This window comes from Myotis myotis, unplaced genomic scaffold, assembly GCF_014108235.1.
Source record: "Myotis myotis isolate mMyoMyo1 unplaced genomic scaffold, mMyoMyo1.p scaffold_m19_p_9, whole genome shotgun sequence".
Lineage (NCBI taxonomy): Eukaryota > Metazoa > Chordata > Mammalia > Chiroptera > Vespertilionidae > Myotis > Myotis myotis.
This window is the reverse complement of record NW_023416401.1, coordinates 22,024,124-22,146,019: the sequence shown is the minus strand read 5'-3', so window position 1 is coordinate 22,146,019 and position 121,896 is coordinate 22,024,124. Positions and strand designations below refer to the sequence as shown.

General features: G+C 42.3%; 1 protein-coding gene across 10 annotated transcripts; it reads right to left on the bottom strand.

The window, feature by feature from the left end:
• Window positions 1-360: 360 nt before the first annotated feature.
• On the bottom strand, window positions 361-86,929 carry TOP1 (DNA topoisomerase I). 10 transcript variants are annotated; one of them, XM_036323144.1, is made up of 21 exons: window positions 86,603-86,929; window positions 86,277-86,301; window positions 56,000-56,102; window positions 42,645-42,768; window positions 41,220-41,275; window positions 38,684-38,779; window positions 37,615-37,690; window positions 34,130-34,236; window positions 27,078-27,193; window positions 22,181-22,302; window positions 18,022-18,144; window positions 15,045-15,232; window positions 14,634-14,778; window positions 10,211-10,354; window positions 9,084-9,269; window positions 8,088-8,156; window positions 7,444-7,558; window positions 6,348-6,475; window positions 3,165-3,259; window positions 2,787-2,936; window positions 361-1,660 (listed from the first exon to the last, which is right to left on the bottom strand). In XM_036323144.1, the coding sequence occupies exons 1-21, from the start codon at window positions 86,633-86,635 to the stop codon at window positions 1,558-1,560; spliced, it is 2,304 nt and encodes a 767-aa protein (XP_036179037.1). In that variant the 5' UTR covers window positions 86,636-86,929; the 3' UTR covers window positions 361-1,557. The 10 variants fall into 10 exon arrangements, with proteins under 10 accessions (XP_036179037.1, XP_036179036.1, XP_036179031.1 ...); XM_036323143.1 differs by lacking the exon at window positions 8,088-8,156 and having other exon boundaries at window positions 86,603-86,892; XM_036323138.1 differs by lacking the exons at window positions 86,277-86,301; window positions 86,603-86,929 and adding an exon at window positions 84,453-84,632.
• Window positions 86,930-121,896: the final 34,967 nt, after the last annotated feature.

Below are 121,896 nucleotides of genomic sequence, written 5' to 3'. Positions count from 1 at the left end.
ATTAAGTCTAGCCACACAAGCAAACCCAAAGCTCCCTACTGCTTCTGGCCAGCACACATGGAAAGTGCCCAAAATCTGCCTCCCAAATACACTTGCTCTAGCCTTCTAATACAGTCCCTGCACCCCATCTGTTCTTGTAGACTTTCTGCACTCTCCCTCACTTCCTGGGCCTGCCTTCATTCTAAGGGTGTTCACTTTGACTCTCCTTTGACCTATACCCATGGCAGCAGGACTCCTGGGGAGGGACCCACTCTTGCTGAACAGAGTAGCCAGACCAGACCACTTCTGTACCAAGTAAGTCCCAACCCCAGAGTCCCACTCTGGCCTGGAGCCCTAGGTAACAAAGAGGCAGACACTTAGTTTCCGTTAGGTTGTAGGAATTTATTTTAAATAACCTACAGTTGATTAAAAGGGAATTCATGATAAAAATAGAAGATACTTGAGGAGAGATGTGGGAAATGGACTCTGCACGCACACTAAACTAACAATGCCTCTAAAACTAATGATTATAGCAAAAAATGTTTTCACATTAAAATTCTGCTTTTTATGTGTTCTTTTTTTCCATTTTTTTTACACAATTACAAAAGAAAAAATAAAAGCCCTAAAATCTTGATTACTTTTCTTTTTTTTGGACCAAATACTCATTTTCCTCTAGACTTATTGACCTGTGACACTTTTTATACAATAAAATCTTTCAGGTGAAAGACTGGAGTTTAAAATGAAAAAGATGTTATCTGAAAGGGTACAGAAAATGCTCAGAACAAAGGATGATGGGAAAATGGTTTCAGTCACTGATTATTTCATTATCCTTAGACTCACTCACCCCTCATCCCTCCCCGACCCCAATCTACACGATCTTTAAGATCAAGAAAAAGGTTTAAATATTTTAAAATAATTAAAAAGAAATAAAAATTCACATTTAAAAAGGAACACTCAAGTCAGGAAATATTTTCCCATCATGCTTTTCTGTGAACAGGTGTCTGAACCAAAACACTGCCGATGTCACAACTGCTTCAAGTTTAATGAAAATTGATTCCCATGACAATAGATATTGACAACTCTTAACAGGTGCGCCGGGTTTTTGTTCTACTTAATTTTAAATTCCTGAAATGGGGGAGAGGGGAGGGAGTTTAGGAATTCATTTCTATTAAAATATAGAAGTTATTGCAAAACCCTAACTGTAAAAACGCACCAATATAATCGGATTTTGTATACAGTAGCTAAGAGAATCCAAATGTGTCAGTGAAACAGTGAATTTGCCTGGCAGAACTCTGACAAATTCCCATCCACTTGCCCTCTTGAAAATAAAAACAAAATTCAAAACAAATCATACAGCTAGAATTTTGATATCTGAAATATTTTTAAATAAGTTGTCCATAGGACAACTGGCTCAGCTCTCCCTTATAATATCTTCAGGTTTATCTTTTCTCAAAGATGTTGGTTTGTTAAGACTTGCTGCCTCTCCCCCATCAGGTGTGAGGGCAAGCGAGGCTCACAGTTTATCCATCTTCTCCAAACCACACTGTTCCTTTTCACAGAACTGCTCCTCAAGACTGGCTAGAACTCATAGTCCTCGTCAGCCATGTCGATAGCCCAGGCAAACTTCTCCCGCTGGGTTTTGTTGTAAATTTTCTCAATTGGGACCCCCCACTTCTTGCACCTGCAAACAAGGGAGAAAAAAGGGGGGTTTAGTGTCTCTGGGAGCAATAGCTCAGACCTGGGGCCAAGGCTTGGATGTGCTGCCTTCTCCTTCACATGTATCTGGTGAGAACGAGAAAGTAGGTGCTACTACAAATGCGCAAATGAGAAAGATACAGATAAAAAGACCAAAATAGAACAATTATGTTCTCATGCAGCTAATGAGCACAAAGCTGAAAACTGAACCCAAGCATCTGGCTCAAGTCCATAGTGCCTTGCAAACTAACCAATCCCCTGACACCAAACAGGGCAAAAGAGTAGGAAAGGGTACAAGAGTAGGATGGAAAAAGGCCTAGAAGAGTAGGTGCCACAAAGGATGATTCTTCTACCTAGGCCCAGAACTTAGCAACTCAAGGTAACTAATAAGCATCTTCATAAAAGCCACTTATTTGGGGCTATTATTTTATGACTCTGTGTGTGTGTGTGTGTGTGTGTGTGTGTGTGTGTGTGTGGTAGGGGATGGAGGAAGTGAGCAAACCATAGATAATTTATCTGCCTTTGTTAAAAGGTCCCTCTAACTCTTTGTATAGGTTGCTTAAATCTGTGTTCTCATTTTTGTTTTTTCTCCTTGTTCCTACCTTTCTTCCTTCACTTGTAAATTATTTTATTGAAACACTAGCGGCCCAGTGCATGAAATTTGTGCCTGGGTAGGGTCTCTAGGCCTGGCGGACAAACAGGGCCGATAGGGGCCTTGCCTTCCTTTGTTCCACACCGCCCCCTGGTGGTCAGCGCACATCATAGCAAGCAACTGAACTCCCTGTAGAACTCCCGAGGGGGCACTTTGTGTATTAGCCTTTTATATATATGAGATTTTGTTGAAGTGAGGGGCTCTTTTATATTTTTCCTTCAATACAGGTGAAGAGTTTCTATTTTTATCTAGGATGGGGACTGCACCTGCCTTTTTAAAACATACATAAACACACTCAAAGGCACTGTAACAGCACTGACCACTGAAATCCATCCAGACTGTTCTGATGCCTTTGCAGCACGCACAGGCTGGCAGAGGTTTCCCAGAGCACTAGAAGTGCATGGTTCTTTCATAATCCCGCCACCCTTCTCAAGCCAGTAGCAAAGGGCTCAATGCTTACCAAGCCACTGAGATCCTTGGGTCCAGATAATTGAGCTTGGAGGTTCCCAAAGCAATCTGTTTATTCTCCTCTCGGTCTGTGGCCTGAACTTCAAGCTTCATCAACTGTTCCTCCAGTCTCTGCACAGCCTTCTTCTTTGACTCTACCACCCTGGGAGAATGGATGTCATCAAGAACCAGACCTGGCCTCTGGCAAGAACACTGCAACCCCACCCTGACACTTAGGTGGCAGTAAAAGCAGAAAAGTCCCAAGTACAGAGATTTCCAAAAAGCATCATTCTGAAACCCTAGAAAAGCTGGAGCCCAGAAACCTGGCCCATATTACACATGCTTTTTTCTCTCAACCAACCCTCAGCTTTGCACATCACCAGGCACATACTTTTTGGTCTTTGTATCCTTCATGACCTTGGCATCAGCTTTAGCACTTTTCAGGTCTCTCCGGGCATCTGCTAGCTGTTCCTTCTTGGCATCAATCTGGGTGGGGGAAGAACATCAATCAGTTTTAGGAATACAAGACGCCTAGAGAGAAGAAAAGAACTACTGTATCACAGAAGATGAAACCTAGATGTCTCCACCAGGCAGGCAGTCTCTCCCTTGGTGATCTGCCAGGTAAAAACACCCAAGGGTGGCTTCATGAAAGCACAGAGTAGGTGCACAGTGACTGCTGAATTCAACTGCTACTTGGCCATTTATGTTCTTCAGTGACCCACCAAGAAATGAGCATTCTATAAGCAGAGATCCAGGGCTCCATTAATCCAGATGTTCAGGAAGAGAACCAGCTGGGACTAGGAATGTGGGTGCTAATCTTTTAGATGAATGTGGCCATAGACACCTGACAAGAGGGCTATAGACAAGCTGTTTATCCAATGGAACCTGAGCCAGGCCCTAGCCTTCATTCCAAGAATGCTGCAGCTGAGACAGGATCCTTGCATTGACTGAGCCCACTTCATTTCTTAGATTATGCCAGCACTCTGGGAAGGAGCTGTCAGCTTCTAGAGAAAAAAGGATGTGTGAAGAGAATATCCAAGGGACTAAAAAATGGCAACTAAAAGGTCAGCTAGTCCATTCCAAGCTGATATATGGCATGTCCTGCCTTTGGCATTGTTTTCAAAAGGAGAGGGAGCTGATCCCTGGCCGGGTGGCTCAGTTGGTTGGGGCGTTGACCCGTACATCAAAAGATCATGGGTGCAATTCCAAGTCAGGGCACAAACCTAGGTTGCAGGTTCAGGGCCTGTACCGGAGGCAACCAATAGATTTTTCTCACATTGATGTCTCTCTCTCTCTCCCCTCTCTAAAATCAATAAACATATCCTCTGGTTAAGATTTGTAAAAAAAGATAGAGGGAGCTGAGACGGGAAGACAAAGTAGTACTCCTTAGAAACAGATTTGAAAACATTTTTAGCAGTGGACCTCTTTTTCCAAATGAATCTCATGGAGTCCCAGTCTATAAAAAAAAAGACCAGGGCAGTTGCAACTTTTCTTGCTTGATAGAGCCCTTGAAAAACACCTCAAGAACCTAAGCTTTTCTCTGAGCTCCTGTTTGAGGATGGCAGTAGGCAACACCATGGAACTAGAACCCAAACCTGTGAGCTCTCGCTGCTGAGTGCAGGTACCCCGGACCTGCTCACCTTGTTTACCTGGAGGTCAAGGGGACCGCTGCAGAGTAAATGTATGCCTGATTCAAACACACTGGGCTGTTGCTCTCAGCCTAGAATTGCCTATTAGATGCACATACACAGCCCCAGATTGGAAACAGAGGCTACCATTGTGAGACAATCATTAAATGCATTTTACTATGAATGGCTTACTTCCAACATTTATGTTGTCCAAAGGCAAGCTGAAGGAACTGACTCTATACACAAAAGCATCACAGACACCATTAGCCAGATTCTTCTTAGGCTAAAAATGCAACACACCACAATCTTTTAACCATTTCTGTGAATGCTAAGTTGGCAGACTATGTCAAATTCTCTCAAAGCATCAAAGACTCCATTGATTCACTTGGCAAAGGGGCGTGTGTTTGCTTTGTGGGCACACAGGAGAGGGTTCCTGGGCTTGGAGGGCTCGTCTGGCAGGCAGCCTGGGCTGCCTAAGCAGTGGTTCCAGAGTGAGGTCAACAAAAGACCTCCTCATACTCCAGGGAGGGGTCTCCTGAATTAGGTAAACACCTGAATATTCATGCTTTTATTTCTGGCTCAGAACAACATGAGAAGAGTAAATGATACCAGGTGACAGCCATTTAACAGAGTGGCAGGAAAAGGGAGCTGCTAGGAAGGGTGGTCTGTAGGGTTCTTTGCCTGATAAACATATGGTCCAAGGATTTGAGAGCTCTGTGGACACATTCATTTACTGTGGATGTATGCATCCCTTCAGGTAAGTCAGCACCATAGGTTCTGCGTATCTTTTGACCCAGATGTACTACTCCTAGGTATTTATCTTGAAGATATTTCAACAGAACAAAATTTCATGATGGGCTTGAAAATATTGTGGTCTCACTATATAGCAGTTTTTAAACTCCAGTTGTCCAAGTACAGAATTCTGTGAACATGGATGGAAAAATATCACATCTGTAATTTCATCAACCTCTAGTTGAAATTCATCATTTATCCTCCAATTACGTGGGCAACAAACTATAGTGATGTGATACAAGTAGTACCTATGATTTTATCAGCAATAGATAGTAGATATTTTCATATCAATAATTATTGCAGATCTCTTAAAGTATCATTTATATTCATTACTACCTTGAAATTTACAGGTTATTAGAACCACCTTGTGATTTTAATAAGTTGATAAGGAAGCACATTTATTACTATATCAGACTTTAAAATATATTTGGTAAGTATATTTCATGATAGTTGGTTTCCTTTATAACCCTATGTGTCAGCAATGAAAATTCTCACTGTGGGTTAGTACATAAGAATGAATTAGATCTGCAACCACTGCTCACACAAAAAAGCTCAGTACCAGGCAGAGTCGGAGGAAGGAGAAAGGCACATAGAAGAGGAACAGTATCTATTTGTTTGCATGTCAGTTTCTCCCTAGCATTCAAAAGATGTTTAAAGAAGAGCTACATAAAATATGATTCCCTGTGGAATGTGCAAAAATAAAAATGTGCTAGAATTGGGGGGAAATTAACTATCATTGTTTCATCTTTTCAATTTGATACAATCTAATTTGGAAATAATTATATTTCTGGGCTGTGGCAAGGAATTGTGAAGACTTTATCTATTATCCTCGTGTATAATAAAGACAATTAGCAATATTTCAACCTGAGCTTTTCAAAATGGGAAGTGGCCAATGCAGAACTTGTGCACACAGAATGAGCACCTTCTGAACAGTGGGTACTAGGCACTCAGTGTCTTCCTCAGGGATGACTGCTATCATAGTTCCATTTGTTTAGCTCTAGTGTAGACCTTTCTTCCAGAACAGACCCAGAACTGGCCTTCTAATATCCCAGCCTGGAAGGCTGAATTAAAAATGCCTTTTGTTTTCAGAATATCAACTCATGGCAGACACAGTTCTCTTCATTTTGCTACCCCACCATCCAGATTCAAAATACCTTAGATTGCAAGTTCATCATGGACTTCTCAAAAGTTTTTGGTGGTGCCCTCTGATGGTTACAAAGAATTGCAACAGCTCGGTTGGCACGGTTATAAGATAGGATCTTTGCTGGGATGTTCTCATCCGCTGTACAGAAAGAAACGTGACAGTAAAAAAGAGTGAATTTGTACAACCAGAGAGAATACCCATGTGCCTTCCCTAGTGCTCCATCCTTATGATTTTACTGGCTCTCATGTCACTCCAATGATCAAGTTTCCCCAAACCACCAATCAGTGCAAAATCAAAAGTCTACACACTCATCTGCTTGCTGAATGCCCGCTTCCCCAACCTACCCCACCCAATGTAACCTGAAGAAAATAGGGACTTGGGACAGAAAGAAGCCAAGGTAGAGAAGACAAAGGGACCATAAATTTTACATTTTAAAACCCCAAGGCAATATATTTTTTTAAGTACAATAAAAAGTGTTAGCCAAGGAATTTTCTTACTTGTGTCATTCTTTATCCTGCCCTAAAATACTGACCTTCTACATATCCATCTTTGGCTTTTCTGGCTCATATTCTAAAACCATTGAACATATTTATAGAGGACAGTAGGAATTTAGCAGTGACTGGGCTCCAGGAAAAAAGCTTGCAGACTGTGGTGATACCTTCTGCAGCTGGTTTTTAGAATTCAACCTACTCATAAGGGAAAAAATTGACAGAAACCTCAAGGAAAGGATTTGCTCTGATATTACTTTAGTAACCATGACAACCTACTCTCCAATTTAACAGAACATTACAGCACTATGTCTTTTCTCTGTGAGCTTTAAAATAACATACATATAAAACAGAAAGTGCAGGCATTTTCAGAGCAGATAGAAAGCCCCTGTCAGCATTCCACAAATCGAAACTAGAAGCTGGGGTAGGAATGGAGGAAATGGCACTGGTCTTATGTTTATACAGACTAAGCCTTAGCTCTCTACTGGAGGGATGGAGGGAAAAGTTTCCAGTCACAATGTTAAGAGAAAATGTGGAACAGACCTAGGATTTTAGTGGGACAAGGGCACTGGGCATCACCAGCAGGGTGTGGGCCCTGGGTGGCCAAGCAGTACTTACGGGCTGTGAGTTCTTTTAGCTGCTGCTGTAGTGTGATGGAGGCATTGTAGGTACGGAACACCTTGGCAGTCAAGCCCTCCATGAGATCCTGAAGATGCTTATTTAAAATAGCAGTCTGGATGAGATAAAGCAACAAGGATGTTGGAGTTTATGGTAAAAGCCACACAACCCCACCCCTTCTGGCAAGCTCGAGGACACTGATGCCAGTGCATCATGACCTTGCCAAGTTTACTGCTCTGCCAGACGGAAGGTAGGAAAAGTGAAAGAGAATTCTGGAATGTAGGGGTCATGATACCTCCCTAAGATGTACTTCAATCTTAAGCAGGCCCATAAAGCAAATGTGTCCTTCCCTGTTAACATCTTCCCTGATAGGATATGAAGGACAGGTCTGGGGTCTCCAGAGGTGGCTGGCATCTAGCCAAGGGAAGGCTTGCAGGAATCAGAGGATAAAAGCAGGGTCTGTTTACCCTCATCTTAGGGCTTTGGCCCTGGATTCACTGTATGCCCCGAGGGAGGAAGAGCATAGAGGACGCCACAGGATAAGCTGAGGGGAGAGCCCAAGTCACCCCAGGCAAACCTCTCCTTTAGGAGCTTGTGGGCTCTGGCCGGGCCCCTCTTCAACCCAGTGCACTTTGTCCACTCACATTGAGTCTATCAAAAAGATCATCCTCAGGCTGTTTGTTCTCCATAAAGAGTTGTAAGTTCTTAAAAACCTACAAGAAATAATAATTTTTAAGACCTTTACTTTGGAAACACTTATAACTTTAAAAAACACACACAAAGCACTAGGGGCACCACATTCTTTACCCAAACTCATTTACCGTTTGTGCAGTGTGCATGTCTGCTGGCTCTCTCTCCGTGTGCGCTAATTATCTGTTTTGAACAATCTGTGGGTACTTACACAGGATGGAGGTTCACAGTATTTATCAGCTTCATAAATTTACAGTGATACCTTTTTATCGAATCTACTGTTCATACTCCAATTTTGTCAGCTGACCTAATGATATCCTCACCCTCCAACCACTCCCAATGTGGAATCCAATCTAAGCTCAGGATTTACATTTAACGGCCAGGTCCCTTTAGCTTTATTTCATCTGGAGCATTGCAACAGCCAGTAAAGCCCACATTACTGATGAAACCTCAGCCCGAAGGCCGGATTACTGGGATCCTACACTCTGTAGGCCTCTGGTTAAAGCCCAATATGGGGGGAGGGGAGGTGCACTGAGCTGCAATACCTCTTCAGCTACAGGCTTAAGAGATCTAAGCTCCAAAAGGCTACTTTTTCACTCAATCAGGACCTGGGGAGAAGTCGAGCCAAGCAACAAATGACAAATGTGCAACATGACCAAGGGATATGGAAATGTGGTTACATCATTAAAATGACATCGTGGGTTCAATCTTATGCTGAGTTTATTGTGAGGGCCAACCTCTACAGCATACTCTGTTGAATACTGCTATGGGAGATGGCCCTCATTCCCAGGAATTGGGGGTGAGGGCAGGGACACCAAATAATACCTCTCTCCTCTCTTTTGAGTGTTTTTCTAGTGCCCAGCAAAGCACAGAGCACACAAAAAGCACTCAACAAAAATGCTTGTTGAATGGATGGATGAATGAATAAAAAATAGGCCACATTAACTTACTCGTTTCTCAACAGGGACTTTGTTATAGTATCTGATTGAGTCCTTCCCAAGGAAGTCAAACTCGACCACATATTCCTGGCCATCCAACTCCGGGTGCAGATTGATATGCTCCACGCGCAGCGAGCAGCAACCCACAGTGTCCGCTGTTTCTCCTTCCTCTTTCTCATTGCCTGCTCTCAGAGCAAGCTGTCCCAGGAGGAGAAAGTGAGAGAAGACATAAAGATTAGCATGAATGAAGAAACTTCAGTCTCACAGGATCTCTACGAAACCAAAATCAGAATCCTCTCAATTCTCTTTGGGGACAGAGCATTATTCTGCAAGACCTGGGATCTGCATTGTTGCTTCTTCCTCTATAAAATGAAGTATGAAGAGTCATGGGGATATTAAACTTCCCTATAAATCTAACCTCTTTACTCTGTCTTCTCAACTGGGAATGGAGGAAAGGAAGGACTTTTTTTTTTTTTTTTTAAAGCAGCAAGTGAGGGAGTGTTTCTAGTCTTGGCAATCAGACTCAAAAAGTTAGTTTCTTAATTTTGCTTAATTTTTGAGACAATTTAGAATTTGTGCTCAAATATATAAAGTATAAAACTTGTGGGAAAAAACATGGAATCTTTTCTTCTGAAGAATACTGAGAAACTGATCTCCAGAACAGTCTCTCAAACTGTAGTTGTGACATATTAGCAGAATTTCAACCAATTTTAAGGGTTATAATCTTATTTTTTTACAAGAAACAGGAAAATATCAGAATTCATTGCTCGTAGGACAGCAAAAGCATTGCTTTGTGCAACTTTTGTTTCAGTTACACAAACACAAATATAATTGTGTTGGGATGTGATGCCAATTATTTTTGGTGGCTCATAGAGTTTGAGAATGTCACAGCATTTTCGGCATATTCAGGTTCAGGCAAACTCTCCTATCAGGCAGACTGTTCAGACAACACCAGACATGGACTGAATGACTCTCCATTTCTACCCTCCCTATTGGACCAGAGACTGGATACGTAGGACCCCAGGTGTTGGCTTGTCACCACCTCTCCAGTACTTAGCATGGGGCCCAGAGGAGTAAACACTCCCTACATCTTTGTTAAGCTGAACACATCAGGCAATGTGACAGGCAGATGCTCTCACCTTGTCGATGAAGTATAGGGCAACAGCTCTCTGCCTGACTTTCATCTCTTTGGACTTCCAGTCTTCTCGATACTGGTTCCGGATCTTGTCCACACACTTCTTCAGCCTCCGAGCGGTCTCGTATTTCTGCCAGTCTTTCTCACCCTGCAAAGACCCAACCCCAAAGGTGGATTGCTTAGGGATGGTGAGTAATGATAGACTGTAAATACCCAAGTTCAGGGCTCTGCACCAAAAAGAACAAACTTGAGCTTTTAAGCAAGGGAGAAAAGCAGAGTACTAAAGAAAAATTTTCAGGCCTTTAACCTGATGAGAACTCATGTGGTCCCGTTTCACTATCGAGCTCAACTGACTCCTAATTACTAAGAAAACCTCTGGCTTCCACTTTTTGAAATGTTTACATTCTTGGGAAAGGCCCACATGGCATGTCCCCAAACTGACTTCTGTCAACACAAAGGGTATAAACACCCCCATCACAGCTTTACTGTGGAATCTGTGACCCAACAGCAGTTTTCCACTGGAACTGAATTTCATTAAATTTAAGACAACCATTTAGTTTGATGGAAGAGACTGTGAAGGAAGCAGAACCAAAGATTACAACATGTAATTATGAAGGCACACAATGATTTCTAGGAAGAGCCATAATTAAGCACCATTTTCTAACTTCTGCATTTAAAAGTATTCTTGATTAGACTGGGGGAAATAATGTTACTGGGAAGTCTTTTCTTTGTAAACATTAGAGCTTTTTGTGGAAGGTTTAAAAATTGAATTCTAAAGCAAATTAAAGACTTTTGAAAGGGTGTGAAAAGGCTGAAATCTTGCATCAATTAGTATCAAGTCAGAAAGGTAAGGAGAGAAAAAATATCCAAGAAATCTAAGAGCATCAGAAGTATTACCAGGCCTAAAACACACTATATGGACATGCATGCAGGAATGGAATTTCAGAACCCAAGAATATGCTCTTAATTCCCCCACCCCACAACAAAAGAGTAGTAGTGATTTTACCCACATATGCCTGCTTCCTGCCTATGACACGTGGTCCTTGAGATGTAAGAACTGTGATCAAGGTAACTGGCCTGAGCACGTAGGAGTGTGAGGTACATGAACAAGAAATGTCTTCTACTTCTCCTAACAAACACTCAGAAATGAAAGTTCACTCAAGTATACTAAGGAGTTGTCAGCACCCTCCCACACTGAGTGTGGACTAGCTATATGTATTTGTTTGGCATAAAACAAGAGGTTCAGTAACTATATGTTGTTGTGGGTGGGTGATTTAGTCGTTTGGTGATACAGAAGAAATACCTATTTCCAGACAATGAAAAGCTGAAAATTTCTCACAGATTTTTCTCAGTACATTTTGACATTTAAGAGTAAGAACAGGTGTGATATAAGCTGTCCTTGTGAACAAGTCAGTAATACATCTCCGTGACATAACACATAAGATTAGACACGGAAGGCTTGTCTACAACAATACAGTCTCCAGCTCAGGAGTGGGCTTCTCTCCCCATACTCTAAAAGGCACAGAGGCCTACCACAGCCTGACTCTGACTCTTCCAAGTCCTGTAGAATTTATTTCCTCAGTCCCTTAGTCATGCCACTGAAACAAGGTTTAGAAAACCCAACAAATAATTCATTCACAGAGGCTACCACAAGACCAACTTTTCCTCATATGTTGGTTGGGCTTCTGGTAAAGGGACCCAGGATTCTCTCAAATAAGGACCCAGCGATGGGGATGAGGCAGAAGCCACCTTGTCTAGGTCCAGCAGGGGAGGGCGGGCCTCCAGGAAGTATGTTTATAGTTGCTGCCTTCAGTGTCCCTGAACAGAATCCAGAGTAAAATGCACTTGAGCAAGTTTCAGAATACTTGTAAAAAATAAAGTATCTATTTTGGTCTTCCAAGCCAAGGTTTTTACCAAAACCATCTCAGTAAAACAAGGTGTCCACTGTAGAGGGGCTGCCTTTAACCCCCTGTCCTCTTCCCCTACTCAGTCAACCCTCTGTAATGGACAAGAATCCACTGCCCGGCTGGTGTGGTTCAGTGGCTGAACACCGACATATGAACCATGAGGTCACAGTTCAATTCCTGGTCAGTGCACAGGCCTAGGTTGCAGACTTGATCCCATCTGGGACATGCAGGAGGCAGCCTATCAATGAGTCTCTTTCATCACTAATGTTTCTATCTCTCTCTCCCTCTCCCTTCCTCTCTGAAATCAATCCTATCCTATATAATAAAAGGCTAGTATGTAAATCGACCTAATGGCGAAACGACCAGTAGCTATGACGTGCACTGACCACCAGGGGGCAGACGCTCAACGCAGGAGCTGCCCCCTGGTGGTCAGTGCGCTCTGATAGGGGGAGCACCGCTCAGCAAGAAGCCGGGCTCATGGCTGGCGAGCACAGCAGCAGTGGCAGGAGCCTCTCCCACCTCCGCGGCAGCTGACAGTCAGTCGGACATCCCCCGAGGACTCCCAGACTGCGAGAGGGCCGGCTGAGGGACACCTCCCCCTCCCCCACCCCCAGTGTACGAATTTCGTGCACTGGGCCTCTTGTAAAAGCTGAAGGATTCACATTTCTTTTCCCCTCAACAAATACCACTTGCCAAGTCTTTAACCATCTTCTTGACTCTTAGGATCCCAACCCAGCTGACTAGAGTCAGCCACTGGATATAAGGTTCTAGGCAGGACCTACATGTGGGTGACTTCTAGGTTCACTGCCATAACCATCATCCAGAAACCTGCACAAATCTCTGCCCTTGAAGTACTACCATCACTTATTTTAGGTCATCACCATTTCTTTTTTTTTTTTTAAATATATTTTATTGATTTTCCACAGAGAGGAAGGGAGAGAGATAGTCAGAAACATCGATGAGAGAGGAACATCGATCAGCTGCCTCCTGCACATCTCCCACTGGGGATGTGCCCGCAACCCAGGCACATGCCCTTGACCGGAATCGAACCCGGGACCCCTCAGTCCGCAGGCCGACGCTCTATCCACTGAGCCAAACCAGTTTCGGCGGTCATCACCATTTCTTGCCTGGAATACTAAAGAGTCTTCCTACTTGTTTGCATCTAAACCACAGAGCAGCAGTCAGAATGATCAATTATGTCACAGGTTCCTAAAACACAAACCTAGGATTATTCACCCTCTTTAAAACCCAGTAGCCTCCTATTGGACTTAGGATAATATAAAAAACCTTCAGGAAATGTCTGAAGATTTGGCCTGCACCCCTCTCTAGCCTTCCCTGAATTTCCTTCATAAAGTTGTTCCTGGCCTCTTAACTGCTGAGAATAACTGCTCTATTTATCTAAAGCATTTAATATTTGCCTTTCTTCTAGTATAACTGAATTCTTACTGAATTTGCCCACTAGACCACAAGTTCTTTGAGGGCTAAAACCGCTGTTTATCCACCTGTGTGGGATTTCAAAAGGGAATACAATATAATACATTTCTTTACATGAATTCACTTTTGCTCACCATGAGGTTCTCTTTCTGATTTTCTACTTACTCTAAACTAGAAAAAGTGACATTTTTCAAAATGAAGAAAACATAAATGGGCAATTTTCATTAGAACACAGGATTATGAGCTAGAAAAGGTGCAGTTTAGTCTCACTAAGATACATGGCCTTTTGAGCTATGGCCTTACTGGTTAAACAAATGTTTAATGACCTATAAACCAATATTAAGAAGGTCTTTAGTCCCAATCCCCTGCATGTAAACAGTCACAGTCTACATGGAACTAATTCCTTGACTGTTTTCTTGCGGAGCTCCTCTCTCTTTCAGTCTGCTGGTCACATTTCCATGGTATATCTAAGGAAGTTTGTGGGACTCTGTCCCAAACAGGGTATTCCTGGCCGGCTAACAAGAACTGACTGCCCTTCCCAGTTTTCCCCTTTCAGTAACAGCACGTGGGTGTTCAGCAGTTGGTGTCATGCTTTCATATGCATTATCCCACTTGGTCCTGGTGGAACCTACTCACCTGAAACCTTGACAAGTCAGATTATGTAAGATTTTACAACTTTTTTTTTTATTCAGAGCAATTACATTCCCTTCTTCAGAGCCAGGAAAGGTGAGGAAAAGGAAAGGAGCTGTAGAAGCTGATATATGTACATTCTGAACACTGGCTAGCAGGCAATGTGAAGGCAGCTACCTTGTTTACTAATACCATTCCTAGCACCATGCACATACTGTGTCAGGCACATACTGGGATTTCAGCAAATATTTGTGAATAAATGAGCAAGATTACAATGTGATGCAAAAACGGATACATGTTAGGAAGGTCACTGGATAATGCTAACTATGAAAGTACTTGCTTTCTTTTTGTGGGGAGGGTTTTTAATTTGTCCAAGTGATTCTAAAGTCTGAAAACATTACATTTCAACAAAAAGAAACTACCCACTAACTGGGGTAGCTCTGAGCCACCCCTTACCTTAATTCTTGAACTGGGGTTCAACATGATGTATTTAATGGAACCCTGGATGTTCTCTGTCCAGGAGACCAGCCAAGTAACTTTATTATCATGTCGGACTTCTTTCCATTTATGACCTGGAGGAGGAGAAGGAACCTTGGCATCTCTGTGGAAATAACAAAACAGGAGGGCAGAGAAATGAGGACACACGAGGAACAATTTCACCTTTCTTGACCTAATGTGGATTAATCTGCTGAGCATATATGTCCAAGTTTCTTCCTCACCAATCAATACATGAAACACACTTGGAGACGTACACATGGAAATACTGAGCTGCCCTAATCGGTTCTCTAACGTGGGAAATATTCCCAACTACTAAGAACAAAGGAAGCCCCCACTTCATTTCTGGCCCAAAAGATGAACCGGGCTCACTTGCTACAGTTGATGATTATGTCCTCAGGCATGATCCGTCTCTTCAACATGCCCATCTTGGGGTGGTTGCCACGGCCACGGAAAAGCCCAGGCGGTTCTATCTTGAAGTTGGCAATTCTCTCTCTGTGGTTATCCATAATACAGAAACCATATTCTTTCAGTATTTTTTCATTCTCCTCTTTGATTTTCTGGAAGACAGAAAGAAAATACTCAAAATGGGTTCAAATGGCTGTTCTCTACTTATTCTTATCTCTTGTGTGAGAACAGGTCAAAGTAAAGTCTAAAAATTGCTAAGAAATGAATTACGGAAAAGCCTCTAATAGAATTTTCAAACTTAAATACAGTAAAATTTCTCTAAATATCTACCTATAAGGATTAATTCAACTGTAAATTCAAAACTGATTCTGTCATCTTTAAGGATATATGTTTATAAATATACCAGAGGCCAGATGCATGAAATCCGTGCAAGAGTAGGCCTTCCTTCCCCCGGCTGCTGGCATCGGCTTCCCTCTGGCACCCAGGACCGGGGCTTCCCTCCGACCACTGGCTGGCACTAGCAGCCCTAGCTTTGTCAGTAAGGTTGTCCAGAAGGACATCCGGTCTAATCAGCATATTACTCTTTTATATATATACATTACCTTGGTAGTTTGTTGTTGTTGTTAATCCTCACAGGAGGATATTTTTCCATTGATTTTTAGAGAGTAAAAAGGAGGGGGAGAGATGCACATCAATTGGTTGCTTCCCGCATGCACCCCAACTAGGGCTGAGATGGAGCCTGCAACTGAGGTAGGTGCCCTTGACCAGAATCTAACCTGTGACCCTTCAGTCCACAGACCGACACTCTATCCACTGACCCAAACCGGCTAGGGCACCTCAGTAGTTTTAAATGTAACTTTAAAAATTAACACCAGTCCTAGCTGGTTTGGCTCAGTGGATAGAGCATTGGACTGTGGACTGGAAGGTCTCAGGTTCGATTCCGGTCAAGGGCACATGCTTGGGATGTGGGCTCGATCCCCAGTAGGGGGCGTGCAGGAGGCAGCTGATCAATGATTCTCACCAATGGTGTTTTTCTCTCTCTCTCTCCCACTCTCCCTTCCTCTCTGAAATCAATAAAAATATATTTAAAATATAAAAATTAACACCATTTTGTTGAGCACTATCAAAATGGATGAACAAGAGCCTCTCTGACAGGGCCTCATAGGCAGCAACTCCATGTTCTCTAACAGGTTCCAGAGACATTTCAGTTGAACAGCATTTCACATGGGTTTTCAAGCTCAAACAAGCCTGTTACAGATTCTTTCCTCAATACAGGTTACAGACATTGTGACCCTTGCTCCAAAAAGGAAAGGGACGGATTTGAAGCCCCCTTGCCCTCTGCTGCCTCGTCAGTCCTATTATACTTAGCATTTAATTTGACCAAGTCCTGTTTCCCTGTGGGTGGATCCAGACTCAGAACTTACTGGCAACAAGTGTCTTTGGCAGGGGCTCTGACAAGGTGATACTTATGAAACCTCCCTATCTTTGGATCAATATTCCAAGAACAAAACACCAAAGAGGTTTTTAAGTTTAAAATCACCACTGAATAAACCAAATTTCACTAATCTGAAATATTGGGGAGAAGACTAAGCTGACATGAAAAAGGCTGATACAATTATCATTCTTATAGTAACTCATTTTCAAATTAAAGGTCAAATAGGCATCATCAAACAATGAGTTATAGAAATATAGCCCTTGCAAGGTAGCTTAGTTGGTTAGAGCACCATCCCGATATGCCAAGGTTGCAGGTTTGTTCTCCGGTCAGGGCACATACAAGCAGCAACCAATGAATACATGAATAAGTGGAACAACAAATCGATGTGTGTTTTTTTTTCCTCTCTCTCTCTCCCTTCCCTCCTCTCTCTTGAAATCAATCAATAAATAAAATTTTAAAAAATAACAAAATACAACAGCCTAAATTTTAAAAGCATGCCAAGTTTTTAAAACACTTAAACTATAAGGACTTTGAAGTGCAAAGAATTTCTTAAAATCCTTAACTTCCGGACCTCCAATTTGAAAAAACAATGAAACTCCAGCTTGCACTCCTTTAGATCAGGAATTGGTAAACTTTTTCTGGATAGGAAATATTTTAGGTTTGAAAGCCATAAGGATTCTGTTGCAACTACTTAACTCTGCCACATGAATGCAGCCACAGATAATGTGTAAATGAATAGATGTGGCTGTGTTCCAATAAACTTGTTTACAAAATCAGGCAGCCTATCGTTTGCCTACTGATGCTCTAGAACAGTGATGGCGAACCTATGACACGTGTGTCAGAGGTGACACGCGAACTCATTTTTATGGTTGATTTTTCTTCGTTAAATGGCATTTAAATATATAAAATAAATACCAAAAATATCTTTGTTTTACTATGGTTGCAAATATCAAAAAATTTCTATATGTGACACGGCACCAGAGTTAAGTTAGGGTTTTTCAAAATGCTGACATGCAGAGCTCAAAAGTTTCGCCATCACTGCTCTAGAAGAAAATGACATCCCAGCTGGATACTGAAAAGATCCTTCAGGAAAAAGGATGGTCAAGGCTGAAAGATGAATATAAATGAGCATGGCTAGATTCCAGTGTAAAGTAGATCAGAGAAGAGGGAGGTACATGGCCAGTAGTATTTGATCTATCATAGCTCTCTAACATCCAGGAGCCACTGTGAGTGAGACAGATCTGTCAATCCTTAAAAACTATACTGTTGGGAGTTTTTAGGTCAGCAGCACCAGGGTTTTTATACTGAACCATCAAAGTGCTTATTCACAATCTTCAGTCTACACAAAACCCTGAAGAAAATCTACTCCACTAGGTTGAGAATCCTAAATCTTTAGTACAGAGCCATGTGAGATTACTCAAGTCAAAGCTGTCTTATAAGAACCAAGAAGAAAAATGGCTGAACCAATCCCTATTCCAAACTCCTCAGAAATTTAAAAAATGGTACCAGTTTCTCTTCCTTGCTCATCTGTTTCCGAGCTTCTGACTGGGCTTTGAAATACTGGCTCATCTGCGTAAAATCACATTTGCTTAGGTTGGTGATAATATTCTTCTCTTCATTAGTCATTTCCTAGTCAAAAGAAAACGGGGAGATAGAAAAAGGTAAGTACTCTAATAAGACCTCAGATTTCCCTGCAATTATAGCAAAGCATCATTTCTTCAGTCAAAGGTGTCTGGATAGGTAGTCAATCTAAATTAGTGAGATTTGAAAAAAATATATAATTTTATTATTCCCTTTTATTATAAAACTAGAGGCCCAGTGCACAAAAATTTGTGCACTTGGGGGGGAGGGGGGGTCCCTCAGCCCGGCCTGTGCCCTCTCGCAGTCTGGGACCCCTCGGGAGATAACGACCTGCTGGCTTAGGCCTGCTCCTGGGTGGCAGAGGGCAGGCCCAATCCCTAGGTGCAACCCCTGGTCGGGCTCAGAGCAGGGCTGATTGGGGAATTGGGGCGCCGCCTCCTGTCATGAACCGAGAAGGGCAGATCGGGAGGTTGCAATGCCACCCTCAATCACGCTCAGGGTAGGGCCAATTGGGGGGTTGGGGCACCGCCCCCTGTCACACTCAAGGCAGGGTTGATGGGGGGGTTGCGGTGCCACCCCCCGTCACGCACAGAGCAGGGCCAATCAGGGGGTTGGGGTGCTGCCCCCTGTTACAAACAGAGCAGGGCCCATCAGGGGGGTTGGGGCTCCGTACCCTGTCACGCACAGAGCAGGGCCCATCAGGGGGTTGAGGAGCTCCCCCGTCACTCACAGAGTAGGGCTGATAGGGGAGTTTGGGCACCGCCCCCTGTCACACACAGAGCAGGGCGGATCAGAGGGTTGGGGCGCCGCACCCTGTCACACTCAGGGCAGAGCCGATGGGGAGGTTATGGCTCTACCCCGTCACACAGAGCAGGGCCCGTGGGGGCGGGGGGTTGGGGCGCTGCACACTGTCACACACAGAGCCGCAGGGCAATTGGGGTTGGGGGGCTCCCCCCATCAGGCACAGAGCAGGGCTGATCAGGGGGTTAGGGTGCCTTCCCCTGTCACACACAGAGCCACAGAGTGATCAGGGGGTTTGGGCGCTGCCCCATCATGCTGATCCCAGTGCCGGGAGGCATATTACCCTTTTACTATATAGGATAGAGGCCTGGTGCACAGGTGGGGGCCGGCTGGTTTGCCCTGAAGGGTGTCCTGGATCAGGGTGGGGGTCCCCACTGGGGTGCCTGGCCAGCCTGAATGAGGGGCTGATGGCTGTTTGCAGCTGGTCACACACCCTTCAGGGTGGGGGTCCCGCTGGGGTGCCTGGCCAGTCTGGGTGAGGGGCTGAGGGCTGTTTTCAGGCTGGCGGGTGACTGAAGCTCCCAACCGCTCCTTTTGTTCTTTTTTTTTTTTTTTTTAATTCTGGGCCAGCTTTAGCTCAGAGGCTTGGCTCCAGCTCTGAGGCCTCCGCTGCTGAAAGCAGGTATCTGGTTTGTTTGGGTTCTATAATCGAAACACTGTTTCACCTCCAGCTCTGAGATCCCGGCTGGCTGAAAGCAGGTTTCTAGAGTTTGTTTAGATTCTATATTTGTAACAATGTATCAAACTGCAAGCTCAGAGGCCGGCAAGGCAGGCGGGGAACATTGGACTCCTCCGTCACTGAAGCAGGCAAGGCTCATGTTCACTTCAAGCTGCCTGGCTGCTGGCCGCCATCTTGGCTGGAAGTTAATTTGCATATCGCCCTGATTAGCCAATGGGAAGGGTAGCGGAGGTACGGCTAATTACCACGTTTCTCTTTTATTAGATAGTACTAGAGGCCCGGTGCACGAAATTCGTGCACTGGGGGGGTGGGGGTCCCTCAGCCCAGCCTCCCCCTCTCACAGTCCGGGAGCCCTCAGTGGATGTCCTACCGACGGCTACAGTCTGGCAGCAGAAGCTCGGAGCAGGTGCCCGTGTGTGTGTGTGTGTGTGTGTGTGTGTGTGCATGCGTGTGTGTGTCCCCACTGGGGCCTGCCCCCAGCCGCACCAGAGGCTCGGAGCAGGCACTGTGTGTGTGTGTGTGTGTGTGTGTGTGTGTGTGTGTCCCCGTTGGGGGCCTGCCCCCAGCTGCATCAGAGGCTCAGAGCAGTCACCCTGTGTGTGTGTGTGTGTGTGTGTGTGTCAGCTGGGGACATGCCCCCAGCCACACCGTGGAGGCTTGGAGCAGGCGCCCCTCTGTGTTGATCTCTCAGGCTCCTGACCTCGCCTGCATGTTGTTCTCTCCCTTGAGCTGTGGCCAGGGTGGGGTGCTGCCTGCAGGCTGCGCTTGCCTGCTCGCAGATTGTCCCAACAACCCGCGAGCAGGCCCTGCTGGGGGCTGCCTGCAGGCCGCGCTTTCCTGCTCGCAGATCACCGTGGCGACCCAGGAGCAGGCCCTGTTGGGAGCTGCCTGCGGCCGTGCTTGCCTGCTCATGGGTCGCCGACGCAATGCCTGCTGGGCTCACATTGCCAAAGTGACGCTGCCAGCGTCCTGCCCCGCCTCTATGGGCGCCGCTATCTTTGTCGTGGAGTTACGGTTAATTTGAATATTACTCTTTTATTAGATAAGACTAGAGGCCTGGTGCATGGATTCATGCACATTGAAAAAAAAGTTAATTAGAAAGTGGCCAGCGTGGCAGGGCTGGGTGAGACAGGCCTGACACACCCTGGAGCCAACCTCCCATGGTCCCTCCCTGGCCTGCCACAACTGGGAAGCGCTGGGGCTTGAAGGGCATCTGTGGAGTGAGTGGGGTCCCTCAGGCAGGTGGGGTCCCTTGGCCTGGGCTGCAGGAATTGGGCCAAAACTGGCAGTCCGACATCACCTGAGGGGTCCCAGAGTGCGAGAGGGCACTCTGCAAAGTTGCTGTCGCTCGGCAGCTCCTGCATTGGTCATTGTGCATTATAGCTACCAGCCGGTCACTTAGGCTCTTTATATATATACTAGACGCCCGGTGCAAAAATTCGTGCACTGGTGTGGGGGTGTCCCTCAGCCCAGCCTGCACCCTCTCCAATCTGGGACCGCTCGAGGGATATCCAACTGCCCCTTTAAAGGGCAGTTGGACATCCCTCTCTCAATCCAGGACTGCAGCTCCCAACCGCTTGCCTGCCTGCCTGATTGCCCCTAACCACTCCTGCCTGCCAGCCTGATCACCCCCTAACTGCTCCCTTACCAGCCTGATCAACGCCTAACTGTTCCCCTGCCGGCCCGGTCACCCCCAACTGCCCTCCCCTGCCAGCCTGGTCACCCCCAACTGCCCTCCCCTGACGGCCTGGTTGCCCCCAACTGCCCTTCCCTGCCGGTCTGGTCGCCCCCAACTGCCCTCCCCTGCCGACCACCTTGTGGCCACATGGGGGCAGCCATCTTGTGTGTTGGAGTGCTGGTCAATTTGCATACATGACTAATTAGCATATCCAGGCTAATTGGCATATCCCTCTCTTATTATATAGGATATAGATAAATATTTATCTGATAGTAAAATGTTTAAAATCAGTTATCATTAAAAAAGGTAACTCTTATGTAGTATCTTGGACTCCTTGGCACATCGCCACAATCCTTTCTAGGCATATGAATACCACAGTTGGAAAAACAGAAATAAAGAACTATTCTCATACCCAGTCTCTTTTAGAAACATTATCCCTACTCTATTCACTTATTAAACCTTATTTCCAGAGCTATTTAGAATGTAAACTTTAGCTCGGCCTCTGCCTACATTATCCAAATTGAGAATAAGACTGTTTAAAATCACCTAGGCAGATACATGGTTTTAAGAGCAGAAAGTACCTAACGCAAATAAGAATCACACTAACATCTCTCTGCAACAGCAGACAGAGTGTAAGCCTCTGAGACAAATTTTCCCTTGCACAACTGGAGCTGAGGTTTCTTTTGGCCAAATCCAATTAACTCCCTCCTGCAGCCATATGACAGTGGGGAGGGAAGAAATGTAAGCATTCTTGTTGGATAGAAATCCTTTATAATATAGTAAATGAGTAGAAAAAAATAACCTTTAACATAGTACAATTCATAAACTCAAATTTTATATCCAGGGATTTGCTGTAAAATTAGTTTCTCAGTAATTGATCAATATTTTTGCAAGATGCTAGGATATTAATACATGAGCTACAATACCTTTCTCCAGTCTTTAAAGAAATTTTTCCTAAATATTTCCTTAGTAGTATATTCATGGTCGAGCATTTTTGCAAAGAACGTAGCTACTTCTTCTGCTTTGGGGCTCAGCTTCATGACTTTACCTAGAAAAAAAGTGGTTCCAAAAAATAAGGTATAATATTCATGTTCTGAGTATAAACACTGAGCTCTGGAGAAATCTACTTTAATAAGGATTTACCTTCCCAAGATATCTAGAGGTCTGGTGACACATGGTAACAACAACAACAAAGATAATATTCTGATTTATATCTACTTGTATAAATGTTCCTTCTCTTTAGCAGATATTTACCTGAGTCATTTTTCTGGAGACTATGTCAGTCAATAAATTGTTCCCAGGGGTCTGCTCAAGACTGGGATGACCTGGGGGAGGCCCAGTCACTCTTCCTTTTCCTTTCAACAAGCAGGGTCCTTTACACCTCTTCAATGATTTTTTAAAAACGAAATCCTCAAGGGACACCTGCCACTGCTAAGCTAAGCAGCTTCTGTTCAAGAAGGGGAGGAAAGGATAGGGCAGGGAGCAGAAGAAAGGAATTGTGGAGAAAAGAAATAGGCTACTTTCTTCTTTCAAGTTAGGTGGGTGGAATATGAATAAAGAAATATATCCATAGCAGGCAAGCCCAGATATCCCTTATGCAAAGTCTAAGTAAGACCTTCCTCTAGAATGTTGCTACTCAAAGTGTGGCTCACAGACCAACAGCATTGGCATCAAGTGGAAGTTTGTTAGAAATACAGAATCTTAGGCCCCACACCACACCTACTGAATTAGTAAATGTATTTTAACGAGACACAAGTGGCTTGTGTGCACAGCAGAGTTTGAGATGCATTGCCCTGGAACAGGCCTTATGAGGTTGCCTCATTCAGGGCATTAGGACTCAGTGAGAATACAAGGGGTCAATGACTGGGTCCTCGGCATATTGCCCACATTTAATAAAAGCCCTTCTAAGGGAGTCCTGATGTTATACAGCGTAGAGTAAATCTGAATGGGTTCTTGGGGTTTTGTGGACCTCAAGTAGTTAATAAAAGTACTTGGGAGTTTAATCTACTTTTTAAATAGAGTACTTTTAACAGTTCTCTTAGGGCCCATTTCCATTTTCTCCCTTGAAAATCCAACTTTACAATGCTATCCATGGCATAATTTGGCTATACTTAAAAATTGGGTTAAATACCATACCACTACGTTACTACTACATAAGTACTAATAATTCACCAGGGATTTTCACATGTATTATAGAAAACTAGGATTCTCACAGCCAGTTGGCCTGGAGGTCAAATCCCTGCCAGTATTACCTACAACAATCTAGGCTTAAGTACAACAAGACTGCGCAAAGACCACTAGGGGTTGCACCAAGAAAACATAAAAAATGCGGAGACAAAGAAACAGGACGCAGATGTCAGAAATGGAAGATATAGAGCTCAAAACCACACTTTTAAGGTCTTTCAATAATTTTCTAAAAACTGCCGATAAATGTAGTGAGATCCTCAAGAAATCTAATGAGACCCTCGATGTTGTGATAAAGAACCAACTAGAAATTAAGCATACACTGACTGAAATAAAGAATATTATACAGACTCCCAACAGCAGACCAGAGGAGAGCAAGAATCAAGTCAAAGAATTGAAATGTGAAGAAGCAAAAAACACCCAACCGGAAAAGCAAAATGAAAACAGAATCCGAAAATACGAAGATAGTGTAAGGAGCCTCTGGGACAGCTTCAAGCGTACCAAAATCAGAATTATAGGGGTGCCAGAAGATGAGAGCAAGATATTGAAAACCTATTTGAAGAAATAATGACAGAAAACTTCCCCCACCTGGTGAAAGAAATGGACTTACAGGTCCAAGAAGCGTGGAGAACCCCAAACAAAAGGAATCCAAAGAGGACCACACCAAGACACATCATAATTAAAATGCCAAGAGCAAAAGACAAAGAGAGAATCTTAAAAGCAGCAAGAGAAAGAAACTCAGTTACCTACAAGGGAATACCCATACGACTGTCAGCTGATTTCTCAACAGAAACTTTGCAGGCCAGAATGGAGTGGTAAGAAATATTCAAAGTGATGAATGCCAAGAACCTACAACCAAGATTACTTTATCCAGCAAAGCTATCATTCAGAATTGAAGGTCAGATAAAGAGCTTCACAGATAAGGAAAAGCTAAAGGAGTTCATCACCACCAAACCAGTATTATATGAAATGCTGAAAGGTATCCTTTAAGAAGAGGAAGAGGAAGAAAAAGGTAAAGATACAAATTATGAACAACAAATAGATTCACATCTATCAACAAGTGAATCTAAGAATCAAGTGAATAAATAATCTCATGAACAGAATGAACTGGTGATTATAATAGAATCAGGGACATAGAAAAGGAATGGACTGACTATTCTTGGGGGGGAAAGGGGTGTGGGAGATGCGGGAAGAGACTGGACAAAAATCGTGCACCTATGGATGAGGACAGTGGGTGGGGAGTGAGGGCGGAGGGTGGGGCGGGAACTGGGAGGAGGGGAGTTTTGCGGGGGAAAGAGGAACAAATGTAATAATCTGAACAATAAAGATTTAATTAAAAAAAAAAAAAAAGAAAACTAACAACTAGAAATCCAGTCATTTCAAAACTCAGAAGACATCTCATCTCATGATGATTGGCAGGTTCTTGTTCCTGATTGTAGGGATACAAGGAATCATAGCACAAAATTGAAACTGCCATGGTAGACAGAAAGAGCCTACTTGGAATCTGTAACTTAAAAGGCCGACAGGTGGCGCTGCTTCCCCATCAACCTCCCAAGCTCCAGCCTTTGGAAGAGAGACTGAGGGCAACAAATAGGCTGGCTTTCAAGGGTTTCCTGCACTTCTTCAGAACCCCCCCCATTCAGGTCTGAACCAGACTTGCCAGTAAAGGTGTAACATGCTTCCAATATAAAGGAAAACATTAAGTCACTAAAAATAAAATAAATGGCAAGAAAGAATGTGAACTGTTCTCTCGGGTCTGTTTGGTATAAACTAAACAAACAACAGTATTTTCTGTTAAATGGAGACTGAACAATTTTATTGAATTCTATCTCATTAGAGAAAACAATTTTGACACCTCCTGTTTTAGATGAGCTGTCAAAAGATGAAATGACAGCTTCCAGCAGCAGGTGGTGGAGGATGACTCGAAGGTTCCTGGCAATGACAGCGCTTTGTGGAAGAGGCTGAGCTCCAGGAAGAAGAAATTGCTGAGTCAGAGCTGAAAACGAGGTTCTTAGAGGCAATCACTGCTTCAGCCAGCCCACGCTCCACCTCTTTGGCAGGCTAAAAGAATCTGAGAATTCTCTTCCCTAGAGAGTAGGCAGGACTTACAGAATCAATTAGGACTAAGCAAGAGAACTGTGACTTCCTGGCTTACTGCAGTGGGAGTTTACGTAATCAAAGGAAAGAATTCCAGAGAAAGACCAACTGAGAAAATACGATAGCCCTGGAACTAGAGCTCCTATAAAGGAGAACTGGGCAAGAGGTGGGGGAGGGACCATGGTGACAAGTGATGACTGTTCAGGCCCTGGCTTCTAGTCCTGAGAAAAGAAACCCAAAGACTAGGGAGGGAATCTAGCTTTCCCTCAAATCACTGTGAATCTCAAAGTGAGGCTTTACCAGTTGGCCTTTCTAAAGCCCTTGGTAAACCCAGACTAGGGCTACAGAATAATTGTATTTTTATGACAGTCTTTTTCAAGGTCGTTGGCTCTTTCTTTTCTTTGTATTTTTGGCTTTGAGTCACATTTAAGAATCTCCAGAAATGACCCACTGTGAGGGCTAACAGAACTTTGTCCTGTGCTCTCTGGTGAACACAGATCAGAATGTTTATTTGATATAAGCATTTGTCATTGAGGCTATGAGGTCCCAGTAGACTGCAAACACCACGCGATCGAGGAATAGTCAATACTGGCCACTGCTGAATCTCGGTATCTGAACACAGACACATTGAAGAAACACAGTTTTTAAAAACAAATTCCAGTTTACCAAGTTACTTACTTACAAGACCCAGCCTTTCAATATAAACTACTGCCTTGACCTGTAAGCATCCATGGCCCTGAGGCCACTGCTAGTAGACAGAGATGCATAAGAACTTTGAGTGTTCACTACCGATGCTTTCAGTTCTTCTGCTGAGTGTTTCTCAAAGTTTGGTCAGCAGACCAACTGCTTCAGAAGCACCCAATACCACTTTCACACCTATTTAATGGCCCAGATCCACCTGGGGTCAAGCACATAAGGGTTTGAAAAATAATGCTCTAGCCACTTCTGGATATAAATCTTGGAACCAGGGAAATCAATTGAACATTATTATCTTCATACTGCTATACTGCCAATAGAAGGAGAGTCAAAGACTATTCTCAAATTCTTCAACCGAAGGACAGAAATATCTATGAGAGTCAACGGACATTTCTAAGGGTTCTATGAGAACTAGGCAAGGCATTTTTTCAAAGCAGCTCATCAGACTAGAATGCACATATAGCAAAGGCATAGTGTTCTGCTATGTAGAATGAATGACAGACACCTACCAGGCCTACACCTAGAGGTTGATGACACACTAATCCTCAACCAAATATTAGTACTATTTCCAGTGATGCACAGCTTGTCAAGTTTGCATTATATTGCTAAAATAAAACACTATCATTCAAGTAAGGCTTTTCTAATAACTTTTGCAGAGTGGCTCCTTAGAAATAAAGTTCAGATAAAAGGTCATACTGTGGGCCCAGTGCTGTGAGCTATGTAGAGAATAAAACACAATGAAATACACAAAAGGATATACAGCACAGGATCCTTCCTCACTTTCTATTCCTAAATAGAATCAGTCTCTTTTCTTGTCCAAGAATTGGATAACCTTGAACAACTCACCATCATAGTAAAACTTGACACTCTCTGGAAGAGGCTCATATGGTGGAGCAAATACAGGACCTTTATGTTCTAGGAATTTCCACTTGATGCCCTCAGGATAACGCTCTTCTTCCCACCTTTAGAAGACAAGGTACAACCTCATTTAGTGGCCATTTTATCTATTATAGAGATTATCACCTATTAAAAAACAAAAGTATTATCTGCTCAATTGACTGGTGCTTTAGAATGACTCAGAGCCCTATATTCAAAGCCTAGATTAAAATAACCAGTGTCTTTCACTTTGAAAAACCCAATACAACAAATAAGATGAAATAGAGGAAAATACATTTCAACAGTTCAGTTTAAAGATATTAGATACAAGAGGTCATCAATAAAGAAGCTTGGCAACAAGTGGGGAAATGGAAATAAAACCGTTGTTTTATCACTACGGTATGAAAGTAAGTAACAATGAAATATATAACCATTTATGCTGCTGGTACATAGGAAAAGGCCTCCTGGGAGTGGAGATGCCAGTTGGAGGTTTAGGGGAAAACAACCATAAGAGAAAATACATAATGGAATAGAAGACTGGGAAATAATAGTTCAGTTGGGTTATACTGGATTGGCATTGGATTATCTAGAGCAGCTGTCGCCAACCTTTCAGACCTCACGGACCACCAGTGGTCCGTGGACTACCGGTTGGCGACCGCTGATCTAGAGTTATCTCGCAGACAATGATAACTGAAATGTAAAACATAGTGGAAACAGCTTTTAAAAACCTTTTTATTTTAAAAATGATCAAACATGGGGGAAAAACAGAATATATAGAACACCATATACCATCACCTATGTACAATTGTTAATATTATACTAAATTTTCATTATTTTGCTGAACCCTTTCAAAATAAATTGCAGATATACCACCTCACCCCTAAATATTTCAACAAACATCTCTATAAAAATAAGGATGTTCTCTTATTTAGCTATAAAACAATTACCACAAGTAACAAAATTAATAATTCCCTAGTAGCATTCTACTATCTGGATCATATTATAAATTTCCCAATTAAATCTAAAATATATTTTATAAACTTGAATCTAATTAAGGGCCATGTACTTCAATTGGTTGTGTATGTCTCCAAGTCTTTCCTTCTCGAGAATTAGACAGACCTCACACTATCACTTTGTTTGTTTTAAGAGTCACTCAGTTGTCTTACAGAGAGAATATTTTAAAACTTCATATTTTAATCTTCACTATTTCTACCTTAAATAAAAAGCCCTACACATCTACAGAATCATTCCAAAGGCCAATTATTCACATTCTATTACTTCCTATTATCTTCCAACTCCAATATTTTAAATGGAGATTAGCAATATCAAATAAAAATTACATGTATCAAACCGTGCTATAATAGTAGTATACTATATAACCAAAGTCAACATATATGGTCAAATGATTTCTGATAAGGGTACCAAGTCCATTCAATGGAGAAAGGACAGTGTTTCCAGCAAATGGTTTTGGGAAAACTGGATATTTACACCAAAAGAATGAAGTTGGTCTCTTATCTTATACTACATACAAAAATAAACTCAAATTGTATCAAAGACCCAAATGTAAGACCTAAAATTATAAAACGCTATAAGAAAACATAAAGCAAAAGCTTCATAACATTGGATATAGAAATGATTTCTTAGATATGACACAAAAATACAGACAAGAGAAAAATTAGGTAAACTGGACTACAAAATTTAGGACACAACCAACAGAGGGAAAAACCAATCCATGCACTGACAAATAACTTGCAAAGCAAAAATTTTGATAAGGAGATAATATCCAAAATATATAAAGAACCACAAACTCAACAACAACAAAATAACCCAATTAAAAAACTGGCAAAGGACATGAATAGACATTCCTCCAAAGATACACAAGTGGTCAATGAGCATCTGAAAAAATATTCAACATTACCTATAATTACGAAAATGTAAGTCAGAGCCATGAGATACCGCTCACATCCATTAGGATGGCTTTATTTAAAAAACAAAAACAAAAAAACAACTACAAATAGTAAGTGTGCACGAGGATGTGGAGATATTGAAACTCTTGTGCCCTGGTAGGAATGTGAACACGTAGAGCTACTGTGGAAAACAGCATGGCAGGTCCTCAAAAGTTACCACATGATCCAGCAATTTCACTCCTAGGAATATACCCAAAATAATTGAAAGCAGCTATTCAAGCAAATACTTGTACACGAACATTCATAGCAACACTGAACTGTCAAGAAGTAGAAACAAGCTAAGTATCCATCAGTAGATGAATGGATGAACAAAGTGTAGTATATACATAAAATTAATTATTATTCAGCCTTATAAAGGAAAGAAATTCTGACACATGTACAACATGGATGAATTTCAAAGACAAGCTAAGTGAAATAAGCTTGTCGCAAAAGGACAGAAACAGTATAGTTCCACTAATATTAGGTACCTAGACTAACCAACTCAGAAAGACAGAAAGTAGAATGGTGGTTACCAACAGCTAGGGGGAAAGGCTCACATGAGGGAGAGTTATTGTTTAACAGTTTCAGTTTTGTAAGATGAAGAGAGTTCTGGAGATGGATGGTGGTGGTGACGGTTGTACAACAATGGGAATGTACAACCACTCAACTGAACACTTAAAAAATAGTTAAGATGAAACATTTTATGTTATTTTACTACAATTAAAGATAATTAAAAAAATAAAAGTCAAGGTCAAGATGTAATAAAATGTTAGACCTAGAAGGAACATTAAAGATCCTCTATGACCAACCTACCACTTTTATAGATGTGAAACTGGCAGGATCTCCCAACTCTTCATTGGCATAGAAAGGTCTAGAAGCTGGAACCCGTCCAAATCGCCAAGTCTAACTCTCCAGATAGAACGTATACTCCCAAAGGCTGATATTATTAGATCAGCAACTCACCCTGTACAAAATGTCTCTGACACTACTGATGCCCTTTATTCCCCAATCAGTGGTTCATCATCAGAATTAAGAAAGACATGTAGGCCCGGTCAGCGTGGCTCAGTGGCTGAGTATCAACCTATGAACCAGGGGGTCACAGTTCGAGTCCCAGTCAGGGCACATGTCTGAATTGCCTGCTCAATCCCCAGTGTGAGGCATGCAGGAGGCAGCCAATCAATGATTCTCTCTCATCAATGATGTTTCTATCTCTCTCCCTTCCTCTCTGAAATCAATAAAAATATATTTTTAAAAAATAAAGAGGAGCGGCGAAACCGGTTTGGCTCAGTGGATAGAGCGTCGGCCTGCGGACTGAAGGGTCCCAGGTTCGATTCCGGTCAAGGGCATGTGCCTGGGTTGCGGGCATATCCCCAGTGGGAGATGTGCAGGAGGCAGCTGATCGATGTTTCTCTCTCGTCGATGTTTCTAACTCTCTGTCTCTCTCCCTTCCTCTCTGTAAAAAATCAATAAAATATATTTAAAAAAAATAAAATAAAAAAATAAAGAGGAAAACATGTAGACATCGAAATGACTTCTCTATGGCAGACTTAACTTACTAACTCGTTAGGTATATATGTGACAATAAAATGTGCTTGAGTAAACAAAATGGAAAGTGCTAGAAATGTGTGTAAGACAGGAAAGTAAACATCCACATATTCTCTGAAATCATATTCCCTTATAGTTAACGAACACCTCATAGTACACTGTAAAATGAACATTTAACTTTTAAATCTCAGAAATAAAGGTCACATGCTACAGCTTTCTGGAAGCTAACCTATGGAATCAAGGACAGTTTCTATGGTTTGAGGAGAATGTCAATCCATATTTCATAAATTTCTTATCACTAATACTGATTGTATTCATGAGGCCCAGTCTTTCAACACAAATTCCCTACATTATAATCTTTTGAGTCTCTTTGCTAAAAAAAACCCTCACCATTTAAAGTCACACCTAACACCAGCAACAAACTCCAGTCTCAGGTCTTTTGGTGAAGTCTTCTTTGTAGTATAAACATGGGACCGATGTTTCAACAGGTCAGCCCTGACACAAAAGTGTACTTAACTGAGGACAAGCTGAAATCCTATACAGTTACAATGGGTACCAGTAAAATAGGGGGATCTGGGTTAAAGAGATCCTCATGGAACTAAGCCTGAACATATTGCCTCCACTTGTAACATGTTTTCTATGGGGGAAATGCAAGACAGGGAAGAAACCTAGAGGGATCCTGACCATTTCCCCATCCCCACAATTACCAAAGAGAGGGAAATAGGGATCAAAGTTTGTTTTCAGCAAGTCTGTAGGCTCTGGGCCGAAACAAAAGATCTGCACACTAGCCAAGCTGGTAAAGTGTGTAATTCTTTTAGTGGAATATCAAGAGGATAGTACAAGTGAGAGTATCTGTCATCAAAGTTCCCTGACTACGCTGTGAGATGTCTGAACCACTGACTTCAGGGTGTAATAGGAGCCAATAGTTACAGAAGGAAAAGGCAACCTCTCAGGTAAGAAACTAATCATTCCTGTTCTCTACTTCTAAAACTTACACTGCACCACCACAAAGCATTGTGCTTAAGAATAGGCAGGACTTAACAATCAGACTTGAGAAAAGCATGCAAGGAGACTATAGCAAAGATTGCTTTCCTCCAAACCAACCATCTTCAGTTCAAGACTAACCAGTCCCACACTTGAACAACAGACAAACAAACAAACAAACACAGAAGCTAGTCTCTCAGAATTAATGTGTGGCAACACCAATAAGGATTTCAACCATGGAAGCAAAATTAGGCTATTAGACTCTTCCAGGGTATACACACACACAAGGCTTAGCCAGGAAAAGAATACATCAGGGCCCAATAAGAACATTAGGGCCAAGTAAGGGGGCAGACAGCAAGGAGCTAGTTATGACAAGGAACTTGTTCATTCAATAAATACGAGCTCCCATCACAGAACCTGGAGAGACAACAGACTGATGAATCACTAACCCTTCTTCACAATTCCCAATAATAACCCCTGATTTACAAAAATCATTTTATTGAAGGTCATAAAACCTTTTCAATATTCTATCACTGAAAAACTTCAATTAGTTCCAAAGAAAAAAATGAAAAGAGCAAAAATACGTATTTTGTTTTCTGACTCTGACCTCTGCACAGGCCCAGGATTCCTTGACTCTGATTTTTTCCTACATTTTCCTTTTACCCCCATATGTTCACACCCACAATTACATGGCAGCAGTTGTGCTACTGCAGCTCTGCTCCTCTCCGCCACCACCTAATCACTGATACTTCCCCATCCCTCAGGTTCAGAGGAGATTATTTTTCTAAGTCATAAAAGCCATAGAGTAAATGCATATAAATGGGTCTGGAACTCTACACACCAAACTACAAACAGTGGTTGCCCCAAAGCTGGAAAGGAAAAATGGGAACAGGGGAGAGGGAAAGAGAACTGTCATTTTTTTCTGACTCCTATGCCTCTGGTTCATTTGAATTTTTCAACATAAATACAGATCATATATTACTGATGTAGAAGTTAAATATACACAGTTTTGCTCTGGCCAATGTGGTTCAATGGTGAGAGCGTTGGCCTAGGCACTAAAGCAGCGGTTCTCAACCTGTGGGTCGCGACCCCTTTGGCGGTTGAACGACCCTTTCACAGGGGTCGCCTAAGGCCACCCTGCATATCAGATATTTACATTACAATTCGTAACAGTAGCAAAATTACAGTTATGAAGTAGCAACGAAAATAATTTTATGGTTGGGGGTCACAACATGAGGAACTGTTTTAAAGGGCCAGAAGGTTGAGAACCACTGCGCTAAAGGGTCGTCACCAGTTTGATTCCCAGTCAAGGGCACATACCTGGGTTGCAGGTTTGATCCCCATCCCCGTTGGGGTATACTCAGAAGGCAATCAATCAATGTGTCTCTCTCACATCAATGTTTCTCTCTCTTTCTCTACCTCTCCCCTTTGCTTTCTCCCTCCCTTCCACTCTCTCTGAAGAGCAATGGGGAAAATATCCTCGGGTAAAGATAAATTGGAAAACAAAACAATACACCCCAAACCAAGTTTTAAGTAAAATCAGTATTAAAAATACATGTTTATTTCAAAATTTTAAATACCCAAACTTATTAAGTAGAAAATGAAATTTCCCACCTAAATACACTTTTCAAAAGTAACCTATTATTGCTAAACTGTCCTCCATAAGACTGCGTGGTTCTTCATCCATAGTGAAGGGGAATGCCTGTTTTCTCGTACTCTCAACCCTAGATATTTTGATACTTGTTAATCTTTCCCAGTCTGAGACATTAAACAAAAAGATGTATCATTGATTATTTCTCTTTGTGCCTTTGTTACTTGTATGGTTGACCATATTTTAAGACGTTTACTAATCATTTGTTTATTTTTTTTAAATATGTTTTTATTGACTTCAGAGAGAGGAAGAGAGGGAAAGTTAGAAACATCAACAATGAGCGAGAATCACTGACCAGCTGCACTCTACTGAGGATCGAGCCCACACCTGGGCATGTGCCCTGACCGGGAATCGGACCTGCAACCTTTTGGTGTACCAACTGAGCCGCCCAGCCAGGGTAGATTTAACTTTGATTTATCAAATTTATAAAGCTTTTCCTTATGGCTCTGATTATGACATGCTTTAAAGGGACTTCACTATTCTATGATTATAAAAATATTCACCCAGGTTTTCTTGGGGAGATTATCTTTTTTTTTAAACAGGCGGTTTCCCCGGCACTATTTATGTAATAATGCATCTTATTTAAAATAATCCTTATCATTTTTAATGTAGTATTCTTCATATGCTAAGTTCCCATATATGCATAAGTCTACTTCTATAGTTCATTCTGTTCAATAGACTGGGACCTAGTTTTGAGATTCAATAGGTTAAGAGCTAGTTAATGCTTTCACTAGGACCTGGGAAACTTATTTCAGAATGTTATTCTAGAGAGATTCTTTTAAGTACTTCCCTCTTCCCTCAGATATCAAGGTATTAATTTTAATAACTCAACACTACTGCTTAATTAGGCCGTGGAATCAAAGAGCTGACATTTTAACCCCGTGCTGAGATCTTACCATTTCCACTTCTGCTCCTCTTCTTTCTTCGGCTTCTTTTTCTTGCTATCTGGCTCAGGAACTTTTTTATCTTTATCTTTATTCTTGGGCTTTTTCAATTTACCATCCTACAAAGAAACATGGTGACAAAGCACTTAAAAAAAAGGAAAGGACTAGCTGCTTTTCTAGAAGTAGTTTTGGGGGACCATTAGGAAGAAAACTGGAATCATAGACGATTAGAACTACAGACTTTCTTAGGTCCAATCCCCCCAATAAAAATTTACTAGTACTTTTCTCTAGAGCAGTAATTCCCAAATCTCCGACATATAATTGCTCAAGAAAGCAGTTAAAAACATTCATTCTGTGGAGGAAGAGCCTAGGAAAGTGTATTTTTTAACCTCAGGAAAGACTGGGAAAGTACTGCTTCTGTACAGAGTAATCCCAGTGTTTATCCTCACTTAGTTTTAATCTACTCATCTTTAAACCTCTTCTAACACCACCAAATAATGAGTACATGAAGCTATGAAGTGCTTAATATACAACTGGAAAGGAAATTCCTGATTGAGTCTAGTGGGGAACTTTCTATTACTACTGTTTGCATACACTCAGTCTCAAAACAGTAAGCAAGTATTTGGAAGGTCCTAAAATGATTACTGTTTCTTATGGTGGCATTTCTTTATGGCTCTAACCCTAGATGACTATCACAGTGTCACAGAAAAAGATCATCAAACATAAACAAGGGCAATTCACCAATACAGGAGATAAATATCAAAACATATACACATCAGGCAAGTATGTGCTGTGCAAGGTGGGGCTACCATTCAAGAGAATTGAAACTCTTCTGAAGAAAAATGTTCCTTTGTTCTATTCAAGATAATTTAAGTCAACACATTTTATATGTAGCTCTGAAAGGTGGTTTTGCACTATCTTAAAAGCAATTACAGCATGGCAGAGCTTGAAAGAGCTCAATAGACAGTTTGGTTTGACCTCTTCCAGTTATTATTAAGGAAAGTCTGAAACAGAGGTTTTGTTACTTCTTCAACGTCATAGCACTAATATTGACCATGATGAAAGCCCAAGTTGACCAGAAAAATAAAAGAATGTGACTCATGGGAATGACTGGAATAGATACTATTCCGGGACTATGTGATAGGATGGAAATCAAGACAAACTAAGCATCGCTAAGCAAATGACCTTTGGGGTAGAAGAAAAGAAAGACTACACACCATATGTATTTGAAAATAGGAATGTGTACGTATGTTTGTGAGTAGAAAGTACTGGAGGATCACATAATTCAGAGAATGTTTACTATTTAGGCTGAAACACACCACAGGAAAGGGAAATGTTTCTCAGTGAAGACATTCTCTGAATAGTTTCTGAACAGGCATGCACATCTGAACAGGCAGGTCCCATTAGTGAACTACTGGCTACTGTATGCGCTTCAAGCCTTACAATGGGATAATCAGAGACTTCGGACTAATTCCCAGAAATGAAAAAAAAAATAGCCAGCAAGTGGTTTCATGACCGATCTTGCCATTTGGGGTCCTTGCCACAATAAGACTGTATTACTTCAGTCTTTCAGCCTGAAATTGTTTTCTCCCCGTGCAGAGAGAGGGGTTGCTAAAAAAACAATTTTAAAAAAGAAGGGGAGAAGGGGAGTCAATTGTTCTTTTTTCCAAATGGCCTAACAGTTATGACTAACCTCTTCCAAGCTCCAAGAAAGGTACTATTGTGCATAAATGCAACATCAGCATTAAGGCGATACAGAAAGCATGGAGAGCTAAGTTTTACAATTCTTTATTGACTAGTCTAATGATCTACACCAGGGGTGGGAAATGTCTGGCCTGCAATGTATAAGGCCCGTGAAATCATTTGGTCTGGCACTGAAATGGTATTAGGGGTGAGTTAATTAAATGGCCAAATAGAGCAGGCTAATTTTTTAACTTGATAATTTTGTGTGGCCCTCAATCGATGTTATAAATATCCAAATGGCCCTTGACAGAAAAAACGTTCCCCACCAGATCTACACGAAAGTGGAGTGACTACCATAATCACTATTCAACACCTCGCTCTCAATTCCTTGAGTTGGCTCTAAACTTCAACTTCTGCCAAGAACAGATTGTCAGAAAAACTACAATACCCTAAATCCAGGACCCAATCATCTCTCTATGGCTCACTTACTCATTAATATTCTTAATATGATTTCATTAAAGACGTTTCTTCTCCTTTCTTGTGGGGAAAAAAAGTCCCCCAAGAGGCTAGATAATATGGTAGCTATTGTGCTGGCTCTGGAATCATACTGCATGGGATCAAATCCCGGCTTTACCACTTAGTAGTTGTGTGAACTTAGGCAAATGATTTGACCTCTCTATACTTTAGTTTCTGCATCTGTAAAATGGAGCTAATAGTAGCAATATTTGTCTCTAAGGGTTTTTCTTAGGATTAAATTAAATATCTAAAATAAGAACAGTGTCTGACACATATTAAGCACCTATTACATTTAACTTTAATTATTACTTTTATTCTTATTGCTATGATAGATTACACTCTGAAGAGTCATTGACCCTCACTATCACTATCTTTACTGCTGATGCTTAAAGCTATTGTCTTTACACTTGTGAATCCATTCTGCCTAAGACAATGGCTAATCTCAAATGCAGCATAAAAGTGAAAACCCACTCACCTCCTTCTTATAGGCGAGTGGAGGATTAAGACCCCTGTGAATTGCTGGCAGGTTTTACTTGAATTACTTGCTAACCACTTTTTAGTATAAGAAATACCAAGTGTCAAAAGAAGGAACCATAACATCATATGTTTAATCTACCACAAACATGAATAGAACCCTTAGAAAAGTACTTGAACTGAGATTTTTAGGGGAGGTTTATAAGTCAGGAGAAGAAGGGAGGATGAGATTGGTGTTCCTGACACAGGGAACAGTAGATGCAACAGAGAGCTCCAAAGCACAAAAGAACTGTGTGGAAAAGAAACACAGGAGATCAGTGTGGCTGGGACAAAGCAAATTAGGGAAGAGGCACAAGATGAACAGAGGCACAAGATGCAAGAGCCAGACTGGGTAGAGCTGTGGTAAAGAACCTGGATTTCATCCTACATCCAAGCAGCACCAATTAAAGGTCGCTAAATAGGAATGGTTACCCAAAGTGAGAGATGAGCAAGCCTTGTTATATATGGGAGAGCACTAAGAAACATTCTTAGGGAAAACTATTCTGGGTTGTAAGCAAGTATGATTTCTTGTTTACACCTCGCTCTGTATGTATGATGAGGGTAGTTTCCCTAAAAGGGTCAGTTGGCACCATAGCTATGGACAGACACCCAGGAAGGCTAGGAGAGATCTTCACACCAACAGTGCACAGTCACTGTACACATGTAAGAGTTTTTCCTCTACAGACCAATTAAATCCCTAAAACCCATTTGCCTTCAAAGGTTGTTTTATGTAAAACTCCCTATTCCAAACTCAAGCCCCAAAGGGCCTAAGTCTCTTTACTAACCTCTTCTTCCTCTAGTTTTCGTTTCTTCTCTTTCTTGATATCTTCTGTTTTAATTTTCTTAGGTTTAAAATCAGCACTAGAAAGGGGAACATGAATATGCAATTAACACAACTGTGAGTCAATAGTTCTCACCAATAGGATTAGGACCTCTTAACTCCTCCTGGAGGCTTCCAAGGTAGGAGTGTTTGCTATTATTCTAGGCTGAGCATTCTTGTCAAGAATGGGACAGAGAAAGAAGGCCAGACCAAGGCCCAATCATTATAGCCCTAGATAGAACAAAACAAACAACCATGTACTACACGCAGGCCTGGGAGGAAAGTGGAATGGAGGGACATATGCCTATATGACACCACTAGAAGATGGAAATCTGGGAACCTACAGTGCAACAATGACTGCCACAAAGTAATGACTGACTCAAAAGGACAGAAAAGAAATTCTGTATGAATTCTGAATGAACACAAATGAGTTCACTAAATATTTCCTTCTTCTCTTCCCACCTACTACTTTCTACCATAAATCCTTTGTAGATTCCTGGAACATAATAAGCTATACAAGATCGAAAATAATGAATAGAATTTAACATCACTGATTGAATCTGAGAAAGAGGTACCATAAGTCTCAAATACCTGTCTTAATTCAGAGCAAAATCCTACATAAGGAAACTTCACTTAGAATGTATTGACAGGCACAGATCCCAGGAGGAATTGGTTTACCAGTGAAAACTTATCTGTGATAAGTGATGATAAACCTAAATTAATTTAAATATTCTTCATGAATTCTTTTATTTGATATTCCTACAATATGCACTGCCTTTTTAATAAGAAAAATAGAAATATATATTCTCCATTTAAGCCTCAGGTACACTACTTATTTGCTCAGCAAACCCTACTTCTCATAATTCAAACAGAAATCAGTCACCCAGTCAGTCCATTAATCACAAATTCCAAATGAGTAAAAGTCAATTAATGCAGTTTCTCTGTGTACTGCAGAGACATACATCACATTTATCCTTTAAACAACTCCTTTTTTGTTTAAAAAAAAAAAAATCAAAGTAACGAGATATACTCACTCATCCTCATCTCGAGGTCTCTTCAATGGCTTAATATCTTCTTTAGGAGGAGCAAAATAGCCATCATCTTCAGGTTCATCTTTAATTCGTGGTGGACTAGAGAGAAAAAAATGGTTAATGAGTGTTGAAACATCTACACATCAAGTAATCCAAAGCAGGGATAAATTACTGCACTGACAAGCAACTAATATAAGAACAACATACACTTGTATCTATTATAAAGGTTTTCCATGAGCACTTTTCTCACTTAATTCTCACTTCAACCCTGTGAAGTAGATGGTATTGTCCTCACTTTACAGATGAACAGGCACATCAAGATCTGGGATCAGGACTCCTTACTCTAAGTCAGTCTTCATCTCCCCTACATCTTAGCTGCCTTTGCCAGCATGACCCAAACCATAACAGGAACAAACTTAAACTGAATTGTTTCCTCACTTCACATGAAGGATAGACTATGTATCTGACTCCAGGAATGATTCGAACTGATCATTCTAGTGCTCCAAAACCTAATATATAGTTTCTACAAGGAAAGGAATAAAATTTTATTTCCCAAACTTGGTACCTTAAAGGTCTAAGGAAAATAACCTTAGTTACATAGGAAAACAACCAAGATGACATCACAACAAAAGAAGGGCACATGCTAAATGAGAGGCCCAGGACAAATTCAATTCATTCTAAGCCAAGTTTAGACATTTTTCAATGTCCTCCTTAGGTTTATTTACTTGACATAAAAAGAATGCCTTGCCTTATCTTTATTAAGATTTTGTCTTTTGAATTTAAAAAGATAATTCTGTTATAGACAACTATGTTGGACCAAAAGCAGAAGGAAGAAGAGAGAAAGCCATGAAACTAATAATCACTACAGCCTTGGGATGTTCCCTGGCTTAACACATCTGATCAGAACCTCATTGCTTACAGCCAGAAGCACTTACAGAGCTAACTAACTCAGTACAGGGAATGGTTTCTGGACATGAAGCTTCACCTCTAAGACAACCAGGGGATAAGCTTACACAAACTCAGCTGCAAAGAAAAGTCAGGATATTCACAGGGTTTTAAGAGTAGATAATGCCACCTCCACATCACCTCATCCCCTTAAGCATACTGGATCGCCTTGCTTGCAGAAGAATTTGAATGTTTAAAGCAATTAGCTTTCCTTCCTTGTTTCTGCACACTCCCCAAATGCCAGCCTTTAAAGCTGTTCCCCTCAACTACAAAAGTGACTAACATAGATCCAGGGGTCCAAAATCTCCACAAGCTTTGTGCCAGAAAGAAAAAAACACTGCCATTTACCCAGCCAGTAAATGCTAGAACCTAGTATTGTCACAGGTGAAGTTACAAACAATGTCTCAGAAAACTGGGCTCCATCCAGTGATTCTCTGCAGATACATATGCAAGCAAATAAGCAGTCCAGCAAAGCAAACGCAGAGCCCACTGCCTGGAAAGGTGTGTTCCTAACCTTCTAACCCAGAAAGTCTGAAACTGAACCCAAGTTTCAAAGAGTCCATTTTTCCTTAGTACGTATTAGTTTAATAAAAATCCACTCAGTCAGTTTCTTGGCAGAAAATAGCCTCCCTGTGCTCAGTCACTTTATCTAAGAAATCAGAATGCCTATGGTAGCTTATAGTGAATTTTATTATTCAGCATTCCTAGAACAGTTATAAAACATGCCTGAAGAGGGCTCCTGCTGCTCCTAGTCTAAAGGACCTGGAGGACATGCCACAGTTTTCAAAAATGTTTTCAAACGAAACTGGAATTTCCAAGTTTCAAGGAAGCAAAACTCTCAAAACACTTTGTCCAAGTCAATAATGTTTACTTCCAACAACTTCTAGTAAATCCATTCTGATGTTTTGTGGAGGCGAATGAGAATATATGACCATAAATTTGTAGTTTTTTGAAGCTAGAGGGGATTCTTAGACTTATTTTAAAAAGTTGAGGTTGATAAGGAAAACAGAATCATAACAACAAAAATTGCACAGGAAAAGTGACCTCTAGACTGTGCAGATTGTGTTTCCAGTACTCACAACTGTACATCTACTTTTGCCACAGCCTGTATCTACTCAAGTCTACACCCATTCCTAAAATGTAGGTCAAGAAGGCATCTATATATGAGCCTCTGAGTACTACTATTAATTACTACTGACTAAATATGGCGTTTCTTTTCGAGTGTTGAAAAGGTTCAGAAATCAGACAGTGCAATAGTGGGAAAGATGCACAACTTTGTGAATATACTAACACCCAATAAACTATACACTTTAAAAGGGTGAATTTTATGGTATGTAAATTATATCGCAATTAAAAAAAATTTCTTCCTGTCAACCTTCTCCACTCAAAATAACTTCTGGAAAATATCCTGGTCAGACTCACTAAAGGGCACTCTGGAAATGCTCAGAGAACTTTGGCCAAGTCCTCTCACTGCCAACTTCCTGGGAAATCTGGAGGTGGCCAGGTCAGTGTGTGTTAGGTACAGGCACACTTGGGGAGCAGACACATGGGCAGCTGGCCTGCAGGGCACCCACAGGAAGCAGAGGACTCTTACCTCGAGAAGCCATTTTCCTTCTCCTTCTTTACTTTTGCATCCCCAGAGGCTCTAACCTGAAAAGTCAAACAACAGTAATTGATTAGTACCTTGAAAGCTACATTTGACTCTAATAAAGAAGCCTCTCTCTTTATTAGAGAACATTTGACTTCAATCCTTGGGACATCCTAATCACAGACGGACTTCTTCTTGCTGACCAGGTGAACTGAAGGTCTTCATATTTTTCTAAGACTCATTTTATACAATTCTTCAGGATAAACTATCCAATACACTGAGAAAAGTTTCCGTGCAAAATAACAGCTTTTTACCTTTAAATTATGGCAGGGACCCCTCCCTCAGTAAATATACTCCACCTCTCAAGGATTTGCCCTTCGCAGTGCAGACAGGAAATAAAAAACAAAACAAAATGAGCCTGGACTGTGTGGCTCAGTGGTTGAACATTGACCTATGAACCAGGAGGCCATGGTTTGATTCCTGGTCAGGGCACATGCCCAGGTTGCAGTTTCCAACTCCAGTAGTGGGTATGTGGGAGGCAGCCAATCAATGATTCTTTCTCATCATTGATGTTTCTATCTCTCTTTTCCTCTCCCTTCCTCTCTGAAATAAATAAAAATATATTTTTAAAAATAGTCTATTTCCTGCTTTCTCTGGTTTGGAAAAGTGTATTCACATTCCCTTTCTTCAAATTCCCATTTTCTAGACTTGTCAGAGGGGTATTTCAAAAATCTTCACACACACACACACACACACACACACACACACACACACACACATCTCTGGAAAAATACAAAAGAATAGCTGGCGTTGTAGCTGCCTCCAGAAAGGGAAAGATGGAGGCTAGTGAGCAATGGACAGAAGGGAAATGTATTTTTTACTATATTCGCTATTTCACTTATCTGAATTTACCAAATATAAATGTTACTTTTTTAAAACCTAAATTAAGACAATTTTTAAGAAGTCTATGCACAACACTACTCATCTGCAGCCAGAGGAGGCCAGCTGTTTCAAGATGGCTACACTGGTTCTGCTAGAACCAAAAGTCAGCAAAGGCACCAGCATCACCACATTTTCACTCAAGAAGAACTTTCATTCAACAGAGGACCAAGGTAGCATTAAGCCCTTCCCCCAAAACAGAATTAATTTTCCCCATGAAGGAAAACTGACATCTCCAGAACACTACATCTTCAATTTATCCACTTGCCATATAAAATAATGACCTGACTAGATATGCTATACAGTGGCAACAGACCTTGTTTTCATAGTTTAGTAAGACTATGGTTGACTCTAAAGTCTCCTGACAGACTTTTTCACTCACAGGCCATGGGATCTTTCTATGAAACGAAGGTACTTTCATTATCTGTTTAAAAGGTAAACAAAATGAAAAGTACATCCCATCTCTTCCTCTCTCACTGGAAAGTTCTGTACCTTTTCCTCCTTTCGTTTTTCCTTGTCTCTGTCTTTATGTTTGTCTTTATGTTTTTCTGAACTTCCATCTTTGTGCTTGGTTTTTTCCTTCTCTTTGTGTTTCTTTTCAGAATCTTTATGTTCACTGTGAAAAATAAGACACAAATGGTTAGCCCAGAGGAGGGAACAGAGGGTTCATTTCACAAGATAAACTCACAAGATAACTTAAGATCATATGAACCATGGAAACTTACAATGGTTAAGTAAACAGTCCTGACAGAAGGTTCAAGTAGATGCTTTTGTCTACACGGGACTTTATTTTGATGTTTTTATTTTTTCAAAGGAGCAAAGGAACCATCTAGAGAAACACAGTCATTCTAAACAAACCAGGACATTTTTTTTTTTACCAGTGACTAAAAATATACAGCAAGCTCCTTTGTACTTCTACAATATTCTACCAGCAAAAAACCTATAATGAAAACTTCAACTTGAGCATTCACATCTGATGTGAGGAGTAAAGACAATTCACCAAAAATGCACTTGGTAGCTCTGAGCCAGACTTAAGATATATCAGATATGTAGCCAAGCCAGGGCTTTGTGCAGTGAGCAGTCCAACACAATACATCAGTGGTTCTCAACCTTGGCTGCACATTAGAATTGCCTGGGAATCTTGTTAAAATCCTGATTTCTGGGACTCATCCTCCGGAAATTCTGTTTCTTTGTTACTAATGATGAGGCCCAGAAATCAGGATTTTAACAAGATTCCCAAGTGATTCTAATGTGCAGCCAAGATTGAGAACCACTGCAATAGATGTTTCCTGCTAGTTTTTACTAGAAAAAGTTAGCTACTGCTAGATGAAGCTGCTTGGTCCATTCTTTACAATAAGAAAAGACCCATCTAAAAGCAAGGCATATAAAACGTTTAAAAGCCTTGCTTTTAAAAGGGGTTGTAAATACACTGGCAGCCGTGTAGAAAGGCACTGCGCCTCTGGAAAACAAAATACGACATCACAAAGCAAAAGCCATTACAATGTCCACACCCTCACATCTAGCTCCTGGAAATTTCTCTTTGGAAAATAACATTGCAAAACGATGTTTATTTTGATGCTTCCCATAACAAGAAACAAATAAAAATAAACAAACCACCAAAAAACTAGATATAACCTTAGTGAGTAATAACAGGAAAAAACTGTGATATATCAAATTAGGTAGCTAATATGCTATAATTTATGAGTCCTACAAATATACATGGGAAATGTTTATGACACAAATGGAAAAAAGGGATACAGTCGTCCCTCGGTATCCAAGGGCGACTGGTTCCAGGAACACCATCTCTTCCAGGCACAGATACCAATCCTGCAGATGCTCAAGTCCCTTATATTAAAGGTATAGAACAATACATACATACACATATAAAATGACTGCAACAACATAAAAAGCATGATGTGAACAAAGACAGACGGGCAATAGGCAAAAACCACATGCTGTAGTTTAAGGTGGCAGAACACTGGATGACTGTTTTCTTCAGTGCACCAGGCAGATGATTTAGGATCCTTGCTTACATCACCAATATATTCCACAAGTTAACAAAAGGAAGTTTGAACTCAAGTGCTATGAATTGGTGGGGTTCATCCCACACACAAAACAGCTGACAGGGACAATCAGGCCTATGGGCCCCTTGCCTTTCCCACCACAGACTGCATTTCCCATCTGTCACATTAACACCTTCAGCCCAGGAAAAAAAAAAGATTTTACCAGCAATGGGCTCATTAGGTTATGTTCACCCCATCAATTTTGTCCTAAAGAGATTCGGCCAGCTTACTTAGCTACACTGAAGGCCAAAAATGGATAAACAAATGATAGCATCTAGTGAGGTGAGAGCCACAGAACCTGGGTGAGGAGAGCATCTGCTGTCACGTACATTTCTGTACACAAAAGGAGCCCCAAATAGATATAGGGGGGTCGAGTAATAAGCAGAAACTATGAAATCTAGCCAGAGGATATGGGGCCTAATAGAAACACACAACTACAGGATAGGGAAGATCTAGGAAATGTCTGGGGGGAAAAGTCCATTTTCCCTTGTTTATATACTATGCTCTCCTTAAGTTACTCAGAGGTGCCACATATTGAAATAACAAGTTTCCACATGAGCAAACTTTTCTTTTGAACTCATAACAGCTGATCTAGTTCCTGTGTGCCTAGAGGCACATGGCAACCAAGCTTTCCCACCGGGCTTTTTATTCTCAGCATCATTATAATGTCACTCTCTACGTACTCTCATAATCCGTTTTTACCAAAATGCAATGTTTTGTCAAAAAATTTATTCTTTACTTTGTACAAAAATAGCTCTCAATTGCACAACACTCCAGCTCTAGAATGACAGGTAAAACTGCAAAGTTGCCAAAATTGCAACTGATCCACTTCAGGAATTTACACATGATTTTGATATTACCAGCAAAATGTATGGTAATTATCACTATTCTATTCTACAGGCATTGTAGTTTTAGTTGTCTGTTGTGTTTTTTTTTAACATTAACTGTAGGAGATATTTATGGACATCTACACAAGTTTTTGCCTAAAAGCAAAAAATACGCAACAATTAAATCCACGATATTACTGGATGAATATACTTCCCCCCACAAAAAGTGAAAAACTCTAAGCAAGCAATGTGCTTGGTATGTTCACATACATTGTTTCATTCAATCCCTTCCAGTGGTTCTCAACCTTCTGGCCCTTTAAATATAGTTCCTCATGTTGTGACCCCCAACCATAAAATTATTTTCGTTGCTACTTCATAACTGTAATTTTGCTACTGTTATGAATCGTAATGTAAATATGTGATATGCAGGATGGTCTTAAGTGACCCCTGTGAAAGGGTCGTTCGACCGCCAAAGGGGTCGCGACCCACAGGTTGAGAACCACTGCCTTAGACTGATTTAGAAACAGAGGAGCCTGGAGTTCAGTCTTATTCAAAGTTATATGTTAGAAAGAAGCAAAGTTAAGATTTAAACTCATGTTTCCATCTCCAAGTTCAGAGTGCCTCCCACTAAATCAATACCATTACATTTTCATAAAGTTAATACCTACCACTAAAGGCAGATTAGAGCAGGAGACAAATGCACAGCCAATCTGAGATATATTAAGGTCAAGACTTTATTTTACCACCAAGTAGAAACTTTCTAGAATAGAGATCTTGGATAACTGAAACGATAAAACCTTTTGAGATAGCTGCTCCTCATTTTGTCTTCCCACAAAACTATAAATGGCCAATTCAGGAATCTAAATTTAGAAACACTCTATCCGCCTTTATGTTCCACTGTTCCCCCTTGTTCTCTTCCTCAATGAAAGCATTTCTTAGAACATTACTCTATTTCACTACAAAACTGGCTTTCTGGCCTTTTGGCATTCACAGCACAGGCAATTTGTAAGTGCACACAGCCCTCCAGCTTTCAGCTTTGTTGTTCATTATCACACTGACCAGAGATAAGGGGAAAGAAGGCAACAAGTGACAAGGCAATGAGACAGTATGCAGGCCACCCAGGAAAGTGAAAAAAAAGGTCAGATACTTCCTCTGCCTGCTACCCAGAGGGAAATCGATTCAGGAAATTCAAAGTCCCTGTTAGAATAGTAACCCCGTTGTAGTCATAATCAAACACAAAGACCAGAATGAAATGAAACTATCAACTTAACTTTCCAAAGGAAATTCTCTCCCAATGTTTAGATGTAAGAGAACAGGTTTGGATTTTTATATTAAGTGAACTCAGATGATTCAGGAGTGAGGACATCTTGTGGTATACAAGGCATCTCACTGGAACTGTTAGAAATTCGAGTTTGTGGAGCTCTACTAAGCATCTGAATACAATGTTAATATATCTACTTGTCAGTTGCTGTTCCTGTCCCTATCTCCCGAAATAGAGAGGACTCAGGTCCTATCCGTCATCCATAACCCCTACAGAGGCAGAAGTGCTGGCAAAGGGCAAACCATGGTGCCAGTGCTTCCTAGGAATCTACCTGAAGGAGCAAATGCATCTGGGGGACAAAGTCCTGTGATAGGTCTAATTAGGGCTGTGCCACAGAAATTAGGAGCAGGATTTGGCCAGTGGTAGAAAATGGAGCAAATCTGGGATCAGTTAGGCCAGTGGTCGGCAAACTCATTAGTCAACAGAGCCAAATATCAACAGTACAACGATTGAAATTTCTTTCGAGAGCCAAATTTTTTTAACTTAAACTATATAGGTAGGTACATTGTTAACTTAATCAGGGTACTCCTAAACTGACCTTTGCTAAAAACGTCCTCAATCTGATTGAGATATGTTCGCTGAGGTCGACCCCTTCCAACTCTCCCATCCACACTCGTCTTGATTGGCTCACTCAACTCATGCATGAATCGCGCGCTTGCCTCCCCCGCGCTGCATGCTGCTACGTCTCCCGTCGCAGGACACCCCCACTTCCGAACCACTTCTTCAAAATATAGACTCGCCCAGGCCAAAAACCGACTTCTGCGCATGGGCCACGAAGTTTCAATCGCACTGTATGTGCGCGCCCACACGTGGTATTTTGTGGAAGAGCCACACTCAAGCGGCCAAAGAGCCGCATGTGGCTTGCGAGCCGCGGTTTGCTGACCACTGAGTTAGGCCAACTCATCATCACTCAGGATTTCCTAGCATGTACCTCTTTTCCAAAATGTTTAGAACTAACTTGGCTTTTATGGTGGCTTAAAGAGCAGCACCTTTCCCACTGATAGATGATGGAAATTTAGACCAGTGCAGGAGTTCATGTGTTGACTGCCTGTTTTAAGAGATGTTCCTCTTGCCTTTATACTGATCCACTACTTTTACATACACAATGTCAAACTCACTAAATACTACTGGAGGCTACAAATACCAGCCAGTTCAGAGGCTGTCGAACAGATGTTGGAGAAATTGAAGAAACTTCAGCAGGGATAAATAAGAAAAATAAACTGGGAAAAAGGCTTAAAACTGGTCATAGTATGGAAAAAAAAGATTTGAAGAACATATATTTTAAAAAATGAATTTAGACTGAGATACACTAAAGGTCAAAGCACTGACGGTAGCTAATATTTCAGAACCTTTGTAATGGTCACACTTTGGGATGAAATAGGAACTTCATCATCAGCAACTCTGAATGAGGAAACACCCAATTAGTGGCTATGCACACATGCTGACTCCTGGGGCTCAAGGCTGTCTGTCTGAGGGTAAGATCCACCACACCAGCAGAGTCTGGATAAGCAGAAGTCAATGCCAAAGAGAACAAATGGCAAGAGTCAAAGCCACCTCTCCAAGAGTGTTCATGCCCGTCTTAGGCTTCAATTAGCTAAATTCCACCAAGGAAAAAGTAACCTACACTATTTTTAAAGTGACGACAGTGAAAGCTTTGTCTGTGACCCTTGCTGGAGCTGAGCAGACAAGTTTGACCAGGGTTATCACTCTTAGGCACTCGGGCAGAAGATGGAAGGGAAATGCCAGGAGGGAAAAGCATTTATTTTCCTTCTGCCCCGGATAGCATTTGCTATCTCTTCAGAAAACAAAACAAAAAGCCCGTGTCTGATATTCTGGAACGCTAGGATGTTGGCTATGGGAAACCATTTAAATCTGTTAAAGAAAACAAACAAACACCCCAATCTGTCCTCTATCATCAATAAAAGTATTTAACAGATACTTGAATACCACTAAGTGCCTGGCACTCTTCTAAGCAATTTAATTCCCATAAAAAGACTGAGATAAGTTCTAGTATCTCCATTTTACAGATGTGGAAACTGAGACATGGCAGGTAAGGTTAAGTAACTCACCCAAGGAGACATATCTAAGGAGAGATAAGTAGGATTTAAACTTAGGCAGTGTGGCTCCAGAGTGGACAGCTGTGTTACAATACTTCCCAAATAAAGCAAAAACGCAGCAGTGCTAGCCCTAGCCGGTTTGGCTCAGTGGATAGAGCGTCGGCCTGTGGACTAAAGGGTCCTGGGTTCAATTCTGGCTAAGGGCATATAACTAGGTTGCAGGCTCAATTCCTGGCCCTGGTTAGGGTGCATTTGAGTGGCAACCAATCAATGTGTCTCTCTCACATCGATATTTCTCTCTCTGTCTCTCCCTTTCCCTTCCACCCTCCCTTCTTCGCTTTCTCTAAAAATCAATGGGAAAATATTAAGTGAGGCAAACAAACAAAAACATGAGGCACTGCTAGGGGGCAGAAGGAGCCTCTTTGTCTTCTGACAGGACTTAGCCACTAATGGCTAAGGGTAGGCACTCATCTTAGCTATCTGACTGCTCAAGGCAGCCAGTCCTTCACTGCAGGTCAATAGAATCCCAGTGGATTTCTAAAGGAGAGCTGAGAGCTGAGAGAGAGAGCTTCAAGGCTGTGAAAGGAGGAAATACATAGCCCCTTTGAAAGCAGACAATTAAAGCTTAAATGTTTGCTAAATAAAAATTCTAGGTAAACTAAGTTGTTGTCTTGGGGAAAAACACAACAGCAGTTTCTGAAAGACTCTTCAGAATTAAAGATTTCTTAATGCTTATCACTGAATGCTCAAAATCAGGAGAATTATTGGAACTTTGAGTTGAATGGAATCTCAGAAATTATTTAATTCTTTGTTTGCAGGCCAGAAAGGATAAAGGGATGTGCCAAGCCAATACATATACTCAACTTCCATTTCTCCCCTATCTCTAAGTTCCTTACCTCTATTAATAGGGTAAACAGCCACCTAGTTATCCAAACTAGGAGCCACTTTTCTTAGACCCCTCATGCCCTTTGTGGCTAAATTCTTTATCTCCCTTTCTCAACTATTTTCAGTGGCCTCTTGTTCCCTTTAGAATCAAGTCCCAAACTTTTTTTTTTTAATGTCCCAACTTCTTGAAATAGCTTTTAATAGTCTTGCCCCAAGTCACTTTTATGGTCTCATTTTCTACCATTCCATCATGTTAATCCAGGCACCCACCCAACTGGAGTCTTCTCAGAGCAATGTATATTACACAATGCTTCCATGTTTTGTTCATGCTTTTCTTATTGTCTGAAATGCCCCTTTCTAGCCATCACCTTTCTTTGTCAAGATTTTAACCATCTTGCCCTGGCCGGTTTGGCTCAGTGGATACAGCCTCAGCCTGCGGACTGAAGGGTCCCAGGTTCGATTATGACCAAGGGCACATGCCCAGGTTTCGGGCTCAATCCCCAGGAGGGGGTGTGCAGGAGGCAGCCAATCAATGATTCTCTCTCATCATTGATTCTTCTCTCTCTCTCCCTCTCCTTTTCTCTCTGAAATCAATATATTTTAACCATCTTTCAATGACTAACTCAAATGCTGTTTCCACCATGAAATCTTTAATAAATTAGATTCAACCAACAAAATTGACAGCTCCAATATATCTCATTGATACTCACCAGGCTTTGTGGCAATCATCATTGTCATCACCACCACCACCACCATCATTTCAATTGTTTAGTACGTTATAACAAACTCGAAAACATGACTGGGCCAGTAATGCTCTCAGCACTTGACCAAAATGGAAAATGAGACCCGGAAGTTAAGTGGCTTGGATTAGGACACACAGCTAGTAAATGTGGGGCACACAGGTTAGTAAATGGGAGAACCTGGCCTTGAGTTCTACTTTAGTGTGCTTTTCACTACATCACATTAATTCCTATGTGAATGGTGGTGATGTACTCAGTTTCCTCATTTTTAAAGGACCCAACCCTCTTCTCTACCTACCTATGTTAATTGTTCATTTCCCCCACACAGGTTGATGATACAGGGATGTGCAGATAAATAAAAGGCTTCAGCGAACAGCTCACCAAAAAAAAAAACAAAAACAAAAAAACCAGGAGTAAACATCTCTTTTTAAATTTGATTACCTTCAGCCCGGCCAGTGTGGTTCAGTGGTTGAGCTTCGAACTATAGACCAGGAGGGTCACAGTTTGATTCCCGGTCAGGGCATGTGCCCGGTTGCGGGCTCCATCCCCAGTGAGGGGTGTGCAGGAGGCAGCCAATCAATAATTCTCTGTCATCACTGATGTTTCTATCTCTCTCTCCCTCTCCCTTCCTCTCTGAAATCAATAAAAAAATATATTTTTTAAAAATTTTGATTATCTTCTGAAAAATTTCCCTAATCTGAAATTCCACTAATACAATTGCTTAATTCCAGTACATCTTCCTAAGATCCTACATTCTCTTAATTCTACTTCAAGTAGGATCTGGAACTGAAAGGAAAGCAGAACCCAAAGCATCCTTACTCTCAAATGTCTCTCACACTGACTGTATGGATCAGCAAGGCCAACATGGCTGGAAAAGCACTTGTTTATTATTTCACAGCAGTGCTTTTCTGTCTTCCCTGGCTTTCCAAAATTTGTCACTTCAGCCTAAGTGTCGGGTTTAAAACTGGTAAGAGAGGCACACAGTCAAAAGCCAGCAGGAATATATTCCTAGAAGTGGTATTACTGGGTCAAATGGCAGTTCCATTTTTAAATTTTTGAGGAAACCCATACTGTTTTCCACAGTGGCTGCACCAGTCTGCATTCCCACCAGCAGTGGAGGGTTCCTTTTTCTCCGCATCCTCTCCAGCACTTGTCATTTGTTGATTTGATGATAGCCGTTCTGACAGGTGTGAGGTGGTACCTCATTGTTTTGATTTGCAGCTCTTGGATAATTAGTGACTTTGAGCATGTTTTCATGTGTCTCTTGGCTTTCTGAGTGTCCTCTTTTGAAAAGAGTCTATTTAGGTCCTTTGCCCATTTTTTGATTGGACTGTTTAGTTTCCTTTTGTTGACTTGTATGAGTTCCCTGTAAATGTTGGAGATTAAACCCTTATCGGAGATAACATTGGCAAATATGTTCTCCCATGCAGTGGGCTTTCTTGTTGTTTTGTTGATGGTTTCTTTTGCTGGGCAGAAGCTTTTTATTTTGATGTAATCCCATTTGTTTATTTTCTCCTTAGTCTCTATTGCCCTAGGATCTATGTCTGTAAAGATATTGCTACAACATATGTCTGCAATTTTGTTGCCTATGGAGTCTTGTAGGATTTTTATGGTTTCCCGTCTTATATTCAAGTCCTTTAGCCATTTTGAGTTTGTTTTTGTGTATGGTGTAAGTTGGTGATTTGGTTTCATTTTTTTGCATGTATCTGACCAAATTTCCCAGCACCATTTATTAAAGAGGCTGTTTTGACTCCATTGTATGCTCTTGCCTCCTTTGTCGAATATTAATTGAGTATAATGGCTTGGGTCAATTTTGGGGCCTCTATTCTGTTCCATTGGTTTATATGTCTGTTCTTGTGCCAGTACCAGGCAGTTTTAAGAACCGTGGCGTGGTAATATAGTTTGATGTCTGGTATTGTGATCCCTCCAACTTTGTTCTTCTTTCTTAGGATAGCTGTGGCTATTCGGGGTCTTTTTTTTATTCCAAATGAATTTTTGGAGAGTTTGTTCTAGATCTTTGAAATATGCCATTGGTATTTTAATAGGTATTGCACTGAATCTATAGATTGCTTTGGGTAGTATGGACATTATAATGATGTTGATTCTATCAATCCATGAACATGGTATGTTCTTCCATTTGTTTATGTCTTCCTCTATCTCTTTTTTCAATGTCCTGTAATTTTCCAAGTACAGGTCTTTTGGTTAAATTTATTCCTAGGTATCTTAATTTTTTTGGTGCAATGGTAAATGGGATTGTTTTTTTCATTTCTCTTTCTGTGAGTTCATTATTGGTGTATAAAAAGGCCATAGATTTCTGGGTGTTAATTTTCTATCCTGCTATATTGCCAAATTCATTTCAGAAAGGATATATGCACCCCTATGTTCATAGCAGCACAATTTACAATAGCCAAGATTCCTGCCCTGGTCAGTGTGGCTCAGTTGGGTGGGGGTGTTGTCCCATGCACCAAAAGGTTGCCAGTTTGATTTCTGGTCAGGGCACATGCCTGAGTTGCAGGCTCAATTGCCCCCTCACACTCATCCTGGTGGGAATGGCATGCAGGATGCAATCAATGATACACTCTCACATCAATATTTCTCTCTCTCTTCCCCTCTCCCTTCCTCTCTCTCTAAAAATCAATTTTAAACATCTTAAAAAGAAATAGTATTCCTTTTGGGTTTTGGGGGGAAGGATCTATATATACATTTTTTTACAAGAATCTAAAGTGCTAAATATTAATGCTAACAGAAAGAAGCAGTGTCAGAGATAAACAGAAGAAATTATTTTTACTTGACTTTGGTATAAACTCTTCCTGTGATGTTACAGACCAAACAGGAGATAGTCAGAGATGGGGTTTTCATTGGGTCAGAATTTAATGAGACTAATACAACTAGTGCCAAACACTTTAGAGATGTGGGGCCCAAAGTGAGAGGTCGTGCCTGAAATGTTCTGGCATTTTAAACGCTGAGCTGCTTATGACATGCAAATGAGAAAGAGGTGCTTATTATTTAAACACAGACAGTTGAGTTACACAACTAACCTTTCTTGGGGAGGGAGTTTTTGTTTTGTTTTGTTTTGTTTTTGACTGGAAAGAATAATGTAGTGGAAGAAAAACATGAGGATTCAGAAGCCCTGGTCTCATCCTCTCTCTACTACCCTATTACCCTGTGACTATGAGCATATAACCTCAGACTCCTGATACACAAAGAGGTAAGATGAAATAATCTTTAATACCCTTTCCCTTATTTTCACCTTGAGAACAAAGGGAAAATCACAGGAATAAGATGGGATTCCTTGAGGGGTGGGTCCAACATCCCATTCTCTCAACAGAAAGGCTGGTTTTCCATTCTCTGACATTCCAAGCATGCAGCACATGTTACTACGCAGCAAAAAGATGCCTCCTGGATATGGGTCCTTAGTGTAACCCAAGGAAAAATGACTGATGCTAAAATCTAACAGTCGAAAGGAACATACAAACACATTACTGTTAACAAAGTATCAGAATAAAGTGAAGCATTTTCAAACAGAATATATGAAATCTTAATTATTCTGGGCTTCACAGGTGACTTAACAAGACTCAAGGTTTCCTTAATCTGCTACAGAAGAAAAATGAAAAAACCCAAAACTACTTGAAAGATTAGAAGCCACTTAAAAAAGGAACATGGTGTACAGGATTTTAATGGACTATAACCAAGACACTTCCTTTGTTGCAAAGAGGTAGTGTGTCAATAGAGGTCAAACAGAAAGTATTTAAAAGTCTGCTTACAACACATCATCCACTTAAACTGTCTTAAAGTTATTCACATGTGAATTAGAGGTCCAGGGCTAGATTTAGTCATGTAGTCATGTGTAAACAGAAACTCAGGCCAGGTTTTCCAATGCCTCTTGGCAAACAGGCTATTATTTTCTTAAGCATTTTGAGCAGACATGAAGAAAATATTAAAAGACACAAAATTGCACAGGAAAAATTCCTGAATTTGCCTATACTATAATCTTGGAAAGTATGCTAGGATGAATGTACAAAATATCTCCCACATTTGTAGAGCAGTCACAGTTACAGTGCTTTTATGCTTATTGACTGGTCCCCTCTGAAGCATGTAATATGAGGAAACTGAGGAAGATGAGAAAGCTGAGTTAAGAAAGGCTATTTAACCTAGCCAACATCACATGAGACCAAAGCAGGTGGACCAAGACAAGAGGCCTTCTGCCAGATAGAGGTAATTAAGCTACTATGGATTTTTCAAGAAAAATAACACCAAAATCACATCTTTCATTTTTAAAAAGGAAATTCTGACAAGTCAGGGCAGGACCAAAATTATGTCCTAAAGCCTTTTATGCCACTTTTACCCAATCTTGTCTCCCACCACAATAGCAAATCATGATTGGTGAAGTATGTACCAGAGAAGAAGGGATCATTTTTTTCAAGTTTTCAATATTAACCTCTATCTTTTTAAAGTCTTTATGGACAAATTTCTGGTAACATGAAAATGAGCATTTCTTCATCTAATCTACTAAGATTAAATTCACTAGAGTAATGAAAATGGAAACTAGATGATCAGGTAGCAAGAAATGAGTTAGCAGTGGAGAAAAAAAGACCACAGAAGTGGTAGATGATTCATGAAGAAATATTCCCACTAGAGAAAATTAACCTACTTATTTTAATGGTTCAGAAATGTATTCATAAAAAGAAAAGTATTTTTAAATTTTAGTGATTCATAAAAAGAACATACTTTAAAAGCAATTCTCACTTTAACTTGTCTACAGCCAATAGACCAAGCTAATGAAGTATAACTGACCCTTGAACAATGAGGGGGTAGGGGTGCCAACCTTCCACCCCATGCAGTCAAAAATCCACGTATAATTTTTGACTCCACAAAAACTGAACTACTAATAGCCTACTGTTGACTGGAAGCCTTATCAATAACATAAACAGTCAATTAGCACATATTCTGCATGTTATATGCATTATATACTTAGTCTTATAATAAAGTAAGCCCCCAGAGGAACGAAAATGTTATAAAGAAAATACATTTACAGTATTTATTGAAAAAAAATGCATATAAGTGGACCAACAAGTTGTTCAAGAACCAAGTGTAGTTCTAAGAGATTCTAGGCTGGAGGCACTAGTTCTAATAAATGTTTAATCTTTACATTCCCTTCTAACAAAACTTAAGCTACCATGGGAATACCATACAACTTTCTCACCAACTGCCTTTAACTCAAAATAGAAGCCTAAGTCCTCATTTTCAACAAGTAGTACTATATCCAAAGATACCCTACACATCTTTGAGCTTAACTACTTGCCTCCTACACCAAAAAAAATGGGAGCAAAACAAAAAAAAACACAAACATATTTCTGAGGCTTGGATCCCAGAGGGCAGCACTACTGAGTTTCATTTATATTGGTGGGTCATTGGCTTTTGTGAGAGCTGAACTCCTTTGATAACCTGATGAAAGCTAGGAATGCCCTCTCCAGGATAATCTCATATATTCAATCTTTTGCATATGATTTCAGGAGCTCACAGACCATGGAAACCCAAGTTAAGAATTTTTCATTTATACCCTTTTAAAAGTATAGAAAGAAGGAAAAAATAGATCATGTCTCCAATCTAGTCACCTTTAATCAAGACAAGTTCTCTGGACACTTGATTAAATTCCATCATACTACAATAAAGCCATAGCTGACTTACTTAAAAATTATACTTTTAATGAGGTATATATTGAATAGAAATTCACTATACTTGCCTTACACTTCCTGATCTGAACAATAGAATCACCAGTAAAGCCTGAATTATCAAAGCTATCTCTTAAAAACTCAAATCAAATACAGTCTCTGCTTACTTTGCTATCCAGGATTGACTGTTTATGACTGTAGCTCAAGTTAAAGCCTATTCTAGGTGAGCCAAGTCACAGCCAACCAGCTGAGGAATGAAGGATTTGCTGGTTCAACCCTTACCTGTTGCTATGCTTGGACTTTTCTCGGTCCTTCTCCTTGTCCTTCTTGTGCTCTTTGTGCCGGTGTTCCCGATCTTTGTGTTTATCTTTGTGTTTATGAGAATCTGCAACCATAAGAGATGAATCAGTTAAGAGGAGTCATGAGTTATCTCCTGCCTGCCTACCTTGACAGGCCAGTCAAGAAGACACCCGGCTAGAGTGGCTCAGTGGGTTGAGCTTCATCCTGTGAGTTGAAAGGTTCCATCCCTGTTCAGGGCACGTATGGAAGGCAACTGATCAATGCTTTTCTCTCACACCAATGTTTCTTCCGCCCACCCCCTTTCCTTTCTCTAAGCATGTCCTCGGGTGAGGATTAAATAAAAACAAAAAAACCCAGCCCTAGCCAGTTTGGCTCAGTGGATAGAGCGTGGGACTGTGGAATGAGGGGTCCCGGGTTTGATTCCAGTTAAGGGCACATGACCAGGTTGCAGGCTCTATCCCTAGTGGTGTGCAGGAGGCAGCCAATCAATGATTCTTTCTCATCATTAATGTTTCTCTCTCTCTCTTTCTCCCTTCCTCTCTGAAATCAATCAATATATATATATATTTTTTAAAAAAGCACAATGACAAGATTCTAATGGCATTTGTAACACGTCTTGGTTTTAGAGGCAGGGTAATGGGAGGCCTTGTCTGGGCTGCTTTGTGAAATTTTCCTTGGAAGATTCCATTAAATGATGAGTATTTTCTCATGTGTTTATTGGCCACTCATATATCTTCTTTAATGTAGTATATCTTCAAATCTCTCCCCCATTTTAAAAATATTTGTCTTATTACTGAGTTGTAAGAGTTCTTTATACATTCTGGATTATGACTTTTTTGGCTAGCTATATATATTGTGAATAGGTTTTTTCGAAGAGTTTTACAGAGGTAAGGGACACACAGGGCACATTTTTTAATCTATAAAGATACCCAGTTGCTCTTTCACCATTTTTTGAAAAGATAGCCCTTTCCCCATTGAATTGCTTTGACCTCTTTACTGAAAATGAAGTGACCATATCATCACAGGCCTATTTCTCAACTCTGTCCTATCTTTACACAAACACTATCTACTACTATAGCTTCACAGTAAGGTTCTTGTTCATAGGAAGTTTTGAAATCAGATAATATTAAGCACTTTAGCTTTATTCTTTTCAAAGTAATTTTGGCTATTCTATGTCTTCTGCATTTGCATATAAGTTTTAGATTCATTTTGTCAATTTCTTTTAAAAAAAGAGAAGGCCAGCTGGGAACTGTGTTCATAGGACAATTTGGAAACACTCTCATGTCTTTTAATCCATGAACAGGGTTCTCTCTCTCCACTATTTAAGTCAGTAAATCTCAAAATTATAGGGTGTATCAGAATTAATCCAAGTGCCTACTAAAAATGAGGTTCATTGGGGTCAGGTCACCCCAAAGTTGAATATTCATCAATTGGAAGTTTATGTACGTAACACACGTGTGGCGATTTTAAAATATGTTTAACAGATTCTTTGATACTCTTCCTTTCAATAGGTGTAGCCTAATTTCCTTCTTGAGTAGACTAGACTTGAGATTCACTCCTAAAAAAACAGAATAAAATGGAAATGTTGGAATGTAACTTCTGACACCAGGTCAGAGAAGACACTGGATTTTTCTTCTTGCTCTGAGGGAAGCCAGCTGCCATATTGTTACACTTAAGCAGCCTATGGAGAAGCCCACATGGCGAGGACTTAAAACTTCCGACAAGACCCATGTGGGTGACGCATCTTGGAGTAGACCCCCAGTCTCAGTTAAACCTTTAGATAACTGCAACCCCACAAACACCCTGAGCTGAACCACCCAGCTAAGCTGCTCCTGGATTCCTGGCTCACAGAAACTGTGTGAGAAAACAAGCGTTTGTTGTTTTAAGTTGCTAAATTTCGAGGTAGCATATTTCGTAGGAATAGATAACTAATAATGGATAGGCAATGTATGTGTTCATCCCATTCCTGGCTCCCAAAATGTGTCAAAAGAAGCTACATTTGGAATAATCCACTAAGTATTCTGTCCCAGGGGACAGAAATGTACATGATCGTACCCTTACCTATAAGAATTTCTCATCCCACAGAGATGGGAAGAATAAAATGATATGGTATCAGAAGCAGGACTTGAACGCAATCCTCCATGCAATACACACAGAAGACTCCAACTTCTAAAAGTCTCAAGTCTAAAACTTTAAAATGCTGAGTCAATCCAATGTACCAAGTTGGTGGCCCCCAATACCTGACAGTAATAAAAACCGGCAATTACTTCTGCTCTAAACTAAGCACTTATGGGTAAAATCATAATAATGACAAAACATGCCTCCAGCAGTACAACCTGGAATGATGTCTGTATTGTTTGATTTTATTTATGCGCCAGATTTAGCAAACAGGAAACAGAATATTATGATCTGCTATTATGGCTCAAGAGTATGGCAGGGACATATCTTTTTCTAATTACTCTTTTGTATAATTCAACAAACACAAAAACACACTTGTAAGAAAAAGATTAGAAGACAGATGACAAAATGTTAAAAGTAGTTATCTTTGGGTAGTGAATTTCTGAGCAAGTTGATTTTTGGTATATACTTTGTCTTCTTTTCCAATCCTTTCCCCATGTGAATCACTTTTATAATAAAAAAGTTATTTTTAAAATTACCAAGCTATAATTTTTTACTTTGAGAAGTACTAGTATAATTTAATTCACTTAAAAAGCACTAAATTTAAAGAATAAGGAAATTAAATAAAAAATAAATTGAAAGTAATTCTAGGTAGGTTTCAAATACCCACAAGTAAAAAAAAAAAAAAAATCAGAGTGGGGAAGAGATACAGAGATGGATAAAACAAGATTGGCAAAAGGGTGAGAGTTATTGAAGTGGGCAGATATGATACACAGGAGTTAATTACTCTCTCTACTGCCATATATGCTTGAAACTTTTCATAATAAAAAGTTTAACCTTCTTCCCTTCTAATCTGGTTTTTTTTTTTTTCTCATTATATAAGGGAACATCAAGGAGAAGACTAGCAAAGAGATAATTTGTATTAAGGAGTAGAAAGAGATACAATTTGATAGATAAAATTAACCCAAGAGTCAGGGTGTCCTACACTAAGGATAACAAGGAGCCACTTCAAGCAGAAAAGGAAACACACACACACACACACACACACACACACAATAAAAGCCATACTTAAGAAAGATTAATTGGAGGACAGTGTGGGTAGAAAGGTAAAAGCAGAGTAACTAGCTGATGATTTTTGAGGAAGTCTAGAAAAAAGTGAGAGCAGCAGGGTTGCGAAGGAAGAAATGTAAAAAAAAAAAAGAAAAGCATGTTAAGGAAACTGGAATTAGAACTCAGTTTCAGGAACTCACTGGCCATGTGTAATAAATAAATCCAGAAGAGTCAAACGCTCAAAGTCTTTGGGTCCCTGTAATTAGGAGAACAAAGTGGCTTTGAAGACACAGGAAAGTCATGCAGACAAAAGGTGGGGGAAAAGAAAAAGACTGGAGAAATAATGCAACTAACTGAAGTCATATTGTATTTAAGGTAACAGTGGGACATCTAACTAAACATGTTGGTCAGAAGAGAAGCCAGTAGGTGAAAAAGTGAAGCCAATAGGGCATATGGATCTATATCCCTCATGGTGAAAATATTTGTAGACAGCTTACTAATGGCCTTGAAGATTACTTTTAGTACATACCCTTTCCCCTTAACTGGAATTCATCTAAGAATAGATACTGTCAATCCAATCAAAAAATGGGCAAAGGACCTAAATAGATACCTTTTAAAAGAGGGCATTCAGAAAGCCAAGAGACATATGAAAACATGCTCAAAGTCGCTAATCATCCGAGAGATGCAAATCAAAACAACAATGAGGTACCATCTCACACCTGTCAGACTGGCTATCATCAACAATTCAACAAACGACAAGTGCTGGAGAGGATGTGGAGAAAAAGGAACACTTGTGCACTGCTGGTGGGAATGCAGACTGGTGCAGCCACTATGGAAGACAGTATGGAGTTTCCTCAGAAAACTAAGAATGGAGCTCCCATTTGACCCTGTGATCCCACTTCTAGGAATATATCCCAAGAAACCAGAAACACCAATCAGAAAGGATATATGCACCCCTATGTTCATAGCAGCACAATTCACCATAGCTAAGATCTGGAAACAGCCTAAGTGCCCATCAGTAGATGAATGGATTAGAAAACTGTGGTACATCTACACGATGGAATACTATGCTGCTGTAAAAAAGAAGGAACTCTTACCATTTGCAACAGCATGGATGGAACTGGAGAACATTATGCTAAGTGAAATAAGCCAGTCAATGAAGGAAAAATACCACATGATCTCACTCATTTATGGATAATAAAGACCATTATAAACTTATGAACAAAAATAGATACAGAGGCAGAGCTGCCTCTATCAGACTGTCAAACTACAGCAGGAAGGCCGGGGAGGGTGGGGGGGCAGGAGGGGGAGGGTAAGAGATCAACCGAAGGACTTGTATGCATGCATATAAGCATAACCAATGGACATAAGACACTGGGGGGTAGGGGAGGCCAGGGGATTGTCAAGGGCGGGGGGGGGGGGGGGGGGGGGGGAAGGAGACATATGTAATACTCTTTGTAATACTTTAAGCAATGAGGGAAAAAAAAAGGATACTGTTAAAATGTTTTGGAGAAAGGACCTTGCCATTTCAAGTATCAGTTAAATGCAAAAAGAACTATATTGAACTTGACTGACAGATTTAGAAATGAAAGATGAAAACCACTGTATATTAAATCACCAAGAAACCTCATTCATTATGAATTCAGGTCACCTAATAACAATTGTTTTGAAATCCTAGCATTCAAAAATTTGAGATGAATTTATGGGAGGAAGACCCCCTGAAATAAGGCAGTCTTGAAAAAACAGCGGACAGGTAGCAACTAATTCCTTTCATTCTAACTTAACTGGATAAGTGAGTTACTCCATAATGAAAAGAGAGAATAGGAATCAACATCTTTTGTTGTTGTTAACTAAAGTGTTCTTCGAGACTAACAAAGATTTTAAGTAGAGATTTCCAAATGACAAAAGAGGAAAGTATCAATCAGTGTCTTCTCTGAGTACTGGAACAGTTGCTGGCTAGCATTATGCAAGCACTTGATGGTTAACATGAAAAAGAAAAGGAAACCTTTTACTACTCAATTCAGAATTACATTCTGAGGTCTAATTCCATTTACAACCATTTAAAATATATTCTTAAATCCAAAGCTCCCTGCAAAAGATTTATCAGACGTGAACTCTGCCCTCAATGAATTTACAATCCAAGAAGGTCCTAATTAAGGTGGAACCCAAACAGCGAGGGCCCAAGGCATGCAAGAGAAAAAGGGCACTAATATAGGTGCCAGACCATGCTGGAGTATTTAACAAACATTGTCCCACATTCAATTTTCTTACCACTATCATGATAAGGAAATATCATCCCCATTTCACAAACGATACTAATAATAGTTGTCCCTTATTTAGTGTGTATTCTGCAAAAGGTAGTAAGTAGTATACTTTCGTATTACCTCTAGCTTCACAACTCTCTGGGTGGTACCAATTTCATCAAATCTAAGACACAGTTTTGCCTTTTAACATCTCTGAAAAAGTGCATGTAGTTCATATAATCCCCATGGAGGGGGAATTTAACAGTATCTAAAAAAACCAAAAACCTAATTTAGTCCTAGCCGGTTTGGCTCAGTAGATAGAGCACTGGCTTGCAGACTAAAGGCGGGGGGGGGGGGGGGGGGGGGGGGGGGGGGGTCAATTCTAGTCAAGGGCACGTGCCTTGGTTGCAGGCTCCTCCCCGGCCTGGGCCCTGGTGGGGGGTGGGGGATGGGGAGTGGAGGGTGGGGGACGCGTGCAGGAGGCAACCAATCAATGTGTTTCTCTCACACTGATGTTTCTCTCTGTCTTTCCCTCTCTCTTCCACTCTCCCTAAAAAAATCAATGGAAAAATATCCTTGGGTGAGAATTAACCAAAATAATAATAATAATAATAATAATAATAATAATAATAATAAAATAAAATAAACTAATTTACATACTCTTTTGACCCAGCAATTTATATCTAAGAATTTACCTTGAAGATACACTTCTAAGGTAGAAAATTTAAACTGGTTTATATATACATGAAAGCAGAGAAAATTAAGTCAGAAGAAACCTGTTTTAATTTTAGCCTTGCTGGAATGGATTAAAATTCTTTTCCTACTCCCAAAATCTCAAATGTCAAATGATTGACATTGAAGTAACAGTGTTTTTATTGCATCATGATGCTCCTATTATTTAGAAATTATGAAAATTTTTTTATGAAGGTAATAGGCATTTTCTCAAATGTCTACACATGAAACATGTGGGTGTCATTTATCTCCATCTCTTTCAAGATGGCAGAATTTTCTACTTTCCTGCCCTGTTATTTTTTCAGTAAGGGTAGGAAGGCAGCAGGATTACTTAATTTATAGGCATTTTTTAAAAAGTCTTAATTAAAAACAAAATTAATATGGGTTAACTGCCTCCTTTGTTTCCAAGTGAAAAGTAATATAACAAGGGAAAACAGCCTGATTCCACCAGAGAACAAAAAATAAAGAGCCTGTATCTAAGAGGGCAGTGAGAAGCCAACAGAGGCTCGCTGGAGGAGGCAGTGTTTGAGCTAAGTCTTACTAAAGGTTAAGAGGGAGTCAGCAAAATAGGGGAAGGAGAAAGGCATCCTTGGCCATGAGCCATGAAAATCAACTATCTATAATTATTGTTGCTGCTGCCGAAACCGGTTTGGCTCAGTGGATAGAGCGTCGGCCTGCGGACTGAGGGGTCCCAGGTTCGGTTCCGGTCAAGGGCATGTACCTGGGTTGCGGGCATATCCCCAGTAGGAGATGTGCAGGAGGCAGCTGATCGATGTTTCTAACTCTCTATCTCTCTCCCTTCCTCTCTGTAAAAAATCAATAAAATATATTTTTTAAAAAATTATTGTTGCTGCTAAAATAAATCGATCTTGTCATGACTGAGCAAAATTAAGTCAGATCTACTTCCTGCCAGCTAGGAAATGGTCAAGTTGATTTTTGTCAGGGACATATTAAGAAATGAAATCCCAAAATTATATTATATTTGACTCTCTAAATGCATGTATTCCCAAAAGCAGTTTCTTTTAAAAAGATACAGATAAACTCATGCTTCTTGTAGCTTTGGAGTCCTAATTCTCTGCTTAGATAGACGAGAAATAAAACACCTAGGAATAATAAACTTCAGTATCAATTAAGTCCAGCAAAATTTGATCCAGCTGTTATAAAGTCCCTGTAATCTGGTATAATGCCAGTATGACAATGAAGCTGCAGGTTTGGAAACCAGGTAGAGAGTCAACCCAAAGTAGCCACCAAATCAGTGTCAAACCAGGCATAAGGTGGCCAGTTCACTCCCCACAGGGGAACCAGACACATACATAACAGGAAGTCAAGTCCATAAAACACTTCGTTAAACATGTTCAAGAGTGATGCAGTTAGCACAAAAGACCATGGCTAAACCCTAATGTCAGTTAAAGACAGTACAGAGTAGCACAGGATGCTATAAGACCTCTGAAGGAAGCCAGCTGGTTCAACAGAGTGAACAGGATCTAATTCAAATCCTTGTTCTACCACTTACTATGTGACCTTGGGCAAAAGTCACTTAACTATTGAGTCTAAAAGAAGCAGTATAGGTCAGTGATTAAAAGCTTCAAATCTCTGTTCATCATTGATTTGATAACTGTGACCTCTCCTCTGGATGGAAAAAAAGCTCAGAATATTTAAATGACCTTAAGGAATTTTATTTCAAAAGTCAAATTCTTTGTGTATGGTTGTAGAATTCCTGACTAATCTCTACAAAATGACAAACATGTTGACAGCTGTCAATAAAGTACAATTATTACTGAACCCTCTTCATGACTAATTTACATAGAACTGAACTGAGACTACCCAATTATTCCAAATAACTTAGGAATCAGGCTCTATACATGCATTTAGGACAGCAACCATTCCCATTCACCTTGCCCGACCAGCCAACCACAGATAAAAGACCACCTGATTTTCTTTCCTATACACCAACCTAGGAAAGAAAAGCACTTGTGAAGAAAGAAGTAAAACTTTGGCCTGCTCTAACAATCATAGCCAGAAGCCTAAAAAAACCTACAGGTTTTAAGGGATTCACTGGTAATCAATTTACATCTCCTACATAAAAACACTTGCATTAGTTTAGCTGCAATCAGTAGGTAGCTAAATAATGCTGCCAAACCTATTCCACCCATGGTCTCTACTGCAATCACATTTCAACCCAAGTACTATAAACATTTACACTTCCTTAATAGAGAAAGGTTAAGGAATGGCAGAGTACTGATCATTTTATCAACTAATCTTTGATCTTAGGCATTTTGTTACTCCACCATTCTTCTAAATGGTTAGGGGCAATCAAATCAGAGCAAGAGAGAGGAGTCTTTTGCTTCCTTTTAACAAAAGCAGAGAGAGAGACTTTTCTGGTTTAAAGGAGGGGTTCTTTGCCATGTTTTGAGCCAGACCTCTTTACACTGACTTCTGACAACAGGCTTTTGACACTTAAAGCAGATGTGTAATATGATGGGCTCCTCCTACAAAGACAGTCATCAAATCGTGTGTGGAGAATGGGGAACAGAATTACTCAACCAAAGCTGTATTTCCCAAAGAGGCACTCACAACACAACTCTGTCAAAATTAACTCCTGCTAATCTCTGACACACAAATACACAACCAGTGCATTAGGAAAGTGAAAACACTGGGTGAAGAAATTAATTTTCTAAAGAAGATATCACCTACTCATTATTAAATCACTTCTACTGGGATAAACGCTTGCATCTTCCTCCCTGATCTTCACGGATACCACATCCCCAGGAGCTGGAGTTTAAACAAAATCAACATTTCTACTTAACACTCTACACTTCAAAATAAGACTGTTTTTGTCTAGGACAGATAACAAGCTGGTCTCTGTGATAAAGATTGGCATCCGGGCGTGTGGTCAGTATCAGGAGTGTGCAAATCTCCCCAGGAACTTAATGCCAAACTAAAAGCAGTCAGGAAGCCTGAAAGCCCATAACTGGAAGGCGGATGGGTTGAAGGGTGAAAGAATTCTACCCTTCCCTCTTCCTCTACACAGCTGTCTAAATTTAGACTTTACCTATGCAGGAAAAGGTTCACTTTCAATCCAGGAAACCGTGTCTATGCCCATCTTAATGGTGGATGACTTTAATTTGTGGCCCATGGAAGAGTACTTACCACTATTCCACAGTGATTCTCAATGAGAACACTTCCAAAATTCCAGGGCATGGTTAATAGCCTTTCAAAGTAAGCAGGACAGAGGCTGTTCTGGCTAAAACCTCAAAGAGCTCCACAATTTAAAAGAGAAATGCTGGGAGGATTCAGCTCTTAACAAAACAAAACAAACAACAAAAACCTTAAAACTCAAGAATGAGAAAAGGAATTAGTAACATTTCCAAATTTCAAAGTCCAAATTATCATCTGTTCTCCCCAAATGTGTTTTTTATATAAAGACCCTTTGTCATGGATAGATCTGACCTGTTCATTATTAAAACTAATGGGGTTCACCCATTAGGGACCCAGTACTCTCAGGCTAATAAAACAAACAAAGCCTCCAGTTGAGAAGACATCTGGAACTATAAATATTTCTTCTCTCCTTAAGGAAGTTGGGTTCACAATATTCATTCAAATACCTGTTGAGTGCCAACTCTGGGCCAGACATTGTTCTAAGTGTAAAAATATAGCAGAAAACAACACCAAGTCTGCCCTCATGAAGTTCCATAATAAAGCATTAATACCCACCCCAACAGCAGCAGCTGTTCAATGAGTAACTTTGAAAAAAGAGGGAAAAAGGGATTTCCCATAACTGCCCATTTCTTTGGACTTGGCCCCACTTAAGTTCCAGAATCAGACTTTAATGTTGTAGTTAGAAAAGACCTTCATAAGAACTTATGGAGGCCAAGTCAAAGAAAGGGTCAAACATAATCACATAAAAGTTGCCAATTATTTTGCAAAGTGCTCAAGTCTTTCTCCTTAATATTCAATGCTTGGTAAAATTTCAACATCAGAAACTTAGAAGTACATTGCATTAAAAGACTCAGAGTTGCTCTAAGATAGAAGCCCAGCATTTTCAATTTTGTTTTTATCAGCTCTGCAGCACAACTTCAAATTTCTAAAACCTGTCACATTTTCCAAAGTGTCTACATATTCAGAAGAAATGCCACAAACGGACTAAAAAACATTTGAAAACCTACCTTGGTTTCTAAACATCAGCAACCCTGAGATTAGTGGCCAGATGTTGTCCTAAGGGCCTTGACAAGCAAAAGACACCACATGAAGCAGCCAATTTGTTTGCTTTAAGGCCTCAATCCCACACAAAAAAGGTTAAATGATCAGGGGATGTTATCTTCCAATACACATCCATATTTAAATTTCTTTGGCTCCTTTTATGCTTTTACAACACTACAATTAACTTAATCTTTCTTTTCAGCCCCTCCCAGTATATGCACCTTATTTTAATTTACTTTACAACAACCTTCTCTCCCATCCCATTCCTTCCATTATTCTCCTGAAATTCAAGTTCATCTTCCTTTCTTCTTCTGGTTCTCATTCCCAGGAACCAGTTAATTGTATTTTTTTTACAATTTAAGTGAGGGACCACCAAACTGTCTTCAAAAAAAGTATGTTATCTAACTATAAGGTCTTCTGAACTGATGTTTCTAGACACAATTACAGGCCGGAACAAAATGCTCACTGTTATTTAATTTTGCCAAGAACTAATTTTTCTTTTTTTTAAATCCTCACCCAAGGATATTTTTCCATTGATTTTTCCATATTTTTCCATTGAGAGAGGAAAGACAGGGAGGAACATTGATGTGAGAGAAACATCAATTGGTTGCCTCCTGCATGCATCCTGACCAGGGGCCGGGGCAGAGGAGGAGCCTGCAACCAAGGTACTTTCCCTTTTACCAGAATCGAACATGGGGCCCTTTGGTCTGCAAGCCGATGCTCTATCCACTGAGCCAAACCGGCTAGGGCTAAATGACATACTACTATTTTAAAAGTTAATTCCACTAACAGTAAGAAGACATCCTTAGAGCAAGTCCAAATCTTTTATATAAAATGTCCTGATGGGATCCTAGGTTATTCATTTTTCTGCTCTGGTCTGTTTTCTAATTTGTAAAATGATCTCCACTGGCCCCTTACACTTCCAATCACAAGAATTCTATGCCCTTTAAAAATTGTTTTATGTCAGCCCAGCCTGCATGACTCTGGTTGAGCGTCGACCTATGAACCAAGAGGTCATTTTTCAATTCCCAGTCAGGGCACATGCCTGGGTTGCAGGCTTGATCCCCAGTGTAGGGCGTGCAGGAGGCAGCCAATCAATGATTCTCTCTCATCATTGATATTTCTATCTCTCTCTTCCTCTCCCGTCCTCTCTGAAATATATATATATAAATTTTTTAGTTCAAACAAATTAAGGTAAAAAAAATTGTTTTAATGCTCAAGAGCAGTGGTTCTCAAACTTTCTAGTGTGTGAGACCTGGAATTTACCAGATATGTGCATTTTACCACATGCTCTCCAGGTGACTATAATCTACATCGCCCAGAATCATATTTTGAACACCCCTGTCTGTTGTTTCTTGGTACTTTGAGCAATAAGTAATAACAAATATCAGCCACATGCAATAATAAACATGCTACTGATTTCATTTTAATGTTTCTACCTCAATTATGTCTCTCTCTTCTTTAAAAGGCAGGCACAGGGTGATGCCTGAGGATTTTATTTTTAATTTACAGCTGAGAATATTGAGTCTCTACAATAGAGGAAGGAAGGGGTGTTTTCACCTATTATCCCAGGCCCTATTTAAGAGAAGCAAGATCTACACAGCTACCCCAACTTAGGTAAGGAACAAGGTAGTCAGGCTCTTTAGAATAGAAATTCCGTTGTTTGTGCATCAGAGGGCAGAGCCATGCTTAGACAGAAACAGTGAACTTGAGTCCTGCTAGTGGAACTCGGTTGGGGAAATGACTAGAGAAAAAAATGGATAAAGACTTAATGAAGCTGCAAACTCACAGTCCACTTTTGACACTTGACTTACAGATTCCTTTGGGAGCTAGAGGCTACCAGATAATATGGAGTGCTGTGAACCTCCAGTGATACACACAATAACCACTCAATCAGGTAAGCAACTGGCACTTCTTACCAATTCAAGGGTCAGTAAATTTTTCTGTAAAGGGACAGGTAGTAAATAGTTGAAGCTTTGCTGCACACTTGATCTCAGTTGAAGGCACACAACTCTGCCAGTGTGGCACAAAAGCAGCCACAGGTTATATATAAATGAATGAGCATGGCTGCATTCCACTAAAACTTTATTTATGAACACTGAAATTTGAATTTCACATCATTTTTCCATGTCATGAAATAACATTCTCTTTTTAAAAATTGAAGTGTAATTGATATATAACATTGTTAGTTTCAGGTATATTTAACAGTATTCTTTATTTTATTCTTCCCCCCAACCAGTAAAAACTTTAAAAACCATTCTTAGTTCACGGGCTATACAAAAGAGACACCATTTGCAGGACACTGCACTAATTAATAGACTAGAAACTAACCCTTGTGTCCACTATAAAGAGAGGTGCCTTTCTCAAATCAGTGTAAGTGGAAAACATCCTTCCTGCTTTACCTATAAGACAGCGGTTCTCAACCTGTGGGTTGCGACCCCTTTGGGGGTCGAACAACCCTTTCACAGGGGTCGCCTAAGACCATCGGAAAACACATATATAATTACATATTGTTTTTGTGATTAATCACTATGCTTTAATTATGTTCAATTTGTAACAATGAAAATACATCCTGCATATCAGATATTTACATTACAATTCATAACAGTAGCAAAATTACAGTTATGAAGTAGCAACAAAAATAATTTTATGGTTGGGGGTCACCACAACATGAGGAACTGTATTAAAGGGTCGCGGCATTAGGAAGGTTGAGAATCACTGCTTTAAAGCCTCTCTGACTCAATCTTTCTCCTAACCAATATCCAGGATAAGTCTGGCTCCCAACCCTCTCCTTCCTCCTAACAGCTCATGAACAGTCATTCATCAACTTGAATTAGCGGTTAAAAATCTACTCCTGCTCGGCAGAACTAGAGAAAGTTAAGTCACATGAGTGCAAAGGGAAGGCCAACGCTGAGCCCACTGCTAATTCTGCTTCTTAAGCAGCAAGCTGGTTAAGTTTGTTTTTTATCCCCCTTGAAGTAGAAACAACATCATAGTTGTTCACATACTGCTAAACCACCTCCAATGAAATTCCTTAGTAAAGTATACAGACTTCAAAGATCCTTCTGAAATGGGGGGTGTTAGTTAATCCCTGGTTAACGAAAAGATCCTTTTTCTTGAGTACTTAGATAAAGAGAGGTTTCGCTGATTTCTGGAATAACTGGCTCCAAGCTGAAGTGCTAAAAAATAAATTATCCGGGGTCTTTGCTGCACAGGCAGGCAAGCTTTCCTCAAGAAGGAAAGGATTACACACACTGAAGTGCAGCAGAGCCTACTAGTTAATGGTAGTAGTTTGGTAAGGATCCATTGTAAGTATAGACGAGTGCTCTATGAAATGAGAGCCTTTAGGCTGATACTATATTAGTACTAGCTCCACCACTCATATATTATCAGACTAACCCAGAATTCCCAGGAGGCAACTGAGTCACCCAGCCTCCCCCATTGACCTTGTTTTGTGTCACATTTAAGAACTCAGGCTGTGGCATCAGATAGGCCTAATCAGCCTCCCATCTCTGTGGGTTACTTATAACCCACACAGCCTTGAGCCTCAGATTCTTCAAAAGTAAACCAAACAAACCTCTGAGCCTCAGTTTCTTCAAAGGTGAAGTGGAGACAGTAAATATTCAAATTATCAGCTATTTCATTCCTTTCCCTTTCTTCTTCCCAATCTAAAATAACTGATCATAATTTGAAGCTAAAGCTGGAGGAAACTGGACATTTCCTGGTCTTGAAACAGTTTACTTAAGGTGTTAGGGCCAACTATATCCACCATGTCAGTGGTTCGCATAGTGGCCAAGGATACAATCCCATTTGTTCCGGCAGACTACTGCTGTCTAGCTAACTGTGGGCTAGATGACTTATAAGAGGCAGCCTACATTCACTACAAGCATGCAAAAGAGAGGAAGACCCCAGGTTGGGTGTAAAGCACTGTTCTGACCTGCTTCTACTATCAGCAACATCTTGGATGAGTTAACTTCTTGAGTGTGTCTGCTTGCATATACAATCTTAGATTCTTTATCCTTATAGTCATTCACTCATTACTTGAGTACAATTTAACAAATACATATTTAACTTGTTATAGCAACATGCTAAAAACCTGCAATTTTAAATGAAGTTGCGAACTAATATCTTCCATCCACTTTAAAGGATATAGGTGCATATAAATGTAAGTTAATCTGTTTTGTCACCTACAAAATGGACATGGCCTACCTGATAGGGTTGCTAAAATGATAATTTATTCAATCCAAAAGGCCTTAAATGTTCATCTTTGTGTAGTACTAAAGTACAATGGAGAACTGTCTGGTCTTCCGACTGCTTTAGTAAAAACAACTTACCAGTCATAAGTCCTCTTAGAATGTCACCCAAGCTAAGGTAATGTATGCATACAGAAGGAAGACTGTTTCTCAAACTTATAACACACTGATTTTACACCTGTTTTGGATTTTTAAGTTCCAAGAGCTCCAGCCATCCATATTCCAAGCAAAATATAAACCTGAATCTCTCTACTCTTACCTAAATTTTATCTAGAACTGTGCTATCCAATATGGTAGCTACTAGCCACATATGTAGCTATTTTAATCTTAAGTAAAATGAAATTTAAAAATTAAGCTCTTAGGCCACACTAGCCACATTTCAAGGGCTCAACAGTCTCGTATGACTAACAGCTACCATATGGGACACCACAGGTACAGAACATTTCCATCATGACAGAAAGTTCTACTGTCAGTGAAAGTTCTATTTCAATCGGTGCTGACTGACAAGCACTTGGATCCAGGTCAACACCTTCCTTTTACTGGTAGGGAGAAAGAGTGTGATTTTGCTCTGGTCACAGCTGATAAAGTCCAGTTGAGACCTTCTTTGTCTGAATGCCTTGCCTACACCAACTCCCCTGCTGGACCCCAGGTCAGAGGCCTTTTGCCTACATGGCAAAGCTCTACATGGTGTGTAGTTCCTTATGGCCAGCCAGAAGTTTGCCTGGCTAAAGTGGCCATCTCAAAAAGCAGGCCACTGCTGCACAGGGCTCCTGGAGAATCACAGCCTCAATGAGTGCTGGCCACCGAAGTAGAAATTAAACCTAGATAGAGCAATTGTTTTAAGCTTCAGGAGTATGGCAAACAAATTCCATTTTACCAACACATCTTTGTTCTCAAATAGAAGACAAAGTTGGAATTATTTACTCTTGCCTCCTAAAGTAATTAAGCAGTACAAGGCCCTTATGAGGGCATTTGCATTTCATATACTCTTTTGTAGTGAGTCACAAGCACACCCCTGCACTGAAAATGCTTCTGCTTTTCCAGGAGGCAGAACTTAAAGGGGAAAAAGGACTTGTCTAACCTGAAAATGTACCAGCTCAATTAGGACAAGTTCATTCCTGCCAACTTGTTCTCCTTTGCTTGTAATTAAGTGAGCCCTTAATGCCTGAGAAGTCGTGAACGTGAGTACAAACCTTGTGCCGAAGCTACACAGAAATCCACAGCTCAGCTTAAGCAGCTTGTTTCCAATGGACATAGGCCTCAAAATGCCAACAAGTCCACAAGTTGTCTAGCCATAAAGGTGTCAAGTGTGTTGATGTGTTGCTTCACACATCCTATTACTACTAATTCAAACCTGGGGCCTTCTTTGTCTAGAGTACCACTAAGGAGGGTGCTTGACATGCACAGGACAGTCTCTAGAAGACAAGTGTAGAAAGACTAAGCCTGAGCACAGATTGTTTAGAAGCCTTTCTGGTGCTATGTAACTGGCTCCTTTTTATGTTGCAGAGGACCCTCCTCCCATTATGAATTACTCCAACTTCATAATCATAAGGAAGTACAAGTACTAAACAACTACTGAGGCCCAGCTATCCACCTTGTGAAAATAATAAAGAGCACTGCTTAAAGAGGCTGAATCACTATAATACTAGTTCTAGGCATCATATAAATGTTGTGACTAAAGAATTTGATCAGAAGTTTATTTTGATCAGTCAACTTATCTTATTCTTGTCAATTATTTGACTTTGGGGAAATAGTAGGACCAGATACTAGGTGCTCTTTCATATGACTCTGAGGTAGCTATTATCCCTATTTTTACAGATGAGAAAACTAGGATAGAGTTGTGATTTGCTCAAGGCCACCCAGCTAACAAAGAGTTGAACCCAACGTTATATTTCACTGGGGAGCAGGTGGACTTTGCCAACTGTCTTTCATTCTTCCTAAAAATGTGAGGCTCAACAGGAGAAAGAACTTCAAATCTTACTCTATTCCACTGGTTCTGAAACCTTAGTGTGCATCAGAGCACCTACTTGACTCCTTAAAACCTAGATGTTTGAGCCCCCACTCCCAGAGGTAGGTATGGATGAAACTGCATTTCCAAGTTCCTAGACAATGCTAATGCTGGTGATCAGGAAACCACACTTTAAAAATCACTGCTCTATTCAAATACTCCCATTTCAATCACTGCCATCAACAGTTTAAAGACCCCTAACTTAATCTCAAGGGAGTGACCTACAAAGATTAGATCCTCAGCATTCCACTAAAGCCCCGCCTTAACCATCCTAGGAATAGGTATTAGCATGAAAACAACCTCTCACTTTGTGCTCCATTTAGTCACCCAATCCTAAAAGATGACATCAGAATCAAATAAGCTTGTTAAACGTGGAAGTAGGAGAAAGGATTCAGATTCTGACAAGACACATAGTAAACAGCTGCAAAGGCAGTTAAGTATCTGCTATTTAGGTAAATGCTCATTGAAAGGTAGAAGATATTTATTTAAATTAGAGTGGGATAATTATCAAGCTTTAATAAACTTATTTTGGAAAATACTGTTCTGTTCCTTTTTTAAAAATCCTATAAGCTTAAGAGCTCAACCAATTGAGTACCTTAATCAAATGAGGCAAAACACCCATCTTAGCCATTTACAACAGTAAAATCCAGATAAATCAGATTCTCCAAAGGTCACTTATGATCACCTGCATTAATCAGAGTCACCTAAGATTGTTAAGATATATTTAAAATGCAGATTTCTCAGTATACTTCACTACAGAATCAACTTAAGAGACATAAGACTAGGAATACAGTGGGGCCTTGACTTACGAGTTTAATTCCTTCCGAGACGGAGCTCCTTAACGAGCTCGTTAACTCAAATTACTCTGTCAACTCAATGCAAAAAATCAGCCAAGAGACAGCTGGTATCTCAAAAAACTCGTTATTCGGGACACTCATAAGTCAAGGCCTCACTGTATGTATTTGTACTAAACACTCCCAGGTGATTCTTATACATGTTACAACGAAAATTTAGTGGAAAGCTCTCAATGTTTCTCATTTGATCTTCAATCAGCTGAGGGCTTCTCATTTCACAATATTTGTTGAAGGCCTCTTTATTGAACATACAGAATGAAATAATAATCTTGCCGACTTCCTAATAAAGTAAGAAAACATGAAAATTTCTCCAGACCAGAATGAAAAACTGGAACAGGACAAGGACTCCGTGAAAGCCAGAGAAAAGTGGTCACTTCTGGCATGGGGTTAAGTGGTGACTGCAGACAGACATCACTAGAAAGGAAACAGAGTATCTATGACTATGCCTTCAATACTAAAACAGGCTCTGAGATATTTCTAAGGAGCTTAGAATACTGCCTTCCTTCCTAAAAATAGGTGATAAATTGGAGAAGTCCTGGGTATACTTATTTAAACCCAAGAGGCACTCTAGGTAAAAAGAAATACTTGAACAGAACAAAACAGGATCATAGATTTGTGGGAAAAGAATGCATACTGAACTTTATTTTCAGGAAATAGGGTGGCTGGAGAAGACCTTTAAAAAACAACAAAATGTTTTCAATAAAAGCACTTAGCAAAGTATCTCCACTTTTGTACAATAGCACCTACTGGCCTACATACTTACCTATGTGCAATCAGTGTGGATTCTGCTTGATGTTCTTCCAGTCTTATGCAAACACTTTTACTATGTTTTCAGTCACTTATGGATACATTTCATCATATTTATTATAACTTTAAAACTATTTCCCTAAAAATCTGAGCTCAAGATTACCTGACATCTCAATTCTAGAGTTACCTCAAGTCCTAAAGGAGTTCTATAGTATTTTCAGGACTATAAGGAGAAAAAAACAAATTTTTTTGTTTGTTAATCCTCACTCAAGGATATTCTTTCCATTGATTTTGAGAGAGTGGGAGGAAGGGAAACATTGATGTGAGAGGGACACATTGACTGGCTGCCTCCCTAATGGTTGCTTCCTGCATGCATCCTGACCTAGGCCAGGGATAGAGCCTGCAACTGAGGTACCTGCCCTGGACCAGAATCGAACCTGCAACCCTTCAGTCTGCAGGCTGACACTCTAACCACTGATCCAAACCAGCCAGGGCAAGGAGAAAATTTTTAGCTTCTTGTTTGCCCAACTTGAATCCATTTCCCCACAGAGAAAACAACATACTTCTGCTAACGGACAACTTTCCCAACATTCTGAGATTAGAGTAGTTGGTGCTAACATCTACAAAGGATTAGTTCTGCTGAAATGCCTATTTTTATATCACACAAGGGAAGAAGGTGATTTGATTTTTAAGGGGAAAAAGTAGTACCTATCGTCAAACTATCACCAGCTGAACCTCCACTGAGCCCACCCCATCTGCCCAGGATTTCTGCCCTGCTAAGGGAGACTTCATAGAGTTGGGGTATCTGGCCTTGGAGAGCTTCTTGTTTGGAAGTGTTAACAAGTGGCAGTTACAAAGACTAGTCAATTGTGTTCATCCTCTCCTTTTTTGGTTCCTTTTGAAAAGGTTAACTGAAACCATGAAAAATTATGAAACAGGTTCTGAGGTATGATCAATTCCCCGAGGCTCTTGTTTCTTTATTTCTAATGTTAAATAGCAAGAACTACCGACATTGCATCCATTCCGGTGAAAACACACTGACTGTAAGAATAAGGTACAGTTAAGTCTAACATTTAGTCTCAATCACTTTTCCAGTACTCAAATCACTATATAGTAATACCTCTATGTACTATGACCCTTCCTGAGTTTAACAGCTTTAGTGTATTGTCCATATCAAAATATTGCATGATTAGGAAGGAATTATAATAGTAAGTATATTCAAAGTGTTTCATAAAATTAGTTTCCCAGGAATTTAAGTACTGAGTCTAATCCAGGGGTGGGCAAACTTTTTGACTCGAGGGCCACAATGGGTTCTTAAACTGGACCGGAGGGCCGGAACAAAAGCATGGATGGAGTGTTTGTGTGAACTAATATAAATTCAAAGTAAACATCATTACATAAAAGGGTACGGTCTTTTTTTTTAGTTTTATTCATTTCAAACGGGCCGGATCCGGCCCGCAGGCCGTAGTTTGCCCACGGCAGGTCTAATCCCTAAGATTTTAGTTTCTCAAATTTACAAAGATGGTGATTTCACACTCTTTATTACATTTCTAGTCACTCTGACAAATCTACCTGAAAACTACTATTCTAAAATTCATTCAGTACAGGTGTCTGATACAAAGAAACACTGAGAAATAAATGTATAGAACTTTAAACTATTCTTCTATTACATGTGAAAAGGTTTAATGAGCTTAGAAGCATCCTAAAAATAAAGATTTTCTAGAACAGTTATGAATCTGAACATCTTTGGAAATGTAAGAACCTAGGTTTCCAATTTTAAGGAAAAACAAAACAAAACAAACCTCCTAGTACTGGGAACTACTCTCTCTACATCACTCTTTCACTAAAGCATTAACTGCCAGAAAGTACCTTCCATCCCCATTCACCCTGGTATGACAGGAGCCTTTGTCCCATGGACCAGTGAAAAATATGGAAATCTCAATGGAGAAAGTGACTGTACAGACCTACAACAGACTAACTTCAGAATGTTTGTTCTTAGAGCCATATGGGTTTATCTTGTTTACCTGTGTCTAGTCGTTACTAGTATTTACTTTCTGAATGTTTGAATTAATGAATATGGCAACTTAAATTTTCCATTTGCAATGAAACATGAAATTCTTAGCTTATATGTAACCTTTTGCACTATCCCAAATTCAAAGGGGAGAAAGTTACTCACTGCCAAAGATTCTTAAACTGTAATTTAACTTACAAGTAACAAGTGATTTGTACAGGGCCACAAAGTCAAGTCAAGTCTGTACCCTGAGCCAGCCTGTCTCAGATTCAAAGCAAGAGGAGCATACTCAGGCTCCCTAGTGACCCTCCCCCCCTTGAGTACAATCTCACAGTACCAAAATTTCAAGAAATTAAAGAAGTTTCCTTTGTACAAAAGACTAATGAAACAATCTCTGAAAAAGGTGTTTAGGATTTTTTAAGGACTGACAAGGAACTAAAAATTTTGTTCTAAGCTTTACCTTTCTCCAGTGATCCTCACATGCTCTTTAATCCTCAACCTTGTGGGGTTAAGTATTCGACAGTTCACAGGTGAAGACCTAAGACTCGGAGGTTAACTTCCCCTTGGCTCAGAGTCTCTATCCTTTCCACTATATCAGGTTGCCTGACTTGGGGCAGGGCGGGGGGGAGGGGGTAGCCCCACCCAATCCCCCCAAAACTATTAACATCCTGAATCAGAAAAATTATATAAAAGAAAGAAGCCAAAGTTTTGCAGCCTTTTAAAAATCCAATTCTATCCAGCTGGTGTGGTTCAGTGGTTGAGCGTGGACCTATGAACCAGGAGGTCACGTCACAGTTTGATTCCTGGTCAGGGCACATGCCTGGATTGTGGGCTTGGTCCCTAGTAGGGAATGTGTAGGAGGCAGCCAATTAATGATTATCTCATCATTAATGTTTCTCTCTCCCCCTCTCCTTTCCTCTCTGAAATCAATAAAAATGTATTTTAAAAAATCCAATCCTATTTTGGACTCATACTGAGGGCAGTATAGCCATGCAATATTAACAAATATTCACATTCCCACAGGTTTTTTCCCATATACTTTAAGAACCATACATTCCTAAAACGTTTATATATTTTTTAATTGATTGATTTTTTAGAGAGGAAGGAAGAGGGAAACATTGATGTGAGAGTACATCAATCATCTGCCTCCTGTAGGCCCCCTACAAGGGATTGAGCTGGCAACCCAGGTTGTGCCCTTGAACAGGAGTCAAACTGGCAACCTTTCATACACAGGACAACACCCATCAACTGAGCCACACCAGCCAGAGTCTTGGAAGACTTTAAAATTAGACCCTATTCTGTAGTTTCTATTCTACAAAATTACATTCTCTGGCCTACCTTTGATTGAATATTAATTTTGAAGTCTGCTCCTATTGTGATGCTTATCTGATAATCCTTTGTGGAAGACCTCTACTAAGATCCTTTTGGCTTCATCTAATGGACATTAGTGAACATACCCCTGACTCTGGTTTATTTTCAAGTAGCACTTCCAAAATAACATGTTCAAGGCAGTTCAATACTCAACATTAGCTAGACTTATGAGCCATTATTGAAATGTCTGCTGACTACATTTTTTTAATCTCTCAACTTGGGACTTATACACGACTGTTAACATGATGTTCACTACTTAAATTCTCATACCTACCTCAGCTTTATTATTTAAGGCAGCAGTTCTCAACCTGTGGGTCTCGACCCCTTTGGTGGTCGAATGACCCTTTCACAGGGGTCGCCTAAGACCATCCTGCATATCAGATATTTACATGACGATTCATAACAGTAGCAACATTACAGTTATGAAGTAGCAACGAAAATAATTTTATGGTTGGGTCACAACATGAGGAACTGTATTTAAAGGGCCATAAGATTGAGAACCACTGATTTAAGGGGTTCTTTTTCCCAGGAATTACTATTTCACGGGAAGTTGAGTTGGTCACTTTAACCATATGGATAAATGAAAAATTAAGGTAACTTGGATGCTTTGAATTTTCTCATTTAAAAAATGTTAGGGGAGAAGTAAAATAGTGGCCTTTGAAAAAACATGTTGACACAAGATACACTGTATTTTGTGGTTAAAAAAAAAATCACAAATAATGAATTTGGCATTTCATTTATTAAATGTATCTAAAAGGTAAAGCTCTGGGTATCTTTTATTGAAAATCCATAGGAAAGGACTGAGAAATTAATCACATCAATACACTTCTTTCATTTCTATGCCCGTCTTCTCTACAGCTGGAAGAGCTGCTTTTTAGCGATGACCACCTTGCCTTAGACTTGTTCTTATAGAAAAGTAGGAACCAGATATACATTGGGCTCCTACTTCCCCAAACCTAGACATAGATACGCCACCTCTTATTGCACAGTGATTGCTTGATAGATGGAAGAGACCGGTGTAGCCTATGCAGCTCAGTGAGGTGAAGATTCAACCAACTCTTGTTATAGGCTGCTGTTCACTACGTAAATGTCAGAAAGAACTGAAAGCATTAACAAGGAATACCAGCGAAGGAAGGAGTTACCAACATCACCACTTCGAACCTAATATTCAAAGTGAAGATCCATTTCAAAGTAGAAGCTGTCTGCCAACGTTTAAATTTTAAAATGTGAATAGAGAGGCACGTTCACATACTCATTTATTTCTCAATAGTGTGTGAAAAATAGAAATAACATCCTTGTTTGTACATGACAAAACAAAGTATAGTGGCCAGGGCAAGTTTCATAGTAAGAACAGGGATTTATCTAGATTTTTCTGATTTCTATTCCAATTTTCTATTTTACCACAGCTGCTCAAGAGTATGCTATCTCCCCATAACCTCCCTCTTCATCACTTATACCCTTCAATATCAACCTGGTTCCAGCCTTAACACCAAAGCATCTCCTGAAGACCTAACATTCCAGGTGCAAGGGGTCTAAGATATCTCTATCAGCAGATAATTAAGGGCAGGCTGTGACATCTGTACTAGAAGCTTACAAACTACAACCTGAGTGGGATTTCTGGAATCTGAAAGGCAGTATACTACCAAAAAGGGGAGGTGAGAAGGTGTAAAAAGAAAGTTTCCTTTCCTGGTCCCTGCTTCTCCCACAAACCTATGTAATCTGTATTATTTGCATTAAATTCAGATTTGATGAATACAAAAACATGTTTACTAAACTCTCAAAATTAGTTCCTTTCTTCTCATTTCCCCTTCTGCTGCTATGCAAGAGCTCTGACAGCTAACTACAAAGAAATAAAGGGGGGTGTGGCTGGTGTGGCTCAGTGGTTGAGTGTCGACCTATGAACCAGGAGGTCACAGTTCCAATCCCGTCAGGGCACGTGCCAGGTTGTGGGCTCAATCCCCAGCAGGGGGCGTGCAGGAGGCAGCCTATCAATGATTCTCAGCATTGATGTTTCTCTTCCTCTCTGAAACCAATAAAAATACCTTTTTTAAAAAGAAATAAAGGGGGCCATAACCAGTTTGGCTCAGTGGATAGAGCGTCGGCCTGCGGACTGAAAGGTCCCAGGTTCGATTCCGGTGAAGGGCATGTACCTTGGTTGCAGGCACATCCCCAGTGGGAGGTGTGCAGGAGGCGGCTGATCGATGTTTCTCTCTCATTGATGTTTCTGGCTATCTATCCCTCTCCCTTCCTCTCTGTAAAAAATCAATAAAATATATTTTTAAAAAAAGAAAAAAGGGGTTATAGGAATTGGGTAAAGTGGGAGGTCTTAGCCAATGAGATCCCCTAATCCACCTATCCTGATACCTGCTAGGTAAGTCTTCTGCCCAACCAGTATTTTGCCTATGAAGCTTTATGTATCTGGGCATTCATATATAGTAGCAAGATCAAAATCTGAACTTTTACTAAACAGCAAAGGGTACATTTCTAATGTATTCTGTTGTAAGACTAACCTTCAACATAAAATTTTTGGGTGGGGTGTAAGGGGAGGGGACCAAATCGCCAAGGATATCTCCTCCAAGAAATCTCCCAAGCATCTATCTTTGCTAGGCTGTGCTAAGAAAAATACAAAGACTACTGGGTTCAAGGGTTGACTGATTTGTTTTTGTTGTTAAAATACATACAGGAAAATGTCAGAATACCCAGGAATCTACTTATCTTGTTCTCAACATATTCAACACCAAAGAGAAATAAAGTCCCCAACATCCCTGATTGCTTTAACACCTTTTATTGGAGCTTATCTAGGTATTTCAGAAATGCTAATGAACTGAGTCCTTTGGCTCCTTAAATCCAAAGACACAAAGTTAACTTCAAAGGCTCAAAGAGGAATTGAAGGCCTGGTAGAGATGCACCTTACCCCAAATCTAATCAGGAGGGCAGAAGGGAGATGTAAATAAAAATATCTGCCCAGCCGATGTGGCTCAGTGGTTGAGCATCAACCCGTGAACCAGGAGGTCACAGATTCCCAGTCAGGGCATATGCCTGGATTTTGGGCTCGATCCCCATGGAGGTTGTGCAGGAGGCAGCCAATCAATGATTCTCTCTCATCATTGATGCTTCTCTCTCTCTCTCCCTCTCCCTCTCTGAAATCAATAAAAATGTTTAAAAAATAAAAATAAAAATAAAAATAAGTATTTGCTAGACATTTCAGAAAATATTTCAAGAATAGTATATAAGGTCAAAGTGGCAGGGAGATAACTGAATGGATCTAAAAACTTAAGACAACAAATTAAAAATGAATAGTTACCAAAAATAAATTTAAAACTTAAATTTCCTAGCTCACTTGGAGTTTCTTTTCTAAAATATGGAGACATAAATGACAGCCATTAATACAGATTTTGATAAGGGGTTATCTAGCTTGATGATATTACAACCCATAAACCATAGAGATATACTTGACTTAATCAGCAAAGTCACTTCTCTCCCAGTTTAAAGAAAATTTAGAATCTCCTGAACATGTAGAATAAAAATCATGTTAAACATTTATTTGCTATTAAATCACCTCAGCAAACTATTAGTCATTTTCTATAACACTACCAAAAATACCATTAATACCTAACAGATATTCCACTATAAACTATAAAGCTTTTCCCACCTAATATAGTTGAGGCTACCGTACTCCCCATATCTTTATCCCCCGTTCCCAGGACTTAGGCTATCAGCACAGAGCACACTGCAGACACCTAGATAGGCAGGTTGTGGGGAAAGGGTGAGGGTTGGCAAAATGCTAATCATTCCATGCTATTTGCCTCTACTTTATTTTAGATTTCCTACTTCAACTACTGGTGTGGAGCCCTGGAGATGGAAAGCTGCTTCTCAAACTTCAGATTTACTAGGCATGGAAATAGAGAGAAAAGACTATTACTGCTCAAAGTTTAAACACAATTGAAAGCTTCCTTTAAACACAATACCTCATTCACTTCTTAAGGACCAGTTAGGAACTTCTCCCATCCCCAACTTTTTACCTTAAGAAGCCAAATTCTCAAACATTTTTTCCAATGCCTTTATTATGAGAAGTTAATGGTTTCAAATTAATTAAGGGCAGTCAGATCAACTAAACCACAGGACACAGAAAAGTCACTCAACTTTCTTCCATCTCTCAATGCAACGAATTGATTACATTTTACCTTTCAAGAGGGTTTTAAACTCAGGGTCCCAGATCAAATACTCATTTCAATAATTTCCATAGCTTCATTCAAATGTAAATAATTACAATTTTGTCCACTTTCTAAGTGAACCTAAAGCTTTATTTGTGTTCAACGTAGTTTCATATGGAAAGAATGCAATCCCACACAAAACATGCTTCTGGGGAAACTATGGGTTTGAGGAAAACCAGATTTTGCACTGAAAGTATGGCAGAAGTTGTTAAAAACCTGTAACATACACACCCATTGCACACCCAACTAACATGAAATAATAATTTCAGTATAATCTGAAGGCTCCTAACGTGAAATAACATCTAGAAAGTACAACAGAATCATTTCCCATACCATCAGCAGAAGATAACTGTTATTATAATTAATAGACAACACAAAGCTTTCTCTAACATACTTACAGACTAAAAAGGCAGGCATTTTTTGCACACCTCCCCATCCCCACATGCCAAAAACAATAAAACCCAAGAGCTTAATTTTGGAATATAAGCTTTTAAGATATGTTAGGAATCCTTGGCACTGTATAATGTATAAATGAATACTAATTCACTAAGACCCAGAACAAATGAACAAATCCCTTTTTCAAACTCTCACAATTACCCATTTTTATGCTGATGTTAAAGAAAATAATCAGATTCAAAAAATTTTTTTCTACTATTGGTTAAAATGAGATTTGGGGACTGGCCCTGGGTTCATATTTTCCATTTTACCTTACTTAGCAAAGGAAAGTGTGAGCTGATAACAATTAGCATTAATCCAGTATTCACCTTTCAAACCATGAGGTATTTCAGATTCCTTTAGTAACTCCTAGATTTTCTTATTTTACCACGGAACATCAGAATCTAAAATTTGTTTATGAGTCCTGATATACTGGTAATATAAAAAACACATGTTAACAGGCAACTTTAGTTTTATATCTAAGTGTGGTATAAAGATTCTACAACAGGTTGCTAATTCTGAAAAGGTGCCCCAAGTAATCTACAGCGCTGGGAAAGACGACACTGGAGCCTGATGGTTAAGTGTTTTTGGATTGAGGAGGAAGATGTGCCAGACTTCTCATTAGAAGTTTGTCGTTTTTAAAATGTGATAGGACCTTTCAGATAGCTACATCATCAGTCATCCCCCACCCCAATCTGCATCCAACAGCACAGAAGTACAACTATCTGCTAGCATCAGAAACAATTTATATTTCATTCCCCCATCCCATTTGAATCCATTAAGCTAACCAGAATCAACACAAGATGATGTCAAACTACAACCCCATATAACATTCCTCAGAATAATCACTGATGGAATCAAGCATCTTACTTTGCTCATGCTGGGGAGGGAAGAACCCCACATCTCCAAAATAGGCAGACTTCAAGTCTTTGAAAGAGCAAAAGGATCACTACCCCTCCAACCTGATGTTATCACTATCAACTCTACTGATAGCCTGACAGTACTGTAACCATGACTCAGCCCATTACAGTTAGAAGGGAAGTCTTTTAACTTAGGTAAAAGAGAATATAGTTTCTACTCCTGAAACTCCCAGCTCACGGTCAATATTTTAAATATAAATACATTTCACATATAAAAGATTTTCTCAACAATTGAGTATGGGTCAGAATGTTCTAAATCTCTAAGAACAGCCAATAGTTTTAACTAATGTAAAGAATGCGCTCCAAAGGGCAAAACCTTCTAGATCTTAGGGGATGAGGGCAGGAAAAATGAGGGATGTTTGCTTTAATATATGAACTTGCATAGTTAATCTGTAAGATGGCTTTAAGTTAGGTCCACTTAAAATTGAGCTTAAGCAAACTCTTAATACAAAGTTCAATAATGACATGTCATGAGCATAATTAAACATTGATTTTTATTTTTTCAAAACTGTCTTTTATAGTTACATAAATCAATTGCTAATTACCAGTGTTCCTTAATAGAGCAAGCACAGTGTTACTAACTCTACATCTTTCTTCTACACACTACAAGATAATCATTCCATTGTCAGACTCTTAGGATGGGGAGGCAATGAAAGTGCTTTTTCTCTTGAAGGAGCAGATTTAGATGAAAAAGTAAGCAAATGACGAACTATCCAATTCACCTCTCTTGCCTTTTTCAGCTCTGTAAGAAAGTAGAGCAGCTTCAAACAGAATCATCAGAATCATCTCAGAATCACATATATAGCATTGTGGCTAAAGCCTGTGAGCTTTGGAGTGCTCAACTCACTGCCCTGAGCAAGTTAGTAAATAAACTTAAGCCTCAATTTCCTCATCTGTAAAATAGAGATGACAGTACCTAACTCATAAGTGTCCTTCTGAAGATTAGATGCTCCATGGAAAGAGCTGCAATTTGCGCCTGGCAAATAGAATGTATTCCGTAAATATTAGCAATTATTGTTATTACAAGTCAACACATCCTAAAAGTCAATATTGCCGGTTTACTCCAGCCTCTATAAAAATGGCCCACAGTCACTCACATATTCAATATTTCCTTTGTATAATTTAAGTGACGACCTAACTTTCTGAGAAGGTACTAAACTCTGTTTCATTACTAAATATATTACCTACTCAGCCCCATTCTGAAAGTCAAAAGAACACTTTTTCTGTATTAAGATCCTTTCTCCAAGAGAGGTTTTAAAAGGACTTCTTACATCCTTACCTGCCACATCCTTTCTTTGCTCCCACATCCCAAAGAAGCATATTTATACTCTTTGAAGTTTTCTGAACTCCAGGGGTCTCATCGCCCTCTTTTAAAATCCTAGGTTGGCTAAACATAGTTAAGACACTTAGCATCTATGTAGTCTTGCATAACACCCAGCTCGGAAGTCACCTTCTGGGAAACTCTCCCACCCCCAGACAAAATTAAGTCCCCTAGTCCCCAAAGCCCTTTGGGTATACATATGCCCCAGGACCTACCTTATAATTAACTAATTATGTCTCCCCCAATACACTGAATTGAGGGCAGGCGCAGCACTGCGGTCTAGCACTGGGCTTGGCACATTTTAGGTGCTCAAGAAATGCCACATTCTTACTTAACCGGCCTATCTCCTGCCAGAGTACCACTTCAAAATCTGGACATACAGCTGCTCTCAGTAGAGCAGGCTAACATGATGGGCTGCTGATGACAACATCAGAAAACCTACTCATCAGCTTCTCCCATTGGAGAGGTTCTTGGACCCCCAACTCCACTGAACAAGATTATGTACCAACAGAATTTGTGGGAATTTCCAGCACACCAGATCTCCTTAACCAAGAACGCTGAAAAGGCTCAAAGTTACAGTAAGCCTTTTATTGGGAGAATCTTCACTGGGTAACTGAAGTGAAAATATTCAAGGAATAAATGCCTTGCTTTGGCTGAACCGAGTTCGAAAACATAAAGATCTGGGGGAAGCAAATAGCTCTTGATACCTGAAAAAAAAAACAGCGGCTTTTGAAAAAGAATGAACAGGAAGCTGGATGGGTTGCTGGTCACTCTTTGTTTCAATAAATAAAATCTTTTTTTTCCCCCTTCCCCATGGTCCAAAAGAAAAAGCCAGTACCCCAGGACCATGATGAGATGCTCCACAACCTCTCGCCCTGACAAGTACACTAAACTGCATTTCTTAAAAAGCACTGCCTTAGGAACCTCAGCCATTTGAAAAGTTCTAGTCAATAACACTTTACCTTCATTGTTTTAAAATCAATATGCCTGAGTTCAACATTTACACTGGGTGGCCCATGGAGAACTTGTAAACTTTTTGAAGGGAGGTACTACTCACTACCTTTGCAAACAACACAACTTGGGGAAAAACAATCTCAAAATAGGAAGAACTCCACAAAGAGTGGCTTTAGTTTTACAGCCATAATTCCTATCATAAACATCTTACCAAAAAAAAAAAAAATCAACAGTTGCCAGAGGGACGCTTTCATTCTGGATGCAGAAAAGGAAACAAACAAGCAGCAGAAAGGGAATTACCCCCAAAATAAAGTTCACTTTGGGGGGAAAAAAAAATAGTCACAATTCCGCCCCCCAACCTTCCCTGCCCGGCGAGGGCTGTGATGTACACGGCTCAGCTCTGCAGAGAGCTCTCTCTGGGCAGCTCAGGGAAGGAGCCGAGGGAGGGAGAGAAAGGCTCAGGCGCTGAAAGGAGAGGAGAGAGAAAAAGAAAATGGCGCAGAGACTAAGTCCCGACTGTCGACAAGGCGACTTTCCCGGGAGAAATCCGGACCCGCACAGGCTGCCCGAGGCCCGGCTGCAGGCGACACGGGGTCTCCGTTGCCCCCTCTCCGGAGGGCTGCGATCTGGGGGGGCTGGGGTTCCCGGAAAGCAGGTCTAGAGGCGGCCCGATGGGAACAATGGGGCCGGTGAGCGAGGAGCCCGGACTTAGTCTCTGGGACGCCATGTCTGTCCTCTGCCGGCGCCGGCGGGCGCGGGGCAGGCGGCCGGCGACGGGGGGAAGGGGGGAGCGGGGGGGTCCGGGGTCGGGGCGGGGGGCACACTCACCATTCAATCGGAAATCCGCTTCGATCTGGAGGGAGAAAAGGAGAGACTATGAGACAACAGGGACATGAACCCCGCGGGCGGCGAGCGCGCGCACCGGGGGCCTGGCCCTCCCTGCGCCCCCCAGGGGTTGGGGGCCCCAGGGAGGGCCCGAGGGGGCAGCCATCCCCCCCACACCGGAACTTCGGAGCTTTCGTCCGGGGCCTGGAGGTCAGATGTCCTTTGGCCGACCGCCCCTGGCCGGGGGCTCCGGCCTGTCAAAGCGGGAGGTCGGGGCCGGGGCCGGAGACCGCGGGGGGCCGAGGCGGGGCGCGGAGGTCGGGCTGTACCTGGGAATCGTTGTGCAGATGGTCCCCACTCATTTCGGCCGGAGCGGCGAGCGCGGCGGGCGGCAAGGGGCGCCGAGGAGACGCAGGCGGTCGGGACCGGCCTGTGCGGGCGGACGGGGGCTCTCGGAGGCTCCCGGAGGCGCGGGTAAGCGGGGGCGAGGGCGGAGGGTCTGAGCCTCCGGGAACGCTGAGGCGGCGGCGGCGGCGGCGGCGGCGGCGGCGGCTGCGGCGGCGGCGACGCTCAGACTGCCGGGCCGGCGGCGAGAGCAGACCCCAGCAGTTGTGTAACAGCCTAAGTTCGCATTTCGACTCACTGCGCCTGCGCGGCCGCTTTTAAACGGGACGTCTGCTACGTCAGAGACTCGTGGAAAGAGGGACCGCCCCCTCGCGCTTCCAAAGGAGTACCTGGTTTTGCATCGACTGCCCCGCCCCTAGCCCACGCGTGACGCTGTGATTTGCATAAGGAGCCGGCTCCTCCCATGGCCGCCCACCCCCAGCAACCTACACCTATTCTTCCTCTCCCGGAGCCTTTTCTCGGAACCCCGGTCCCCGCTGATGGCAGTGCGCAGGCGCAGCCTGGACCCGCCTCCGGACCCGGCCGGCCGCGCGGCCACGTGGTGGGCCTTTAAAGGCAGACCGCGCCGGGCGGGCGGGACGTGATAGCCCGCTTGTGCACCTCCCCAGGACTGCTCAGCCTTGGTGACGGGGGGTCCCAGAGCTCCCACCAGCGCTTCCTCACTCATTCACCAGACTCGGAGGCCGCTTGGCGGGAGGAGCCCCCGCCCCGGCCTTTGTCCAGGCTTTCCAACTTCTGTATTATTTCATGCACACTTCTTAAAATTTAATTTTACAGCTAACCAAAGATCTGGTTCAGTTCCAGTTTTCAGCCGGGTACAGGAAGCCCTGGGGCACAAGAGGCGCAAAATCCTTTCGTTCATTCTACATACATTGAGCATCCACTGTGAGCCAGGAATTGTGACGAGAAAGAGGGTGGTGCAAGGGGTCAGGGGGAAGGGGGCCTGGAGTAAACACAACCACAGCCAAGCGTTGACCACCGCTGGAACACTAGCACGCTATGGGACAGAGAGGGGCAGAACTGCAGTTTATGGAACATTTACTGTGTCCTCTGCGCTCTGAGTGAGTATACACACTAGCTCTGTGAAGTCGCCTATTTTACTGAAGTTAAACTATTACAGACATGTGACCTACAACCACCTACTTGACATCTACACTTGGATAACTCACCATCTTCCTCCTCCACCAGGCTAGAAAAGCTCCACGCTGGACATCTTCCTCTCCCTCATTTCTCATTAGTCCAGCTGGTAGCATTTCTTTAATTTTTCTACTTCTCTCCCCTGCCCACACACCTGTCCAAGTAGGCATCATCTCTTGCTTGTATTATTAAAATACAGTATACGCCTAACAGGGGTGCCCGCTTCGGTCTGGCCCTCTCCCATAGTGCTCACCAGCAGTAGCCAAGGTGATCTTCTCAACACCGAAATCTAACCGTCATCCCTTTCCCACAATACTTCCCATCATTCTTAGTCTAAAGTTCAAAATTCTTAAAGTAGCTGCCAAGGCCCTGCATAGTCTGCTTAATTCAAGTGTGACCTTTGTGACTTTTGTCCTATTACCACTTCCATTATTATTACTTAATATTTAAATTGTACCCTTCTTTATTTACTTTCATCCTAAATGATACTATATGAAATAATAATGTCTGTGAAATCATCCTATATAATAAAAGGGTAATATGCAAATTGGCCCTAACAGCAGAACGACCAGAATGACCACTTGACCAGTCACTATGAGGCACACTGACCACCTCTCGGTCCCTTTCCCCAGCAGCAGGCTCTGATCACCCAATGGTGAACAGGGAACTGGGGGTGGGTGGCAGTGAGGGGGAGAGGGAAGCGCAGCAGCAGGCAGCCAGGGAAGATGGCCCTGATCACAGACCAGGCCTAGGGACTGTACCATGCATGAATTTCATGCGCCAGGTGTCTAGTTTATGAATAAATACAAAAATGTTCACCCATGGACCATTGAAATTGTCCCTATCACATCTACTGGTAAATACTTTGGGATTAATTCGTATGAATGCTTTAAAGCTCAATTTTAATATCATTTTCTCAAAGTGATCCTCCTCCCCGCCCCTACTCTCTGTCTCCCTCTTCCCCAGGCTGATTAAGAGCCCCTCATGGAGAGTCCTTTTCTTTTGCAACATTTATCACAATTGCTATTAAGTTACTAATGGGGGTAATTAATGATTTTATTTCTATCTCCCCTATTGAAGGGTGGGGACCTCGTCTATCTTGCTTAGTACTCAATCCTCAGCACCCAGCAACAGGGCCTACAGAACAGATGTGTAACCAACAAGTAAATGAAAAAAGAGGAGACAATGATGGAGTTTAGAGCCCTGGTTCCTACTGCCCCCTGGGGCCTTATTTCACTCCTGCTCCTGTACCTTTAAATAAATCCCCCCCCCCTTTTATTTGATGGAGCTCTGATGGGTCACTTAAGACCAAGAGCTCTAAGTGATGCAAGTCTACTCTATACTTGACTCCTGGGCATTCTCAAGGCCTCTATTTTCCTTTTGGCCCTAGCCCACGGCCCCTCATGTAATGGCACCTGGATACCTCCTGGCATTTTGACCTTGGATGCTGGCACTGTCTCGAATTTGCCAGTTTTGGGGCAGCAGTATCTTCTGGCAGTTGTCCCTGCCTGTGGTGCCTAGCCTAAGGACCTGCTGCCCTTTTGAGATTTGGACACCCTCAGAAAAGAATCTGCTTGACACCCAGAAAGGAGGCTAAGGCTGGTAATCCCAAAAACAACCAGAAACACCCTTTGCCTCAATAGCTCAGCAAAGGTTGACATTTGCCGAAGAAGAGAACCAACAGGAAAGCTGGCAACCCTTGAGTCATGGAACGAGAGGACAGGCAACAAGGATGTAGGAGCTGGCATGTAGCTCAGAGCAAGGAAGGGATCCACTTTCACATACCTCCTTTGTCTTCCCGCCAGAAGACATCCTTTCTGCCCTGAGGACATTTATTCATTCAACCAATATTCCCTGAGGAATGAGGGAGGGGGAACTATCATGGTAGATGGGTACTATGCTACAGATATTAAGAAGACCTAATCATCATTTTGAAAGAGCTTCTAGTCTGATCAGAAGATAGACATTTCCCAACGGTTACCATACGGTACAAGGAATAACAGACATGAGATGGCCAGCCATCAGTTGCTGTGGGAACACTGGAGTAGGGGAGGCATATCCATCCAACTCACCAGTGGTTGGGGGGTGGGACATTAAGAAAGGCTTTCAGTTTGATGCCATTCTTGAAAGATGAGGAGGGGCTGGCCTGTGAAAGAGAATGGAAGGCATTGCAGGAAGAAGAGCATCCTATGCAAAGGCAAAGTCATGGACATGAATAGAATAAGGGGAAGTGAGAAGATAAGGAGGCTGGAAAGGTGGAGAGGCCTCCTCAGTGACAGCAAGCAACTGCAGGGTAAGCTATGCCAGGGGTTTGAGAACAACCATGAGTTGGGGACAGTTCGAAATGGGAAGATTACTCAGGAGGCCTATGGAGACTGCTGGAAGTGTTTCAGAAGCATCATTAACCATGGAATGACTGTGAGGATGCAGACTGTGAAGGGCACAGAGGCTATTGGCCTGTGTCCAGGGTACAGCCCAAGTTGATGCTATGGCAGCAGCTCTCGCTGAACCAGTGGTTCTCAACCTTCTGGCCCTTTAAATACAGTTCCTCATGTTGTGACCCAACCATAAAATTATTTTCGTTGCTACTTCACAACTGTAATTTTGCTACTGTTATGAATCGTAATGTAAATATCTGATATGCAGGATGGTCTTAGGCGACCCCTGTGAAAAGGTCGTTCGACCAGTTGAGAACTGCTGCTTGAAACCTTCCTCTCACAGGGTATGCTGCTGGGACATCATTCTGCTGCTCAGATCCAGCTGCCTCCAACTTGAGAACCAGTGGGCAGGGGAAGCAAAGAGGTAGGAACTGGGGCTCCAGGAAATACTGTAAAATTCTGGGAGGGGAACCCCAAGCTGACTCAGCATGACTCTCCAAGAAAATGGAATAGAAGTGGCAGCTGCACTTAGTAACCAGCAGGTGACAGCTTAGCCAGATCAGGTTTTGAAAAGCTCTACTTCCTTGTACCCCGAACAAGCCCCCCAAGTCCTCAATCCCATCGCCTTCACCTCCACAGAGCCTGACTCACTACAGCATCTTCTCTTCCTCTTGCATAGCAACTTCTCCACTTGCTTCCTCTCCCAATTACCCCCTTGACCTTCTTAAAAAAATAACATCTCACATTGATTATCATGTGCTCTGCCCTATGCTAAATACTTCACCTACATTATTTCTCAATAACCTTATGAAGCAGGTACTACTCGTTCTACCATTATACACACCAGAAAACTGAGGCTTAAGAAGACTAAGTTAATTTGCCCAAAGTCACACAGCTATTGAGTGGTGGGGCTATGATTTGAACCGAAGTAGTCTCACAGTGGAGCCCAGTCTCTGAGTCCCTGTACTGCCTCCAAAGTTGCCTTTAGGTCAGTTTCCCTCGCCTTGTTTGAAATATTCAGAAAGGATAGTTCGTCCACGCTTGCTGCCTTTTCTGCCTTACTTCCCATCTCTTAAACACTGTTGATGTGACTTCTATTCTAATCAGAGACTGCCCAGTTTCCAAATAGAGCAGCCTTATTCTCCTGGGCCTTTCTGCAGCACTCAAGGATGTGGATGGCACATTCTTTGGGTCCTTTACATTTGGCTCAAATGATGTGAATTCTCTTGGTTTTCCTCCTACCTCCAGAAATGCCTTTTTTTTTTCCTGCCTCCTCTTCTCCCAGCAGAATGTAAACAGTCCCAAAGCTTCTGTCATCAACCTTCTTTCTCTACACACCCTCCTCTTAGAAGCTTTATGGATTCTATATTGACTTATGTAGATAGCTCCTCAAATGGATGTCTCTAGCCTTGACTTCTTTTTGGAGCTACATCCACCTATTGCATGTGTCCACTTGATGGCCCTCAGAATCCTCTGCTCCTGAGTTCAACTTTTGCCCTGAACCTACCCTTTCCTTCTATGGTCTCTGCTCGGTGAATAGCTCTACTTACTCCCAGTCTCACAGGCTCAACTCAAGAGGCAGAATTAGAGCCTCTTGAGTTTACCTTATCCTCCTCCATATCCCATTGTGGCTACTACCTCTGAGAGTCTGCCAAGCCTCCTTCTGTAATTATCTCTCCTTCCTTCCCTAGAGTTCTTACTGCACCAACTGTAAGCCAGGTGTCATGTCTGGTGCTAGGGATTCAGCAGTGAACGCAACAGACAAGGTGCCTGATCTCAAGGGCCTAGTAGGTGGGACAGACACAAGAACAAGTAATTGCCACTTATTATTAGAAGTGCTTTGGAGATAAAGTAATGTATTTGCTAGAAGAGCCCTTTAGAGGAGCTGCCATCCCAGAATTGAGGAGTCCAACCAGGCTTCCAAGTGGAAATAACATTTAAACTGAGGCCTGAAGTGGGAACAAAAGTTAGCCAGGTGAAGGTTAGGGAAGATAGAGAAGACAAGTGAGGGAGATGAGCACTAGAGGCGGAGGGCACAGACTTGGAAATTGGGTAGAGCATGGCTCATTGGGGAACTGCAGTATGGCTGAGGGTTAGAGTGTGAGAAGGGGTGATGAGAGATGAGGCTGGAGGGGTAAGCAAGGCCCAACTCACTCAGGGCCTTTTGGTTAAAGAGTTTGGAATTCATCCTGAGACTAGTAGGGAGCCACGATGAGTTTTGAGCAATGGAGGAACATAATATGCATTTTAGTAAATATTACCCACAATGCAGAAAATGGGTTTGAAGTAGTCAAGACTAGAGGCTTGTTAGAGCACAGTTAAGAAGGTTGATGTCATTTAGGCAAAAATGATGGCGATGACTGCCCTGATTGGCAAAGAAGCTGTGAAAATGGAGAGCAGTGCATGCATCTGAGGGATATTCATGACACAGGGTTGAAATATTCATCATGATTGATTATACATATATATATATATATATATATCAGAGAAAGGAAGAGAGGAGGAATCAAGGCTATGGATAGACATGCTATTCACAAAGGAGGGAATACTTGGGGATGACCTGACCTGGTTTGGGGGAAAGATGATGAGTTCAGCTCTATATATTCCAGTTTGAAATATCTGTGGGTTAGCCAAGTCAAGGTATCTAGTTGGCAGTTGTATATATGGGTTTGGAGCTCTGGAGAGGGACTGGAAAGTTATCGACATCCTGGTGGTACCTGAAGTACTTAGACTAGATGAGGTAACTTGGTAGGGCCTGGAAGGAAAGCCTAATTTTAGAGACAGGCCTGAGTTACGAAGTAAATAGGTGAGGAAGTAGAGGCTAGCAAGTTTAGACAAGTTGTTCAAAAGTTTGGCCTTAAACAAGAGGAGGAACATAAAGCAGTAGTAAGAGTACCCTGGGGTTAAGAGGGCTTTTGTTTGTTGGCTTGTTTATTTGTTTGTTTTCTGATGGACAAGACATGCTAATAAGAGGGCCTGGTAATTTCTAGTTCAGGGTCTTCTGGATAATCTCAACCCCTCTGACAAAGTGCTAGCACAGTGGGTTGACATGCCAAGAATTCCAAATAAGGACATTTCCAGTAAGAGGTCCCCTTGGAGGAAACACTCCTCCTTGCCTCTAAGAGGCCACAGGCTGCTTCAAACCTCATCTCCAGGGTGAGGACTGACTCAGGGAACTCGTTTTGCAGGCTGGCTTATCAAGGCCCCTAGGGATAGTCTCCTCCCAAAGGGCAGAGTCCAGCCCTTCAGAATCTGTCTCTACCTTTGCAGGATTCAGCTGCATGTGTCAGGGAAAGAACCCAGCAGAACAGACACCAGCTCTGGTGGTGAGCCAGAGAAGGACATCCAGAGCCCGGGGGGATGGGTGTTCCTTCTCAGATTCTGCAGTGTGGTTAAGCTCCACTAACATTTTCTGATGCCTGTTGGTGCCAGGCCCTGGTAGTAGCATGGCTATGTGATGAATTAGACAGAGCCTCCACCTGGAGGAACCCACAGTCCAGGAGAGGAGATCAACACGTTAACCATCAATTACAAGACATGGCCTGGCAAATTGGACAGACTCTTCCATCGGAGCCCAGCCTCCAGGGTTTGATGGCAGAAAGCTGAGGGTTTCAGATCCTCCTCAAGACCCAGAGCTTGGCCCTCCTGTTATTTTTGGGAACATGGAGCACAATCTATTTCAAACTGATTTTCTTTTTTCCTTCTGCAAACTTTTTTCTTCCTAGTGAGCATGTGTATTCAGAACTGGGAGATAGAACACTGAGAAAATATTTACACAAAACTTTACAGAATGTCCAAGACTAGCCTTGGAATCTCCAAATCACAAGCAGGTGAGGCCACCATTGCCGGATGTTGGAGAGCCCCTGGGCTCAGTCCTCAGATCTCTTTGTTCTCTTTATTCACTATCTCATCCACTCTTGTGGCTTTAAATACCCTTTGCATACTGAGGAGTCCTAAGTTTATAACTGTAAACTTCAGGCTTGTATGTCTAGCTGCCTACCCAACATCACTATTTGGATTTCCAATGGGCTTCTTAAACACACCACCTCAAACCAAGCTTCTGCCTTCCTTCCCAAACCTTGCTTACCCTTGGTCTTCCTTATCACAATGAATGCTCAGGCCAAGCCTCAGAATCATCCCTGACTCTTTCTCTCACGTGCCTACCCCTCATATCCAATCTGTCAGCAAACCCTTGGACACCATCTTCACATATCCAAATGCTAAACATTTCTCACCATTCCCTCTGCTTCCACTTTAACCCAAGCCTCATCATCTCCACCTGGCTTAACCAGGAGCCACCCCATTGACATCCCCTGCTTTTGTTTTTGTTTTTGTTTTTAAATATATTTTATTGATTTTATACAGAGAGGAAGGGAGAGAGATAGAGAGTTAGAAACATCGATGGGAGAGAAACATCTATCAGCCGCCTCCTGTACATCTCCTACTGGGGGTGTGCCCGCAACCCAGGTACATGCCCTTGACCGGAATCGAACCTGGGACCTTTCAGTCTGCAGGCCGACGCTCCATCCACTGAGCCAAACCGGTTTCAGCGACATCCCCTGTTTTGATGCTTGTCTTCCCATGGGACATCCTCAGAACAAGTGATCCTTTAATGCCATGATCCTTTGAGAATGTGAGATCTTGCCACTCTTCTGCATAGACCTCTCCAGTGGCTCCCATCTCACTCAGGGTAAATGTTTAAGTCCTTACAATGCCTTAGAGGCCACCCTACCTGTTTCCCCCATCCCTGGTTCCCCAGCTTCATCTGCTAATGCTCTCCACCTCCATCACCCCTCTCCAGCCACCACACACCACTCACCCTCCAGCCTCAGCACCTTTTCATTGGAGGACCTTTCTACCTAGAACATCCTCCCTCCAGATGTTTCCATGGTCTACTTTCTCACCTCTTTCAGATCCTTCCTAAAATATCTCCTTTTCAGTGATACTTCTGACTACTCTATTTAAAAATTACAACCCCCTTCCCTCATCACGTCCCCACCTTTTATTCCTGTTTTGCTTGTCTCCAAGGCACTTTTCAGTATTTAGTCACAAAATACTGAATGTTTTACTTATTTATTGTTCATTTTCCTCCTGCTGGAATATGTTTGATGAAAGCAGGGATTTAAAACAAGTCTGTTTATTTTCATGCTGTATTTCTAGCATCTATAGCAGTGCCTGGCACACACATGATGCTCAATGAATACTTTTTAAGTATAATAATGGGCTGCAGTGAGCTCCTCCTACCATGTGTTGAGCAGTGGGCCTGGAATGTGCCAGGAAACTTGTCGTGAGTGACACGATTCACTTCTCCTTGCAGTGAGGGGCACATTTTGCAAATGAGGCTGAAGATTGGAGAAGTCTGAGTGCCCTTCCTCTCTGTTCCCATAGCAACCAGTGCAGTCCCTATCATTCTGCACTGTCATTGCCCATTTCCTCAACTAGATGCAAGACTTCTGAGCTCAAGGACCATTCTTACTCATTGTGACATCTCCATCACCCGGTGGAAAGCTGGGCACATAGTTGGTGCTTAAGAAATCTTTGCTGCGTGAATAAATGTATGAAATGGCCAAATCGGGATACAAACTCACAATCGTTAAATAGCAAAGTCTCTGCCTCTCCCACTCCACCCTGGGGTGTCCTTGAGACAGCCATAAAATAGCAGTTAAGAGTCCTCCCTCCCCCACCCTGGCAGTGTGCCTTCTTGCACATCCTCATCCACAGAGCCAGAAGTATTTCAGGTGGAGAACACTGTACACTGGCTGACAGTTTTTTCCCATCACACCAGTCAAACGGAAAGAATTTTCCACTCAGTCCCTTCACAGTTCCCCAGACACACAGCCAAGGTCACTTAATTCTACCCGCCACCCACCACCACCACCACTAGTTTCCCAATCTTCAGCTGCTGGGTTGGGCTGCCTGCCCATCCATTCACTCACCCAGCCTTTGGGGTGCTGCAGTGATGATTGAGCTGAACCCCCACCCCCATCCTCACTGCCCCACTGTGAGTTGGCTGGTTCTCTGCGTCTTCATTCCAGCAAACTCTCTCTCCTTTGCCTCCTCTTTCTAGACTCTCTTCCATAACCCAAACCGGGGTCTTAGGTTCATGGAGGTGCCCCCCTCCATCTATGGATGGTGGTGGCCTCTTGCCTCATCTGCTTCCCTCTCGTGTCCCTTCATTTCTCTAGATCAGTCATTCTTAAACAACTGGTGCGGTGGTGTCATAGACCCCTTCGAGGATACTTGATGTGGGTCATGGGCCTTCTTCCTTCAAAAAATACATATGCTTGTAAATACAGCATTTTGCATGGAAATGCAGGGGCACCTTAATTAAGAGCTCCTCCTCTAGGAGGTCTTTCTTCTTCCCCCCTCCCCTCTATTTCTGGTAGTTTGTAGCTCCCAGAGCAGTCCACCTGGTTTTCTTTCAGAAGCAGAGCTTCTCCCTGCCATGCTCTTGCCAATACCATTGTTATGAACAGCAGCTATGAGATTTGTACCATATTTTCACACGCATCATTGATTTCATCCACTCAACAACCCCTAGAGCAGCAGTTCTCAACCTGTGGGCCGCCAACCTGTGGGTTGCGACCCCTTTGGGGGTCGAACGACCCTTTCACAGGGGTCACCTAAGACCATCGGAAAACACATATATAATTACATATTGTTTTTGTGATTAATCACTATGCTTTAATTATGTTCAATTTGTAACAATGAAAATACATCCTGCATATCAGATATTTACATTACGATTCATAACAGTAGCAAAATTACAGTTATGAAGTAGCAACGAAAATAATTTTATGGTTGGGGATCACTACAACATGAGGAACTGTATTAAAGGGTCGCGGCATTAGGAAGGTTGAGAACCACTGGTCTAGAGGATGGAACTATTATTGTCCCATTTTTACAGATGAAACAACTGCTTAGTTAGGTGTTTCGCCAACACCACAGAGCTCTAAGTCCAGGGTCTCATTCCTCGGCACCATAGTGAACTGCCTATTATAAACTGCTGTTTACTTTGACATTTCCCACCTGAAGCCTACCTCCCCCACCCCCAAACGCAAGGTGTGTTATCTGCTATTCTTAACTGCTGTTTTTGGGGTTTTTTTTTTACCTCCCCGTTCTCTATCTCCTGAAATGCACATTCTTCATCACCTTCACCACTTCTCTGAAGCTCCGTCTTTCTCCCCCATCCATGCTTTCAACTGACCGCAGGTGGCTTCTTTGCAGTTACTTGAGCACATGTGAGCCATGCAAGGTTTCATTTCCTCTTCTGCTGTCAGCCCAGCTGTGCCCACCTCTGAGATCGTTGCTGGCTCTAAATGGGACCTCCAGCCTCTTCTGACAGAAGGCCTTGGCACATCTGGGACTGCCATACCTGAAATCCATGTCAGAGGAAGGAAAGGGACACCTAGGTGAGCACCTACTTTGTGCCAGGACCCATGCATGGCATGGGGACACAGAACCCAATCTTTAACGCTCCCGTTTCCAGACACTTCTAAGTATCCTATTGATGGGCAACTCCAGATCTAAAGCAATTGAGCTGAATTCATCTGCTGCCTGTCTGTGGATGGGTAGGGGCCACCTCAGCATGGCTAACCTTCAGCTGCCCTCTGAGCCAGCAAAACTGCTGCTCAGGCTCTATAAGAGAAACATCTGGCTGTTGGTTAACCTCTTCCTTCTCAGCTCAAATCTCAGACCAGCCTGATAATGTTTAATTAGGTTAATCGCAATTACACCTTAGTTCTTAGTGTGATTAAGTCGTATATCATCACAAAAGCAACTTCTAAAACTGTTTACCACAGTGTGATAGACACAGAAATGTGCACGTATCGAAAGGATGCAGATTCTCAGATGGTGAGTTTTCACCAGCTGAACACATCTGTGTAACCTGCACCTAATCAAGAAACAGAATTTGCCATCCCCCCTGAAAGCTCCCCTGTGCTTCCTTCCTGTCATTACCCCCAAGTTAACCGCTATTCTGATGGCTTCTCACAGCACAGATTGGTCTTGCCTGCATTTGTCCCACAGAAACAATTTTAAAACAGGCCATCCTCTTGTCCACCCCCCAGACATACATACATTTTGATTGGTTCATGATTGATAGATTCTAATAGTCATTGACCAGATGTTGACTGCTTATAAACTAGATAAAAACTCTTCTGAATTCAACCAAGGGCCTATAGCCTCAAAGGAGCTTTGGCTGTAAACTGACCCTCCACTGGGCTGCCAGAATCCCAACGTGTGTTCTTAATAAAGGGCTCAGACATGTCTGCATGCACCTCTGATCACTTCCTCTGAAATTCAAGTTCTTGTGCCCACTGCTGCTTTTCTTTTTTCTTTCTTCCTCTCCTTCCTTTTGTTCTGAAGGAAGGAAATTGGGAACTCAGGGGAAGACCCTTCCCTTGTCCCTCCCCCAGAACGCCAAACTTGATCACTCCCAGTGATGGAGAAATCAGCATCTTCCAAGGCCACCAATTGTATTTTCCAGACAGATCTGGCAAGTTTGCTTTAAACTGTTGAAAACACTCACATACACACAAAACCCCCCAAAACTTTCTTGTTTGAGCTCAAATATGCTGCAATGTTTTTGGTTGCTGATTCTCAGCTTGACTTTTACAGCTTCCAAGAGTTAGTCATTTCAATCAGGTTTTAGGTGCTTCCTCTGTACCAGGTTCAGAGGCACATGAGGTGGGCTCCCTGAACCCCAAGTTCTTCCCATGGGGATCCCAGAATTGCCTGGGATGTGGCTAAACCAGCATTTTCCAGGGCACATTCCACTGGACACTGATCCCCAGCAATGCTTTACGAAAACAGAGCTCTGAGCTCAGATGAGTTGTGTAAAGACTACATGCTCTGTGGTCAGTGTCTAGTATCACATCGTACATTAGCACAGATAAGACTCTGGGAGGTCCTGAAGCATAAAATCCCTGTTTCACTCTGTTGGTGTTTTCAAGACTTATTGGACATAGAACCCTTTTTTTTCCTACAGAATGCCTAGGAATATTTCTTGGGATTAGTGTCTCCCACAACATAATACAGGCCAGTTCGTTTTTAAGCATCCTTTAAGCCAGCGGTAACCAACCGGTGGGCGGCGGACCACTGGTGGTCTGAGAGATCCGAAAGGTTGGTGATCACTGCTCTAAACCACTGTCCAACCCTGGCCAGGTGGCTCAGTTAGTTAGAGCGTCCTCCTGATATGCCACGGTTTCGGGTTCAATCCCTGGTCAGGGCCCATACAAGAATCAACCAATGAATGCATAAATAAGTGGAACAACAAATCAATGTTTCTCTTTCTCTCTCTCTCTCTCAAATCAATTTTTTAAAAAAGTAAAACTTCACCATCTAATCTTGTAGCTACTAGCACATGGTAATGCTGAGCACTTAAAATGTGGCAGCTCCAAGCAGAGACATGCTGTGAGTGTAAAATAGACACTAGATTTGAAGTCTTAGTATGAGAAGAGAAGAAAATAAAATATTAATACTTTTATATTGATTATATGCTGAAATAAGACTATTTTTGAAATATCAAGTAAAAACACGCTATTAAAATTAATTTTATCTATTTCTTTTTAAAATGTGGCTACTAGAAAATTTATAGTTATCCATGGCCCTGGCATGCGTTTCATTTCCAAGGCTTTGTTGGCCGATGCAGGGGCGTGTAAGAGAAAGGGGGCGGGTAGCCCAGGGCAGGAAGGGCAGGGGGCCTGTGGGAATTCACCAGAGTGACAGCTCATGAAGCTTAATGGAGGGTAGTCAGGAAGTGGTGACTAAGCTGAGACCTGAAAGATGAGAAGGAGTTGGCCAGGGAAGGCAGAGACAATGGCATGTACCAAGGCCCTGAGTGAAAGAGGAACTGAGTATATTCCAGGACATCCGAGTCTTGGGGGCTGGGGACTCAGGGGGAAGGGAGCCATCCAACCTGAGACCAAGGTGAGCAGCAAGGGCCACGATTTGGGGAGCCTGGTAAGCCCGTGTAAGGGGTTTCTCTTGAGGCCACTGAGAAGCCACTGAGGTGTTTTCATTGGGTGAGGCTAGGAAGACTGGCATTTTAGAAAAAAATTACCTTGACATTTGGGTGAAGGCTGAAGCGCACATGAGTGTAGGGCTAGCCTGGAGGCAGAATGGCCTAAGCCCTAATGAGAAGCCGTGGGAGTCATCAGGAGTGAGGCGATGAAAGTCTGGACAATGCAACTAACCTGGGAGTTAAGGAAATCCAGTGTCTGGGAAATAGAATCGGAAGTGGGGTCACTGGTCCAGGCGACTCCTTGGAGAAGGGACCAGGGGGGAGAGGGTGGAGTCAAGGCTGAACAGTGAACAGTGATGAGAGAAAGCAGCGGTCTGTGGTTAGAGGAGGTCATGAGTTCAGGCTCGTTCAAGTTGAATTGGAGAATTGCGTGGGGTATACAGATGGGGATGCCCAAGACAAAGTAGATAGCTGGGTCTGGGGCTCAAAAGATAGTTATGGGGTGGAAGTAGAGTTGTCAAAAATATCCCTCCCATTAGCCCCCGGTTTCGCATATGCAAAATAGGGATGTGATCTACTTCCCACAGTTAGTGTGATGATTGAATGTGCTTGCACTGTGTAGGCACACAGTAGGTGGTCATGAAGTATTGGTTCTTTGTTTCAGAGAGTCTATCATCCCCATTTTCTACGTGGTCAAACCCAACAAGATTTTGCAGTCCCCACAGGACTCACACCTGTTTTTTTACTAGTAAGTTTCCCTCGAAGTTATGGAGAGATGTTGCTGGGAAAATCTGTGGGAAAAAGGGTGTGGTGGCAGCTACTCCTGCCTGGCTAGCCCAAGAGCAGGAAGGGAGTGAGCACTTGGTTCTGAGCACTTGGAGAAGGCTCAGGACTGGGAGGCAGGCGTGTACAGTAAGCCCTCACTTAACATCTTCAATAAGTCCTTGGAACCAGGGCAAAATGACGTATAATGAAACCAGTTTTGCCATATGCTGATTGATGTAAACAAGAGTTAAGTTCCAAGGCATCTCAGAGATGTTATAACAAGAGACCTTGTATGAGATGGAATTACTCGAGGACCTGCTGTAGGCTACTGGCCCCACTCTTGCCACCAGCAAATGACTAAACCTTGCCTGTTCTAAGCCTCGGTTTCTCCACTGATTCAAGGAGGGGCCTGCCAGCTGGGCCCTCCCCTTGTTCTGCCCCTGCCTTCCCCTCTCTCCCAGAAAGCCTCTTCCCTTCTCCTGACCCAAAGACATCACTTCCTTGAAGACTTGGCTCACTGTGGGCCTCCTAGCGGCTCCTTCCTCGGGCCGAGGGCCAAAATCCTGACAAGATTAAGAGAGAGGCTTTGGGACTGCGCCAGACTGGGAAAACAGGAAAGATGACGAACCAACCTCCTCCCCTCCCCCTTCTAGGGATTGTTTATTTCACGGTTCCCTCAGCTGAGTTTTCTGAATACACAGTAACCCTTGACTTTTCATCCTGTGCCCAGCCCCGGCGGCCTCACTGCACCTCATGCACCTCCTGGTGTAGAGCTCATGGGACGGGCCTGCTCCCAGGTCCGCTTGGCCAGTGGCATGGAACTCGTGGAACATGCCTGCCATGATCCATGGGAGGAACCGTCCTCTCACAGGAGCCTCTTCAGCTCCCCCGGGGTAAGCAGCATTCTTCCCATCTTCAGCTGTGGACACTGAGGCTCGGGGAGGCAACCCGAGTCACCCAGCGTGTTGGTGGTGTTGGATCCAGAAGCGGGGAGGGGGAGAAATGGAAAGGATGTCTGATCACTGAAGAGCATACTTTATGGAGGCTGGTTTGGATTCTGATTCTGCCACGTCCCGCCTATGGAATGTGGGCAGACTCCTAGGGGAGGGAGTGTGGGGTCATGGTCAAGAGCACAGGCTCTGAGCTCAAATGTCAGTTCTACCATCTGCCGGTCTGTGACCTTGGGTAGGTTCCTTCGCTTCTCTGCACTTCAGTTTCCACAGCTGTAAAGCAGGGTAATTATAGCTCCTACCACATCGACTTGCTGTGCAGATTAAATGTGCTAATCCATGTGGAACACTTAGCACAGTGTCTGGCCCGTGGGCCAGCCCTATTCATGCCGGCTGTGGTATGAAGGCAGACCTCACTCACTCGGACTGCCACCTGTTCCCCAGCTTGTCACTCGTCACCCTGGTGGCTCACTTAGCCCTTGACGCATGGTAGGTGCTTACTGGCTTGTTGACTGAAGGAGTGGTTGGGAATTGACTCAGTTCCTGAAAACAGGCTTCTAACAACGTGTGGGAGGAGGATTCTGAAGGAAGATGATTTTCAGGGGTTTCCCAATCAACGAGCAAGTGATTGCTTTTTTGCACGCCAGTACAGACTCTAAAATATTTCCAGACTGCTTTGTCCTCTCTGATTACAGAAGCAAATTATGCACATTGTGAGCTGTGCAAATGTTACATAGAGATTTCAAGCAGAGTGTTAAAGTCCTAAGTAAGCCTGTTTCAAAAGAAGTGTCACTGTTTATTTGAGGCATGTCCTTCCAGACTTTTCCTATGCCAGTACCCAGATTTTGAGCTCTGCTATGTGCCCCATTCTGCGTTAGACACTGCAGAGCCCCTGCAGAAGTAGATATGTCTGTCTGAACCCCAGGGGCAGGTACAGTCAGGGTGGGGCGCGGAATTTCAGGGAACACATAATCAGCAATTAAAGCCACCATTGTACATATGACTCATTTGCTTAGCGAGCACTTACCATCTGGGACCCGGAAATGACAAATCAAGATCCTACCTGCTTTGGAGAGAGACCTGAGATTGAATTAGCGGACAGACCCTCCAGTGTACTCGCCCCCTGACTGTGTGCATGTCAACCACGCCTCAGAGTGGGCAGGATGGGTGATACGGTCCCCCTGCCCAGAGAATGGCATTTTCCTGCCTCACTGTGTGTAGGGAACTGGGCCGACAGGCTGGGCTTGCCACAGGTGGTTTCTGTGACCCCGGGCGAGTGACTTCCCTTCTCTGAGCCTCAGGTTCCTCATTTGAAGAGTGAGGAGAATCTTCCTGCCTGGAAAGGCACATTCCCCCAGTCATTCATTCATTCATTCATTCATTCATTCATTCATACAGGATGGTGAATGTACTGGGCTAACTCAATAAACATGACCATCTAGGAAAAAAAGAGTTGGGTCTTGTGGTAGATTGTTCAGCAAATATTTACTTCCCTCAGCCCTCCTCATCGTGGGAGGAATATACTTCCCCACTTTGTTGATACTGGACCTAGCCATGTGACTTGCGTTGATCACAAGAGTATGTGTGGAAGTGACAGGAGCCAGCTCCAAGACACCAAGTGTTTCCATTCATCCTCCTTGAGCAACTGTCCTCGGCCATGAGAACCACGAGTCCCCATTACTGGGGCTCCTTCAGGCTGGACTCAGAGTGAAAGACACACAAGGCAGCCCTGCACTCCACCTGGAGCCTGGAGCCGAGCCCCGCCAGCTCGGAAAACCCTGAGGAACCCAAGCTGACCTACAGACCCTTGGGTGAGAAATGAATGTGTACTGTTGAAAGCACGGAGTTTCTAGAAGTTGTTTTTTATGTAGCATTGTCACAGCAAAATCTGACCAGTGGGTCCTTTGCTCACTCCTTGTGCTGCCTTTAGCTTGGGTCCGAGGAAGGAGTCTCTGATTAGGCGATATTTGACCTGAGGTCTGAATGTTAAGAGGGAGCTAGTTATATGGCCATCTGTGGCGTGAAGTGTTCCAGGCCCTGAGGCTGGAGGGAGCTTGGCCTGTTCAGGAATGGAGTCAAGGTCAGTAGGCTGGGTTGTTTGATAAGGGAGGGCAAAGTGGTCTGAGGTATGGGCACTTCACATTTCCACTTGGCTGTCTCTCAGACACTTCAAACTCAAAGCCTCAGATCCAAAGCTGAACTTGTGGTCTTCTCCCAAATCTGTCCTTCCCTTTTTATTTCCAACAACAGTGCTGGACCTCACCGTACCCCCTCCTTCTCCCTCCATCTCCACACCCCATCTGTCTTCAATTTCTGCCAGTTCCACCCGCTCATTCTCTCATATTTGTCCCCGTCTCTCCACTTGCACTCAGCCCAGCCTAGTTGAAGCCTCTGTCACTTCTTGCTTGGATGCCAGTATTAGCCACCTCCCTGGCTTCCCTGCCTGCACTCTTAGCTGCCGGCCCATCGGTCCTCCATCTGGCAGCCAGTGTTCCTATTTAAACACAAATACTCTCTCAAGAATTGAATGGATAAACAAACTGTGGTCTGTCCATACAATGGAATATTATTCAGTGATAAACAGGGATAAGCTAGGTTCCGGAGATGTATGGTGGTGATGGTTGCACAACAATGCAAATATACATAATTCCACTGAAATGTACACTTAAAAATGGTAAAAAGGATAAAATTTGTGTTATGTATATTTTATGCCCCCCTCCCACACACAAAGAATGAGCTATCAAGCCATGAAAAGACATGAAAAAAAAAGACATGGAATAACCTTAAATGCATATTGCTAAGTTGAAGAAACCAGTCTGAAGGGGCTACATACTAGATGATTCTAACTACGTGACATTTTGGAATAGGCAAAACCATAGGAGACAGTAGTCATCAGTGGTTGCCAGCAGTCGAGGGGTACAAGAGCGGGATGAATAGGTGAAGCACAGGGTACTTTCAGGGCAGTGAAACTATTCTGTTTGATACTCTAATGGTGAATTCATGTTATTATACATAGTAGAGGCCCGGTGCACAAAATTCGTGTGAGGGGCTTGGCCCCGCAGCCCTGGCTTCGTCCGGAAGGTCGTCCGGATGGCCGTTCTGCTGTTCGGTCTAATTAGCATATTAGCTCTGTATTATATAGGATGTCAAAACTCAATGAACTGTACCACACAAGAGTGAGCTCTAATGTAAACTGTGGACTTTAGTCAAGTAAAGCAAACCTCTCACAACAACAACAACAACAACAGATCAAGTTTGATGACTCCTCTGTTTAGACCTTCCACCCAACCTGGCCAAGAAGGTTAGTCCTTCTTTCCCGTGGCTTACTCCCTGTCATTCTTTAAGGCTCAGCTTAAATGCCTCCTCTTTAGAGAAGCTTCTCTTATCCCCCAAACCAGATCAGGCTCTTTTTGTCCTACCTTCCCCAGAGATTCTGTTCTTCGTCTCTGCAGCATTGGCACCTCTGTAATCAGACAGTTAATGGTGTGTATTTACTTGCATGCTGGCTGTCTCAGAAGCCCCACGACGGCGGTGATCACATCTGTCTTCTGCACCATCTTATCTCTAGCTCTTAGCTAGGTCCTGGTACATAACAGAGCTCAGTAAATCTGTGGTTGGACATAGTTTGAAATAAAAGATCACATAATGCATGATTCTATTATAGGAAATATCCAGAATAGGTAAATCCATAGAGACAGAAAGCAGATAAGTGGTTGCCAAGGGCTTGGGAGAGGGGGGGATGAGGAGTGATTTCTTAATGGGTATGGGGTTTCCTTCAGGGGGATGAAAATATTTTAGAACTTGGAAAAGGTAGGGGTTGTTCAAAACGGTGAATGTACTAAATGCCACTGAACTGTATACTTTTAAATAGTTCGTTTTATATTATGTGAATGTCACCTCAGTTAAAAAATAGTTTGAAGTATTTTTTTTTTTTTTGTACAAAGACTTTTTTATTCCATCACCTTTCTTAGGTTCAGACTAGTACCTTTGGCTTTAGAGGTGTTTTTTACAGCAGGAATGTAGAAAGAATAATGCTAGCTTTTTTTTTTTAAATAAACATTGTTATATAGAAAATTTTAAGTTTATACAAAACCTGCATGTCCCCATCTCCTAGCTTGTATGTGCCCACTTACCTCCTTCCTCTACTGGGTCATTTTGATGCAAGTGTCAGATATATCATTTTATCTGCAAACAGTTCTTTATGTCTCTCTAAAAGATCAGAACTTTAAACCACAGTGCCACTGTGTTTAAAGATCAGCAACTAATCCTTAATATTATCAAACACCCAGTGTTCAAATATACCCAATTTTCCCATAATTTTAAAATGCATAATGTGTTTGTTTGAGTTAAGATCCAAGCAAGGTCCATATATTGCACTGGTTGATACATCTCTTAAGTCTAAAGGTTTTCCCTCTATTTCTCTGTTTTTCGAAGCCTGGGAGGTGAAACAGACAGGACTTGGAGTGACTCTCCCCTTCTGTCTTCAGTTTATTTATTGAAGAAATGAACTATTTGTCTTGTAGGGTTTCCTGTCTTCTGGATTTTGCTGACTGCATCCCTGTGGTGTCATTTAACATTCCTCGACTCCTTCATTTCATGTTACTAGTATCTTAATAGTCAGGTGAAATGTTTTTTAGCAAGAATATTTCACAGGTGACTTTGTGTATCTCTACCAGGAGGCACATCACGTATATATATCTGTCTTTCTGTGAAATTCCTAGCTATTGATGATCATGGCTTAACTTTATTATTTTGTTAAAGGTTACAAAATACGAAATGCAAAATCCTAGTTCTTGCCCTTGGCCAGTGTGGCTCAGTTGGTCGAGCGTCCTCCAGTTCACCAAAAGCTTGCTGGTTTGATTCCTGGTTGGGCACATGCCCAGGTTGTGGGTTCAAACCCTGGTCAGGGTGTGCATCGAGGCAACCAATTGATGTTTATGTCTCACATTGATCTTTCTTTCTCTCCCTCTCCTTTCCTCTCTCTCTAAAAAAAAAAAAAAAAAAAAAATTTTAATCCTAATTCTTTAATTTTTTTTATTTCCTAGCAGAAATACTACTATGAAGAGAAACTTCCTCTAACCAATTATTTGGTTACGAGATCTAGTACATATAGGAAAAGTAGGAAAGAATGGTTAATTCTTTCCCTTTATTTAGCAATTTCCAAAATGTCAAGTCACTTCCCTAAAACACGCAAAGGGAATCCAATGAGGTTTTCTTTTTTCTTTCTTTCCACTTTTAAAGAATAATTCTGAACTTATGGCTTTTAAACCTGTTTGATTTTAAACCTTATTGATGCTCAAATCATCTCATCTTCAGCCAGTTAGAACTTCTTCCAAGTGGCTTCTGAGCCCTTTTGACATGACTTTGTTTCTTCCTTGCTTTCTGGAATGGCAAGATGTTCCAGGTTCATCTAGTACGTTTTTCTGCTCCAGACCTTGAATCAGCCATTTCTCCCAGGAGCCCTGGTGTATCCTGGGAAATAGTATTTAGCATTTTCACCACCTTTTCTCTCAGGGTGCTTGTAGCTATTGCATTGGTAATTGCTTCTACACCTTTTCAATAGATAGAGATAAAAATATTTAAGAGGTTCTTGAGTTCACATGGATATTTTCAACTTCAGTTTAGATTACAGAGTTTTTACTTAACTTCTTTTATTTTATATATGTATTTCTTTTCTCTTAGGCCAAGAGTCTTGGTTTCTAGTGGCAATCACATTAGATTTGTGCTGTAGAATTGTGCTCCTGAAACCTGTATAATTTTGTTAACCAGTATCACCCCCCCCAATAAATTCAATTAAAAATTAGATTTATTTGCTTTATCCTATAATGCATAAAATAACAATTTTTGCTAATAATAGGATTACCAAGAATATTTTAAGATTAAAAACTTGTGGGTTTTATTTTCAGTTCCTTTTGTCCTTTGAGTACATCCTGATGGGAATGTATAATCAATTTACTGTGTCTAATGTCATTTGAAAAAATTCTTCTCTGAGTGGGTACACTATCAACTTAATTCATAGTTTGATACATCGGTTTCATTTTGCTATCAAGTTTTAGGGATTATTTTATTTAATATTACATTTTCTTTAATAATTATTAGAATGTAATAATTAGAATTTATTATACCATTCCTAGCCAAATCTTCAAAATAAAGTGTATTCAGATGAATCTAGCTTTTCTAGATTCTGTTCTTTCCATTCTAGTCTCTTCCTCTCCCATAAGTAATAACTTTTTAAAAAAGTTTTTAAATATTTTAAAATATATTTTTATTGATTTCAGAGAGGAAGGGAGAGGGAGAGAGAGAGAGATAGAAACATCAATGATGAGAGAGAATCACTGATTGGCTGCCTCCTGCACGCCCCACACTGGGGATCGAGCCTGCAACCCAGGCCTATACCCGACCAGGAATCAAACCGTGACCTGGTTCATGGGTCTATGCTCAACCACTGAGCCACACTGGCTGGGTCCACAACTGCCTTTAACATGAATTTATTTAGGGTAAATCTTTGCCAGTAGGCAGGATGGGCACTTGAGATAGGCATTACACTCAATTACAGAAAAATTGAATATTTTATACATTTATTTCACATGAGTTTATGGCCTGTGAAATTCACACCCATTACAACGAATTTTTTGACTGATAGCTTGAGCTATATTCCATGTGAGAGAATGGAAGGAGGAGGAGGTGGCTTTGCTCATCTTACCCATGAGTCTAGGCCGTGCTGTCCAGTTTGGTAGCTGCTGGCCTGTGTGGCTAGTGGCTATCAGATCGGAAAACCTAGCTGTAGAACATTGTCATCACTGCAGAAAGTCCCAGTGGTCAGGGTGTACCTGCACCCACATGGCCAGCCAAGTCTGTGTCTCAGGCTCCTAGTCCCTCTCCCTCTTCCAAGGGTACCTGCTCTCTATCCCCTCCTCTCTAGCCTGTTTCCCCAAAGTCATGGCCAGGTCTGTTTCCCAGGGTCCTCGCAGGCCCCAACCATTATCTGCCGGGTTGCTGGTAGGCTGCCTAACGGTGGAGGCAGGCAGGGCACCCCCAGCTGGTTCCTACCTAATCTCTGTTGCCTCATCTTTCCTGTTCCTGTCGCCAGGTCTCTGGGCCTGTCATGTGATGGGGAAGCCTGCCCCAGCCCTCCCCCACTGTGTTTATTTTATTTTTATTGTTGACACTATTACAGGTATTCCCGATTTCCCCCGCTTTGCCCACCTCCACCCAGCCCTCGCCCCCCTTCCCTCTGGCCAGCACCACACTGTTGCCTGTGTCTATGGGTTATACATACATGTTCTTTGGCTAATCTCTTCACCTTCTTTTATCCAGTCCTCCCAATCCCATCCCCTCTGACAGCTGTCAGCCGGTTCCATGTATCCAGGCCTCTGATTCTATTTTGTTCATCAGTTTATTAAATTCCACATTTAAGTGAGATCATATGATATTTGTCTTTCTCTGACTGGCTTATTTCACTGAGCATAATAATCTCCAGGTCCATCTATGCTGCCGCAAAGGATACGAGTTCCTTCTTTTTTATGGCCCGAGTAGTATTCCATTGTGTAAATTATCACAGCTTTTTTGTTCACTCATCTGCTGATGGGCACTTGGGCTGTTTCCAGATCTCAGCTATTGTAAATAACGCTGCTATGAACATAGGGGTTCACATATTTTTTCTGATTGGTGATTCAGGATTTTTAGGATATATTCACAGAAGTGGGATTGCTGGGTCAAAAATCAGTTTCATACTTTAAAAAATATTTTAAAAAAACTAATTTAAGAGAGTAAGGGAGACAGAGACAAAAAAATCTATGATGAGAATCATTGATCATCTGCCTCCTGCCCACCTCCCACTGGGGATGGAGCCTGCAGCACAGGCATGTGCCTTGATCAGGAATTGAACCATGATGCTCAACCACTGAGCCACACCGGCCAGGCCAGGCAGTTCCATTTTTAATTTTTTGAGGAAACGCCACAGTTTTTCACAGTGGCTGCACCAGTCTGCATTCCCACCAGCAGTGTCCTAGGGTTCCCTTTTCTCCACATCCTCACCAGTGCATGTTGTTTGCTGATTTATTGATGGTAGTCATTCTGGCAGGTGTGAGGTGACACCTCATAGTTGCTTTAATTTGCATCTCTCTGGTGATTAGTGACGGTTGTGCATTTTTCCATGTATCTGTTGGCCTTCTGTATGTTCACTTTAGCTGGTTCCTACTTAATCTCTGCTGCCTCGTATTTCCTGTTCCTGTCGCCAGGTCCCTAGGTCTGTTGTACGGAAGCCTGCCCGACCCTCCCCCACTGTGTTTACTTTTGAAAAAGGGGAAGTGGATCTGCCCCAGGGTCGGTGAGCTGGGCTGACAGCTCATTCTCCAGCAGCCCTTGCCCCTGAAACTTCCAGCTCTCAGTCCTACTCAGGTGCCCACCCACACCCACCCCACCCAGAGCCCTGTCAGAGGCCTCCTCCAGCAGTGCCAGGTCTGGGGAGCCTGGCGCCGCAACCCAGAGGCAGCCCCCCTGCCTTATTTTCCTTGATTCTGCAGGGATGATGTGATCACCTCACTACTATCCCACTTCCACTTAACACGTATTTATTGGTCATCAACTTTGGGCCAGACCCTGAGAACACCTAGAAGACAGATGAGGCCCTGCCCTTTGGACACCCATCCTAGCAGGAAAGACAGACAGACAACAGGAAAAGGGGTCCTGCGGAGGTTGGGAGGTAGATTCTCTTTTATTGTTATTCTTGTTAATCCTGATTGAGGATATTTTTCCATTAATTTTTAGAGAGAATGGAAAGGAGGGATGAAGCAGGGCGGGAGAGAGGGAGAGAGAGAGAGAGAGAGAGAGAGAGAGAGAGAGAGAGAGAGAGAGAGAGAGAGAGACATCGATATGAGACACATCGATTGGCTGCCTCCCTAATGCATCCTGACTGGGGCTTAGGATCCACCTGCAACCCAGGTATGTGCCCTTGACAGGGAATCAAATTGTGACCCTTTGGTGCATGGGCCAAAGCTCTAACCACTGAGCCATGGCAGCCACAGCAGGAGGTGGATTCTAACCGAGGTTCTTCTGGGCTGGGAGGGTGCTGTGGATGCTAAGCTGAGAGGTGGGCTTAGAGGAAAGGGAGAAGGTTTGGGTATGACATGAGCTCCATGAAGACAGGGGCTCTGGCCTGTTTGCTCTCCTTGAATCCTCAATGCCTGACCCAGAGCAGGGGCTCATTAAACAGTGAATGAATGAATGAAATAATGCTGACTGAGATAGGGAATGAAGCTGGGGGCTTCTGAGCTGGCCTTGCTTCCGTGGTCCCCTCTGCTGCCCACTGTTCCACGGGCCTGGACCCCAATCCCAGACGGGCCAGCTCTATTCCACTTGGATTCACTCTCTGTTTCCCAGTCTTTCCCTGAGCTGTGAGCTCCAACCTCTCAGTGCAGGGCCATCAGCTCTATCCAGCCGGTTCCTCACTTAGCAATTTGTCCAGTGGAGACATCAAGTGGTCAGACCCTGAAATGACAATGCAACTGAGCCCTTATGCCAGGATGAGCTGGGACCCTGGGCCCACACGGACCTCTATCCTGGCTGAGCCCAGATTCCAGCCCTAGAATAAGCTCCAACTCTGGTTATAGACTGGGGTCCTGTCTCCCCAAACAGCACCCCTAATTTAAATTTTGTGTTATAAGGACCTGCTACCAGTTTTAAAAACTTAAAAAAAAAATACACTAAGAAAAGTGCTGATAGTACAAGAATTTTCACACACTGAACACATCCATGTCATCAGCACTCATTTCCAGCATCCCAAGAGCCCTCTCCAACTGCCTTAGAGTCATGACCTCCAAGGTTAACTGCTATCCTGGCTTCTAGCCGTGTATGTCAGTTTGTCAGCTTCTATATATTTCGCATCAGCAGTGCATACTTTTTGCTATCTGGTTTCTTTTGCTCAACATTGTGCTGATGAAATTTATCCATATTTCCGTGTGTAGGTGTTGACAGTTCATGCTCATTGGTGCCTACTGCTTCCGTGAGCTCACTGAGAAGCCAGCCAAAGGAATTGAATCCAACTCTGATCAAGTCTCTGGATCCAGCTGCCAACTTTCAGGAAGCACAGAGGCACAAATTTATACATTTCCCAAACTCAGGATGCCTTGGGTCACTTAGCTTCTTATTCTTAGAAACCCTTATTGAACGGGTATTTGGTAGCATTTAACCTTGGAGGACTCACCAGGAGGGAATTGTTTTTACTAAACTGGACTTCAGCATTACACTGAACACCCACTTCCCCTGGTTTTGACTCAGGGATGGGGTCTGCTCACGGGAAGAGGGTGTGCTGGTCGGGCCATTGAGAAAATGCCAGTTGGTCCCTACTACTCATTGCATGTTCCAAGCAGGCCCTCTGGTCCACCTCAGTCCGTGTTTTGATGCTAATAAGCCAACATTTATTGAGAACTTACTATGTGCCAGCACTTCTTGTGGGTTAGCTCATGGAATTCTCACCAGGACTCTGTGAGGCTGGCTCTGCTTGACCCTGGGCTGTCAGCGTGGACATCAAACCCTGGGATTTGATCACCTGATGGGGGCTCTGGGCTGAAGGTCCTCAGGGTACCAACATGAATGCCCAGGTTAGGATCATATTCACTTCCATCTCGTACTCCTGATTTCTGCAGTTGGTATTCCTAAAGGCTGCCTTGAGTCTTTCTGGAACAATGCGGGGATCAATTAACAAATACATGGTTAATGTAAAAATCTGCAGGCTGGCTACAAATTGGTCCTCTAGCCTAATCTCAGATTAAACTAGCTCTCTCCACCATCTGACCTCTGACTCTGGCCCCAGATTGACCCCTAATCTACATCCACTGGGTCCTAACTTTGAACAAACTTCTCTCAGTTTACAGGAATAATTCACTGAGGATTTAGTATGTGCCAGACAATAGTCTCAGGGTTTTATATTCATTAAGTGATTCAATCTTCCCAATGACTTAGGGGTAGACATTAGTATAATTCCCATGTTAGAGTGAAAGATGATGTATTTTAAAAGTATTTTTTGATCATTAGATTCTGAGAAATAGATAAAAAATGGTACATCTAAACTGGGTGGAGGGGAGTTATGGGGGGAAAAAAGAGAAACAAATATAATAATCTGAACAATAAAGATTTAATTTAAAAAAAAATTAGAGCGTTATCCCAATATGCAAAAGTTGTGGGTTGGATCCCCAGGTCAGGGCACAAGACGCAAGAAGCAACCAATGAATGCATAAATAAGTGGAACAACAAACTGATGTTTCTCTCTCTCTCTCCAAAATCAATAAATAAAAAATTTTAAAAAGAAAAAAAGAAGTGGTACATCTACTCTGCTGTTGACTCCCTGTAAATTATTCTTTATTTCAGTGTATACTTAATTTCTGACTGGTCCTTTTCCATGACTTTCTCACTAAGATCCTTGAAAGTCTACCTAAATCCCTTGATGCTCTCATTAATTCCCTTGAAGCTCTCAGTAAGTCCCTTGAAACTCTCATTAAGATCCTTGAGTAACCTTATAACCATTGTTTTGAACTCTGTATCCAGTAGTAGAGGATTCTGAGAATCAAATCAACAATTTGGAATACAAGGAAGAAAACAACAACACCCAACCAGAAGAGCAAAAAGAATCCAAAAATATGAAGATAGTGTAAGCCTCTGGGATAACTTAAAACATACCAACATTCACATTATGTGGTGCCAGAAAGAGAAGATAGAGAGCAAGATATTGAAAATCTATTTGAAAAAATAATGACAGAAAACTTCCCCAACCTGCTGAAAGAAATAGACTTACAAGTCCAGGAAGCACAGAGAGTCACAAACAAGAGGAACCCAAAGATGCCCACACCAAACACATCATAATTAAAATGCCAAGGGCTAAAGACAAAGAGAGAATCTTAAAAGCAGCAAGAGAAAAGCAGTTAGTTGCTTACAAGGGAGTGCCCATATGACTGTCAGCTGATTTCTCAACAGAAACTTTGCAGCCCAGAAGGGAGTGGCAAGAAATACTCAAAGTGAGAATAGTAAGGACCTACAACCAAGATTACTCTACCCAGCAAAGCTCTCATTTAGAATTGAAGGTCAGATAAAGAGCTTCACAGATAAGGAAAAGCTAAAGGAGTTCATCACCACCAAACCAGTATTACATTAACTGTTGAAGGGTATTCTTCAAGAAGAAGAAAAAAAGATAAAAAATATGAACAATAAAAGGCAATACATACATATCAATCAACAATTGAATCTAAAAATAAAAATAAACAAACAAGAAATCTAATAAAAAATAAACGGATGAATAAAATAGAATCAGAGGCATGGAAACATGGAAAACTGATGAATCTTAGAGGGAAGGAGAGTGGGGGTGGGAAGAGATTAACCAAAGATCTTATATGAATATACTGGCATGCATTACCTATGGACACAGACAATAGGGTGGTGAAGGCCTGGGGCAGGGCAGGAATTGGGTGGAGGGGGACCTTTGGGGGGGAAAAAGGGGGACATTTGTAATACAATACTCTCAACAATAAAGATTTAAGAGAAAAAAAAAAGTGGTACATATTCATTCATTCATTCATTCAACAGACATGTATTGTGCTCCTGCTTTCTGTGAGACCGAGCGCCAAATGCTGGGGAATACCAGAGACCAAGGCAGAAAAGGGAGGGAATCCGCCTGCAGAGCTGAGGGCACAGTGTCCTCTTCTCCCCATTTGCCCCAACTCATTGGTGCCCCACCCAGGAGGGGTCACAAGGCTGAAGGGAAGTCAACTGACCTTTTAACTTCAGACCAGGACCCTTTCCCAGACCCTCCTCCTCTCCATAGGATGACAGTCTGGAAGGTGTTGAGAAACAGAAGTGAAACTTCATCAAACGAGTTGCCATGTCCAGGGTCCTGGGCCAGGTCGTGGGTGCAGCTTCTGAGAGCACTGCATGAGCCCTGCCCAAGGGCCCTATGGCATGCTGTGGCTGTACTCAGCTGGTACAAAGACCAAGAAATATCTCGTACACCTGCCGCATCCCCAGGCCTGGGCAGGGCAGGTGGATCTGGCGTCAGGCTGTTTTGACTCAGCTGGCTGCAATCAATTCAGCAGGTGTCAGCAACTGTCGGATGAACAGATGAACCTCACTTGGGTTCAAGCTCAGCTGGGCAGCTCAGCACCTGTGTGGCCTTGGGGGCACTGCTTTTCTCTTGAAGTGTTCCTTTTGTCATCCATCAGAAGAGACCAGCAGAGACCTGCTAGGGCAGTGGTCGGCAAACTCATTAGTCAACAGAGCCAAGTATCAACAGTACTTCTGTAAAATAGACTCACCCAGGCCGAAAACCAACTTCTGTGCATGGGCCATGAAGTTTCAATCACACTGTATGTGCACCCGCACGTGGTATTTTGTGAAAGAGCCACACTCAAGGGGCCAAAGAGCCGCACGTGGCTCGCAAGCCGCAGTTTGCCGACCATGGTGCTAGGGCTCTTCATTCATTCAGTCATTTCTGTCTTGTAGTTTTAAACCTTTATCATAAAGTAAACAGATGCAAAAACCACACAAAACAAATGGGTGTTTTAATGAATTATCTTAAGACCTTGTAACCATTACCAAAGTGAATAAACTAGAACTTCCCAAGCACACATCTCCCCAACTCCCTCCAGGTGCCCCTTTCCCACCGAGCCCTCTCATTGCCTCTGCAGTTGACCAGCAGGTCAGACTTTGTAATCATTTTCTTGCAATGCTTTGTTTTACCACCTACTAGTACGTGTGTATCTCTAGTGACTATGGTTTAGACTTGCCCATTAAAAAGAATGGATATCTCTCTAAAGTCACTTGGAACCAATAGGTCCCCCTCTGCCCTTTACTTCCTTACAAGCTAGTTGTTGAAGGACCCTGCTGTTGGGCCTGCAGAGTTCCCCACAGGCGGGATTGTGCTGACTTCATCCTCAGGGCGCAGGTCAGCATGATCCTCTGTCTTCTGTGCTTTCTGCTGGTTGGCAGCTGGCTTGACCGGACTCAGGGTCCGCACCTGTGGCGAGATCCTCGGTGGGCTTGTATTGGGTGGCACTTTATGTCAGGTGATCCCTCTTTCTGTCTTAGTTGATAGTCAATATCAATTACCAATAGTCCATCAATTCAGTGGGGGTTGCAAGTGGCAACATTCCAGTCTCATCCTTCCTTTTTCGTCTAACGATTGGAAAGAGACTTTTAAGAGGAGATGCTTCCCCCCCGCCCTCCCCCCCGCCCCCCCGCCCCAGTTACTTTGTCACTCCGTGGCGTGGTTCACATAGGAAAGGCAGGACGCCTGCCAAAGGCTTTCCCTCTATTTACTAGTTTGTAAGAAAAGCAATTGGTTCTTTACCATCCTTTTAAGGAGACCATTACATTTCTTTTCAATATCGTTATGAATGCTCGGATTTAAACACATCTGATGGGCCACAATCGATTACAAGCATTGTCTATTCTGAAGCTCAAATGGCCCCATTTTATTTGCCACACCAGTGAGCACTTTTGATGTAACCTAGCGGTCTCTGAGCGCTGCTCTCTTTAGACAAGATGTACCAGATTCATCTCGTACATTTCCTGCTCTAGACCTGGAATCAGCCCTTCCCTCAAGAAAGCCTTTTATTTATTATTTTTTTAAGAAAAGTGGGAAATGGTATTTCATGATCACAGTCTCAGTGCTAGGGGTGTCCATTGCTACTTTTTGGTTATAAGGAAATCTATTTTACTACACACACAACCTTCAGCAAGAAACCAAGTAGATGGCATCTTGAGGCCCAGCTGGTTTGCTCTGGTGTTCCTTCTATCTAAGTCTTCCTTTCTAAAATGATTTTTTTTTTGTATTTCTAATTCTTTTCTGAGTTCTGTTATCTTACTTATAAGGTTTTCTAATTCTGATTTATGTTGTCCTTTCACATTCTGCACAATTACAAAACGTCTTTTAGGTCATTTTGGGCCTAAGGGTTGATCTGCTTTGGGGTTGATCTGAAAGGCTTTGGGGTTGATCTGCTTGGAATAAATGTCTTGCTGGCACGCTAGTCCTCTTTGTTGGCATGCTGTTTTGCTCCCAGTTCTCCTTTTGTTTAAATTAACTCTGAATGGGATTGGTCCTTCAGACGTCTCTGTTGCTCATTTTTATGTGGAGCTAGTTTCGCTGAGCTCAGAGGTGATGTTCAGGAAGGCATTTCCAACCTCAGGAGCTGCCTCTCTTCTTGCTTTCCCGTGGTTTCCACAACGTGGTGGCCTGCATGCCGAAGTTTCCAGCTCCATCTCCTTCTGCCACTTGGATCTGGATCTTCTCCTTCCTCTTGATTGTCTGGACTGATCCTCCTCCATTTTGATCCCACTCCAAGCGGTGTCTCCTCAGCAGGGGACCCGGGCCTGGAAGGGAGCTGGAACAGGTGGGTGTCGAGTTGGTCAGGCTGGAGTGCTCCACCCTCAGTCCTTCCCGAGGACTCCACCTCGCCCGCTGTGGCACCGGGCAAGACTCCCTCCGGTTTCAGTCGCTCTGACCAAATTGTCCCTCCACGTTCTGCAGTGAATACCTCCTGGTTATTTTGGGATTCTCTTCTCAGGTCTATCAGACATACCCTTGCTTCTCTCTGCTGGTCAGTGGGTGGATCTTCAAAGGCCAGCCTGGTTGGGGGGGGGGTGCACCCCAGGGCATCCAATAACATGCAGGTGCCCCCCCATTCATTTTGGTGTGGGCATTGCTATGTTGCCTAATTTTGTCTGTGGTTTGGCTTTTGCTAAATTTATCTGTTTATTTTTATGTGGGAATTGGGAGAGATTAAAAACTGATGCATTGCTACTACATGCCAAGTCAATCCACTATTTCTCTCTCTCTCTCTCTCTCTCTCTCTCTCTCTCTCTCTCTCTCTCTCTCTCTCTCTCTCTCTCTCTCTTTCTCTTTCTATTGTTGGCAGTTGTCCCCCTTCATCCTACGTTTGATGCCAGGCCCCATTCTGGGCCACAGGGAAGATGAGATGAAATACTAAATGTGTGTGAAAGTGTGTAAGGTGCTTGGCCACCCTAGCTGCTCCTCCCTTCTGGTGCCCTGCAACCAAGCCTGACCTTCTCATTCAACTCCTGCAGGTTTGACTTCTGCTCCTTGTGCCTGACTCAGCGGACGGGACATGGGGTGGTGTAGGTCCCCAAATGAACTGCCTTGAGGCCGGGTGAAACCTCTGGACTTTATGCCCTTGCTTTGCCCGACTAGGCCCCTCTGGCCATTTCCTCCAAGGGCAGGTTTTGGAAAAGACAAGGGAAAGACCTCGACACCTGCCACCGACCCTGCCACCCATTCCCTTCCACCTCTCGCACCCTCAGCTGTTGTCTAGGCGGCTGAGAAGCCGGCTGTGAGCCTGTCGCGCCATCTGCTGGCCATTTGTTTAATTGCAGAGGAGCAATACAAAGTGTAGAGGTGGGAGGTTCCTGCTCAGCGCCCTCTCCACCCCCGCCCCCGCCCCACTCACTCCCCAAGTGAATGAGGTGGGTAAATCCTTTCTTCCCCTAATTGAAAAAGGTGTACAGTGGGGCCTTGACTTATGAGTTTAATTCGTTCCGAGACCGAGCTCGTTAAGGAGCTCGTTAACTCAAATTACTCTATCAACTCAACGCAAAAAATTGGCCGAGGGACAGCTGGTATCTCAAAAAACTCGTTAGTCGCAACACTCGTAAGTCAAGGCCCCACTGTATTTAAGTTTAAACAATGACAATTTTAAGAAATAAATAAAAGTTATTTTCCCTAAGGGGGCTGGGCTTGTGTGTCCTGCCCTTCTGGTTCCCGAAAAGGGGTCCAGAAGCCCTGGGTATTCACATAAAAGGGCAACAAGGGGAGAAGGAGCTCAGTTTCTGCAGCCAGAGAGGCTGGGTTTGAATTGAACGCCCTTCACCACTCACAAGCGGGAGGGGCGGACAAGTGAATTCACCTCTGTTTTTGAATCTGTATTTGATAGAGGCGCCCTGTGGGTTTCCCACCCCCAAAGATGCTCATGTCCCGATCCCTGGAACCTGTGAATATGTTGGAAGATGTGATTAAGGTTACAGACCTCGAGATGGGGAGACGATCCTGGATTACCTCGGGGAGCCCAATCTAACCACAAATGCTTAAAGCTGAGAAGCCTTCCTGGCTTCGGTCAGAGCTCTGCGTCATTGGCGGCTTTGAAGATGGAGGAAGGGGCCACAAGCCAAGGACTGCGGGAAGCCTCTAGAAGCTGGGAAAGGCAAGGAAATGGTTTCTCCTCAAAAGCCTCCAGGAGGAATGCCGCCCCGCTGACAATGAGATTCTAGCCGTGGGACCTCTGTTGGACTTCTGACCTCCGGAACTGTAAGATAAGAAAGGTGTGTTGATTTAGTCACTACGTTTGTGGTAATTTGCTGCTGCAGTGGTAGGTCATGACTACACTGTGTGTTAACATGGGGGTAATAACAGTACCTGCTCTGTGGGTTGGTGGGAGCATGAAATGAGAAGTGCCTTGTCAAGTATGAAACAATTTGCAGGTGTTAGGAGTCTCTTTTAGGAAGATCCACTTATTCTTTTACTTATTGCACAGTTATCTTCTGAGCACCTACTATGAGCCAGGCACTGTGCTCAATGCAAGGGTTCTAGGGGTGAACATGGCCCCTTCTTTTATGGGGCTTACAGGTTAGGAGGGTAGCAGGGCATTCAAAGGTCGCACATGCACAAGTCATGGAAACATAACCGCCATGCGTGTGGTGTAGGGATTGTATGTTGAGCTGGGAACCTGCCAGGCCTCAGGCTTCGACCTTGGGCTTTGGGCAGTGTCTCCAGGTTATGGCTGGTTCTCGCCCACCTTCCCAGAAAGGCTGGTCTGCCCTGGCCAAGGAGTGGGGTTGCCAAGGGCTGGAAGCCATGCCAGAGACAGCATCCTGGGGCTGTGGGATGGATCTTTGCTGGCCCAGATATCTGGGGTTTCACAGGGAACCCCCTGTGCTGATGCATGGGATGTAGGGGTCTGAGGACAGGGCTGCCTGAAATGGTGGGCAGAGAAGATGGAAGTGCTTGGAATGTGGCCAAAGACCACTGACCTCTGGGCTTCCATCTACCTTCCCAGGTCGGTCTGGGCCCAACCCAGGCCATGGCTTCGGAGAATGGAGCTGACCTGTGTACAGAGTCTTATGGCCATAGAGGGGAAGGGACAGAAGCTGGGACCGGGAGCAGGCTGCTTTATTGGGTTCTGGAAGTCCTCTCTGTGATGCACGCTGAGTCTCCTCCTGTTGCCTCCTGGGTTTTGCAGGGCTGTCTGGTAGCCCCGCCCTGTGCCTCCTGTGTGATGGAACCAATGGGCTCTCTGTGCCTCAGCTGACTGCAGGACCTTGTCTAGCTGGACGGGCTTTCTGATTGGGGGAGGGGGACCCAGAAGGAATCGCAAAGCTGAAACAGGCCACTGCAAACAGGGATTTGGATGTAGCTCTGAGTCCTAGTGGACCCCCAACCCAGTGAGTGACCAGGTCTAGAGTCATTGCTCTTCTGCCGCCTGGTGGCACATTCTGGAATTGCTGCTGGATCAGATGCCCTGTCTTTTGCGGCTTCCTGCTCTGCTCAGCTCAGCTCAGCTCAGTGCCTGAGAGTGGACCAAGGAGAGTGCCCAGTGAATACACCTGGTAGAGAAAGTGGTAAGGCCTGGCTGTAGAGTCCATTTCACCTTTCACTATCCTAGCATTTCCCAGGCGGCACCATAGTTCTGAAAATCAGAGACAATTTCAGAAAAGGGAGTTGAGAACTGGGGAGTCACCCTTTACTGGACGGACGGACGGACACACACACACACACAGATCACCCTGGACCTCAGGGTCTGTGCCAATGGTATCTTCCTCTAGTAACCTGGACTATGGATGGCGTTTACACATGCACCTGGAGCCAGGTGTGGGGCATCACACATGATGGGGATCGACAGGAAGCATGGTGCTGGCTACCTCAGGTTTTCTCACTAGCTCCTCACAGACTAGACAACATGAAAACACCTGAATAGGAATGTAAGCCCCCTCCTCCCAGGTGCCACCTGTCTCTAGGGATTGTACTTCTGCTGGTCACATGGTGCAACTTCTCCGGGTGGGGGGACCAGCCACAGAGCACTCAGCGGAAATTCTGAAACCAGGCTTGCAAAAGATAGTCCTATTTATGAAACATGTGATTAAAAATCCCCCATTGTTTAAAACCCGTTAAGTATGTGTCCTAAGAAGTTGTCTGTGATGGAAACATTATAAAAGAAAAGGGAAGAAAGAACAAGATCCACAGAAACGTGGGGGACATTTTGGCAAATATGTTTCAGAACCTTAGCTTGGCTTCAGTCAGGGTAAATGAATTAGTACGCGAATTTGTTTCTGTATACGTTTTTAAAAATAGAAACGTATTTCTCCCCACCCCCACCAAAATGATGTTAAAAATTTAAAAGACTATGGGCACACACCCCAGGGGAACTAGGACATATGTACACCTTGAGATGCACATGCGTGGAGGACGTGGGCTGTAGCACTGCTTGTAGGAGGGGAAATTTGGAAACCACCCCAGCATTGTCAGCAGGGGCATGGATAAATCCGTCACGTGTGTGTGGGAGATGTCCGTGGTGTGATGATCTCCTTAGTTAAAACTAATGGTTCTAGGTCTTGACTGAGGAACAATGTGGAGTGAGGAAGCAAGTTGCAAAAGCACATATTCAATATATTATTTATGGATTTATATCAGATACTGTTTCCATTCACTAATGAATGCCTCTTTGCCCAGGTGAGAACCGGTCATCTTTCAGATCTCAGCTTAGTGCATCACTTTCCAGGCACCCTCACCTCCTGCCTCAGAACCCCTTCCTTTCCTTCCTGTGTCTTGCCACTGTGGCATGCTTATTTGTGTGATTATTTGATTATTGTCCATTTGGACAGGGACCCTGGCCACCTTGCTCACCACGGAATCTCTAGCCCTTAGCCCAGCATCTAGGGTACAATGGGCGCCTAATGAATGAATCAGTGGTTTCCATTCCCCCCTAGGCTGTAAGCCTCATGAGAAAGGCCCACATGTCTGTTTTCTTTCT

Coding starts and splice junctions, on each gene's coding strand:
- TOP1 (XM_036323144.1), bottom strand. CDS start 86,635: ATGAGTGGGGACCATCTGCACAACGATTCCCAG. Junction 56,103..86,276: donor AGCGGATTTCCGATTGAATG/GTGAGTGTGCCC, acceptor TTATGGTTGCAG/ATTCTCATAAACACAAAGAT. Junction 18,145..22,180: donor TCTTTAAAGACTGGAGAAAG/GTATTGTAGCTC, acceptor TCTTTTGACTAG/GAAATGACTAATGAAGAGAA.